General features: G+C 41.9%; 1 protein-coding gene and 1 long non-coding RNA gene across 4 annotated transcripts; one reads left to right on the top strand and one right to left on the bottom strand.

Moving 5' to 3' along the window:
* Nucleotides 1-23,125: 23,125 nt before the first annotated feature.
* On the bottom strand, nt 23,126-91,039 carry prkd1 (protein kinase D1). 3 transcript variants are annotated; one of them, XM_014192675.2, is made up of 19 exons: nt 90,620-91,039; nt 50,458-50,596; nt 42,634-42,765; nt 41,856-42,019; nt 41,427-41,450; nt 40,973-41,177; nt 40,164-40,241; nt 39,544-39,730; nt 35,374-35,497; nt 32,505-32,582; nt 31,748-32,036; nt 31,443-31,495; nt 30,941-31,013; nt 30,538-30,644; nt 30,086-30,247; nt 29,523-29,621; nt 28,397-28,664; nt 24,751-24,836; nt 23,126-24,345 (listed from the first exon to the last, which is right to left on the bottom strand). In XM_014192675.2, the coding sequence occupies exons 1-19, from the start codon at nt 90,824-90,826 to the stop codon at nt 24,097-24,099; spliced, it is 2,724 nt and encodes a 907-aa protein (XP_014048150.1). In that variant the 5' UTR covers nt 90,827-91,039; the 3' UTR covers nt 23,126-24,096. The 3 variants fall into 3 exon arrangements, with proteins under 3 accessions (XP_014048150.1, XP_014048133.1, XP_014048166.1); XM_014192658.2 differs by having other exon boundaries at nt 28,397-28,709; XM_014192691.2 differs by lacking the exons at nt 50,458-50,596; nt 90,620-91,039 and adding an exon at nt 49,444-49,652 and having other exon boundaries at nt 28,397-28,709.
* Nucleotides 91,040-117,833: 26,794 nt separating this feature from the next.
* Nucleotides 117,834-119,886, top strand: LOC106600919 (uncharacterized). The gene is made up of 3 exons (XR_001327917.2): nt 117,834-117,912; nt 118,719-118,780; nt 118,945-119,886. It is a non-coding gene; the product is annotated as an uncharacterized lncRNA (long non-coding RNA).
* Nucleotides 119,887-144,179: the final 24,293 nt, after the last annotated feature.

Here is a 144,179-nt window from a genome sequence, read left to right on the forward strand (position 1 = left end):
CATCTCACTGGGACCAAGAGACTGATAAACAGCTTCTATCTCCAGGTAACCAGACAGTTAAACAGTCATCACTTCCCTGTAGCTCAGTTGGTAGAGCATGGTGTTTGCAACACCAGGGTTGTGGGTTCGATTCCCACGGGGGGCCAGCACAGAAAAAAAAAATGTATGAAGTGTATGCATTCACTACTGTAAGTCGCTCTGGATAAGAGCGTCTGCTAAATGACTAAAATGTAAATGTAAATGTAAATCACTAGCAGGCCTTCACCCATGACCCTGCCCAGAACCTTACTCACTGTTCTAGCCGGCTACCACCCGGTACTCTACCATGCACATTAGAGACTGCTACCCTATGTACATAGTCATTGAACACTGGTCACTTTAATAATGTTTACATACTGTTTTACCAACTTCACATGTATATACTGTATTCTATTCATGGCTCATCCTATATAATTACTGCTGTACACACTGTCCATACTGTCTATACACACAATATATATATATATATATATATATATATATATATATATATATATATATATATATATATATTATTTAAACATTTTATAAATATATACCTGCATACATACAGTACATACATATATATTTAGAATCCAGACTCTGACATTGCGCATTCGGATATTTCTTCCTGATATTATGTGTATATTGTTATTGTATTGTTAGATATTGCTGCATTGTTGGAGCTAGAAACATAAGCATGTCACTGCACCTGTGATAACATCTGAAAAACTGTGTATGCCACCAATACACTTTGATTTGACATTGGAATGAGAGTTGAATACTGAAATGATTAATCTCCCTTTGCTGGCATTTTTTTTATCGTGTTTTTACCAAATGCTCCTCAATTACAAACTATTTCTGCTCTCATCTCAATACAAATAGTTGATTAAAACAGGCACTAGTGTATTTATTATTGACGGCACCCATTGTCTGAATTTACATTCGCTGTGTCTCTGGAAATCAGAGAGGGAATTACTGTGACGTGTGATAATAACATGCAGATGTGTTTTCCCTCCATGCAGTCACTAATCAGAGCATTGAGAACACAGCTCGACAGTGCACACACATACACACACACTGCATCAAAACAAGCAAATAGCTAACTAAAATTAAACAGGTGATACTTTATGTTCTTGGCTGAAAGCGTCAACATAGAAGGAAAGTGATAATGTGTTATATCATGTCACATTGTTTTCTGCTTTTAATAGATTTCCGCAAACCTTGGATGTGACCCAAATGGCACCCTTTTCCTGATTTAGTGCACTACTTTTGGCCAGGTTTCCTATATAGTGCACTAGTTTTGACCAGGGAATAGGCTGCCATTCGGGCACAAGCCTTGTCTTCCGAGGATCACAAAACAAAATTAGCCAACAGGTAAAGCAGCTCTACGTGTTTTAAATGAATTAATCTCACACACTAAATAAAAATCTGCTGAGTGTCATACAAGACACATTATATTTGATCCAATAATATATTCTAGTATTTTTCCATCTGATTTAATTGTTACATTAAATTCTCTATTAATCTACAAAAGGGTGGGATCCGAATTGGGAGAGTGTGGTTTGGTACACCGACTCTCCCACCCATATCAGTCACCTTAAATTGCAGTTCATGAGGGAATATGTGGGGGGAGATCAGGCAAACACTTGCCCCACCATTATTTCACTTTCCCTCCGTTTTTCCACTATGTTATTCCATGTTGCTTGACAGCAAATGGAAGGAGGGGTGGGAGGGGGGGGGGTGGTGGTGATGGGGGGCTTGGAGGGCTGTGACACCTGCAGCTCGTCTGAAAGGCATGCTGTTTCAGTGCACTGTGGAGCCTTCTGCAGTACATTGTGTTGAGGCGGAGAAAGGATCTGACCCCCTTTACCTGACCAGCTGAGGCATTCGGGCCGCACAGGGACCCTGCCAACAGATTGGTAATGAGCGCCCTGGCTGTATCTGGGGTTTGCTAAGGCATCACAGGTCCCCCCCTCACCTCCCTCATCTAAGGGGACTGTGGTCGAGGATAATGAGAGGGCTGGGACTTTCAATATGTCCATGATTCACAGAGACCATCCGTGCGGATTACCTTTCTTACCATGTACACAATGTGGACGTGGATTCCCAGGGTTAGGAACAACAGCCCGATTGGCATGGCTCGGCCCCCGGGGGGAGAAGGTCCTTTCCCAGAGTACAAACACACACCAGTCAGTGGGCCCATGTAGTTTGATGGTAAACCATAAATACCTGTTGGCCCACCAAAATGGGACATGACAGATTCATTGGAACACAAACACAAACAGTACCTGGTAGATTAGTACAGCGGAGGGAACAATGGCATCACCTTACAAGGCGTTCACTCTCAAGTTAATTTAAAAGGATGGTGAGAAACAGTCTAGTGCAGTACGTCAACCAGCTGTTAAGGCGTCATCCTTGTGTCTTGAAGTATTAGAAACATTGTCACTGTAGTGTTCATCACTCTTTTCTCACTAGCCTCTCCCAGCTGATTTTCTCAAAGAAGTGCCAGCAAGAAAAACACAAGGAACTGAAGGTACAAAGGAATGTATAGGATTAAACATAACTCAATATGCCCCTTAGAACAATATGTTTAGCGTTTGTATTTTGTAAATAGAGGCATGTATTATCAAGGAAATTGCTTGTGCCGATTCTGGCCTTTGCACTCTAGCTATTAGAGTCGTTCCTCTAGACATTGGCTGCAAACTGTCATTATGTTCGAGATAAATTGGACTGTCAACCATCCATTGCTCTCAATTATGTCCACTTTCTCTGGGCTTCGATAAATGACTTGATTACCTTTACACAAATGTTTTTTGTGCGTGGAACATTTCACTTTGAAAATCTGGAGTAGGTCGTGTAGATCTGTAGGAAACAAATCTAATGTAATCCCTTTTTTGGATAGAATTTTAAGGCAGCAAAATGTGAAGACCGCAAGGGGGGTGTAGACTTCCACTAGGCAATGTAATGACCCTCCACCTTATATCATTATGCAAGCAGTGGAAAGAGAGAAAGCTATGAATAAATCTATGAATAGAATTACTTTGCATTAATCGTCAAATCTTCAGATAATGACAAATATCCACAGAAAAGCCCCAACCCATCTATTTATATTGAGCATATCATTGAGAGCTATCCATATTTAAAACATGTAAAAAGATTTCCCCCTTCTCACAACAAATATCAAAGTGGTCAGATATTCCAAGTAGTTAGAAGTATGAATGATAATAATGAATAGCATTTTCTCAGATTTAGTATTGGCACATTTGTGTATGCACAATCAGTGACTATCTAATGTAACAACTTCTTTAGCCCTTCTTGAATCTGTTTAGGCAGTATATCTTATGCATAAATACAATATTTCTCACAGCACCTTTTATTACGAAATAAATCAAAAGCCCCATTTCAGTTTTTACATACTTCAGATACAGTGTGATGTGATTGCATGGTGGTTTTGGCACTCGTTGTGACACACATTTGGTGAATGTGTAATAATTTACCAATCTACCTCAAGTAGGAAATGGACTCTTTGATTAGCACTGATTTGCACAGAAAGCACAGACAAAGGGCCAGTGTAATATTATGATGTTCAGACTACATACTCCAATCATTAAATAGCCCCTTACAAGACTGAGATTGGATTACTACCCTCCTCTCACAGTGCAAATTTCGGCCACATACAATACCTGTTTTGATCACAACACTTGGAATAACAATAATTCTACCTTGCAAGACTCTATCTACTACCTCCTTCTAACCAGCTCTCCTCTCGATGCAGTTCTAGCTGGACTACAACAGGTCTAGGTTAACCATTACAGCTGCAAGCTGAACTAGAGTAGGTCTAGGTTAACCATTACAGCTGCTAGCTGAACTAGAGTAGGTCTAGGCTAACTATTTCAGCTGCTAGCTGAACTGGAGTAGGTCTAGGCTAACCATTACAGCTGCTAGCTGAACTAGAGTAGGCCTAGGCTAACCATTACAGCTGCTAGCTGAACTAGAGTAGGTCTAGGTTAACCATTACAGCTGCTAGCTGAACTAGAGTAGGTCTAGGCTAACCATTATAGCTGCTAGCTGAACTGGAGTAGGTCTAGGCTAACCATTACAGCTGCTAGCTGAACTGGAGTGGGTCTAGGCTAACCATTACAGCTGCTAGCTGAACTAGAGTAGGTCTAGGCTAACCATTACAGCTGCTAGCTGAACTGGAGTAGGTCTAGGCTAACCATTACAGCTGCTAGCTGAACTGGAGTAGGTCTAGGCTAACCATTATAGCTGCTAGCTGAACTGGAGTAGGTCTAGGCTAACCATTACAGCTGCTAGCTGAACTGGAGTAGGTCTAGGCTAACCATTACAGCTGCTAGCTGAACTAGAGTAGGTCTAGGCTAACCATTACAGCTGCTAGCTGAACTGGAGTAGGTCTAGGCTAACCATTACAGCTGCTAGCTGAACTGGAGTAGGTCTAGGCTAACCATTACAGCTGCTAGCTGAACTAGAGTAGGTCTAGGCTAACCATTACAGCTGCTAGCTGAACTGGAGTAGGTCTAGGCTAACCATTACAGCTGTTAGCTGAACTGTAGTAGCTCTAGGCTAACCATTACAGCTGCTAGCTGAACTAGAGTAGGTCTAGGCTAACCATTACAGCTGCTAGCTGAACTAGAGTAGGTCTAGGCTAACCATTACAGCTGTTAGCTGAACTATAGTAGCTCTAGGCTAACCATTACAGCTGTTAGCTGAACTATAGTAGCTCTAGGCTAACCATTACAGCTGTTAGCTGAACTAGAGTAGGTCTAGGCTAACCATTACAGCTGTTAGCTGAAGTATAGTAGCTCTAGGCTAACCATTACAGCTTCTAGCTGAACTAGAATAGGTCTAGGCTAGTTTCCTACTGCATGGCGAGGAGGTCTGTTGTCCCAGAATGACTTCTTACGCCCCAAGGTCGAGGTTATCAGAGGTTATGAGGCAGAGGAACAGCCAGCTCCTACACGACTCTTTCTTTCTGTCTCTCTCTCTCTGTCTCCCCCCTCTCCCTCCCATTCTCTCTCCTTCTCGTTCTGTCTCTCCCGCCCTTTCTCTCTCTCTTCTCTCCTCAGGCTGAACTCATCGTGGGCCACCAGAATGTTGTTTATCTTCTCTAGCCAGGGAACCAGTCTCTTCAAATACCTCCGCTGGCTGTTGATTAATACTGTTGGACCACTGGTATAAACAACCATGACCAAGTCAACATGCCTTGGATCAGAATATTTGTAAACAGTCGGGCATATAGATGACATAGCAGGTGAAATCCAGTCCAGTTGTCAGCAGCAGTGTCAGTTCACCTCTAGCTCAGTCAGCTGGGGAGAATATGGCTGCGCATTTCTCTTAGGTGAATAAAATAGCTAAAATATTTGATGTTATGCTCAGGTCAAATATACTTATTATTCAAAGATGCATGAGCAAAACCTGTAATGTCTACAATGATTTGATGTTAGATAATGTCAAATATAGCGTACTTGGTTCATTATTTAAAGATGCAGAGACTAAACTGGCAATCATGTGAGATATTCCTATACCATTATCATTACTGTAGGCAAATCATACCTACAACTATCAAATAAATATTTACAGACTAATAAGAGTCCATCGGAATATAACCCAGGTCACTTCGAATCAAACTGGGAAACTACTACAGGGAGGTTGTCAAAGCAGTAATTTGAAAAGGTGTTTGATGTGTTGAAACAGTCACAAAGCCCTTAAGTCACAAAGCCCAAATAATGTATTTTTCTGAGCCATGTGACGCTGCTTTAAATGAGGAACACAGAGGCTTACTTCATGTGACTGTCTAATTAGATTCCTCTAGGCAGAAGTAATGTCAGCTAGGCAAACTATTTGTGACACTTGGTTGAAAAAGAATGTGTTTCATGTAAATAGTCTGAGGACAATTACTTTGGCCAATTACATTGTCCTTAATTCATTTTCTTTTTTAAACTTTTCTCCTGAACATAAAATACAGAACGGTAATGCAGTACATAACAATAATAGAATGAGTAGTACAAACTGTAGCTCTTTAGCTTTAGCTCCCACCAGAGTAATGTAATGTATGTCAGTAATGTAATGTATGTCAGTAATGTAATGTAAGTCAGTAATGTAATGTAAGTCAGTAATGTAATGTAAGTAATGTAATGTAATGTAAGTAATGTAATGTATGTCAGTAATGTAATGTAATGTAAGTCAGTAATGTAATGTAAGTAATGTAATGTAATGTCAGTAATGTAATGTATGTCAGTAATGTAATGTATGTCAGTAATGTATGTCAGTAATGTCATGTATTTTATTTTTTTATATTTTTTTATTTCACCTTTATTTAACCAGGTAGGCAAGTTGAGAACAAGTTCTCATTTACAATTGCGACCTGGCCAAGATAAAGCAAAGCAGTTTGACACATACAACAACACAGAGTTACACATGGAGTAAAACAAACATACAGTCAATAATATAGTAGAAAAATAAGTATATATACAAAGTGAGCAAATGAGGTGAGATAAGGGAGGTAAAGGCAAAAAAGGCCATGGTGGTGAAGTAAATACAATATAGCAAGTAAAACACTGGAATGATAGATTTGCAGTGGAAGAAAGTGCAAAGTAGAAATAGAAATAATGGGGTGCAAAGGAGCAAAATAAATAAATACAGTAGGGGAAGAGGTAGTTGTTTGGGCTAAATTATGTCAGTAATGTAATGTAATGTATGTCAGTAATGTAATGTAATGTATGTCAGTAATGTAATGTATGTCAGTAATGAAATGTAATGTATGTCAGTAATGTAATGTATGTCAGTAATGTAATGTAATGTATGTCAGTAATGTATGTCAGTAATGAAATGTAATGTATGTCAGTAATGTAATGTAATGTATGTCAGTAATGTAATGTAATGTATGTCAGTAATGAAATGTAATGTATGTCAGTAATGTAATGTAATGTATGCCGGCCAGCCACAGATCATCTGTAGGAACTCAAGACAGGCTAAAGAGACATGGGCTTATGGGGCTGAATAAAATGATAGTGATTTTGTGAGGCAGACACCATCTCTTCTAGGAAAACACAGTATGGCTAAATAAACAAAATTCAACTGAATAGTGGCTAGCAATTTGCAAACAAATGCACTTTACATCCATTTCTACAAAGACAAGGTCATGTTACTAGGTTTTTGTGTACCCACAGGCAACCTACAGGATGTTATATTGCATTTACAACCAGACCTGGTTTCAAATACTATTAAGGGTGTTTCAATTACTGTCAAAAACATTTTTGAAGTAAGATTTTGGATATTTCTTCTTAAAAAATACAAGTAGTTGAATATTGTAATGTATTTGGAAATACACTTGTAAAGTATTCTGCTGTAATGGCCTTGGGTGAAGCTAAATGGATGTTGGAGATTAGTTAGTCCCCTACCTCATGGACAGTAGCCTCTACACCAGGGTTCTTGTCACTGAAAGGTAGATTTTGGGGTAGTAGAGTGTGCAGTGTATAGTGCCCCCTATTGGCCCCCCGCAGAAGTACACATAGATACTCCAGTAACCTTGATCCAGGCGTCTAGCCTCTCCTACAGTATATACAGTAATCCACATGGATGGTAAAGCACACTACAACCAGTAAGGGACAGATCCTGGAGGAGGGTTCCAAAATAGATGAGGGTTGTCAAACTCTTTTCTTCTGCTTTGGGGAGGGTTGTGTGTATTTTTTTATTGGGCACAGGAGAGGGTAATGCATTTTTTCCCCTGGTTTACATTCACTCTTTTGCAGGTTTTACTATATAATTTCTTCCATCCTAGACAAATTCCCCCATCTGCTTCATGCATCTCCCCTATATGAAGGTGTTTTGGTACATCCCTTATGCAATACACTTTTCCATATGCTAACTTTTACTATACCACAGGTCAATATAGTCTACCAGTCTAACTGTCTATCCTGCCCTCTATCCACCAGTCATAGCGACAATAGTGGTGGGTGGATCATTTGTCCAGCTCAAAAAGCTCCCCTATTGGTCTCGTTTAGAGACAAAACAATTATCCTACCTACGCTAGCCTACAACACCACAATGCAATGAATAATTCCATTATTGTTTGCAAAATTGAGTATATAATTCTACTCTAGGCTGCAGTGAACATTTTATTTGAATACTGGTGCAAAAGCCCTGTGATATGAATGTTTCATTCCATTTGGATCAGTTGTGGGTGTACTCTGAACAGTTTGTGAAAGGCACAGTAGCAGGCCAGTCTGGCTGTATTTTTACTTCTGATACTGAGATGCGCTGTCAGTTGCAGATCATCATTCTACTAAGTCATCCTATAATAATGTGGCCACTTGCAGTGAGCTCCAAAAGTATTGGGACAGTGCATTTTTGTTGTTGTTTTTTACTCTGTACTACAGCAACTTTGGATTTGAAATGATACAATGATGATGAGGTTAAAGTGCAGACTGTCAGCTTTAATTTGAGGGTATTTTCATCCATACCAGGTGAACCATTTAGAAATTACAGCACTTTTGTACCAAGTCCCCCCGTTTTAGGGGACCAAATGTATCGGGACAAATTCACTTATATGTGTAGTCAAAAGTTTATTTGGTCCCATATTCCAAGCACACAATGATTGCATCAAGCTTGTGACTATACAAACTTGTTTGATGCATTTTCTGTCTGTTTTGGTTTTGTTTCAGATTATTTTGTGCCCAATACAACACATTACTGAGTACCACTCTCCATATTTTCAAGCATAGTGGTGGCTGCATCGTGTTATGGGTATGCTTGTAAACATTAAGGACTGGGGAGTTTTTCCGGATAAAAAATAAACGGAATGGAGCTCAGCACAGGTAAAATGCTAGGGGACAACCTGGGTCAGTCTCCTTTCCACCAGACACTGGGAGATGAATTCAGCTTTCAGCAGGACAATAACCTAAAACACAAGGCCAAATCTACACTGGAGTTGCTTCCCAAGAAGACAGTGAATGTTCCTGAGTGGCCGAGTTACAGTTGACTTAAAATGGTTGTCTAGCAATGATCCGGAACCAATTTGACAGCACTTGAAGAAATTTGAAAAGAATAAATGGGCAAATGTTGCACAATCCAGGTGTGGAAAACTCTTAAAGACTCTCAGCTGCCAAAGTATTGACTCAGGGGTGATCTTTATCGGCATTTCATTTTCAATACATTTGCAAAAAAAATCTAAAAACATGTTTTCACTTTGGCATTATGCGGTATTGTGTGTAGATGGGTGAGGAAATAAAAACATTTAATCAATTTTGAATTCAGGCTGTAACAGAAAAAAATGTGGAATAAGTCAAGGGGTGTAAATAATTTCTGAAGGCACCGTATATGTATAAAAGAAATCAATCAATCCAAACTGTGCAGCGGCCATTTGATGAATGGAAAGAGACATCTGTTACAAAACACCAAAAAGTTGAATGACATTCGGAGATTGTCTAGCCAAGTCTTCGACACTGGGTAAGTCTACAAGGTACGGAGGTATGTATATTCTATTTGTCAAGATTGACATAGTCTATTTATTGTGGTATTGAAAATGTAAACCATGACAATGAAATGCCCGAAGTCGGTATGCTATGTTTATTGGTTGTCTGGTGCATTGGCACAGAAACCTGTTAGTGGAAAATTTGATGCATAATTTTATATAATTATAAATATGGCATCAAAATATTTCCCCCTAGTTGATCATTGACGACAACTGGCTCTGATTGTATAGTAATGAAACAGCCAGTGCGAGTGAGCTCGTCCATGGTGGTCAGCGAACCCTCAACCTTCTGGCCCATAACCCTGCGTGACATCACCCGTGCCACAAAAGCATGCTGAAGTGGCAAAGTCGATATCCATGTTAATAAACACAGGATTGATACAGTTATTATTACTTGTGGCCGTAAACATTATTTTGAGTTAATTCTAAGGGGGGAGGGGGGTGCAATTTATTTTACAGTACAAGGGGAGGGTCATGTGAAAATATTGTAACATTGGAGGATTTTTTTTTAATGACACCTTGAGTTGGACCAGCCGTCAATATATATATTTTTATTTAATCAGAAAGCGGAATCCCAATGAAATCAGTCTTGGATGACATTAGGGAAAAAAATGTTTTACATATATGTAGAATTACAGGCTGTGAGACTGCAATATGTCTTTCATATCGAACATTTACACATTAGAGGTGATAGAATCTAAGATTAAATCACAAAATCCACTTGCTCTCAACACCTCTAAAATGTCGTGAGAATTTTCTTCTCTCTCAGATTTAGGTCAAAGTAATACTCTCTCAGTCAGCCCTACTGTGAGAAAGTAGAACATTACGGAATCCATCATATACTGAACATTGAGATTATCATTCAGAACTATACAAGTTTGTTGCATGCCTAACAGGTATTTTACCCCGAAACCTCTTTATCCAAAGGACACGTGAGAGAGAAACCAATCAAGGGACTTTATTATTTTTCCTTTAGTTCCTGTTCAAATTGAAGCTATCCTGGGGTCTCTGTAATGGACAGTTATCCAATCTCCCTCACTCTGATTGAGATGATGATGCTCATATGAAAGTAACTCTCATTTCATGCCTTTAGAACATTGGTTTGTCATAGGGGCCCTTATTAAAGCTCTGGACTCTAATTTTCTCTTTCTCACTTAGGGGTCTTTTATGATTATGGTTACCAAGGTGACGTTATACACGGCTTCAGCATACACCACTGGTGTCACCGTTGTGAATAACAGAGAGAGCAAGGTGAGTAAGACCAGGAAAATTGCATGCCATTACTGTTAATATTTACTCATTAAAAAATCCAGCAAACTGGAGGGATGCTTGCACAATTCCTAATTCTTTAAATCAACCACTGAACATACCCTTCATTATGACCCGGCCACTCATTTTCGTATATTCCCTCTCTCTCACTCTCTCCCTATATATCTTTTTAAATGACATTAAAATTAATACAGAATTAATTAAGGGCATTAAATTAGGATGAGAAGAACTTTCTTTAAAAAAATATGTTTTTTCCCCCATTGCTTTTTACATAGAAACAATTACTTTGATGGTGTTTTACTTGCCATCTAAATGATACAGTTTAATGGTTTTGGAAGAAGCTGGTTCAGGAGAAAATGTTACATCCTTTTTAAGAAATGTTATTGTGAGTCTTGTGTTTGGAGTCTATGCATTACTTGACAGCTCACTGTATATATACACTATAGTGTAAAATTAACATTCCACTAGGTACAAACTGCTTAAATCAATGTTGTTTCAATTAAAATGTTCTATGTATTGCGACACGGAATCTATGTGGAAAATACATTGGCTTTGAAAAAAGTAATGCACTTTTGTTTTGAGGGTAAAATTTCAACCACAGGATTATGTCATCATTGTAACCAGGGTTGGGAAGTAACAAAAACCCAGTTACATTACCAGCAAAAATATTGTAATCAGATTACAGATACTTTTGAAAAACTAGATGATTACTTGGAGGATTACTTTTGAATTCAGAAAGGATGTTTGCGAAAGAAAATCTGACACTTCTCTGTTTTCTCAATGACATTCAAATTAGCATTGAAAAAAATATGGAAGTTTATGTTTGTTCAACCGGAGTGAGTTTGACCACAAGTCAGAGACCACTATGATGACACACCAAATGTGTTTGATGGATTGCGGATAGGAGCAGGAATAAGCTTTTGTAGGCTACAGTCATTTTTTGACCAATAAATTATATATACAGTACCAGTCAAAAATGTGGACACACCTACTCATTCAAGGGTTTTTCTTCATTTTTACTATTTTCTACATTGTAGAATAATAGTGAAGACATCAAAACTATGAAATAATACATATGGAATCATGTAGTAACCAAAAAAGTGTTAAATAAATCAAAATATATTTGAGATTCTTCAAAGTAGCCACCCTTTGCATTGATGACAGCTTTGCAAATTCTTGACATTCTCTCAACCAGCTTCAGCTGGAATGCTTTTCCAACAGCCTTGAAGGAGTTCTCACATACGCTGAGTACTTGTTGGATGCTTTTCCTTCACTCTGCGGTCCAACTCATCCCGAACCATCTCAATTGGGTTGAGGTCGGGTGATTGTCGAGGCCAGGTCATCTGATGCAGCACTCCATCACTCTCCTTCTTGGTCAAATAGCCCTTACACAGCTTGGAGGTGTGTTGGGTCATTGTCCTATTGAAAAACAAATGATAGTCACACTAAGCGCAAATCAGATGGGATGGTGTATCGCTGCAGAATGCTGTGGTAGCCATGCTGGTTTAGTGTGCCTTGAATTTTAAATAAATCACAGACAGTGTCACCAGCAAAGCACCCCCACACCATCACACCTCCTCCTCCATGCTTTATGGTGTGAACCACACATGCGGAGATCATCCGTTCACCTACTTTGCATCTCACAAAGACACAGCGGTCGGAATCAAAAATCTCAAATTTGGACTCATCAGACCAAAGGACAGATTTCCACCGGTCTAATGTCCATTGCTCGCTTTTCTTGGCCCAAGCAAGTCTCTTCTTATTATTGGTGTCCTTTAATAGTGGTTTCTTTGCAGTAATTCAACCATGAAGGCCTGATTAATGCAGTGTCCTCTGAACAGTTGATGAAGCATTTATTTGGGTTGCAATTTCTGAGGTTGGCAACTCTAATGAACCTCCTCTGGAGCAAAGGTAACTCTGGGTCTTCCTTTCCTGTGGTGGTCCTCATGAGAGCCAGTTTCATCATAGCGCTTGATGGTTTTTGCGACTGCAGTTGAAGAAACTTTCAAAGTTCTTGACATTTTCTGGATTGACTGACCTTCGTGTCTTAAAGTTATGATGGACTGTCGTTTCTCTTTGCTTATTTGAGCTGTTCTTGCCATAATATGGACTTGGTCTGTTACCAAATAGGGCTCTCTTCTGTATACCACCCCTACCTTGTCACAACACAACTGATTGGCTCAAACGCATTAAGAAGGAAATTCTACAAATTTACTTTTAAGAAAGCACACCTGTTAATTGAAATGCATTCCAGGTGACTACCTCATGAAGCTGGTTGAGAGAATGCCAAGAGTGTGCAAAGCTGTCATCAAGGAAAAGGGTGGCTATATTTTGATTTGTTTAACACTTTTTGGGTTACTACATGATTCAATATGTGTTATTTAATAGTTTTGATGTCTTCACTATTATTCTACAATGTAGAAACTTTTGACTGGTACTGTATGTATGTATGTGTATATATATATATATATATATATATATATATCCATTGATTCTTGAAGAATATAACTTATAAATGCTTCAGGAGCTCAAATCAACTGTCACACTCCATAAGAACCCAAAATATAAGCTTGTTTTACTCCAATGTTTGTAAACATTGTAAATGTAAACAAACATTGTTTAGCCTCATAATATAGTCTCATAAACAATCATATTGATATCATGGATGGTCAGTCCTTGCATCCATAGCTCTGTCTATTAATCTGAGAGTGGTTACATTTCACCAGGCCCATCCCTCAGCTTTTTACCAAAACAGAGGCGGGGTGGCCGTTTTGTTATTGTTTAATCTGTGGATGTGCCCTTTAAAACAGCTGCATATTATCAAGATATTAAAGTGTCACAAAAGAAAAGGTAAAAAAATTGGCCTTTAGCAAATGCAGCATATGGCAGTCCTTTTTCACATGTAAATAGCACTTTTCAGTAGCACTCAAAGCATACCATTCCATGAGCACAGTATTTATTTTCAAACTCGAATCAATGAGCCCAATCAGTCCTCCATGACAACAAAATCATAATCAACAGAGTAGGGCTGGCTAAACGGTCCTTAGTTTGGGGCTATGCTCAGGTAAAACAATTTGGCTAATCTATACTACCATATTTCCAAGTCCTATTCTTGAAGATCAAGGGGTATAACATTTATTGGAATGACTGGAATTCTGATAGACATTGGTTTTTAATGTTAAGATATAATTTAATTGTATTATTATATGTAGTAGAAAGTGATGGGTTAGAAGAAGCCTACATAACCAACCCATTAAGTAACATTTAACATCCATATATGGCCAGCTATGTAAACTTTAACATTGACTTATCATACAATAAATGTTGTTCAATTGGTAACATACATTTGTGTCTTCTTCTAATGCCACATAAGGGGAAAGTAATCTAAAAGTAACTGAATGTAATCAGATTACGTTACTGAGTTCAGGTAATCCAAAAGTTACATTACTGATAAAAAATTTGGACAGGTAACTAGTAACTGTAATGGATTACATTTAGAAAGTAAACTACCCAACCCTGATCGTAACCAATTTTCAACCTAGACAAACCTAGTATAAAATATTTTGAATTTGTACCTTTGAAACAATCTCAGATTTTCAACATAATGCTCACTATAAGAAAAAAATAACAATAGGCTTAGCAGCACCTCCTACTGAAGAGTTGATCTATCTACAACTTATCACTTCGGTGTCCCATCCAGGATTTTAACCAAACCCAGCCCTGCTTAGCTTTGACATGTCACTAACTATTACCAATGTGCTATCATGAGAATAATTGTTGAGAAATCTCCACTTAATAGAGTGTTGCTATCCAAGTCATTACAAAGGACAGGTTCAACAGAGTAAATGAAATGTAACCATCCTTTATCAATCATGTATAATCAATGATGCTATTTAGGCCTATATAGCATTTGGGAAGTCATCAACAGCTATTGTTGCAATTCAGCCCAGGATTCAACTAAAAAATGTACAATACATGTAGGCCTAGGGATTCAAGCTCTGGTTGATTTTAAATGGAATCTACAAGTTAATTAATAAATATGTTGGATTCACTTCTCCATCTCAACCAAAAATAAAAGTTAAACAATATGATTAAATCAAATTAAACTGTATTTAAAGTTAATTTGAAGTTTAATTTGATTCAATCTAGTCTTATTCTTTAATTGAGATTTTGTTTGAAATAGAGATGTGAATCCAACATATGAATTATTAATTTGTAGACAAACTGGAATTAAAGCCAGACTCAGTGGCAGAGATAGAACTATGCAAGAAGAACATACATCTACTTCTAAAGTTGACATTTGGTTGTGTTGTCAACCAAACACAATTCAATATTACTTTTGTAAGACAGTAAATAGCCTAACGTTAAGGTTATCTTACAAACTAATGTAACAGTCTTTAATCAACCTTAAAACGAGTAACACATCCAGGGCCACATTTTGAGGTTACTGTAACAATAAATGTCTTATGTAATCATAGAAAACATGCATGTTCAGGGTCCCCGGTCTGTGGAAATCTTTACAATTGCTATAATAATCTGCACAGAATCTCAAACGACACTCATCACTTGCACCATGTACTTTAATGTAATCTCAACTAACTGCAATCCAGGCCATTTGGTTGCGCTGTTAGATCAAGCATGGTGATAACACATTAAGTTGTTGTAAAAACAAACAAAATATCTCACATTGTGTTCCCATTTCAACTTTGGTGTCCTTTTAAAATGGCTGAAAGTGTAGTGATAACACATTTATGTGACAACTAAACCAAAGATCTGACATTGATTTTCCATTGGAATTTCATTGTGCTTTTAGACGGTTGAAAGCATAGTGATAACACATTGGGAATTGAACAAACTTTTGTCTGTCTTTTTAAGTGGGTGAAAATAGGTTGGAATCTCATTGATCAACGTATCTACCAAATATGATAGAGTTCTCCATTTCAGAATGACGAGGTGCACCCAGTAAGATAACTGTTAATGAAAAACGATTTAAGGAATCAAATAAACGTTCTAATATTAATGTCAAACTTTTTAGGGGAGAAATTCCTAGGCAGTCAAACATATTTGCATTCATCTGAAGTCTGAGATACAAAGGAGTTCCTCCATCTTATTTAGGTAATCACACACAGGTCAGTCAAAAGCCTGTCAAACGCAGTGGGTAGGGAGAAACTACACTAGCACTCAAGAGCAAAAAGAAGGTCCGGAAAATAAAATGGAAATATGTTATTTTGTATTTCCAAAGCATTCTTATTCTACACAGGATAACTTTTGATTCTACAGATTATTCTCATAAACTCTCTTTTACAAAAGAGACACGTTCAAATGTTACATGAAAAAACAGAAACTGTACTACTGTACATGATAAGCTGATGGTATGTTTTGCTTCTTTTTTCCTTCAGACAAATTCACCTAGGTCCAACTCTCATCAACATTCTACTGTCTGTGAAACCAAACCAGTACCTGACCTACATTCCCAGCAACTGGCACACAGACGGATAATTCATCTGAATAAAATAAATCCATGATATAACCATTGACTAACTGAGGAAGGAGATAGAGTGGGTGGACTGACAGACAGAAACGGCACGTCAGTGACACAAAGAAAGCTGCTCCGAGTGCTAAGTACGCATCTTAACATGAGCAGGCCCAGCCCAGTTAGAGTTAAGACCAATATTTACACTCCTCTTAATAGCTAATTAGAAGAATAACATGCTTTGGAGAGGAAGCATGATCAACAGACAGCACTAAGGGAAGACCCGGGCAGACCCGTGTGGCGTAGAAGAACACTAACATTGACCTGCTGTGTCGATGGATAGCCAGGTTTGTTTGTTAAAACCCTAAACCTGACTCCCTCTGCCAAGCCTGTAATCCCACTAATCTCCACCATATTGCCCAAGAACAAGCAGAGACTCAGCAGCTAGGCATCCAATGCCTGTTTCCCTCAATCCCAGCCGAATGCACCCACTCGCTTGGTCAGTCTGGCAAACCACGCTTAACGCAAACACACAGGGACGTCGCAGTGTTAGTGGTGTAACTGCACAGAGTTTGCTGTAGTGGTGGTGGACGGTGTTGGTGGGGGAAATAAGGGAAATGCTTCCCTGCTCGACCACTTCTGCTCCTGGCCCCTTGCGTGCAAGGCAGGTTGTGCCCATTGATGCCAACTATTACATTTCAGACACAGAGGGGCTTCTCGCTCGCCGGGTGGCTCTGCACTGGCAGCCGGAGAGAGAGAGAGAAGTGATGACCCAAAATAGCTTAGTCCAACAACTTCTAGGAGAGTACGATGGAATAATCAGGGTTTTTTATCTATAGGCCTATCTCTCTCTCTCTTCTAGCCAGAGTCAGAAACAGAGACATTTTGCAGCAGAGTGAACGTTGAGCGATCAGCACGGAAATTCTATGTGAGCCTCTTAACTACTCTGTTACCAAACAGCTAGCAGTAACATAACAAACAATCATATGAGCATAAACAGGCAAAGTGTGAAATCCCAGGCAAACAGACCTTGAGGGAGACGGGAGAGAAAAGCCTGTGAACATGCGTATGTGAATCTGTCTCAAGATGAATTGACAGGAAAATTGCTTCATGACTTCAGATTTTCTCTACCCGCACAAAGACAATAGCCTGCAGTGGATACAGACAACAGCACATTTGTGTTTGGCCTAAATAAGTTCCCATGATGCTCTCTGACACAGTGCGGTGCAGCAAGGTTGATACCATCCCAGCCCCTATCCCGGGACCCAGCATTCCGCACCGCTAACTCCCTGACACTTCCATGAACCATGCACTTGAAATGTTGCACAGTAATTGATGTTGATCCTAGCATGTGTTCAGACTCCACTGCAAATTAAGATGGAAAAGGTTATCATAATATTTAGCTATCCTAATTTGTAGAACTTGAACTGCTCCCTATGGGGCATCCAGAGGATACATTTATTGATTTAAGTTTAAGTTTTGACTAAGGGGATGGCAATATTGCAGGAATATTAAAGAGAGTAGACACTCCAACAATCATTTGGCAGCCTAGCTGTCGGGACGGAGGACTGACCAGGATGTGGAACAAAGACTTCAGCCCTCCAACTCCAATATCTGAAGGGCTTCTCAGTGGGTGTGAGGCAAAGTGCAAGGTTCAGCTTTAAAAAAAATGTGCCGTTGTGGATTGTGTGCCCCTCCCCTTACCCAACCCAATTTAGCAAACCTCAGGCTCCCTCTAATGGCATTAGGTATTCCATCTGTGTATGCTATAAAGTTCGACTAATTCTAATAACTAATTGTCGTTATTAGATTAAAAACTATTTGCCACTCTTTTTCCAGACCTAGGGCATAAATTACACAAGCATTGAGAGAGTAAATGTGATTCAGGGCCATTGGAGGAGTCATTTTATTTAGTTGATTCTGTTGAATAATTGGAAGGGATGGAATGTTTAATTGATGTAATATATTTTGATTAAGAACATCCAATGTGGAGTGTGTGATTTGTAGGGTTATTCATTCAATTTGTCTCAATGTCAGGTTCTTTAGTTGAACTATTTCTGGTTTCAATTGGAACCCAATGTCTGTAATACTTTAGATATGTATTTACACACTCCTTGTGCACGACCTAGCAACATCTAGGGCTATAGTTATTGGAAAAGTATGTTTCATTTGTGAAACTTATATTAAAATATATTTCCTCTTCTGCAGACAGATAAATAAATAGGCCTATTCCATGCAAGAATGTGTGTTGTCATATTGTACTTAATATTTCAAATGCAAACAGATTAAAACATATTTTTGTTTCCCAATAAAGTGGCAATGAGTGTATTATTTATAAAGACAGATCCCTATCAAATGTCGTCATTTTCAGGAAGTTATATGCCGATGGGTATAATAAAAGCTTAATTTATTTAACTAGGCAAGTCAGTTAAGAACAATTTCTTATTTACATTGACGGCCTACCCCGGCCAAACCCGGACGACGCTGGGCCAATTGTGCGCCGCCCTATGGGACTCCCAATCACGGCTGGTTGTGATACAGCCTAGAATCGAACCAGTGTCTGTAGTGATGCCTCTTGATGCGGTGCCTTAAACCGCTGAGCCACTTAATGCAGAGAACGGGGTTCACTTTTAATTTGTTCAAATGTAAGCACCGTTCTGATTCAAGTGAAAAGGAAATAATTAGACCAACCAGCTGACAGTTTTAGAGCCTATATCTAAATGACATAGAGTAAATAACTGTATAGCAGACATCAACAGATGCAATCTATGACATAGGCTAATAGCACAGGCCTACAATCTTACAATAGGCATACAGTGAGCTCCAAAATTATTGGGACAGTGACATATTTTTTGTTGTTTTGGTTCTGTTCGTTACCCCACCAAAAGTAACTAACCTCCCGTTATTGTAATGGTGAGCATGTAACTTTCTCATTCATCATATTCACGATTCATTCAGGATTATCCATAATCATGGTAGAATCCACATTAATGTAGAAGTGTTTAGAAACATATTCTATTCTTATTTACAATAAAAGTGACTCGAAAATGACACAATACATTATTTACCATTTATTTCTATTGGGCCAAAGCAAACAGTAAATACATCCAACAAGTTTGTAGTCACAAGCTTTATATAATCATTGCATGCTAGGAATATGGATAAATACTAAACGACGACGACTATGTACAAAACATACTGTAATTTCAAAATGGTTCACCCAATTTGTTTGAAAATCCCTCAAATTAAAGCTGAACATCTGCACTTTAACCTCATAGTCATTGTATCATTTCAAATATAAAGTGCTGGAGTACAGGGCCAAAACAACAAAAAATGTGTCACTAGCTCAATACTTCTGGAGCTCACTTTATGTACGTCCGAGTGCAAGTTGTTGACACGAATTAGGCCTACAAACTGAAAAGAAAGAAGATGAAAAAAACTTTAATTTGGCTAAATAAATATATTTGCTCCCTGTGATAGGCTATTTAAAGAGGAGTGTGGTTTAAAACTCAGTGTTAGCTGTAGGCAATGTTTGTGTGTGTTAAAGGTCTGTTTATAGCGGAGTTAGTTTCGCTTGAAAAGTTGTCTCATGCTGCCGTTGCTCACTGGCCGCTGCAGCCACGGTTGTTGTAAGGAATGTGTTTGGATTTGCAGAGTGACAGAGGGCAGAGTACAACTGCAGGTGTACATTCTTGAGACCGCAACCTGCTATCTACTCAACACCACACTATTCCGCGCGCTAATGGGTTCGCTACGTCCGCATGGGTTCATGAGCCCAGGCGCTATAGTCCCGCGCTCATAGGGAAACAACAGATCTATAAATGTACGTGTGTTGTTGTGTCAAATAAACACCAACGGACGCATTAATGGTCACCAAGCATTCTATATTCAAAGTTGAGAAACTCTTTTCAAATGATCCTTTGGGACCGACATGGAAAGGAAAACAGTCCTGACACAAAATCAATATCAGACGAGGAATCAAAGCCATCACTAAACGGTGCAGGGAGAGAAAGGCAGACCACCTGCTGTAGTTCAGTGTAGCCTAGCCTACATGAAGAAGTGTCGTTTGGTTGGTAGGCTATGTTCTCAAAATGGACATGCCCTCCTCGTCTTGCAAATGGATGGTTTATTATAACAATTCCACATTTGATGATAATGACGTTTTGTGGCTATTAATTTACTTTATGCACGTAGAGTCTTTTATTTTGTTGTTTTCTGTGTGCAAACATGGAATTGGGTGGAGTAGGAGTATTTGTCTGTTTTCTTTATTGTCGTCTAACAGAAGTACTAAATAATTTAGATGTGGTAAACTGTTCTTCCATTTGTTTTCCTCTTGGCAGAATTATTTGTGCCAACAGTGACAGGATGAATAAACGAGTTACTAAGGCAACAATCCCATGTTTTCTCCGGAAACAGAACATATGGTTTATCATCGGTAGAACTTGTGATTACTCATTAGCATATCGACTACATTTCTTCTCCTGCAAATCCATCATACAACCCGCTAGAAAATAAACGTTGTCGACAGCTCTCTTCTATTTTGAATAAAATGTGACAAACCTCTGCAGTGCAAACAGAATATGCAGATTAAGCTAATACATGACTTTTATGTGAATTTGATTGATTTATGTATTTTTGCAGACACGGGGTCATTACAGATGAGGGCTATTCGACGTGACATTTTCAGTTACTAGTAGGGCCTATAAATTGTTTCCATCCTTTGCATCGTTTTTTTTCCCGGTTTGATTTGATTATCATTATTGAGATGTCGGTTTGGTTCTCTTTTATTTGGTTTGCGCGCGCGCTGTGATTAAGACTAGACTATGACACAATATTACAATTATTGTTTATTTGTGGCTTTTTCCCGCCATAGAAATATAATTATCATGTTATAATTGTTAACTAGTAAATCTTATTTAAAAATAATAGTATGAATATTAGGATATTTAAATAACAATAATAGTATTCTAATAGCAGCAACCAAAATAACATTGTTAATAATAATGTAGCCTAATAATAATAAATACAATCAGTTACATTATTATTATTTAGAAATAATAACACTAACGATAATACAGTTGCTAATAAGAACCATAGTAGACTAGTACAATAAAAAATGTCATATTGAACATTTCGGCGCTTAATTAAATCCTCGGGAGACCAGTGCTTGACTTGGGCAGGAGCTCACCGGAGCTGAGTACCGGCACCTCACATTTTCTACTGCTAGAGCTCCTGTTCCTCTTATAGAATATTAGCTAAAAAGTAGTGTGGCGCTCCTGCACCTAAATATAAACAGCAACGGCACCCAAAATGAGTACCGGAACCTATTTCAGTCCAAGTCAAGCACTGCTGAGACTAAATTGTAATTTCCGTTGGGTTATACAAGAGAAATCGTGCGTAGTGCACACCGAAAGTAGGCTATAGCCTACAGCTATAACAAGTGAATATCCTGCCTTTCCAAATATGTATTGCTGTATTTCCATGGGCTCTTATTGGATATAGGCTACAGTATGCTATTTGTGATATGTTTGTAATAATGTTCTTAATAAGTCAAGGATCCTAATTATTAATGCGTTCAAAAGCCAACCTTATCTTATAAAGAGAAGAGGGCTGCTGCCTTTTTCTCTCTCTCGATAGGCCACATAGCTAATGATGATTTTGCAAATCTTTAATCTAATCATGCATCTATAGCTTTCAGATGGCAAGGTGTGAAACCTCTTCCGCTATTTGGACAAATATGCGGGGGAAGTGCACACAGATTGCCTACTGCATTCGTTTATGTTCAACAGAAATATGAAATAAAGCAAATGAATTGCGCTGCATGGTTATCATACTCTCAAATGAATTTGGTCATTTAAGTTTATGGCAGTTTCAGCAGACTAATATTACTGCAAGTAAAAAGGATGCACTTCGCTCTTGTTGAGTTAATAATGCCCTTTCGATAGAAATATAGGCTACATGGCGTAGTGTTTGCAAATTATTTTACTTGAAGTATTCACTGCCGTTCTTATTTTTTTGCAGTTGGCTATTTGAGTATAGCCTACAATAGTATGCTATGCTACGCAAATCAGGGGCTAAATCACAAGGCCGGTACTTGTTTTGTCAAAATAGAATATTGTTTTTGTCATGCATGGAATGCATGTGGCTAATATCAACACATATTTGTTTTCATTTAGTGTATTTCTTAATTTTGTATGTTTTTCTTGTGGCCCTTGTTGTCCAAATAAACACATAATAGGTATACATGGACACTGATCCATTGGCTAAAACGGGAAACATTTTGTATTGAGCGCCATCTCCTGGTAGAATAGAAATGGCTGTACATTCAACAGTGCGTGTTAACTTCTAAATGTGCCTGTATAAACCACCTACGTATTCTTTGCCTTCGTCTCTACAGTATGAAATGGATAACTTAAATAGTTCAAATAATACAAAAATAACATATCTTGCTTTTTAACGTGATTATGAATCAGTCCCCCCAAATGAATCACCCAACCGACCTAGGCCTTTGTCTATACATCAAATCAACCATCCAATTTTGATTGTCCTCCCTCTCAATCAGATAAATGCAATCTCAACATGGATCTCTAAGTGAATAATGGTTTCGCTCATCTTATTTCCTCATCTTTCTCCATGATTCTCCCATTCTCATTCTTCATGCAGTTCCCCTAAACTACGGATGAAGACGCAGCGTGAGTATGGGTGACATGTTTTAAATAACTTGCAATTTGTTAACAATGTTCTTAAAAACTCGTGGCCAGTGTCCTCAAAATGTAGGGCAGAATATAAGGCATTAGGCGATGAATAAGGGTTTATACTAAAGCAAACTCACAAACCATAAAAAATAATCTGAGTTAGTAAACACTTACATATCTGCTTTCAAACATCTTTATTTAAATATGTAGCCAGAGAAAATCATTTCTTCCCTGCAGGCAATAATGCATTAAAGGCTGGTTGCAATTGCGCAAAGAGCACAAGCATACTGTACAGTAGCCACATACGATTCAACATTCAGCATCACATCATGAACAGTTTCAACACTAGACTAGAAAAGCAGCTAGCTGTTGATGCTTACAGGTATTCTACCTTCACTGTTTCTCTGTATCCAGGCCTCAGGATTCTGTCTCCACACACTTCCAGCCTACAATGGGGTATCACCCCTCCCCTCTCGGTCTTTGTTTTTCCACCATCCAGCTTTACTGGTTTTAGGTGAATTTTCATCATACTTTAGTAATAATACTAGTAATAGTAGTAATAATAATAATATCTGTTCTCACTCTGAGTAGCACAGGTTTGTCCTGAGCTCTCTCGTTGGGTTGCACCCAATCACATCATTTAGTTTTGACTAAATCATTTGGCTTTTTGGAGGGATTGGTTGCTGCTGTTGAATTCAAGTGGAAATCCACTCCAAAACTAGTCCCAAAATGTTTCGGATGTCAGCAGTCAAGTTTTCAAGATATTGGACATTCAAGAAGCAAAGTGTCACCGGCCACATCATCATGAAAAATGCTTTTTGAAGTGATTGGTTGCTGCTGTTGAATTAATATGCAGTACACCTGGATGATCACTCATACCCAGAGTATTACAGTATTAGTAATTAGATTCACTTACATTAAGCAGTTAGGCAATACACCTGGTTAACTCCTATACAGACTATTGGAAATTAGATTCTTTGTTCGTTAGGCAGTTAGTTTAAAGGCGGGGTTTGGATATCGAGCTCCTAGTTCCTGGCTGGGAGTGGAGGGGTCAGTCAGTCCGTTGTGCTGTGATGTGTTGTGGAGGGAGTGAGCAGGCTCTAAAGTGGGCGGCAGCAGCAGTGTACAGTACTGCAGCATGCCAACTCTTAATGGGGTAGCAGCCCAGCGTTTACACTATTGACCCTAACGCTGAGGGCCGTCATAGTGTCCACCTCCTCCGACTCAGGCTCCACCCCCTCACTGACGTCGGCGTGCGGGTTGACCAGGTGGGCAGGGTACGTCAGGCCGTGCTGCTCGGCATGGCGTTCCCAGCGGGTGTCATCGCTCTCGTGCGTGATGTAGCGCTGGTGCATCTTCCACTCTAGGCTGCGCAGATCCAACCACATTTGGTAGTCCTGAGAAGGACATCATTAGCAGAGGGGCACAGTAGTTAGCATTAGCCTACGGCATCAATTGTTTTCATGTGATTGTGTCAATTGGGTTATAAATGCGACTTTTTGCAGCTGTTGGAGGACAAACTCCTTTCTCACATCTCTCTTCCTGTAGGGCATACGTGTAACCAGGGATGCCTGAGAGACTTACTGAAGCCAGGACTTGCTGAGAGACTTGTCCAAATGTATTAACTCTTCTTACTCCTTTGTGATATATACATTACCTTTTTTATTTGCTACATTGTCTTTTAAATCTCTCATTTGGAGATGAGCGGTAGCTTACCTGTAGTCACAGATGGCTTAGAGACTTGTTTCCATATCTGTAATAATGTCTGTTAAATGTCTAGTTAAGTTCAGAGTAAGGTTTACCTGTAACCACGGATGGCTGAGAGACTTGTCCACGCTGTAGCGCTTCCTCATCTTGACTTGCAGCAAGTTATTAATGAGGTCAATTGCTGGAACAACAAAGCAGGCTGTCAGAGGATAACTCATGGTGGGAAACCTGGAGGATTTAGCGCAGGCCCCTTTCAGAGCCATGTAAGGGCTAATGAGCAAAGCAAACATCATGTTAAGATTATTTCAGGGGTCATGGCTCTCTGAGCCCCAGTTGGGATTCTTGACCTTGAGGCCCTCCTCTATAGTACCAGGGATCGCTTGGCATTATGCACATGAATAGGCAGCAACAAGAATTTATTCTCTCTCTCTCACACACTCTCTCTCTCTCTCACACACATCTCTCACACACACACACACTCTTTCTCTCTCTCTTTCACACACACACTCTCTCACACACACACACACACACACACACACACACACACACACACACACACACACACACACACACACACACACACACACACACTCTCTCTCTCTCTCACACACACTCTCTCTTTTTTTTCTATGGTGGAGGGGTAACACACTGTTAGTTTACACACTGTTTGTTTTTTCAAAGTTAGGGAGAAAGAGGACAGAGTTTTAGTTTCCTGTGGTTTGGAAGGTGTGGTGTGCGCGATGGCTTCGCAGCCCAGCACAAAGGAGACGCTGTTGTGACAGCATGGATTCAGGTGTGTTCCTGAAAATGGAATTAAGGTGGAAGAGGTTCTGCTCGCCGTCGGTGAACAGGTAAGAGCTGAATTTATACATTCCGTAACTAGAACGAACAAAGCTGTGGTTGTGTTCATGAAAAGAGTGAATTTGGTGGGTAGGCTGATGGCTAGGGGAATATTTGTAAGGAATGTGTTGGTGCCGATTTCTCTCCTGTCGAGTCCTTCCACTAGAGTGGTAATCGCTAATTTGCCTCCGTTTATTACGGTTGATCAAAACCGGAAAGAACTGAGACGGTTTGATAAGTTTGCTAGCGGGTTTCATGTACTGTCTGCAGGTTTTCAGGCAGATGCCGTTAAGCATGTTGTTTCGTTCTGGAGGCAAGTTTTCATGTTTCTGAATAACAATGAGCAACAGCTAAATGTGCATTTTAAAGTGAGGCATGGGGAGGGCCTCAACGCATGGTTTGTCAACACAGATAGTCTACGGTGCTTTGAGTGTGGGGATTTGGGACATAAGAGCCTTGGCTTTTATGCCTCCGCTAAACACAAGTCTCAAAGTCAACAGTGAAGAGGCGAGTTGCAAAGAAAAAGCCATATCTCAGACTGGCCAATAAAAAGAAAAGATTAAGATGGACATAAGAACACAGACACCGGACAGAGGAACTCTGCCTAGAAGTCCAGCATCCCGGAGTCGCCTCTTCACTGTTGACGTTGAGACTGGTGTTTTGCGGGTACTATTTAATAAAGCTGCCAGTTGAGGACTTGTTAGGCATCTGTTTCTCAAACTAGACACTCTAATGTACTTGTCCTCTTGCTCAGTTCTGCACCGGTTCCTCCCACTCCTCTTTCTATTCTGGTTAGAGCCAGTTTGCGCTGTTCTGTGAAGGGAGTAGTACACAGCGTTGTACGAGATCTTCAGTTTCTTTGCAATTGCTCGCATGGAATAGCCTTCATTTCTCAGAACAAGAATAGACTGACGAGTTTCAGAAGAAAGTTCTTTGTTTCTGGACATTTTGACCTTGTAATCAAACCCACAAATGTTGTTGCTTCAGATACTCAACTTGTCTAAAGAAGGCCAGTTGCTTCTTTAATCAGCACAACAGTTTTCAGCTGTGCTAACATAATTGCAAAATGGTTTTCTCATGATCAATTAGCCTTTTAAAATTATAAACTTGGATAGCTAGCACAGCGTGCCATTGGAACACAGGAGTGATGGTTGCTGATAATGGGCCTCTGTACGCCTATGTAGATATTCCATAAAAAAATCAGCTGTTTCCAGCTACAAAAGTAATTTACAACATTAACAATGTCTACACTGTATTTCTGATCAATTTGATGTTATTTTAATGGACAAAAAATTGCTTTCCTTTCAAAAACAAACACATTTCTAAGTGACCCCAAACTTTTGAACTGTAGTGTACCTGTCCGTCCACGAAGGACATGGCCTGGTGGAACTGAAGAGCAGGGTGGCTGCATTCCGGCTAAAGGCAGAGCAGACACAGCTGTACCATACTGATGTCGGCTGGAGGGAACCAGCATGCGCGCTGCTGAGGAGAGCTGGCGGATTAGAGTTGGACTGGGAGCTGTTCCTCATGGAGCTGGAGAGGCTGAGTACAGCAGGTCTCTCAGACTTTTACTCTGCAGTGCTGAGGGCCTGGGAGCTATTAAGGCCCACACGAGAAGGGGGTGTGGAGCCTGGGCTGTGGGTGTGGGAGGAGCCTATCTTCCACAACCCAGCCATCCCTTTGAGATCGGTTCAGTCGGCCACCCTGCAGAGGCAACTGATGGCAGCGGGTTTACTAAGGCTGGGTGACCTGCGACTGCTGGGAGAGGAGGGGTGGAAAACCCCGGAAGTCCTGGCACAACAAACAAGAATAAAGTCTCTTAGGCTGCTGGAGAGATTCCTGGAGGAGGTCCAGGAGGCACTGTCTGAGCCGGTAAGGGGGGTGTTTGAGCGGCCAAAGGGTGAGGGGCCACCAATGTTTGCAGAGACTGGGGACTGGCAAGGGGGTCTGGAGGACTTGTTAGATTTTAACACTCTGAGCCTGGGGGAATTTGAGGGGTGTGGGAGGTAAAGCCCTCTACAACCTCTGCATTAAGGTAAGGAACATTAGCAGCCTAACAGGAGTGAAGGCACATCAGTGGCAGGGGGTATGTGGGGTGGAGAGTATGATGGGTTTTAGATGGAGGGGGCTCTACAAACCCCCAGTACCAAAGAGGTCAGGGGACCTCCAGTGGAGGGTTCTACATGGAGCCCTGGTCATTAACAGCTGGTTGGCACAGGTTGAACCGGGAGTTGGACAGGTGTGTCCTTTCTGTGTTATGAGTGAAACTGTGATTCATGTGTTTTCTGTGTGAGCCAGGTTAATGCCATTAATATCTGTGTGAGAGGTTTAGGGGTGGGTTTTACTGTCGCAATGTTTATAATGAGATACAGGTATTCAAATAAGGAGAAGGCCAAATGTGTGTTGTTGAATTTTCTGTTTGCTCAGGCAAAGTTGGCTATTTGGCTAACAAGGAGGAACAGGGTCAAAGGTGGAGGGATAACAGACCCTTTACTATTATTTAATGGGATGGTCTCTACGTGCCTTAGTGTGGAATTCGAGTTCTATAAAAGAATAAAAAGTGTGGAGATGTTTCAGGAGATATGGTGTGTTGGGGGGGCTGTCTGTACAGCTGGGGAAGATGGTTTGGATATACAGTTGTAGAAGTGGTGAGGTTTTTGGTCATTGTGATGTGTGGTGTTGTTTTGTAAGGCGAGTATGGTATGCAGTACAGGAGATATTTTAGTTTTTTGTTTTTTTGGGGGGGGGGGTGAGGTTTTAATGAAAGGAGAATGTTTCATTAAAGAAAGACAAAAAGTCAAAGAGTCTCTCTCTTTCTCTCTCTCTCATACAACTATATAAAATGTTAGTTTACAGTAATCACAGTAATGCATGAGTCATTGCTGCTCGACAGACACCCACCTTCCGGGGACACCTTCTTCCAGGGGTTGGGTGGGTACATGAAGTCAGCGTTCTGGATCTGGTCGTGAATGTCCTCGTCCTCGTTGAATGGGAAGGTACCGCTGAGGCTGACGTAGATGATGACCCCCACAGACCACATGTCCAGGGAGCGGTTGTAGCCTTTGTTCCTCAGGACCTCAGGGGCCAGGTAGGCCGGAGTGCCCACCACTGACCGACGGAAAGACTTCTCTCCAATGATGCGGGCAAAGCCAAAGTCGCACAACTTCACCTGAGACACAGATAAGGTGCGCCTCAAATGAGGTGCGTCCCCACTCTATTTGGAATAAGGTGCAGTTTGAGACACGGCCATGTTTGACAGTCAACTACCACACAACCTCCTGCTAGTCAATCTTACGCTGCCACAGTATTCACTCAAACACGGTGGTAATCCAGGGTTCCATACTAGAGGAACAGTACTGTAGTTGTCTAGCCAAACTTACACTTGTTAGAGAAAGCTAATTCATAACATCCTGTATTTTATCCACCTTCACAGTTTGTTCCAGACATTATAATGATCAGCTGGCAAGGTTTACGCAAAAGGCAAATTATCACTGTCTGTTTGACATGGACATGATATGGTCTACAGTCGATTTACTGTTGCTACAGAATGTCATCAGAAGGTTAGCAAAACAGTGACTTCGGCAAGACTGCACAAGATGGCAGTTCTTAGCAGTGTGATGATGCCAGTGATGTTGGCAGAGCATATTTTGGGAAATGAACAACAGATATACAAGAACTGACTCCTTCCCTTTCAGAAAATATTTGCTGTAAATAACACAAATGTCATATATGTTTTTACACCCATCAGATGCCTGGAAATTCCTAAAAGGGCAGTGACTCATAGTCCTCTTCCGCCTGGCAGAGAGGATACAGTACAGTACAGTACAGTACAGGACGATGTAGAGAAGGGGACCATCATTGGAAGTGTATCATTAAAATCAAGAGGATAGAACATTGTAGAGGCACTGAGCGTGCAGTAGCCATAATCAGCCACTTTATCTTAGAGGAGAGATTACGTCTGTTTATGTCTGTGAAATTGATGTTTCTGTTTTGGCTTGTTTGGAGGCTGAGCTGGAGGTTTTCTTACCTGTGGAAAAGCGTCAGAGGACGCCAGTAAGACGTTCTCTGGTTTGAGGTCACAGTGGACGATGTTCTTGAAGTGGAGATGATGAAGAGCCTGAAGAATCTAAAAAAAATAGGTGAAATTAAATTATTTCTACACAGTGAATGATTACTTTTATTAGGGATTACAAAAAATAAAATCTGGTAATTTGCAATTATATACCACAAAACGTGAATAAAAATATATACATTACATATCATAATTAAATGTGCAACAACACATGATTAAACACATATTATCATCAGAAAAATACATTAAGCATTCCTGTAAGCCACATACATTATAGTCATTTATCCAGAGCAATTTAGTGGTTAAGTGCCTTGCTCAAGGGCACATCAACAGATTTTTCACATAGTTGGCTCTGGGATTAGAACCAGCGACCTTTCAGTTATTGGCCCAACGCTCTTAACTGCGAGGCTACCTGCCGCACTTCACTGACTGTGTTTGTATACAGTATGTGCGTGTGTCACTGCTACTGCACAACTGTCCATTCTCTGCAAGCAACAACAGTTGTCAGCCAGGCTTACCTGTGAGACAAAGAATTTGGTGATGCGTTCAGGCAGCTTCCCCTTCTCACTGGACAGGATCATCTCCAGCATGTCTCCATGGAGCTTCTCCATGACAACGAAGACGCGCTCCGGCGTCTCAAACATGCACTCCAGGTTCACTACCCCAGGGTGATGCAGGTTCTAGTAATGAAACACAGAAACCTTTTCAAAGGCAGCAGACCGAGAGCTTGACAGGCTCTCCAAACACCCACTGTGATGTCATGATAACTACCTCATTATTTACATTATCTACGTACTGACAAAATATCAAGAGCCTCGCTCTATTTTTGTCTTTAGGTGTTGTTTTGTCATGTGCTCAACATAATTTTGCCAGACACACTGTGTCTGGCAAAATCTGATAAAAATAGTAATGTTTCTAATAAAAATGTTTCATAGAGCACACTGGGCCATGCGTGCTGATGTGTGTTTACCTGAAGGATGGCGACCTCATTGCGTAGCTGGCTCTCCTGCTTGGTGGGGAAGCGTAACTTGTCAATGATCTTAATTGCTACATCCCGGCCAGTTTTTCGGTGCTTTCCTGTGGTATGGAGACATTATATTATGGAGAAATCAAAGCCAAGTTACATGTTTATACAGGTGTGACTTCTTATAATTAATGATTATCTCAAATACTTTTTTTAAAAGATGACATTTGATCTGATTAATAGCAATGCACTATATGTATGACTCAATACAATACACACCTCCTTGGTCATGCAAATATTTTGCTAGGATAAGATCAGGAGAGAACTGATATCAAGGATGTGTTCCTCATTTTATTTTTTTATTTTTTTTACAGGTTATCGGTGTGACAAGGTGGTACAAATGCATCACCTCCATAAACTATCCCAAATTGCCCCGATCCTAGGACTTCATCCGGGAATATCTGATACACTGAGCTGATATCCTGTAGGTGTAAAAATCCAGTCAATGGTTTAAATGAAAGCTTCAAGTGTATACTGTCAGAAATATTTGTCTACAATCACTTTTATCTCTTCTCATCTGGCAACTTAATACCCACTAATCCCATACACGTCTGGAAGACTTTCCCAGAAATACAATTATAACCAGTGGTACTGTGACTAATTATTGACAGTAGCTATGGCAACTGCTTCGCTGAGTGGGTAATCAAAATAATCACCATTTGAGCTACTTAGGGGATGATCTCAACTCAGAACTCTAACTATGCACGAGAAGCAGACATGAACTAGATGTGGAGCCAATGTGACTATAAATGTACCTTCCATTACGGCAATATTATACTCACTAAATCTGAGTGAAAATGAAAATATACCCAAAGGCTCATACAAATAACGTAAGACCAAATCCTACTTACCACGTTCTCTTGAATCTGGCAGTTGGACACTGAAATGCTGACGGAAACATCATCTGTTGGTGTAAGAGATGTTAATCATATCTTTAAGAGTATTCCATATTTTAACCTTGAGAGTATTCCTCCCTAGTGCTGAGTAGGTTTGCCAAATTCTGGGAACTTTCCCAAAATCCAGTTTTTTTTAAAAGTTACCAGAATTTTGCAACCCTGGTGCTGAGTAAGACAAGGTTGCTTCCATTCAAATCCATTCATTTCTATTAGCTTTAATCTATCCCAGAATCTAACCAATTCATTCTGCTTATACGTACTGTGGCCACCGTGGCGTGACCCGTGAGACGGTCCTTTTGAGATGGCGGGCATGAGGGCGTGCTGGATGGCGATCTCCCACATACGGGCCACGTCCGGCCCGACCCCACTGACCATCATACTGCCGTGGGCCGACATGCTCCCCGGGCCCTCCGGCCTCGCCAGGTTCTCCCCTACGTAGTAGACCAGACTGGCTGTAGCGATCTCGAAGCAGTGGGCGTTGGAGCCCTCAGACAGCAGATTGAAGGTCTTGGCTGGGTCCAGAGACAACACCTCTGACAATGGAATTTCCTGGCACACAGCAGAGGTAGTATTGCTCTTCGCTGTTTGAGGTCTAGGTCAAGTTACTGTAAAGAGCTTTGTGACAACAGCGGTTGTAAAAAGGGCTTTTTGAAATAAATGTGACTTGATTGATGTAGACACTTAACAGTAGTGGTTAGAGTACTTATATTTCAATCTGATCAATGTGTTGATGGTCCAGGCTGCCTATTTCTTGCCACTAACAAATGACATTATACTGTAAATCAATTCTCCATCAATGTTTATATGACAAAGTGACTGCAACCTGCTTATCTGTAGGGAGTACAGTGTAAAACTGCATGTGCTTGTGCATGTTAACCTTGTCTTATTCATACCCTAAATGACAGTAAATCTGTTCGCATAAACTTCAGTTCTTGAATTTCATTCACTCCTTCACCCATAATAATCTATACAACATACAATTTCAATTGATCGATTTCAAAACAGTTGATTTCCAACCTTGTAGTATTTGCTTCCTGTGTCATTCTGGAAAAGCGTGATGCATTTGCTGTCCAGTCTCCAGTAGTGTCTTTTCCTCTGTAGTGGAAACAGATCGAGAGCGTTGTTAACTACCGCTGTCACAGACTGGGACAACATTCCATATGTTCATGGTGCGTTCCATCTCTGGGGGTTCCCATCTATTCATAAGCATCTATTATGCCGTAGGTCAGTGCCCATAGCAGATTGGAAGTACTTTTTTTGCAGGTACTGGAGTTACAGGTGAACTCATGAAAAACATGGATGCCTGGTGAAGACCAAATAGTCGAAACTTTGTATCAATAAAATCACCTGGTAGCATGAACAACAGATTTGAGAGGTGCCCATGTTCTTGTATTACAATTGAATTTGATACTTTACCGGTCATTATTTATCAAACAATCACACACACTAATGGAGCATGTATTAAACATGGGCTGTTGGTCGGCACATACTATGCAGTACTCTATAGACCTACAGTAACACAGTGTTGGCTCACAGTTCAAATACTGTCTTGTTAATAACCCTGTAACAAGTACCACAGTGTTGGCTCCCAGTAATAACAGTCTTAATAACCCTGTAACAAGTACCACAGTGTTGGCTCCCAGAAATACTGTCTTAATAACCCTGTAACAAGTACCACAGTGTTGGCTCCCAGTAATAACAGTCTTAATAACCCTGTAACAAGTACCACAGTGTTGGCTCCCAGAAATAACACTGTCTTAATAACCCTGTAACAAGTACCACAGTGTTGGCTCCCAGTAATAACACTGTCTTAATAACCCTGTAACAAGTACCACAGTGTTGGCTCCCAGAAATAACACTGTCTTAATAACCCTGTAACAAGTACCACAGTGTTGGCTCCCAGTAATAACACTGTCTTAATAACCCTGTAACACAGGGGTTCTTAAACTTTTTCAGCCTGGGACCCAAATGAGAAATTCTGTGCTTTCCTGGGACCCAAGCTTAGGAAAATACATAACTATATGTAAATATCGATATATTTCATTGCCTTTATGCCTAAAGAAAATGCAATATAGGCAAAAACAAATAACGAAATACCCATAAATATCTTTTCATGTTTATTTAAACACTCTTACATACCTGTCTAGGTTGAAACTGTTGCTGTTAAAATACAATAAATAATTTCATTCTGAACTGGAATAAACAGATACTCACATCACACAGACGTAGACCAGAAAACACACACACACAGGCTTTTTGATCATGCAACCCTAACATTTAGATGCACTATTGTAAAATGGTTGTTCCACTGGATATCATAAGGTGAATCCACCAATTTGTAAGTCGCTCTGGATAAGAGCGTCTGCTAAATGACTTAAATGTAAATGTAACAGTACAGATAAAAAAATTCTGGCCTACTGTACATCTTACTGTATAAATTATTGTTCATAGAAAGTCTAGGTTGGAACTGTTGCTGTTAAAATACTTTTTTTTTCTGAACTGGAATAAACTGATTGATCATATCACACAGACGTAGACCAGAAAACACACACATACACACAATCCTAATGAGGTGTGTGGCTGGTTGAAGTTTTCAACAAGCATGTCTATTCTGGGCTCAGTTTTTGACATTGACACTGTTTCTGTACTTGAGAACCCTGACTTGCATAGGTGTATGTGGTGCCAAACTGGATCGGAACATTTACTGCTTTCTCAGTCAGGCAGGAGACCGCGTCCTGCTGAGAAATAGTACTCCCTTATTTCTGCATATCGTCACCTGTTATAAAATGACAACAATGCCTTGCTAGTTGACTTACTTTTCCACTTTCGAAGCACTGTTTCCTGAAGCATTCTGCCCTGTTCTGAAAGAACTCCCTGGGTTTACCGTCATGTTGTGCCTGTATGTTTGGTCGTGTTGTTTTATTAATTTGTTCGTTTTGAGACTCATTTCTAAGCACTTCCCCATACAAAACACATTGTGGGCGCTCATCGTTATTTCTCAAAGTTTGTATGAAAGAGACAAAAAGTCATCACTGTATTTGCGTTTCATGACGATTGAGCTCAGTCAGAACTTATGGTTAGCATGAGTCCGTTTCATGATGGCGACTGCGAATAACAAGTCAGTGGCTTGAACCACAGCGCTGCAGCGTGTGGGTCGCGGAGTGATCCTCAACCGAACTGCAGAAAAAAGATCTGGTAAACCGCGAAGCACACGCGCATCTCCCTCAACCTCTCCCACTCGCGCAGCTGCCAAACTGAGCAGAGAGCGCAGTTGCACTTGGCCAAATCAATTCCAGTAATTAATGAAATAATTATACATTTGCGTCGCCCACCATTAACAGGTGGGTCGCGACCAATACTTTAAGAAACGCTGCTGTAACAAGTACCACCGCGTTGGCTCACAGTACTAATACTGTCTTAACCCTGTAACAAGTAACACAGTGTTGGCTCACAGTACTAATACTGTCTTAACCCTGTAACAAGTAACACAGTGTTGGCTCACAGTACTAATACTGTCTTAACCCTGTAACAAGTAAGACAGTGTTGGCTCACAGTACTAATACTGTCTTAACCCTGTAACAAGTAACACAGTGTTGGCTCACAGTACTAATACTGTCTTAACCCTGTAACAAGTAACACAGTGTTGGCTCACAGTACTAATACTGTCTTGCGAATAACCCTGTGAATCGACATTCACAAAATATACATACACAAAACATACAAGACATTAAAGAAAAACAGCAAAGAAAAGATTATCAAGTCTATAACATGTTGTCAGATTATTTTTGCAAAATTCCAGTAATTTCCCCCAAATTCTGGTTTTCCAGAAATCCTGGAATTTTGATTAGTTGATGTGACAAAAATACATTAAGACAATCAGACTTACCAGAGTGTCTTTACTGGTGAAGTGCACTAGCCAACCTTCCTTCATGACATTACTGCTTTTCCTCTTGGTGTGTTTGACTGACTGGACCACTCGCATCAGCGGGATATTGTTGCTAGTAGATGGGCTTTGGAATGAAGGAAGTCAAACATAAAACTCTGGCGGTGTGAATGCTTTTCTTAACATTAGGACTCAGGTAGGGTTATGACCAATGTTCCCTCTAATTTTTTCGGCACTGAGCAAATTTCAGGTCTGATGAGCACAAACTGTGAACACTGAGGCTGTACCCGCTTTAAGTTACAGTTTTATCAGCGGCCAAGTAGGCTACTGTGGCTATTTGATCATAATGTAGGCCTACCAGCGTGGCCTGCCTTAAAAAACAATGGAGAAAATGCATCACATAACATTTGTCACGGATCAACCCGGTACTGCTGCTCATTCTGTTCACCAGTTCCGGAGGTCTATGTCACTGGCTTTCCAGGCTTCACTGAACGGATTCATTATCATCAACCCCGGACTGTCTTGTCTGATTACACACACCTGGATCCCATTTCCCCTGATTAGTATGTTATATATGTGCCCTCTGTCTTTGTCGGTTATTGTTCCCATGTCCGTTGGTTGTGTGAGTACCTATGTGTTGGTGCAGCTGTTATGCTTTATATATTTTGTATTACGGGTATTGTCCCGTGTCGTTTGGGAACAGCCCAGTGTTTTTGTATACGTGTTTGTTTTGAGAGTATTAAAAACTCCTATTGTGTATTCCTGCGCCTTTCTCCAAATCCTTTATACCAGCGTGACAACATTTTAACATGGAAATGGCTGTTCTATCATTCAGCCTACAGTAGCAGCCAATGTGTGGTGTTCAATGTAGGCCTACATTGAAAAGAAACATGCAGCGTTTGACATTAAACTGTTCATCCACTTGTCCTTCAGACAGAGGTGACTGAACATGTTGTGTTTGATGCAAGAAACCGGCTTTACAAAATAAAATGCATTTTTATTCCCATTATTATAGAGAATCAGACAAATTATGCTACCCTCTGACTATTGGCTACTTAACACTCGGGAGCTTGGGGTTAAAGGGGAACTTGGGCTCCCGAGTGGCGCAGCAGTCTAAGGTACTGCATCTCAGTGCTAAAGGCGTCACTACAGACCCTGGTTCGATCCCGGGCTGTATCGCAACCGGCTGTGATCGGGAGTCCTATAGGGCGCCACACAATTGGTCCAGCGTCGTCCGGGTTAGGGGAAGGTTTGGCCGGGGTAGGCTGTCATTGTAAAATAATAATTTGTTCTTAACTGACTTGCCTAGTTAAATAACGGTTAAATTATTCAAGCTTGTCTCAAAATACAACACTGCCTATTTGTTACGGATACAGGTATCCTGTGTGTATCCTGTATGTTTATTTTCTCTCCTTCTCCCCTCACAGGTGACAATCATCATTCTCCAATCAGTCACTAATCAGAAGACACCTGCACCTTTTCATTTACCCTATCACAGCCCCTTTCCATTGGTTTAAAAACCCATTCAGTTGTTTTCTCCCCAGATCAATCTTTGTGTTCATTCTCTCTCAATCTCTCTCTCTCTCTCTCTGGGTCCCCAGCTCTCTCTTTCTGTATTGATCTCTCTTTTGTATTGCAACTACATGTCACTTTGTCCGTCAGCCTGTGAGTATTGTTTTTGGTTAGTGTTGACTGTTTGTTTGGTGGGAAAAGGGGGTACCAAGACAAGTTGCCCATGGGCATACACTACCCTTAGGAATACTTTGTCTAAGTACCCTAGTTAGAACTGGGCGGACCACCCACTGTATTTTTGGTTAGTTAGCTAGCTGTTATTGAAGTAGGCAAGACTAGCTTAGGGGTGTTTTTGGATTATTGTTTCTTTGTTTGGGTCCAGCTTAGCCCCTTTTCTCACACCCCCATTACCGTGTGTTTATAAATAAACCATTAGAGTTTGACGGTAGATTGTAGTTGTCTGTGGTTACTTGTTCTCACTGTTACTTTTTCACTTATAATTTGCATGATTTATGTTACGGGTTTCGTTGCCATCCCCCCTAGACTGCAGGGCCAAAGAGTATTCGTAACGCCATTTAAGACAAAAAAGCTCTTTACCTGACTCGCTTTTCAAATGTCTAGAAATGTACATATTTTGTGCTCTTGTAGGAAGCAATCACTCCTCTACTGCTGCCTACAAATTATCTATAACTGGGCTGATAACTCACTAACTAGCAAAATATATTAACAAAATGTGCACACGTGGATACATGCAGCTCTTGCTTTTATCTCCAAACAAGCGCATCTACTCACGCTGTAAACACAGTCCAGTTCAAAGTAAATGGTGCAGATCCATATATGCAATGGTTTATTTGCATATAGGCCTGCTGCAGCTATGATTTGGTTATGTCACACCGGTCTGCATAGAGTACAAGTCACGTATGTCAATGCAATAAAATCCTACTCTGATGCGTTCTACCTACAACAAAATCTCTTGCGTTTGTTTTATTTCGGTATGTTGCATTGAAAGTGGCTAATGTGTTGATTCGATCACAATTATAACAGTAAAGAGTCAAGATCACTTTCTGAGTCAAAATGCAAGACGAGAGCTACTGCTCAGATTTTTTTACATTACTTAATAAACGTAAGCCTATGCAACATTAACCAATTAAAAACAGTACTGTAGCAATGAGGTTTGTGCAGTATGCTATAGGCCCAATATATTACCAGGGCATATTGGCTTTGCTTGAATTGCCCTGCCAATGCATTGTTTGGGAATTATTTTGAAATATATTTCAAAATTGGAGGTAGGCTATATGATCACACCGGTAATAGATCCGTTGTTGTGTTACTTGTGAGGCACAGCGGAATGAGTGAATTTAAATGATTAGCTTTTTCTTTTTATTTTACTGGGCTGATGGTGCCTGCATCTGATGGCCAGTCTCAGTGGAGGGAGAAAGCAGCAGACTGAGGGTCTGTCTCAACATCCCTCCGCTCTCCCTTTCCCCCACTGACACTGACCAAAAATGTCTGTCTTCCAGCTGATAGTGAAACTTGAGTCGCACCTCATTTCTGCCTCATGTACAAATTCATGTTACTCCTATGAAAAGTGAAATATTCCTCAATATTAAAGTCCCAAGCCACTTATAACAATGCAAACCTATCAATACACTTTCCTACTCATTCATTACTGCTTGTTGTAGCGCTGAGTGGAAATAGGAAGAACACGCATTTTATGGTTTATAAAAGTGTTGAATACAAAGTGTTGACATGGCTGAGTAAGAACTTAAACATGAATGCAGTCATAAAAGCAGCAGCTCTTTGCTGTATTCGTTGACAGTCTCTCTAGTCGTGGTTTTAAACATTTTGAAATCTCACAGTATCAACTTTTCTGTAGCTTTTATGCCTGCTACGTTACTGCAGACACAGTAATCATCCGATTGGCCAGCGGTAGACCTTATAGTGCACTTGATTTGCTCTCCGGGCCCGCCTACCTGGTGCGTAGGGCAGCTGAATTGGGTGCACCTACCACCGGCAGCCCGAGACAAAAAAAAAAGGCTTTATCATTGGCTTTTTTACAGAAATGTTTGGAGATCGACCAGTCGATCGCGAACAACCGGTTGTTACCACTGCTCTAAAAAGTTGAGTGAACTTCAATCTCGTGCTTTTCTCTGTGGACTGACATCTCTTCTGCTCGGAAGTCCCGGGGAGTTGCACAGCAGTCAAGGGGCTACTGCGTGCAGCTTAGAAGGAACATTGTTTATGGCTATGGTTAAGCCGTGGTGTGGACATGAAGCAAAGATAAGGATAGAACCGGGATGTGGACATGAACCAAGGGTTAGGGTTGTGATTGAGGCTAAGGTTAGGGTTGAACTGGGATGTAGACATGAAGCAAGGGTTAGAGTTGTGGTTGAGGCTAGGGTTGAACCGGGATGTGGTTGAAGCTAGGGTTAGAGTTGTGGTTGAGGCTAGGGTTGAACCGGGCGGTGGACATGAAGTTGTGGTTGAGGCTAGATGATTATCCTTCCACTCCTGAGAGTAAGGTACTTTCCAATGCCCATACCAGCATACTAATTCCCAATACATTGCTTCATTCTAAACAGTATGCTAGAGTAGATATTGTAAGAGGAACTATGACCATTGGGGTGTCCCTCTGGCCTAGTCCTAGGCCCAGCCAATCACCTTATAGCCCTGTTGGAGTCGTCCTCTGGGTCGTGGAGATCTCCCATTTCCCCATGGCCAGCCTCCAGCAGGCCACAGTCAGTCACCATGGCCTCCTCCATGTCATCCATGAGACCACTGTTCCTGTCGTGGTCGTCACAACCCTGCCCCATCACCAAATCAGACTCCGCCCCTGGGCTCAGTAGTTCTGGAGGAGGAGGAGGAGGAGCAGCAGCAAGTGGAAACGCACACAAGGAATTAGAAAAAAGTTGAAAATTAAGTACGCCAAAGAATACCTGTTTTTTAAAGAAGAAGAAAGAAGGAACCAAAAGAGGACAATACTAAGAATATCAGAATGGTAGTGTGGAAGAGATTTTAAAATAAAACAGTGAAGTTATTTCACAGTCCTAATTTGGTCAATATTTACAAGGAACATTCTGGTACTTCCAAGAATTCAGCTGGTATTCTATTTGATTGACTTTCTACAGTCTCTGACAACTGAAGTAAATGCTGCAGAAATGAAAGAAAAACATCTCAATTCTGTGACATTTCTGTTAAAAATGTATGAGATGGACTACCACTTAGTTGGAAAGATCTGCCAGACTTAAAGCAAAATAATGACTATCTAAAGTGAGACTTGCCTCCATTTTTAGACACTTCTCCAAGGCAGTTGTTTGGCACTTTGGGTGCACATCGTTTATGACAGTTGAATTTGCAATCTGTAACCGTGAGAGAGAAACAGATAGAGTGTGAGAGAATGTGTGTGAGAGAGAGTGAGAGAGAGAGACATAGAGTGTGCTAGAGGAGAGGGAAAGAGATAAAGGAAAGAGAGAGATAGCTGGCACATCCACATGAAACCTGTATAATAGCACTGTGACTAAAAACATCTGTCAGCTAGAGTACCTAATGAACAGTCTCTCATATGATACTATTACACCCTGTTCTGTCGTATATATACAGTACAGCTCTACACATACACTAACAACGGCTGCAAAAAAATATATATACATTTCCCAGCCATCATTTCAGGGACAAATGTTTTTGGCCGCAAAATAAATAAAAGCAACATGACTGCTTGTCTACACTGTAGTAACCATAGAATTACAGTACAGAGTATCTGTGAATTATGGAATCTCTACGGTAGTAACAACACTGTTGCTGCATTTGTGATTACCATGTAATTATACAGGTTACAGGGCTATCTAAAAATCAGACCATAATCGTTATTCAAGATGTCACAAATAAAGCTTGAGGGAGAAACAACTGCCATCTGTTAGCTTTGCCAACTCTGTGACAATCAAATCTCGACATATCCCAAAATAATACCACCTGAAAATATTGAGCTGGTAAAAGCCCACAAGTTAGTCACACAGTATTACAGCATCACCACCCCCTCCCCACCAGTCAACTGTTCATGATCTCAAGTCTCTCTCTCCAGGCCCTACTGTACCTTTGCATTGCAGGCCTTGACGGAACAGGCCCTTGAGTAGCTTCTTACAGTGCTGGCAGACGGTGGGGCGTGTGTAGGAGTGGACGACGAAGGTATGAGGCACCTTGACTTTGGACAGGAGGATTTTGTCTAACTCTATGGGCCGGCCGGTGTAGGAAGAGGACCTTCTCTCTCTGCCAGGAAAGATGTCTGACTGTGCCTTCTGCTGTGGAGGGTAGCAGGGCAAGGCACATGGTAGGCATGGAGGTAACAGATGACAAGCAACAACTACGTAAACTACAATTATATTATTCAATCCCCTTTCTTTGTCTTCTTTGTCTTATTTGGGCATATGACACTTTAGGGAAAAACAGAGAGAGAGTGCTTCTGGTGAGAATAGGCATATTGACTCTGCAGTAGGTGATGGCAGTGTTTAATACAGGAGTACATGGGGACAGGCTATTGGGGTACCTACCTCCATGCCGGAATTGACAGAAGACTGAGCATGCAGCGAGGAGAGGACAGGGACACACACAGGGAGGAGAGAGTTCAGAGTTAAACCTAACAGATATTCACAAACATGACTGACTGCTGCTTGAGTAAAGAGCTGCTCCTACAGAATTCATCACGAACACAACAAGCAACAGGCCTTGCAGAATCACATCAAGTCCTTTATAGTAGGAACATGACTCTCATTGTAATCCAACAATTTGTCATTGGGAGGTTGGGAATGCATAGGGCATGTAGTAATCTATGGTGTGTGTGTGTGTGTGTGTGTGTGTGTGTGTGTGTGTGTGTGTGTGTGTGTGTGTGTGTGTGTTGTATCTGCTGCCGTGCCCATGTGAGCTTGGGCATGAGTTAGTGGCTCTTCCTGATGACCCACAGTAACCAGGGGTAAACTCACCAGTAAGGCCTCGTCGGAGGTGAAAGGCGAAGGCTCATTGGACCGTGTGTTGGTCAGGGTGGTCAAGCCGGTCAGAGAGACATTGGACAACCTCCGCTTGCGTATACCACTGCAGTTATTTGGGATTTTAAACGCACAGCGCTTGTGATAGTTCAGACCACAACCTTCGGTGAAAAACAGACGGTTTTCAGAGCAAAAGTGAGTTCACGTGTAATGTGGTAATTTTTATACTTGCATCAAACTGGTGAGAGACTGTCTTTATGGAACTAAGTAGGAATCATCTGATGGACCAAGTCATTCATGGATTGTTGAAACTTTGGGAGAGTTTCCTTCATGAGCTGGCCACCATTCCAGTCAGACAGAAGTACTTGCTAACTTTTATACATGCTAGGCTATTGTGTCTGCCTCCATCCACTCTGCACTACCTATCCACTCCTTTTCAACTACCACTTCAGCCTGACAGAAGACACATTGTTCTCAAGCAGGGGCTTTGTTGCTCATCATGAACCCCGAGGAGACCTCTTTAGACTAGAGTACACCTGGTGGCCTGTATCCCATGTACCCTAATTCTCTCTTACAGAGTTCCTTAACAGTGTTGGAGTGGCTGGAACTTAAAGAAATGTGTTCAAATAGGCCCAGGGCTGCATCCCAAATTGTACCCTATTACACTACAAAGTGCACTACTTTTGACCAGAGCTCTGGTCAAAAGTAGTGCGCTATATAAGGAATAGGGTGCCATTCGAGATGCAGTCCAGGGCTCCTACTGTACAGTACCTACCTTCACACTTGAGGCCCTGTCTCACCAGGCCCCACAGCATCTCTCCACAGTGGTCACAGAAGGCAGGGGCCCGGTAGGAGTGGACAAACAAGGCATGGGGACGGATCTGGAAGTCCTCCACTGTTGCAGAGGCTAGAACAGGTCAACAACAATAGTCAATGGTTCAATTTCAACAGTTCCTCACATTCCCCAGATGTAATCCTGAAATTCCGGAACTCCAATTTGAGCAGCAGCAGCTGAAAAATGAGCTCCTACAAATATTGAAATTTACATGGTTTTTAGAGTGAAGTACATCGGAAAAAAGCAAAAGAAAACTGCAAGACTGAATAGGAGAAAAAACAAGCAACAAACAAAGAAGATAGGCTTTTGAAAAATAACTATTTTTCCTAAAATTGTAGTTATCTTATGTTCGCTGCTCTGGCACCCCAATGGTGGAACAAGCTCCCTCACGACGCCAGGACAGCGGAGTCAATCACCACCTTCCGGAGACACCTGAAACCCCACCTCTTTAAGGAATACCTAGGATAGGATAAAGTAATCCTTCTACCCCCCCCCCTTAAAGATTAAGATGCACTATTGTAAAGTGGTTGTTCCACTGGATATCATAAGGTGAATGCACCAATTTGTAAGTCGCTCTGGATAAGAGCGTCTGCTAAATGACTTAAATGTAATGTAAATGTAATCTTAGCTAGCTGAATTGTTTACCAGTTGCTAAGCAGTTGCTAGGGACTCTTTTGGAAGAAGCTAGCTAGCTAACGAAGAACAACAAAGAATATCTAGTTAACAGAATAAAAGAAAGAGAAAATCAGGACAGAAGAAAAAGGATATCAAAGTGAAACAGTTCTCTAAAGACACAAGAGACAATAATACAAGAAACAACACTTCTGTAGCTTGTCAACTATGTGTCTGTCTATCCCTGTTCTCTCCTCTCTGCACAGGCCATACAAACGCTTCACACCGCGTGGCCGCTGCCACTCTAACCTGGTGGTCCCAGCGCGCACGACCCACGTGGAGTTCCAGGTCTCCGGCAGCCTCTGGAACTGCCGGTCTGCAGCCAACAAGGCTGAGTTCATCTCAGCCTATGCTACCCTCCAGTCCCTAGACTTCCTGGCGCTGACGGAAACATGGATTACCACAGATAACACTGCTACTCCTACTGCTCTCTCTTCATCTGCCCACGTGTTCTCGCATACCCCTAGAGCATCGAGCCAGCGGGGTGGTGGCACTGGAATCCTCATCTCTCCCAAGTGGACATTCTCTCTTTCTCCCCTGACCCATCTGTCTATCTCCTCATTTGAATTCCATGCTGTCACAGTTACCAGCCCTTTCAAGCTTAACATCCTTATCATTTATCGCCCTCCAGGTTCCCTTGGAGAGTTCATCAATGAGCTTGACGCCTTGATAAGTTCCTTTCCTGAGGATGGCTCACCTCTCACAGTTCTGGGTGACTTTAACCTCCCCACGTCTACCTTTGACTCATTCCTCTCTGCCTCCTTCTTTCCACTCCTCTCCTCTTTTGACCTCACCCTCTCACCTTCCCCCCCTACTCACAAGGCAGGCAATACGCTTGACCTCATCTTTACTAGATGCTGTTCTTCCACTAATCTCATTGCAACTCCCCTCCAAATCTCCGACCACTACCTTGTATCCTTTTCCCTCTTGCTCTCATCCAACACTTCTCACTCTGCCCCTACTCGGATGGTATTGCGCCGTCCCAACCTTCGCTCTCTCTCTCCCGCTACTCTCTCCTCTTCCATCCTATCATCTCTTCCCTCTGCTCAAACCTTCTCCAACCTATCTCCTGATTCTGCCTCCTCAACCCTCCTCTCCTCCCTTTCTGCATCCTTTGATTTTCTCTGTCCCCTATCCTCCAGGCCGGCTCGGTCCTCCCCTCCAGCTCCGTGGCTTGACGACTCACTACGAGCTCACAGAACAGGGCTCCGGGCAGCCGAGCGGAAATGGAGGAAAACTCGCCTCCCCTGCGGACCTGGCATCCTTTCACTCCCTCCTCTCTACATTCTCCTCTTCTGTCTCTGCTGCTAAAGCCACTTTCTACCACTCTAAATTCCAAGCATCTGCCTCTAACCCTAGGAAGCTCTTTGCTACCTTCTCCTCCCTCCTGAATCCTCCTCCCCCTCCCCCCTCCTCCCTCTCTGCGGATGACTTCGTCAACCATTTTGAAAAGAAGGTTGACGATATCCGATCCTCGTTTGCTAAGTCAAACGACACCGCTGGTCCTGCTCACACTGCCCTACCCTGTGCTTTGACCTCTTTCTCCCCTCTCTCTCCAGATGAAATCTCGCGTCTTGTGACGGCCGGCCGCCCAACAACCTGCCCACTTGACCCTATCCCCTCCTCTCTTCTCCAGACCATTTCCGGAGACCTTCTCCCCTTCCTCACCTCGCTCATCAACTCATCCTTGACCGCTGGCTACGTCCCTTCCATCTTCAAGAGAGCGAGAGTTGCACCCCTTCTGAAAAAACCTACACTCGATCCCTCCGATGTCAACAACTACAGACCAGTATCCCTTCTTTCTTTTCTCTCCAAAACTCTTGAACGTGCCGTCCTTGGCCAGCTCTCCTGCTATCTCTCTCAGAATGACCTTCTTGATCCTAATCAGTCAGGTTTCAAGACTGGGCATTCAACTGAGACTGCTCTTCTCTGTGTCACGGAGGCTCTCCGCACTGCTAAAGCTAACTCTCTCTCCTCTGCTCTCATCCTTCTAGACCTATCTGCTGCCTTTGATACTGTGAACCATGAGATCCTCCTCTCCACCCTCTCCGAGTTGGGCATCTCCGGTGCGGCCCACGCTTGGATTGCGTCCTACCTGACAGGTCGCTCCTACCAGGTGGTGTGGCGAGAATCTGTCTCCGCACCATGCGCTCTCACCACTGGTGTCCCCCAGGGCTCTGTTCTAGGCCCTCTCCTATTCTCGCTATACACCAAGTCACTTGGTTCTGTCATATCCTCACATGGTCTCTCCTATCATTGCTATGCAGACGACACACAATTAATCTTCTCCTTTCCCACTTCTGATAACCAGGCGGCGAATCGCATCTCTCATGTCTGTCAGACTTATCAGTGTCGATGACGGATCACCAGCTCAAGCTGAACCTCGGCAAGACGGAGCTGCTCTTCCTCCCGGGGAAGGACTGCCCGTTCCATGATCTCGCCATCACGGTTGACAACTCCCTTGTGTCCTCCTCCCAGAGTGCTAAGAACCTTGGCGTGATCCTGGACAACACCCTGTCGTTCTCCACTAACATCAAGGCGGTGACCCGATCCTGTAGGTTCATGCTCTACAATATTCGCAGAGTACGACCCTGCCTCACACAGGAAGCGGCGCAGGTCCTAATCCAGGCACTTGTCATCTCCCGTCTGGATTACTGCAACTCGCTGTTGGCTGGGCTCCCTGCCTGTGCCATTAAACCCCTACAACTCATCCAGAACGCCGCAGCCCGTCTGGTGTTCAACCTTCCCAAGTTCTCTCACGTCACCCCGCTCCTCCGCTCTCTCCACTGGGTTCCAGTTGAAGCTCGCATCCGCTACAAGACCATGGTGATTGCCTACGGAGCTGTGAAGGGAACGGCACCTCCATACCTTCAGGCTCTGATCAGGCCCTACACCCAAACAAGGGCACTGCGTTCATCCACCTCTGGCCTGCTGGCCCCCCTACCTCTGAAGAAGCACAGTTCCCGCTCAGCCCAGTCAAAACTGTTCGCTGCTCTGGCACCCCAATGGTGGAACAAGCTCCCTCACGACGCCAGGACAGCGGAGTCAATCACCACTTTCCGGAGACACCTGAAACCCCACCTCTTTAAGGAATACCTAGGATAGGATAAAGTAATCCTTCTAACCCCCCCCCCTTAAAAGATTTAGATGCACTATTGTAAAGTGGTTGTTCCACTGGATATCATAAGGTGAATGCACCAATTTGTAAGTCGCTCTGGATAAGAGCGTCTGCTAAATGACTTAAATGTAAATGTAATGTAAATGTAATCAGTACTCAATAGCTGAGTTGTATTCTGTGAATAGTGATATAGTAGTGAAGTAGTGTAGTGGTACCATGTTTCCAATGGATGTAGAATACAAAAAAAATGATTGGCCGTTGGCTGGTACAGTATTTGTATATTTTGAGGTAAAGGCTTTTTGCTGCAGTTAGAGTTGTGGTTTTTGGCTGACGCTGTTAGGCAGCATTGGGCAAATGGGATAGAGTGGAGAGCTCAGCATGAGACTGCCTCATCAAACTCGCATCTTCCCACCAACATGCTTGTCTCAGCACGCTGAATACATTCTGATTAGCCATTCTGCTTGGTAAATTAGTTACATTTATCCAAATTATTGTTTTGCCTTTTGTTTAAAAGCAAAACTATGGTTGGAAGTTGAACAACCTGTAGCTGTCATGACATATTTCAGAAGATGAGTGTGGATGTGAATGTGGTACCTAGGTAGGCTTAATCTAAATAAATACCTATGTCTAATTAGTGGTTCTATTGACATGTCCGCTTTCTGAGTTCTGCTTGTACCGCTACACAACTTTAAACACTCAAATAAAACAAACACTGATGAATATAAAGACACACTGCGGTGGTAAAGACAGCTCACATGATACACAGTATATCTGCATTCCAGCACGGCACAGTACAAACCGTTTCAGTGTACAAATCATTGGATAGAGTTAAAGTTGCCTTCTTCCTCACTCCCATTTTTCTGTTTACAGATTGGGGTGCACACCCGTTTTGCATCAAGTAGCATCCATCCTGCTCCAGCCTAACAAATTGACGTTGTTCACACCCTCGTGCTGGTAACAGTAAAAGTGTTCTTGGCATCCTATCCACCTTCACACTCATTAAGTTGCTCCAGAAGTCGAAAAAGATCAAACGAGGAAAGACAAATCGTGAGATCTTTGACAGGAAGACTGGCTGGTGAAAACAACTCTCTGGGATAGTGTAACACACCATAATGTTCATTTACCAACCATTACCATTTTTCTTTCTGTGAAGGGAACTGATGATTTTATTGATGAGTTCAGTGGAGAACAAGTGTTCTGGCATTTGGCCCCTGTGGTGAACCTCCTATTGTAGCTGCTCTATGTTAGCATGACACTCTCTCCATTCATACTTCCTGAGCTTATCAAGAGTCAAGAACAGAACAAGATTATAACTTGTTTTGACCTTCTACCTCAAATGTGAGTGCTAGCATAAGCTGAGATGAACTGAACAACGAGAGTAATACAAGACAATACTGCAGACAGACAGACACAGACAGTGTTAGCGGCATCTGTGCAGTAAGACATACCCATGTGAACCTTTACATCATGTGACCTCTTATAATGTAACACAATAGCCACACATTAGAATCCATGCAGTTCTCTGTTATGATTCACTTCGCGCAGCCTCCGATGCTGAAACAGTAACAGAACTAGACAACAATTTACACACCACAATCAACTGAGGACACATTTTGTTCAGAGCAGCCACGCAGTGGGAATGATCACAATTAATAATCACAGACAGTCTAGTCTTCACTGCTTCTTTCTGACAGTTGTAAGGTTCTTCCTGTGTTACTTTTACTCTGTGCTCACTGCTCTCTCAGCTGTCGAGTGTGTCATTAAAAAGTGTCATGAGAATGTGTTCATCTGGGCATGTAAATCACTAAATCACCTGAGCCCTCTCCTTCCCAGCGAGGGGTGCAGCCAGGGGGTAGTGGAGGTGTCAATCTACCCAATGTCTCCCCCCGTCTCTGTACCACAGCCACAACTAAATTACCTGCCATACTGTAACACACAGAGGGGGAAGAGAAAGCCTGCCAAGCGTTTGTAAAAACACTTTAGCAGTGTCAAACGCGATACTCCGATCACTTCCTACTCCTGGGCTAGGATAAGCACACCCCTGATTTTTTGCCAGGTGCGGCAGCCAAACAACTGGAGGGGGTGGAGGGGAGCAGAAGACTGCCAAAACAAAGCAGATCGACATCACTGGTTCAATACACAAAGATGATTAAAGACTTGAGTGACGACTTACTATTTGGTTATTTTTAATAAATGCTTTATTACTTCACAAGAGACGGGCATCTGAGATAGAACTTACAGTAATTGGTTAATTTGCATATTGGCATAGTTCCAAATCTCCAGATCCTGACTTGTGTGTTGGTGTTTCTGATTGGCAGCTAACCCTATGGTGGATTTAAGATATTATCTGAATGAATGATCTTCTGTAGCTGGCTATATCAGCTAGACACCAACATGCCCTCAAGCTCTGTGCTTGTCATGCAGCCAGTTATCCATGTTCTTGTCTGTTGTGATGACTGAGTAAAATTAACCATACAGTAGCTATTAGCTAAGCACAAAGAAAATATACACGCTTATGCCACTTAGATACTATGAAATGTAACATTACGTCCTCACTATTATCATTGTGTCGTCTGATTATTCCATTAAGCTGGGTAACATTGTGTCTCTCTCCTCCTTTTCAAGCTGCTATTATGGAGATGCTTTGTACTCTGTTCACAATCTGTATGAAGCTTGAACACGTTCTGCATTTAGAACAAAAACAAAAGGAACCTTCCACTTCCTGCTATTATTCAAAATCAAGGGTTCATAGGAGAGTTCACTCCTCTTCCATATATCAAATGGTATATTCTAGTGGCTACATAACTAACAGAAAAAACTGCTGAAGAGAAGCAGTGAATGCAATAGGCCTATGTTCTATGGCATTAAAACACTGTGGAAAAAGGTCATATGAATGTATACGACATATGCTAACAGAGATTAGCCTATATGCAAACAGAACACAGGTGAACAGAACTCACCTTCAAACAGGAGCATGCTACATATTCAAATGCGTAGGGCATGGATAGAAACACCTCAATCCAGAGGAAGACATTGTGTCATGTGTGACCTAAGGAGGGCCTGGGTCGTTTTAAATCATGGCAGCCGTAACAAAATGTTTTGAAACATTTTGCAACAGGAAACCACAATCAATGTTTCTTATTGGTCAAGTTTGGGTAGTTCCTCCCCATTTCAGTTTATTTCCTTCCGTTTGATGCCTAACAAACACAGCCCTATTCTAGTGTGTACTATAGTCTTACCCGATAGCACCACCTCCACCAGGTAGTGTGTAGTGTGTAACATGTAGTGAGTACTGGTCTTACCTGATAGCACCACCTCCACCAGGTAGTGTGTAACATGTAGTGGGTACTGGTCTTACCCGATAGCACCACCTCAACCAGGTAGTGTGTAACATGTAGTGAGTACTGGTCTTACCCGATAGCACCACCTCCACCAGGTAGTGTGTAACATGTAGTGAGTACTGGTCTTACCCGATAGCACCACCTCCACCAGGTAGTGTGTAACATGTAGTGAGTACTGGTCTTACCCGATAGCACCACCTCCACCAGGTAGTGTGTAACATGTAGTGAGTACTGGTCTTACCTGATAGCACCACCTCCACCAGGTAGTGTGTAACATGTAGTGAGTACTGGTCTTACCTGATAGCACCACCTCAACCAGGTAGTGTGTAACATGTAGTGAGTACTGGTCTTACCTGATAGCACCACCTCAACCAGGTAGTGTGTAACATGTAGTGAGTACTGGTCTTACCTGATAGCACCACCTCAACCAGGTAGTGTGTAACATGTAGTGAGTACTGGTCTTACCTGATAGCACCAACTCAACCAGGTAGTGTGTAACATGTAGTGAGTACTGGTCTTACCTGATAGCACCACCTCCACCAGGTAGTGTGTAACATGTAGTGAGTACTGGTCTTACCTGATAGCACCACCTCAACCAGGTAGTGTGTAACATGTAGTGCGTACTGGTCTTACCTGATAGCACCACCTCCACCAGGTCTCCCTCTGTGATGTCTGTAGCACATTTCACCAGCTGGAGGATGTTCTCTGAGTCTGGGACGTGGCGGAACAGCAGGATCTTGTCATACATCCCATAGAAGCCACACTCAGGTAACTGTGTAGGAGAGAAAAAAAAGAGTACATTTACATTTTACATTTAAGTCATTTAGCAGACACTCTTATCCAGAGCGACTTACAAATTGGTGCATTCACCTTATGATATCCAGTGGAACAACCACTTTACAATAGTGCATCTAAATCTTTTAGGGGGGGGGGGTTAGAAGGATTACTTTATCCTATCCTAGGTATTCCTTAAAGAGGTGGGGTTTCAGGTGTCTCCGGAAGGTGGTGATTGACTCCGCTGTCCTGGCGTCGTGAGGGAGCTTGTTCCACCATTGGGGTGCCAGAGCAGCGAACAGTTTTGACTGGGCTGAGCGGAAACTGTGCTTCCTCAGAGGTAGGGGGGCCAGCAGGCCAGAGGTGGATGAACGCAGTGCCCTTGTTTGGGTGTAGGGCCTGATCAGAGCCTGAAGGTATGGAGGTGCCGTTCCCTTCACAGCCCCGTAGGCAATCACCATGGTCTTGTAGCGGATGCGAGCTTCAACTGGAAGCCAGTGGAGAGAGCGGAGGAGCGGGGTGACGTGAGAGAACTTGGGAAGGTTGAACACCAGACGGGCTGCGGCGTTCTGGATGAGTTGTAGGGGTTTAATGGCACAGGCAGGGAGCCCAGCCAACAGCGAGTTGCAGTAATCCAGACGGGAGATGACAAGTGCCTGGATTATGACCTGCGCCGCTTCCTGTGTGAGGCAGGGTCATACTCTGCGAATGTTGTAGAGCATGAACCTACAGGATCGGGTCACCGCCTTGATGTTAGTGGAAAACGACAGGGTGTTGTCCAGGATCACGCCAAGGTTCTTAGCACTCTGGGAGGAGGACACAAGGCAGTTGTCAACCGTGATGGCGAGATCATGGAACGGGCAGTCCTTCCCCGGGAGGAAGAGCAGCTCCGTCTTGCCGAGGTTCAGCTTGAGGTGGTGATCCGTCATCCACACTGATATGTCTGACAGACATGCAGAGATGCGATTCGTCGCCTGGTTATCAGAAGGGGGAAAGGAGAAGATAGTAGCTGGCATTGGTTAACATTTGATAGGTTTTCTTGTTTGGTTGACTATAGCTCTGTCCAAAACAGATCCGTTGTTCTATTGCTTGTTGATTAAGTGGAAAGAAATGTACAATCGTTTCCTTTCAGACAATAAAAAAAAATATCTTAATAGTCAAATTAAAGATGTCCTTCTCTGCTTTCTTTTCAGGCAACACAAGAAGAAATCTGTCTCCATAGAGACCCTTCTGGAGGCATCTCACACAGCAGACTAGGGCAGATTAACCTAATAACATTTAGAGGAACAATGATGCTGTCTCTAAATTCAATTTACAGAGCCCAGGGTTCAACCTTTCACAAATGATGATACAGCACTGATACCCAACTGCCCATTGATAATATAGCTCCAAAGGATCTTCAGAGATATTTACAAAGCTGTTCATCACAGCCTCCATTCAGTAACAATGTAAGTTATAGCAAAGAAATATGCCTCTTCAAATGGAATTGCATTGGTGCTATGCTGCTGATTAAGGAGCCCCATAATGATGGACTGTTAATAGCCCTTATGATGCCTTATTTTACAGCTTATATGTTATAGACAGTTGAAGTCGGAAGTTTACATACACTTAGGTTGGAGTCATTAAAACTCGTTTTTCAATCACTCCACAAATTTCTTGTTAACAAACTATAGTTTTGGCAAGTCGGTTAGGACATCTACTCTGTGCATGACACAAGTAATTTTTCCAACAATTGTTTACAGACAGATTATTTCACTTATAATTCACTGTATCGCAATTCCAGTGGGTCAGATGTTTACATACACTAAGTTGACTGTGCCTTTAAACAGCTTGGAAAATTCCAGAAAATGATGTCATGGCTTTAGAAGCTTCTTTTTTTGTCAATTGGAGGTGTACCTGTGGTTGTATTTCAAGGCCTACCTTCAAACTCAGTGCCTCTTTGCTTGACATCATGGGAAAATCAAAAGAAATCAGCCAAGACCTCAAGAAAAACATTGTAGACTTCCACGAGTCTGGTTCATCCTTGGGAGCAATTTCCAAACGCCTGAAGGTAGCACGTTCATCTGTACAAACAATAGTACGCAAGTATAAACACCATGGGACCACGCAGCCGTCATACCGCTCAGGAAGGAGACTAGAGAGACTCTGTCTCCTAGAGATGAACGTACTTTGGTGCAAAAAGTGCAAATCAATCCCAGAACAACAGCAAAAGGACCTTGTGAAGATGCTGGAGGAAGCAGGTACAAAAGTATCTATATCCACAGTAAAATGAGTCCTATATCGACATAAGCTGAAAGGACACTCAGCAAGGAAGAAGCCACTGCTCCAAAACCGCCATAAAAATGCCAGACTACGGTTTGCAACTGCACATGGGGACAAAGATTGTACATTTTGGAGAAATGTCCTCTGGTCTGATGAAACAAAAATAGAACGGTTTGGCCATAATGACCATCGTTATGTTTGGAGGATAAAAGGGGACGCTTGCAAGCTGAAGAACACCATCCCAACCGTGAAGCATGGGGTGGCAGCATCATGTTGTGGGGCTGCTTTGCTGCAGGAGGGACTGGTGCACTTCACAAAATAGATGGCATCATGAGGAAAGGAAATTATGTGGATATATTGAAGCAACATCTCAAGACATCAGTCAGAAAGTTAAAGCTTGGTCGCAAATGGGTCTTCCAAATGGACAATAACACCAAGCATACTTCCAAAGTTGTGGCAAAATGGCTTAAGGACAACAAAGTCAAGGTATTGGAGTGGCCATCACAAAGCCCTGACCTCAATCCTATAGAATTTTTTTGGGCAGAACTGAAAAAGCGTGTGTGAGCAAGGAGGCCTACAAACCTGACTCAGTTACAGCAGCTCTACCAGGAGGAATGGGCCAAAATTCACCCAACTTATTGTGGGAAGCTTGTGGAAGGCTACCCGAAACGTTTGACCCAAGTTAAACAATTTATAGGCAATGTTACCAAATACGAATTGAGTGTATGTAAACTTCTGACCCACTGGGAATGTGATGAAAGAAATAAAAGCTGAAATAAATAAATCATTCTCTCTACTATTATTCTGACATTTCACATTCTTAAAATAAAGTGGTGATCCTAATTGACATAAGACAGGGAATTTTTACTAGGATAAAATGTCAGGTATTGTGAAAAACTGAGTTTAAATGTATTTGGCTAAGGTGTATGTAAACTTCCAACTTCAACTGTACAATCTTTACCAAGAGGCAGAAGCCTATAGCCTACAAACAGACTTGACAATTGTCCTTCTCTGGTAAATGTAAGGTAGGTGTTTAGCCAAACAGGCAACAGTCCATTGCAAAAGTGCCCACATTAACAGATGCAGACTAGGGGCCCATTACTCTCTTTTAATGCAGTTAGAAAATGTATTGTGCTTAATTAAATTAAAGACCCAGGATACTAGAAACCAGCCCAGAGCAAAGATACAAAACAAACCTGTGGTGTATTTAGTGAGGTTAAACATTCAGAATGTTTCAGATAGAAACATATCGGATAGAGCAGCACATTGTCACGTTGCACCAATGCTATTTAGAAACAGTAAAAGGAGAATGGTCTGTTTCACCATGTTCTGTTGTAGAACATCATTGGATTTTTAACTGTCCGTTTCACTAATCTATCTAAAGTCTGAGGTCAAACTATGGTGTGCTTTAGGTCAACAAGCACAATGCCAGAGCTGGGCGGTAAACTGTGTTTCGCTATACCGGTATTGATGCAGGGACCGGTTTGGATTTTTGTTATACCTCACATAACAGTATTTCAATGTTTGCTTTGTTAAATGTAATAATTGAAAGATAAAACTTGAACAAGCAGAGCAGGTGCCAAAAGGACCCTAGAAATCTGCACACTGCCCTTTGTGGTGAAAGTATGAACTGCCAATAACTACATAAAAAATACCTCCCAATTATCAGCCTGAAAACGTCATCCTGGCAGGTTTCTAGGTTAAATGTCATAGTAGCTGACTTTTTCTCAATACATTGCAGTCAATTGGAAAAGATGAGTGTCACAAGGTTGATGTTTTTGTCAATACATTGCAGTCAATGGGAAAAGATAAGCCTCAATCACATTAATCTTATGTCCATAAATTCCAGTCAATGGGAAAAGATAAGCCTCAATCACATTAATCTTATGCCCATAAATTCCAGTCAATGGGAAAAGATAAGCCTCAATCACATTAATCTTATGTCAATAAATTCCAGTCAATGGGAAAAGATGAGTGTCACAGGTTTGATGCCTAAGTGAATACATTGCATCAATGGGGGACGATTAGGATCACAACATGATTTTGAGCCGGGATGTGGAAATGAAACTAGGGTTAGCGTTAGGGTTGACGCTAGGTTTAGGGTTGAGCCAGGAGTTTATATGAAATTTGGGTTAGGGATAGGGTTGAGCCTAGGTTTAGGGCTGAGCCGGGAGTTGATCTGAAACTAGGGTTAGGGATAGGGTTGAGGCTAGGTTTAGGGTTGAGCCGGGAGTTGATATGAAGCTAGGGTTAGGGTTAGGGTTGAGGTTTAGGGTTGAGCCGGGATGTTGACATGAAACTAGGGTTAAGGTTAGGGTTGAGGTTAGGTTTAGAGTTGAGCCAGGAGTTGATATGAAACTAGGGTTAAGGATAGGGTTGAGCCTAGGTTTAGGGTTGAGCCGGGAGTTGATATGAAATTAGGGTTAGGGATAGGGTTGAGGTTTAGGGTTAAGCCGAAATTTGATCTGAAACTAGGGTTAGGGATAGGGTTGAGGCTAGGTTTAGGGTTGAGCCGGGAGTTGATATGAAGCTAGGGTTAGGGTTAGGGATAGAGTTGACGCTAGTTTTAGGGTTGAGCCGGGAGTTGATATGAAGCTCTGGTTAAAGATAGGGTTGACCCTAGGTTTAGGGTTGAGCTGGGAGTTGATATGAAGCTAGGGTTAGGGTTTGGGTAGCCTCGACCTGAACCAGGCTTCCCTAAAATGGGAAGCCTGGTGAAGTTCCATGGCACAAATCAGCTAAAGAGGGGTCGGAACCCATTGTAAATCAGTTATGCCTCGCAACACGTCAAACCAATCAAATGCCTTGCTTGGCCGGAGCTCCAAAGGTGACTACCGGATTAGTGACGTAGGAGCAACGGTGCATGAGGAATAAAAATGTGAACAAAACAAGCACTGGTGACATAACATTTTATAAGGTTTTAAGATGAACTAAAGCGTCAGCAAGAGGGGAGAAATGGTCTACAATGCTGGCCATATCAATATTTTTACGAGCTAGTTCTCTCACAATTATAAAGCCAACTAAATGTTAATAGAAACAGCAAATTACTAAACTAAAAGGTTAGCTGTGTTAGACCAGTCGCTAGCTTATTCAGGGTTAGTGATACATAGAAGCATGTACTGGCTATACAGTGAGGGAAAAAAGTATTTGATCACCTGCTGATTTTGTACGTTTGCCCACTGACAAAGAAATGATCAGTATAATTTTAATGGTAGGTTTATTTGAACAGTGAGAGACAGAATAACAACAAAAAAATCCTGAAAAACGCATGTCAAAAATGTTATAAATTCATTTGCATTTTAATGAGGGAAATAAGTATTTGATCCCCTCTCAATCAGAAAGATTTCTGGCTCCCAGGTGTCTTTTATACAGGTAACGAGCTGAGATTAGGAGCACACTCTTCAAGGGAGTGCTCCTAATCTCAGTTTGTTACCTGTTTAAAAGACACCTGTCCACAGAAGCAATCAATCAATCAGATTCCAAACTCTCCACCATGGCCAAGACCAAAGAGCTCTCCAAGGATGTCAGGGACAAGATTGTAGACCTACACAAGGCTGGAATGGGCTACAAGACCATCGCCAAGCAGCTTGGTGAGAAGGTGACAACAGTTGGTGCGATTATTCGCAAATGGAAGAAACACAAAAGAACTGTCAATCTCCCTCGGCCTGGGGCTCCATGCAAGATCTCACCTCGTGGAGTTGCAATGATCATGAGAATGGTGAGGAATCAGCCCAGAACTACACGGGAGGATCTTGTCAATGATCTCAAGGCAGCTGGGACCATAGTCACAAAGAAAACAATTGGTAACACAATACGCCGTGAAGGACTGAAATCCAGCGCCCGCTAGGTCCCCCTGCACAAGAAAGCACATATACATGCCCGTCTGAAGTTTGCCAATGAACATCTGAATGATTCAGAGGACAACTGGGTGAAAGTGTTGTGGTCAGATGAGACCAAAATGGGGCTCTTTGGCATCAACTCAACTCGGCGTGTTTGGAGGAGGAGGAATGCTGCCTATGACCCCAAGAACACCATCCCCACCGTCAAACATGGAGGTGGAAACATTATGCTTTGGGGGTGTTTTTCTGCTAAGGGGACAGGACAACTTCACCGCATCAAAGGGACGATGGACGGGGCCATGTACCGTCAAATCTTGGGTGAGAACCTCCTTCCCTCAGCCAGGGCATTGAAAATGGGTTGTGGATGGGTATTCCAGCATGACAATGACCCAAAACCCACGGCAAAGGCAACAAAGGAGTGGCTGAAGGAGAAGCACATTAAGGTCCTGGAGTGGCCTAGCCAGTCTCCAGACCTTAATCCCATAGAAAATCTGTGGAGGGAGCTGAAGGTTCGAGTTGCCAAACGTCAGCCTCGAAACCTTAATGACTTGGAGAAGATCTGCAAAGAGGAGTGGGACAAAATCCCTCCTGAGATGTGTGCAAACCTGGTGGCCAACTACAAGAAATGTCTGACCTCTGTGATTGCCAACAAGGGTTTTACCACCAAGTACTAAGTCATGTTTTGCAGAGGGGTCAAATACTTATTTCCCTCATTAAAATGCAAATCTATTTATAACATTTCTGGATTTTTTTGTTGTTATTCTGTCTCTCACTGTTCAAATAAACCTACCATTAAAATTATAGACTGATCATTTCTTTGTCAGTGGGCAAACGTACAAAATCAGCAGGGGATCAAATACTTTTTTCCCTCACTGCATATGGAAACAACTGCAATCATTTAGCAAGCAACATTGCTAAAATGAATGAACTAAAATAAAATTAACCTCAAAGAGTTACCTGTAATGCTCTTGCAGCCTAATTGACATCTCCTTATTTTTATGCTGTACCTAAATTACAAGGGTTGAATTGGCACTGAACCACTTTATGTCTGCAACATCTGGTACAGTTGAAGTCAGTAGTTTACATACACCTTAGCCAAATACATTTAAACTCAGTTTTTCACAATTCATGACATTTTATCCTCGTAAAAATTCCCTCTTAGATCAGTTAGGATCACCACTTTATTTTAAGAATGTGAAATGTCAGAATAATAGTAGAGAGAATGATTTATTTCAGCTTTTATTTCTTTCATCCCATTCCCAGTGGGTCAGAAGTTTACATCCACTCAATTAGTATTTGGTAGCATTGCCTTTAAATTGTTTAACTTGGGTCAAACGTTTCGGATAGCCTTCCACAAGCTTCCCACAATAAGTTGGGTGAATTTTGGCCCATTCCTCCTGATAGAGCTGGTGTAATTGAGTCAGGTTTGTAGGCCTCCTTGCTCGCACACACTTTCTCAGTTCTGCCCAAAAATGTCTATAGGATTAAGGTCAGGGCTTTGTGATGGCCACTCCAATACCTTGACTTTGTTGTCCTTAAGCCATTTTGCCACAACTTTGGAAGTATGCTTGGTGTTATTGTCCATTTGGAAGACAGATTTGCGACCAAGCTTTAACTTCCTGACTGATGTCTTGAGATGTTGCTTCAATATATCCACATCATTTCCTTTCCTCATGATGCCATCTATTTTGTGAAGTGCACCAGTCCCTCCTGCAGCAAAGCAGCCCCACAACATGATGCTGCCACCCCCGTGCTTCATGGTTGGGATGGTGTTCTTCGGCTTGCAAGCCTCCCCCTTTTTCCTCCAAACATAACGATGGTCATTATTGCCAAACAGTTCTATTTTTTGTTTCATCAGACCAGAGGACATTTCTCCAAAAAGTACTATCTTTGTCCCCATGTGCAGTTGCAAACCGTAGTCTGGCATTTTTTATTGCGGTTTTGGAGCAGTGGCTTCTTCCTTGCTGAGCGGACTTTCAGGTTATGTCGATATAGGACTCGTTTTAATGTGGATATAGATATTTTTGTACCTGTTTTCTCTAGCATCTTCACAAGGTCCTTTGCTGTTGTTCTGGGATTGATTTGCACTTTTCACACCAAAGTACGTTCATCTCAGAACACGTCTTCTTCCTGAGCGGTATGAGGTGTTTATACTTGCATAGTATTGTTTGTACAGATGAACGTGGTACCTTCAGGCATTTGGAAATTGCACCCAAGGATGAACCAGACTTGTGGAGGTGTACAATTTTTTTTCTGAGGTCTTGGCTGATTTATTTTGATTTTCCCATTATGTCAAGCAAAGAGGCACTGTGTTTGAAGGTAGGCCTTGAAATAGATCCACAGGTACACCACCAATTGACTCAAATTATGTCAATTAGCCTATCAGAAGCTTCTAAAGCCATGACATCTTTTTCTTGAATTTTCCAAGTTGTTTAAAGGCACAGTCAACTTAGTGTATGTAAACTTCTGACCCACTGGAATTGTGATACAGTGAATTGTAAGTGAAATAATCTGTCTGTAAACAATTGTTGGAAAAATGACTTGTGTCATGCACAAAGTAGATGTCCTAATCGACTTGCCAAAACTATATTTTGTTAACAAGAAATTTGTGGAGTGGTTGAAAAACGAGTTTGAATGACTCCAACCTAAGTGTGTGTAAACTTCCCCTTCCGACTTCAACTGTATATGGTTTGCCTCATATACATTGTCTACTGGTATCATTTTAAATTAAGAACATTCAGCTCAACATGTAAAAAATATGCTTCAGATGACAGATGCCCATAAGTCCAGTAATGCCATCATACTGTAGGCCTATGGCTGTATTGGCGATGCCTGCCATATGATAAGCTGCAAAATGGATTCACATAGCTGATACACAGAGAGATCTTACAAATGTTTATTTGAGAAGACAACACAGACAGAGAGACAGAACCCCTTCCCCTCTTTATTGCAGGACTGTGATATGTGATTGATCAACATCAACACTAGTTCATTTTGAATAATAGTTTAACAATTAAAACAAGTTTAAACGCTTCAATTCAAATAATCAACACTTCATTACTTCATGTAAAGATTAGACTTCTTAGTCTAAACAACAGTAGATAATTGAGTAGCAACAAGTATGCTATTATTACTAAAGCATAATTTCAGGTGAAATGTGGAGCAAGGTTGCCAACCTTGCTTCACTGATCCCTGATTTACTGGGTGAGTAGACTTCTATTCCAGCCCACGAGATTATCAACTCATTAGATAAGTTGAATCATGGTTGGCCTGTTCCAATTGTAATATGTTTATACATTGTGTGGGATGTTTAATTGTATTTTTGTATACAACATTTGCTAACATACACCGCCTTCAGAAAGAATTCATACCCCTTGACTTATCCCACATTGTTGTGTTACAGCTTGAATTCAACATTGATTAAATCTTTTTTTTCCTCACCCATCTACACACAATACCCTATAATGACAAAGTGAAGACATGTTTTTAGAAATGAAGCAAATCTCTTGAAAATGAAATCCAGAAATCTAATTGACATAAGTATTTGCACCCCTAAGTCAATACTTTGTAGAAGCACCTTTGGAGGCGATTACAGCTGTGAGTCTTTCTGGGTAAGTCTCTAAGAGCTTTGCACAGCTGGATTGTACAATATTTGCCCATTATACTTTAAAACATTCTTCAAGCTCTGTCTGTTGATTGTTGATCATTGCTAGACAGCCATTTTCAAGTCTTGCCATAGATTTTTAAGACGATTTAAGTCAAAACTGTAACTAGGCCACTCAGGAACATTCAATGTCGTCTTCCATCATTTGTAGAACAGTCGATTCTTAACGTAAAGGCTTGAAACTCATTAAAGAGTGTCCCTGGGAGGACATACAGTACATTGAATTTCAGCTTGCTGCGATTACAGGAAGTGACTTAATTTGAGGTAATAGGGCTGGTTTTGAAGGTTTAAAAAGGTTTAATCTTCACAGATTTTACATATGAATGACCGGGGAACCCGGCATATATAATTTGAAGTCAACCAACCCAAAGCATTTTTGCCCTCGATTGGACACAATGGTCTTACAGTTCTAGAAACTAAGAGCCTTCTTATGAATTCTTGAATTAATACTGAAGAGGATATTGGTCTTTTTTTGTTGTTGATTGACTTGAAACTGTCTGTGTCGGTCAGCCTGCTTATCAGCCTGTCTGTGTCTGCCTGTCTGTCAACCTGTCTGTGGAAGAGAGGGAGAGATGAGAGGAGGGGGAGGCAGGGAAAGAAGGAGGGACAGAGAATGAGGAGGGAGGAGAGAGAGAAAATGGAGAGAGTATCAAGGGGGAGAACGGGGAAAGAGAGGGGAGAGGGTGAAGGAGGGATGGCTGAGAGAGTAGGGAGGGGAGAGAGTGAAGGAGGAATGGGGAGAGAGTAGAGGGAGAGGGAGAGAGGAGGTGGAGGGAGAGAATGGAGGGGGGAGGAGGGAGAGAGAAGGGGGATAGTGAGGGAGGGGGTGATAGAGACAGAAAGGGTGAGGGAGGGGGGGAGTGTAGAGAGGGTGAAATAACGGGGAGAGAGAAGAGAATGAGGGGATTTATCTCATGACAGACATGAGATAAATTAGAAATACATCAACCCTGTGACACATATTTTCCCATTGACTGTATTAAGAAAAACCTCAGCTACAAGGGACCATTTACCCTTTTTGCAATAACGTGCCAGGATGATGTTTTCCTATGATATCATGTTGAAAATACATGGTCATATAGGAGAAGAATTATTCTGACAAAGAAAAAGTTACTTTTTGACTAAATTAAGGCATACAAAGACAAAAAACAAATGTGGCTCTGTGTGGAAATTATTACAGTGTGCAGGAGATTCCAAAATTGATGAAAATGAAAAAAAATGTCATAAACCAGGTTTGAAATTTAATTGAATAGTATAAAACAAATCACAAAAAAGAAAAGGGCCCCATAGGATCATAAACTACTAATGAAGCATATTTACAGCTTTTATTATTCAAAAACATAACCTACTGTTCAAAAGTTTGGGGTCACTTAGACATTTCCTTGTTTTTGGAAGAAAAGCAATTTTTTTGTCCATTAAAAGGCCTCCCACTCCTCTTTCTATTCTGGTTACTGGTTAGAGCCAGTTTGCGCTGTTCTGTGAAGGGAGTAGTACACAGCGTTGTACGAGATCTTCAGTTTCTTGGCAATTTCTCACATGGAATAGCCTTCATTTATCAGAACAAGAATAGACTGATGAGTTTCAGAAGAAAGCTCTTTGTTTCTGGCCATTTTGAGCCTGTAGTCAAACCCACAAATGCTGATGCTCCAGATACTCAACTAGTCTAAAGAAGGCCAGTTTTATTGCTTCTTTAATCAGCACAACAGTTTTCAGCTGTGCTAACATAATTGCAAAAGGGTTTTCTAATGATCAATTAGCCTTTCAAATTATAAACTTGGATTAGCTAACACAACGTGCCATTGGAACACAGGAGTGATGGTTGCTGATAATGGGCCTCTGTACGCCTATGTAGTTATTCCATTTATTTATTTTTATATCTGCCGTTTCCAGCAACAATAGTCATTTACAACATTAACAATGTCTACACTGTATTTCTGATCAATTTGATGTTATTTTAAATCGACAAAAAAAATGTATTTTCTTTCAAAAACAAGGACATTTCTAAGTGACCCTAAACTTTTGAACGGTAGTGTAAAATTGGCTTCAAATATGTCATACAGTCAAACATTCTAAAAATATTGTGATATGATATTTTGGCCATATCGCCCAGCCCTAACTTGCACTATACGTCTAAACACGATGTACGTGGTTACTAAACAGTTTTAGGAATAGCATCCCCCTTATCAATCCAATGTCAAAGAAAAGAGCAACATATTGACTGACCTGTGTTCTATGGTGAGGGAACCACTGCTGTGCATCACCCGCTATTGATCTACTCTGCTGAGCTTGGTTACAACAACATGTAGCCAATCCCACTATTTCACCATCTAGTTAAGCTCACATCACACACACACATGCCAGAAAATGGTTGGGGGAGGGAGGGGGTGCAGAAGAAGAAAGAAAGAAATTGCCCGCGCTACAGACGTCTATACCGGTCTGCTAATACAGGACTAGTAAAGGACCAGTGTACTACTTAAAAAGATCATATAATTTTTCTATTCTGATTTTTCAGGGGGTGCTGTAATACCCTCAGGACCCCTACACACACCACACACACACACCACACACACACACACACACACACACACACACACACACACACACACACACACACACACACACACACACACACACACACACACACACACACACACACGTTTGACATTGTCGTTTTCATCTGTTAATCAAATTAGAACTCGTTAGTAACACTGAATTGATTTGTATAATATTTTTATTGTAATAACTCTGAGAGATAATTCCTGGTTTTACAAAGGTAGCACCTGAGGATAAGAAAGCAATAGAAACAGCTAGAGGAGGAGAAGACCTAGTACATTTTTTACAAATCTATGAGAATGAGCAATGATAATCCCTACCAAATATTGTCTAAGGCAAAAAGAAAGCAAACTTCAAGAGGCATGGAAATGAACATAGCTCTATCAAAGCTGATGTATTGCTGTGCAGGCCTCATGTAGTTTTGCTAACTTACCTCTGTAATATTCTGTCAGCAATGACTCCATCCACTAATAAATGAGACAGCAATTGATCTGTTAAGTCACATGCTCTAAATCCCCATGAGCCTTTGCTCTGCTCCACTCAGTCAATACAGATCACACATGGCGCTGTGTCTGACAGCAAATGAACATTAACACTCAGTAGGACTAATGGAATAATTATTGCAGGAGGAAAGGTTGTCAGAGTGTTGTAGATCTGTATTTTTATTGACATTGAGAAGGCCCAGCTCTAATTCCTATTTATTGATTGTAGTTTGTAATCAAAACATGGATGACATATTATTAGTTTGAACTGATATAAATCTAATATTATCTTGGTGTATGGAGCATTCCAACTGTATCCTGTGGTGAATGATACACCTTAATAGCAATGCAGTAATATGTTGGTCAAGTTGAAATTCAAACAGCTCCAGGAACAGGTACATCTCAATATTCTCTACCTAGTTAACAGCAGTAGATTTCTGCCCTGTCAGCCTCTAATGAGATCTGTACAAAAATATATACAGACATAGGCCTAAATGTGGTACTGACTCTTAGGTCACCATGACAGCAGCCCCAATGTAACAGTAGGGTTGTCATGGCAGCGGAACCCAAGGCTCTATTCCTGATTGATCGCTATTCATTTACTTGACACAACGGAGGCACATAAATCTGCTGAATGTCATTTCCAGCAAAAGAGAAGCAGAGAGGCGCCGATCCTTGTCATTTACCCCCCTATGGAGAAGATATGATACTTTAAAAGCACAGGAATTTCACAGGCATTAGTTACTAGTTATATTGCCTCATTGGGGAGACTGATGAGGCACTTTCAACTAAGATGGCCTTTCAACACTTATTTTCCTGCTATACATGTATATGTTTTTTATGGATAAGTGCGATGTACAAAGAACATCAATTTGAAGGCCATCTTTTCCCTCAAACAATAGGCACAGTCAGTGTTGTAGCTAGCTGACGTTGTGTCATGGATGGTGTAACAAGCAACTGTTTTTAACACTGCTAGAAGCAGCTGTGGCTTGGTCCGTTGGCTGAGTGGGAAATAGCCTCTGAAAGCGCTTCAGCCTGTGTGAATCCCCGATACAGCTGTAACTGCCGTTCTGTCCTTTCACGCCTACGCTATACACTACAATCTCGTTGTGGTGCCCTTCCTTCCTTCCGTTCTGGAACATCAACCTCTTCTTTGCTTTCACCCTGATGGCAGCAGTATCCACACTGACTGAGTGACCCCATACTATAAATGTCTCAGTCGAGTTCAAAGTTCAAGTATTCTCATGGCCAGGTAAATTTATTTTAAAATGTAATACGTATGTGCCTGATAAAATTACATGAACAGAGAAACATGTAAAAACATTAGTAGCACTAGCAGCTACAGCTGAACAACAAGTGTCTTAGGGTGTTTTCACATATGAAATTCGGTTCCCTGGTTCGGTTTCCTGGAGCGTTTGTGAGAATTCTACCGAATACATTTTGCTTTCACAAGACCTGAAGACCTGAAAATGCTTTATAGCGAGGATCAGGGTACCAAACGCTCCAGTAGTAAAACAACGGCATACTTTCAGAGGTGGACTGAGAGAATAATATTCTGGTCTTTTATTGCTAGTGGGGATGTGAATTTGTTGTTTTCATAAATTCATCAACTACATTTACTGTTAAATGCATGAGGAATTTAAAAAAAAACTATGAAAGATGAATTCCAAGGCTAACCACGCATTCACAGGAAAATTGTATTATGTTTCTTCACATACATTTTTAAACATCTTATCCACACAAAAAGGTCAACCTTGAAATTATGTTTGGCTTCAATTAGTGTGTAGCCAGAACAGCGCTGTACAAAAATATTGTGAGGTGATGGGAAATTCGTTTTTAAATTACACAGCTTGGACCATGCCTAAAGTCACATTGAAATTAAAAAAGTAGCAGAATTCGCAGAGGAAATTCAAGCTTAATTTTGATAAAAAACTAAGTTCAGTAACATTATGTTCTAAGAGTAAACTAATATACTTTGTTAAGAAGAATTTTTGCTTTATTAATCTGGATTATTCAAACCCTAAGTCACCACTTCGCATGAACACTCAAAGCAAACAGAATATTTTACGTAAATAATTAGCAGACAACCTCCATGCAGCCTACTTCTGCTCTAGGCCCATATCCACGCAGCCTACTTCTGCTCTAGGCCCATATCCACGCAGCCTACTTCTGCTCTAGGCCCATATCCATGCAGCCTACTTCTGCTCTAGGCCCATATCCATGCAGCCTACTTCTGCTCTAGGCCCATATCCACGCAGCCTACTTCTGCTCTAGGCCCATATCCATGCAGCCTACTTCTGCTCTAGGCCCATATCCACGCAGTCTACTTCTGCTCTAGGCCCATATCCACACAGTCTACTACTGCTCTAGGCCCATATCCACGCAGTCTACTTCTGCTCTAAGCCCATATCCATGCAGTCTACTTCTGCTCTAAGCCCATATCCACACAGTCTACTTCTGCTCGAGGCCCATATCCACGCAATCTACTTCTGCTCTAGGCCCATATCCATGCAGTCTACTTCTGCTCTAAGCCCATATCCACACAGTCTACTTCTGCTCTAGGCCCATATCCACGCAATCTACTTCTGCTCTAGGCCCATATCCACGCAGTCTACTTCTGCTCTACGCCCATATCCATGCAGCCTACTTCTGCTCTAGGCCCATATCCATGCAGTCTACTTCTGCTCTAGGCCCATATCCATGCAGTCTACTTCTGCTCTAGGCCCATATCCATGCAGTCTACTTCTGCTCTAAGCCCATATCCACACAGTCTACTTCTGCTCTAGGCCCATATCCACGCAGCCTACTTCTGCTCTAGGCCCATATCCATGCAGCCTACTTCTGCTCTAGGCCCATATCCATGCAGCCTGCTTCTGCTCTAGGCCCATATCCATGCAGCCTACTACTGCTCTAGGCCCATATGCATGCAGACTACTTCTGCTCTAGGCCCATATCCATGCAGTCTACTTCTGCTCTAGGCCCATATCCATGCAGCCTACTTCTGCTCTAGGCCCATATCCATGCAGTCTACTTCTGCTCTAGGCCCATATGCATGCAGACTACTTCTGCTCTAGGCCCATATCCATGCAGCCTACTTCTGCTCTAGGCCCATATGCATGCAGACTACTTCTGCTCTAGGCCCATATCCACACAGCCTACTTCTGCTCTAGGCCCATATCCATGCAGTCTACTTCTGCTCTTACTGTAAAACCAAAATTGTGCATTTCTGTCAATGAGCCTCTAGTCTCCAGCCAGGGTATTATCCCTGCGTGGTATGAGCACCGGTTTCTCACATGTCTACCACTCCAAACTGTTTCTCACAGTGCGCTCTGCAGGCTGGCTGTAGCTGGCTGTGGTGTGACAGACAACCACTGGTCAATACTGTTAGACGACCATGCTTTTGTTTCTCTGCCTCACTCTGCGCACACGCATGCACACACGCACACGCATACACACTGACTGGCGGCCATAGAAGAGCTTTTGCTGCAACTATTGCTATTCTTGTAGCCCTCAGAACGGTATACAGTACAGAGAAATGCTCACAAAACACACAATTGCAAGCCGAAGGCTCTAGTCTAGACTAACCCTACCACAGTTCATATTGCTAAATTGCAAAATAATGGATGTGATTTATTGAAAGTGTCAGGGATACTGGTGTATTGAACAGAGTTGCAAAATTCCAGTAACCTTCCCAAAATTCCTAGGTTTTCCAGAAATGCCAGTTGGAAGATTCCTGAAATCAGGAGGGAATAAGCAGGAAATCCAGAATCCTCCAACCAGTATTTCTGGAAAACCTGTGGATTTTGGTAAAGTTAACATAATTTTACAACCCTAGAATTGGACGCATGCATTAAAAGAGAATGTCTCGTATGAAAGCTAGAAATTATTCTTCTATTAATGAGCTGGGAAATAATTGGTACCATGGGGTATAATGGGTGGGCGTCCATGGCCAGTAAATAAAGTAAATAATTGTTTGTGACTACTAATTACTGGAACAAAATCAATTAACGTGTTTCACTGTAACTCAAATTCCTAACTGTTACCATACTGTACTTGCACCTCAGTTTACAGGGAATAACCATGGTATGGAGTGCTCACTCACTTAGCTAAACAAGTACGTATACTGTATGCATACGAAACTGATCTTATGCAGTATACTGTACTCATTAACAAGCATTTGAGATGTTTAACACCTGAATCTGACATTTACTGTACTCTAATGTACTGTATTCTTGACCAGCTCTCACTCTCACACCTATAGTCGACAAAGAGAATAGGCTCTTTTTGAATAATTTGACTTGTGCACTATATTTAATTATAGTTTTATTTTAGGACTGTTACGTTTCTCATCGTTACCTTAATAGCTGTATGTTCACACTTTATTAGAGACTATTTTGCAGCTCTTTGAGTACTGCTGGCATGCCCACACCACCGCAGTGCAGTCTCTCAGTAACTACTCTACACTGGCTCTGGTAGGCTCTAGTCCACAGTGTGCTAATTAAAAATGGCGGCCACAGAGGGAGGGACGTTTAAGTTCTAACTGTGAAGAAGGTTTGTATAAAAATGTTCTGTACTGTAACCTTTGGATGCGTCCCAAATTGCAACCTATTACCTATAGTGTACTATAGTGTACTACTGTTGACCAGGGCTCATAGGGTGTGTTGTGAACAGTTGCGGTACGTGGGTAAAATCACTGGGGAAGCCAGAAAAGATCATTGTGTTGAGATAATTGCATTGTTTGCTCTATAAACTGTTCGTTCATATATCCTGTGACCGTGATATATAGGCCGAGACAATAAGAAGACACAGTGGCAGAATAAATTCAACCGCAACTCTGTTTTATCACAAAACTAGAGATGAACCTCTGTCCAGTAAAGTCCACAAAAAAATATTGCATGTAACAGTTACAGTTGAAGTCGGATGTTTATATACACCTTAGCCAAATATATTTAAACTCAGTTTTCCACAATTTCTGACATTTAATCCCAGTAAAGATTCCCTGTTTTAGGTCAGTTAGGATCACCACCTTATTTTAAGAAAGCTTCCCGGTTGGGATGGTGTTCTTCGGCTTGCAAGCATCCCCCTTTTTCCTCCACACATAACGATGGTCATTATGGCCAAACAGTTCTATTTTTGTTTCATCAGACCAGAGGCATTTCTCCAAAAGGTACGATCTTTGTCCCCATGTGCAGTTGCAAATCGTAGTCTGGCTTTTTATTGGGGTTTTGGAGCAGTGGCTTCTTCCTTGCTCAGCGGACTTTCAGGTTATGTCGATATAGGACTCGTTTTACTGTGGATATAGATACTTTGTACCTGTTTCCTCCAGCATCTTCACAAGGTCCTTTGCGGTTGTTCTGGGATTGATTTGCACTTTTCGCAAGAAAGTATGTTCATCTCTAGGAGACAGAACGCGTCTCCTTCCTGAGCGGCATGACGGCTGCGTGGTCCCATGGTGTTTATACTAGCACACTATTGTTTGTACAGATGAACGTGGTACCTTCAGGCGTTTGGAAATTGCTCCCAAGGATGAACCAGACTTGTGGAGATCTACAATTTATCTTCTGAGGTCTTGGCTGATTTCTTTTGATTTTCCCATGATGTCAGGCAAAGAGGCACTGAGTTTGAAGGTAGGCCTTGAAATACATCCACAGGTACACCTCCAATGAGCCTATCAGAAGCTTCTAAAGCCATGACATCATTTTCTGGAATTTTCCAAGCTGTTTGAAGGCACAGTCAACTTAGTGTAAGTAAACCTCTGAACCACTGGAATTGTGAAATAATCTGTCTGTAAACAATTGTTGGAAAAATTACTTGTGTCATGCACAAAATGGATGTCCTAACCGACTTGCCAAAACTATCGTTTGTTAACAAGAAATTTGTGGAATGGTTGAAAAACAAGTTTTAATGACTCCAAACTAAGTGTATGTAAACTTTGACTTCAACTGTACATGACCTACAGCCATGACCTAAAAGCGTGTTAATGTTTCCGACAATTTAGGAACACTAAAAAACTACTGACTTAGAACCACGAAGAGTTACCGCTAGTCGCAAAGAAAACAGGAGCTGCCTGCACTATTCCAGCACCATTTCAACATCAACATTTCAACATCAAATCACCTATGCTTAGTCTAATACAATGAAAAGATACCAAAAACAATTTAGACCAATCAACGTAAGCTAAATCAGATGTGGCTGTCCATGTTTCTGATTTCTGTCTGTGTCTGTGTCTGTGTCTGTGTCTGTGTGTGTGTGTGTGTGTGTGTGTGTGTGTGTGTGTGTGTGTGTGTGTGTGTGTGTGTGTGTGTGTGTGTGTGTGTGTGTGTGTGTGTGTGTGTGTGTGTGTGTTCGTGCAAGCAGAAAAACATGTTGCCTCACCCTACTTGTAGAGAAATGCCAATGCCATCTTCCTCTCTTTCATTTTGACGAAACGGTCAATCACACTGTCATACAGTACACGCTTTTATGTTTTGTTGTCCTAGGCTACCTGGCTAAAATGCTTGCCACAAGTCCAAATCCCTATCTCCATCCATGGCCAATTTAAGAAAGGTGCAATTTTAGCTAACTAGCTAGCCAATGGAGGACAACAACACAAGATGCAATTCAAGTTGTTTCTGTCAATGATGTACGCTCACGATGCGATTTGATAGGAGTGACGCCAAATCCAAACTGGCTTCCCTTGACACTTTTCTTTGGTGCACCAGAACCATTCACTGTTGAGCTCAGTTCTTTTATGTTTCTTCCATTTGCGAATAATCGCACCAACTGTTGTCACCTTCTCACCAAGCTGCTTGGCGATGGTCTGTAGCCCATTCCAGCCTTGTGTAGGTCTACAATCTTGTCCCTGACATCCTTTGAGAGCTCTTTGGTCTTGGCCATGGTGGAGAGTTTGGAATCTGATTGATTGCTTCTGTGGACAGGTGTCTTTTATACAGGTAACAAACTGAGATTAGGAGCACTCCCTTTAAGAGTGTGCTCCTAATCTCAGCTCGTTACCTGTATAAAAGACACCTGGGAGCCAGAAATATTTCTGATTGAGAGGGGGTCAAATATTTATTTCCCTCATTAAAATGCAAATCAATTTATAACATTTTTGACATGCGTTTTTCTGGATTTTTTGTTGTTGTTATTCTGTCTTTCACTGTTCAAATAAACCTACCATTAAAATTATAGACTGATCATTTCTTTGTCAGTGGGCAAACGTACAAAATCAGCAGGGGATCAAATACTTTTTTCCCTCGCTGTATGTGTATATGTATGCATGCGTGGATGGATATATATATTTATCCCCAAAATATATGGGGGATTGGAAATGATGCAGACAATTACATTGATGGAAGCAATATTCTTCCCGCAATATTAAGCTGGTCCACCCCTAAATATATATATATACTGCTCAAAAAAATACAGGGAACACTTAAACAACATAATGTAACTCCAAGTCAATCACACTTCTGTGAAATCAAACTGTCCACTTAGGAAGCAACACAGATTGACAATAAATTTCACATGCTGTTGTGCAAATGGAACAGACAACAGGTGGAAATTATAGGCAATTAGCAAGACACCCCCAATAAAGGAGTGGTTCGGCAGGTGGTGACCACAGACCACTTCTCAGTTCCTATGCTTCCTGGCTGATGTTTTGGTCACTCTTGAATGCTGGCGGTGCTTTCACTCTAGTGGTAGCATCCACCGTGCGCATTCCCCCTGAATATGCCGATTTGGCTCTCGCCTTCTCAAAAAAGAAGGCAACTCAATTACCACCCCATCGACAGGGCGATTTTGCGATAAATCTCCTGGTAGACGCTGCACTTCCCAGGAGTCACATGTATCCCCTCTCACAGGCAGAGACGGAGGCTATGGAAACATATGTCTCCGAATCCCTACGTCAGGGGTACATTCGGTCCTCCACTTCACCCGCCTCCTCGAGTTTCTTTTTTGTGAAGAAGAAGGAGGGAGGTCTGCGCCCGTGTATTGACTACCGAGGCCTAAATCAGATCACGGTGAGGTACAGTTACCACTACCTCTTATCGCCATGGCGATTGAGTCAATGCACGGGGTGCACTTCTTCACCAAACTAGATCTCAGGAGTGCTTACAACCTGGTGCGTATCCGGGAGGGAGACGAGTGGAAGACGGCGTTCAGTACGACCTCGGGGCATTATGAGTACCTCGTCATGCTGTACGGGTTGGTGAATGCTTTATCAGTCTTCCAAGCCTTTGTAGACGAGATTTTCAGGGACCTGCACGGGCAGGGTGTAGTGGTGTATATCGATGACATTCTGATATACTCCGCTACACGCGCCGAGCACGTGTCCCTGGTGCACAGGGTGCTTGGACAACTGTTGGAGCATGACCTGTACGTCAAGGCTGAGAAATGCCTGTTCTTCCAGCAGTCCATCTCCTTCCTAGGGTACCGCATTTCCACCTTGGGGGTGGAGATGGAGAGTGACCGCATTTCAGCCGTGCGTAATTGGCCGACTCCCACCACGGTAAAGGAAGTGCAGCAGTTCCTAGGGTTTGCCAATTACTACCGGAGGTTAATCTGGGGTTTTGGTCAGGTAGCGGCTCCCATTACCTCACTGCTGAAGGGGGGCCCGGTGCGTTTGCAGTGGTCGGCTGAGGCGGACAGGGCTTTTGGTCACCTGAGGGCTCTGTTTACCTCGGCTCCCGTGCTGGCCCATCCGGATCCCTCTTTGGCGTTCATAGTGGAGGTGGACGCATCCGAGGCTGGGATTGGAGCCATGCTCTCTCAGCACTCGGGAACCTCACCGAAGCTCCGCCCCTGTGCCTTCTTCTCAAAGAAGCTCAGCCCGGCTGAGCGAAACTATGACGTGGGGGACCGGGAGCTGTTGGCTGTCGTCAAGGCTCTGAAGGCGTGGAGACATTAGCTTGAGGGGGCTAAACACCCTTTTCTCATCTGGACTGACCACCGCAATCTGGAGTACATCTGAGCAGCGAGGAGACTGAACCCTCACCAGGGAAGGTGGGCCATGTTTTTCACCTGTTTTGTTTTTTTCCCTTTCCTACAGACCAGGTTGACGTTATTTTTAGGGTTGCAAAGGGTCGTAAACTTTCCTGTAAATTTCCAGAATTTTTCCATGGGAAGTTAAGCCCGGGAATTTAAATTCATCAAAAAAGGTAACTTATTACAGTGAACCTTTTTTGTGGGATACACATAAGGCGATTCCAGGTCTTGTGGCATATTTTGGTTAAACTATCCCCAATTCAGTGGAATTGCAACCCTCTGCATGCACAGTGCAGTGCACTCTTCTATTGCGTGTACAGCTGATTCTCAAGATCTTGCACACTAATGAGATGCTATTGAACCACACTACTACACTGTCTGAGCCAAGGACTACATGCTTTCTGGTAAGTTTTGATTACAATACTGGGTGGGGTGAATATATTTACATGACATGCATGATTTTTTGTTAACTAGTAAATAGCAGCCTACAGCAAAGTGTGTTTAAATAATTTCTAACTTGTTAACAATTTCTGCTAGTTAGTTTTTGCTACCATGTGGGTTTTAGCTTGCTTGAGCCTGCTAATTGAGTAGGGTTAATTCACCTGTTTCCATACGTTTTTTTTATCTTACAAAGGAGTTGTTTAATCTAACTGCTTAACTATTTATCTGTACATGGAATTGTATTGGTTTTTTTTTACTCATTTTTTTCTAATCTTTACAGGAAAATGCCACAGGCACAATCTGATGTGTGGTGACATTTCACTGCAGCTAACGTAGAAGGAAAACCTATGTACATTTGCAAATGCTGTGCCAAATCATTTGTGAAGAATGCAACAAAGATGCAGAATCATCTGGCCAAGTGCATAAAGTTCCCTCAGCGCTCCCAACAAGCAACCTCTGACAAAAGTCAGGTGAAAATTATGAATCAAACACCTTATCGATAGCAACAGTTCATGGTCCTCCTGGAATCAGAAGTTTTTTTGACTCAATGGAGGAACGTAGTCAGAGAAATGCTGATGAATGTCTTGCTCAAGCTGTGTATGCAACTGGCTCATCTCTGATGCTCACAGGCAATGTGTATCGGACGTGATTTCTGAATGATCTTCGCACAGCATACACCCCTCCAACCAGACAAGCTTTATCTACTCATTTGCTGGATGCAGAGTTCAACAGAGTTCAAGTGAAGGTCAAGCAAATCATAGAGAAAGCAGACTATATTGCAATCATCTCTGATGGGTGGTCGAATGTTCGTGGGAAAGGAATAATTAACTACATAATCTCCACCCCTCAACCAGTATTCTACAAGAGCACAGACACACCGGTCTTTACATTGCATTCAGCTCAACTGCAATCATCAATGACCTTGGACCACAGAAGGTATTTGCACTGGTGACAGACAATGCTGCGAACATGAAGGCTGCTTGGTCTAAAGTGGTGGAGTCCTACCCTCACATCACACCCATTGGCTGTGCAGCTCATGCATTGAATCTGCTCATCAAGGACATCATGGCACTGAAAACAATGGATACACTCAACAAGAGAGCCAAGGAAATGGTTAGGTTATAGCAGCAATCTACCTCACCAAGCAAAGTGAGAAGAATAAGAGCACCACATTGAAGCTGCCCAGCAACACCGGTTGGGGTGGTGTTGTCATCATGTTTGACAGTCTCCTGGAGGGGAAGGAGTCTCTCCAAAAAATGGCCATATCACAGTCTGCCGATATGGACAGCCCCATCAAGAGGATCCTCCTGGATGATGTATTTTGGGAGGGAGTGGTAAGCAGCCTGAAACATATAGCAGTAGCCATTGCACGGATTGAGGGAGACAATGCCATCCTGTCTGATGTTCAGACTCCGCTTGCAGATGTAAGAGAAGAAATCCGTACTGCCTTGCCCACTTCACTGTTGCTCCAGGCAGAGGAAACTACAGTTCTGAAATACATCAAAAAGCGTGAAGACTTCTGCCTGAAGCCCATACACGCCGCAGCATACCTGTTGGACCCCAAGTATGCTGGCAAGAGCATCCTGTCTGGTGCAGAAATCAACAAGGCCTATGGTGTCATCACTACCATGTCACCTTGGCAGTCTGTCGAAGTACAAATCCAAGCAAGGGCTTTGGGATGGAGATGCAATATGGCAGTCGTGCCAACATATCTCATCAGCCACCTGGTGGAAGGGACTTTGTGGATCTGAGGCTCTTTCCCCTGTTACCGCCATCATCCTCCAAATCCCACCAACATCTGCCGCCTCCGAGTGCAACTGGTCCTTGTTTGGGAACACACACACCAAAGCACGCAACATGCTGACCAATACAAGGGTTGAAAAATTGGTGGCCATCTGGGCAAATTTCAGGCTTTTTGAGCCTGACAACGAGCCATCCTCAACAAGGTTGGAAAGTGACAGTGAAGATGACGCCTCAGAGTCTGATGTTCAAGAGGTGGACATTGAGGAGGTTGAGGGAGAAGACATGGAAGCCTGAGAGGAAGACAACAAAAGCTTTAGTTTCTAGACTATGATTTTACAGATTTTTGGGGAGATGCGATGGATCATTGGGGATCATTCAATATTCCCTTTCTTTTGTTGTTCAGTGAATTAATCCATGTGAAGAGTCAACTCATTTAATTAAAGTTCAATTCATAACTAAATTGTTTTATTTATATTGGAAGGATTTAATCATTTGTAATTGTTTACTTATGATAAGGTAAAATGTTTATGTTTCTGTCTCCATATGATATGGTAAATATATCCAATGCAAAAAACATCTACATTTAAATGGTATTAATATTAATGTGCATATATTCCCGTTAATTCCCATATATTCCCGTTAATTCCCATGGAAATTTTCCGCTTCTGCATTTTCCCCAAAATGTGCAACCCTAGTTATTATACATAATCTAGTTGTACTAACACCTAACATGTAGTACAAAAGAGGGGTTACCGCCACAACACAAGAAACACATGAATAAAAAAGGTATTACATATTTTTCATTTTTAGCAATTAGCAATGTTTTCTTCCTATTTTTCTAATCTAAAAGAGGTTTCACCTTGATTTGTGTTTGTTTACAGCGTTTGACTTTTACAAACATGAAAACTTCACTTTTGATTTTTTTTTTACAAGAGATGTTGTTTGTGAGAAAACATTCACAGCATCGCACTGTATTTATATTTGGAATGGCAGCAGTGGCAACATCATTGCCACGCAGGAAAAGATAATTGTGTTTTCAGAGCTTTTTCTTTCCACAGACATCATAATGAGCTAACCTTTCAGCTCACCACGTTAACACCGACAGAAACCACAGCAAATTTTTTGTCATTTCAATAATTGAGCTGTGCAGTGTTTACTTAATCACTAAAGTAATTAACAGGCAGAGGCAGATTCTTTTGTTGTCTATCTCTACCTGTTCTCTGTGGTGAGGATCAGTACAATGCTCTGTAATGAGGGCGACTCTTGCATCTCTGATAGCAACTCTTTTAAAGGGGCAATCCGGGATTGGTACATCTATTTTTGGACAAAGTCGACCCTATAGGTTTATACATCCTACTAGTTGATTAGCAGATGAGACCAAAGATGGTTTTTATGGTGCTGACACTAAGGAGAGAGCACTCAGAGTGCTGGGGCAGAAATGGGCCATGATCCTAAAAGGGAATGGTGATCCTCTACAACATGTATCTTATGCTAATGAAGGTGCATGGTGCTCTGAATGCTTTCCAAAACAGCTGCACCACAATGGCCTATGCACATTGTACAGCATTCATCTGCTGTTCTGTTCTGCCCAAGGGTAGGTAGGTGTGTGTGTGTGTGTGTGTGTGTGTGTGTGTGTGTGTGTGTGTGTGTGTGTGTGTGTGTGTGTGTGTGTGTGTGTGTGTGTGTGTGTGTGTGTGTGTATGTGTGTGTATGTGTGTGTGTTAGTACGTGACCCTACCACACATGGCTCTCGTCAGGATAATGGCACTCAAATGGATACTTCACAGGCAATCATAATCAGTTGCCAAGCAACTGGGGCACCATTCTATAACTAGGAGACAAACGTTGGGGAGCTGACCACAGAATTTAATATCCGCTAATTCATTTTTAATACCTTGGGGAGACGTACAGTAAACTATAACTTGATCATGTTTGTCTAATGTTTCTCATTTGTAAAAACGCATGGGATAAACCTTCAGAACTATCCAAACATATACCGTACACAGCCATGGCGAAAAAAGGAAATATAACTGGTTATTATCATGATATATAATTTACCATCTTTATCTTCATATATATATATCATATACATTATGTCTGTTTCTCCAACCGATTTCCAAGCAGTCATCTGTATCCACGACACTATGAATGTATGAAAGCATCCCAGTCTTGAATATGATTCAACTTTATAGTGGGTGACGAAATAAAGAAAGGATTGGTGTGAAGAAGAAGAAATGGTGGTGGAAGGATGCGGTTGGTTAAAGGACTTGTGGGATGGGTGTGTAGCCTATGGCTCAGCCAGGGGAGCTATCACTGAATATCTCACTTGGTTCAAGGAATCAAGCTGGCCATGAGCAAATGGAAAATAAATAGGAAGCGTGATATTCACGGTCCGGGAGGGCACAGCCCTACAGTGGAAAAGCGCCATAAGTGATCCTAACCCTGCTCACGTCACAGCTCTACTTATGGACTGACACTGACTGAACAAGGAGGTTAGCACTCTCTGTGACAAACCAACGTGTTTCCAACTGTTTAATAAGGACACTTGAAAGAAAAGAGTGGTAAAGAGTGGTAATGCAAAAAGGTGGTAAAACTTCAAACAAAGGCGCCATCCTTTTAATTAGTCCTTATATGGCTTGGCTCTAATGGATTCCAATGAGATGGCCTGTTCACAGTCTGTTAGATCTATAAAACAGCATTTTGATGGGAACCAGGACCGTGGTTGAAGAAGTGATAAAGATGTCAAGGGGTTGACAGCACACAGCCGCCCGTCCTCGTGTCATTGTCCAAAATCAGGCAAATGTATTAAAGGACTGTTCAAAATTCACACATACTGTAAATGTCAATAGGTATGGTTAAGCTGGTTCATGGTTTCAAGATCTTATTTGGATCAGGACTTGAATGTCAAGTGGAGGATGACACGACTATCCGTTATACATCATGCGCACATATCGATACAATATGCAGGTATTTGTTTAACTACAGATAACTACTGTAAAGCTTTGTTCAGCATGTAATTGCGTACCTGTAATTATCACTCTACATAATTGAAAAGGCACAGTTTGACAGTATCAGCATCAGACAGAGACATCCATCTATGTTCTATAATAAGACCCTTTCCAGGAATTCCTCATGGGACATGGCTAACAATGTCAACATTACCCTTTGATGATCTAATTCTCTCTTTGCCACAGTAAGATCCTCTATAAATTGGTCAGTGGCGGCTGCTGATTGGCTGAATACCCGGGGCACGAGGTGGTTGGAGTCAACAAAGCAGCATGACAGAAATATGATTCCAAGTTTTCAAACTACAGGCAGTTTCTTTAAGGAGATATGAATTGATCTGTGCAATTGAACAGCATAAATACAACAATTTCACTTTTGTATGTCAAAAACCGAATGACCACATGCTGGCACTGTTTTGAACAGATTAGATTCTACTATTTAGAACATGCAGCCAGCTCACGAACGATCGTAAAAGGGAGAACACAACAAGCATGCAGATGCAATAAGTGAAAACACATTATCTAACTGGGTATAGCTAGCTAACATGTCACAAAGCATGTGGCGCTAGCCAGTTAACATTCCTTTTGAAATAACTTCATATTTTCGAGTTAGTTAGATATTAGTTTTAAAAGACTTGAAATTGGCATGCTAGTTGCTTATCAAAAGGTAGATAACTGGTTAATTTGACCCAAACAAATCAACTAAACTATTTCTCAATGTTTCTCAAAATTACTGTAGCTGGCTAATTCATTTGATCATGCTTTGTGATACACCGGTGTAATGCTGTTTTAGTCAACACAACATGTCGCCCTGTCACCTAGAGTAAAACATGATGAAAAACACGGGGGGAAACAATAAGCCACCGTCATGCTTTTTTGTCCTACCAGATCAGCGATGAAAAGGTTCTAGCTAGTGTATATATATTATATAATTCACTGCAACAAGAGTCGAAGGACAGTTCCTCCTCCTAGTAAATAGCTGGAAAACAATCCCATCAATGTTCGCACGGCCTAATTCACCCGTGGAGGCAGAACTGCTACTGAGGGGCAGATTATTTGTATTTTTTTATTTTATTTCACGTTTATTAAACCAGGTAGGCCAGTTGAGAACGAGATCTCATTTACAACTGCAACCTGGCCAAGATAAAGCAAAGCGACAAAAACAACACAGAGTTACACATAAACAAACGTACAGTCAATAACACAATAGAAAAATCGATGTACAGTGTGTGCAAATGTAGAAAAGTGGGGAGGAAAGGCAATAAATAGGCCATGGAGGCAAAATAATTACAATTTAGCATTAACACTGGAGTGATAGATGCGCAGATGATGATGTGCAAGTAAAGATACTCGGGTGCAAAAGAGCAAGAGGATAAGTAACAATATGGGGATGAGGTAGTTGGGTATGCTATTTACAGATTGGCTGTGTACAGGTACAGTGATCGGTAAGCTGCTCTGACAGCTGATGCTTAAAGTTAGAGAAGGAGATATAAGACTCCAGCTTCAGTGATTTTTGCAATTTGTTCCAGTAATTGGCAGCAGAGAACTGGAAGGAAAGGTGGCCAAAGGAAGTGTTGGCTTTGGGGGTGACCAGTGAAATATACCTGCTGGAGTGCGTGCTACAGGTGGGTGTTGCTATGGTGACCAGTGAGCTGAGATAAGGCGGGGCTTTACCTAGCATAGACTTATAGATGACCTGGAGCCAGTGGGTTTAGCGACAAATATGTAGTGACTAGTAAGTTATTGAACAGCTTGTTTAGAAAATATACACAATTACCAAACTTTTATGAGAATTTAAAACATAATCCACGAATTATATATATATATATATATACACACACATATATATACACACTATGTACAGTACCAGTCAAAATGTTATGCACAATATATATATATATATTGTGCATAACATTTTGACTGGTACTGTACATACTGTGTATATATATGTATATATACACTGCTCAAAAAAATAAAGGGAACACTTAAACAACACAATGTAACTCCAAGTCAATCACACTTCTGTGAAATCAAACTGTCCACTTAGGAAGCAACACTGATTGACAATAAATGTCACATGTTGTTGTGCAAATGGAATAGACAACAGGTGGAAATTGTAGGCAATTAGCAAGACACCCCCAATAAAGGAGTGATTCTGCAGGTTGGGACCACAGACCACTTCTCAGTTCCTATGCTTCCTGGCTGATGTTTTGGTCACTTTTGAATGCTGGCGGTGCTTTCACTCTAGTGGTAGCATGAGACGGAGTCTACAACCCACACAAGTGGCTCAGGTAGTGCAGCTCATCCAGGATGGCACATCAATGCGAGCTGTGGCAAGAAGGTTTGCTGTGTCTGTCAGCATAGTGTCCAGAGCATGGAGGCGCTGCCAGGAGACAGGACAGTACATCAGGAGGCGTGGAGGAGGCCGTAGGAGTGCAACAACCCAGCAGCAGGACCGCTACCTCCGCCTTTGTGCAAGGAGGAGCAGGAGGAACACTGCCAGAGCCCTGCAAAATGACCTCCAGCAGGCCACAAATGTGCATATGTATGCTCAAACGGTTAGAAACAGACTCCATGAGGGTGGTATGAGGGCCCGACGTCCACAGGTGGGGGTTGTGCTTACAGCCCAACACCGTGCAGGACGTTTGGCATTTGCCAGAGAACACCAAGATTGGCAAATTCGCCACTGGCGCCCTGTGCTCTTCACAGATGAAAGCATGTTCACACTGAGCACGTGACAGACGTGACAGAGTCTGGAGACGCCGTGGAGAACGTTCTGCTGCCTGCAACATCCTCCAGCATGACCGGTTTGGCGGTGGGTCAGTCATGGTGTGGGGTGGCATTTCTTTGGGGGGCCGCACAGCCCTCCATGTGCTCGCCAGAGGTAGCCTGACTGCCATTAGGTACCGAGATGAGATCCTCAGACCCCTTGTGAGACCATATGCTGGTGCGGTTGGCCCTGGGTTCCTCCTAATGCAAGACAATGCTAGACCTCATGTGGCTGGAGTGTGTCAGCAGTTCCTGCAAGAGGAAGGCATTGATGCTATGGACTGGCCCGCCCGTTCCCCAGACCTGAATCCAATTGAGCACATCTGGGACATCATGTCTCGCTCCATCCACCAACGCCACGTTGCACCACAGACTGTCCAGGAGTTGGTGGATGCTTTAGTCCAGGTCTGGGAGGAGATCCCTCAGGAGACCATCCGCCACCTCATCAGGAGCATGCCCAGGCGTTGTAGGGAGGTCATACAGGCACGTGGAGGCCACACACACTACTGAGCCTCATTTTGACTTGTTTTAAGGACATTACATCAAAGTTGGATCAGCCTGTAGTGTGGTTTTCCACTTTAATTTTGAGTGTGACTCCAAATCCAGACCTCCATGGGTTGATAAATTGGATTTCCATTGATTATTTGTGTGTGATTTTGTTGTCAGCACATTCAACTATGTAAAGAAAAAAGTATTTAATAAGATAATTTCATTAATTCAGATCTAGGATGTGTTATTTTAGTATTGCCTTTATTTTTTTGAGCAGTGTATATATATATATATATATATATATATATACATACATACATACATACATACATACATACATACATACATATATATATATATATATATATATATATATATACATATATACACACACACACACACTTACTCATTGCAGGGTTTTTCTTTATTTTTACTATTTTCTACATTGTAGAATTTTTGTATTAATTTTAAAATTTTTTATTTAACCTTTATTTAACCTTGCAAGTTAAGAACACATTTTTATTTTTCAATGACGGCCTACCCTGGCCAAACCTGGGCCAATTGTGCACTGCCCTATGGGACTCCCAATCACGGCCGGATGGGATACAGCCTGGATTCGAACCAGGGACTGTAGTGACGCCTCTTGCACTAAGATGCAGTGCCTTAGACCCCTCGGGAGATTGGTAATGAAGACATTAAAACTATAAAATAACACATATGAAATCATGCAGTAACCAAAAAAACTGTTAAACAAATCAAAATATATTTTAGATTTGAGATTCTTCAAAGTAGTCACCCTTTGCCATGACGACAGCTTTGCACACTCTTGGCATTCTCTCAACCATATTCATGAGGTAGTCACCTGGAATGCATTTCAATTAACAGGTTGGCTTGCTAAAAGTTAATTTGTGGAATTTATTTCCATCTTAATGAGTTTGAGCCAATCAGTTGTGTTGTGACAAGGTAGGGGTGGTATTCTTGTTTGAAAATGGCACTGTTGAGAATGGCTGCCATTTTAACGACACTAACCAATTGTGCTATTGTGTGTGTTTTTTGCGTTATTTGCAAATTATTTCGTACATAATGTTTCTGCCCCGTCTCTTATGACTGAAAAGAGCTTCTATAAATCAGCACAGTGATTACTCACCTCATATTGAAAGAAGATTTTTTCTTTAACGAGTTGGATGAGAGGGATTTACTCCAGACACCCGACAAGGCCCTCATCCCGGTCATTCGCAGGAGAAAGAGACGAAGATATTGAGGACGAAGGTCAGGGTGCCTTGTGAGGATCCTGCGGCGAGTGGGTCATTTTCCTTTACCATCGGTCCTATTAGCCAACGTACAATCACTGGATAATAAAATAGATGAACTACAAGCACGCATATCCTACCAACAGGACATTAAAAACTGTAATATCTTATGTTTCACCGAGTCATGGCTGAACGACGACATGAATAATATACAGCTGGCAGGTTATACACTGTATCGGCAGGATAGAACAGTAGCCTCTGGTAAGACAAGGGGTGGAGGTCTGTATATTTGTAAACAACAGCTGGTGCACAATATCTAAGGAAGTATCGAGGTTTTGCTCGCCTGAGGTAGAGAATCTCATGATAAGCTGTAGACCACACTATTTACCAAGAGAGTTTTCATCTATTTTCTTCGTAGCTGTCTATTTACCTCCCTGGAGGGAAGCCAAAGTAAGTCCGTTACCCAAGAGTGGTAAAGTGGCCTTTACTGGATTTAACAGCAGACCTATAAGCTTGCTACCAGATTTTAGCAAACTGTTGGAAAAAAATATGCTTGACCAAATACAATGCGATTTCTCTGTAAACAAATTAACAACAGACTTTCTGCCTGCTTATAGAGAAGGGCACTCAACATGTACTGCACTGACACAAATGACTGATGATTGGTTGAATGAAATTGATAATAAGAAGATTGTGGGAGCTGTACTGTTAGATTTCAGTGCAGCCTTTGATATTATTGACCATAACCTGTTGTTGAAAAAAACTTGTGTTATTGCTTTTCAACCTCTGCCATATCGTAGATTCAGAGCTATCTATCTAATAGTACTCAAAGGGTTTTCTTTAATGGAAGCTTCTCTAATGTCAAACATGTAAATTGTGGTGTACCGCAGGGTAGCTCTCTGGGCCCTCAACTCTTTTCTATTTTTAACCAATGAGCTGCCACTGGCATTAAACACAGCATGTGCGTCCATGTATGCTGATGATTCAACCATATACGCATCAGCAACCACAGCTAATGAAGTCACTGAAACCCTTAAAGAGTGGCAGTCTGTTCTGGAACGGGTGGCCAGTGTGACAATAGTGCTAGTACGAATTTGGACCCAGGCGCAGAGAAACACAGCAGAGAAACACAGTAAGGGTAAATCCAGAATATTTACTTAAGGTCTTCATAGCAAAACAACAAAGCAAGGGCACATGAGAACACTGAACAAAACATGAGACCTGAGCAACTGGCCCAGTCCACAGAGGAACCAAAATAGTCATCAAGCAGGTGATCCCAATAAGCCCAATCAGGGTCACCTGGATACTAGAGGAAACCCAAGGGTGCTCTCCAGTGGCAACCACAGGTAGTACACTCCAGGAAGAAACCCTGACCTGTGACAGCCAGGAATAAACTGGTCCTGAACATCTCTAAAACTGAGAGCTTTGTATTTGGTACAAATCCTTCCTTAAGTTCTAGACCTCAGCTGAATCTGGTAATGAATGTTGTCCCCATGTGCAGTTGCAAACCATAGTCTGGATTTTTTATTGCGGTTCAGGAGCAGTGGCTTCTTCCTTGCCGAGCGGCCTTTCAGGTTATGTCGATATGGGACTCGTTTTATTGTGGATATAGATACTTTTGTACCTATTTCCTCCAGCAACTTCACAAGGTCCTTTGCTGTTGTTCTGGGATTGATTTGCACTTTTCGTACCAAAGTACGTTCATCTCTAGGAGACAGAATGCGTCACCTTCCTGAGCGGTACGATGGATGCGTGGTTCCATGGTGTTTATACTTGCGTACTATTGTTTGTACAGATGAATGTGGTACCTTCAGGCGTTTGGAAATTGCTCCCAAGGATGAACCAGACTTGTGGAGGTCTACAATGTGTTTTCTAACGTCTTGGCTAATTTCTTTTGATTTTCCCATGATGTCAAGCAAAGAGGCACTGGGTTTGAAGGTAGGCCTTGAAACACATCCACAGGTACACCTCCATTTGACTCAAATGATGTCAATTAGCCAGCCTATCAGAAGCTTCTAAAGCCATGACATAATTTTCTGGAATTTTCCAAGCTGTTTAAAGGCACAGTCAACTTAGTGGGAGTCCCGGTGCACAACTGAGCAAGAGGACAAGCACATTAGAGTGTCTAGTTTGAGAAACAGATGCCTCACAAGTCCTCAACTGGCAGCTGACAAACACCACTCTGGCCATTTTGAGCCTGTAATCGAACCCACAAATGCTGATGCTCCAGATACTTCTAAAAAAGGCGAGTTTTATTGCTTCTTTAAGCAGCACAAAAGTTTTCAGCTGTGCTAACATAATTGCAAAAGGGTTTACTAATGATCAATTAGTCTTTTAAAATGATAAACTTGGATTAGCTAACACAATGTGCCATTGGAACACGGGAGTGATGGTTGCTGATAATGGGCCTCTGTACGCCTATGTAGATATTCCATTAAAATCCTCTACCAACTAAGCTACACTGCACTCCAGGACCAGGATTGCCTACCCCTGGGATATGCAACAATAGCTTTGATCATCAAGTTCTTGCCCATTAGAGTGCAGTATTGTCTTCAAACTTTATCTTCCGGATGCTGGAGTGAGTGGTCGTTCTGCACCTCGCTCCGCGGGTAATATTACATTTCATTACATTACATTACATTACATTGGAACGATTTGATTCGTGTATTGTTAGCTAGCTACATAGTTGTATCTGCTGTCTTTGTATCAAGGATAAAGGTGTAGCTCTGAGGAACTAACAAGGTTAGCTAGCCAGCTGTATTCATTCATTCGCGCCGTTTTCGAAACGGCGTCAACACCATAACACCACAGCTAGCTAGCCAACTTTACCAATTAGCAGTACTGTAGAAACTATATACATTACAACGGAACGATTTGATTCGTGTATTGTTAGCTAGCTACATAGTTGTATCTGCTGTCTTTGTATCAAGATAAAGGCGTAGTACAGAGTAACTATCGAGGTTAGCTAGCCAGCTACATTCTCTAACATAGTCAACAACGCGCCCAAAATAAGATTTTTGCAACGTTAGCTTAACTTTCTGAACATTCGAGATGTGTAGTCCACTTGTGTAGCTAGCAGGACTGAATTTTTTTGTTAGCAAGCCAACGTTTAATTACTTCTGCATTATGAACTAGACACGGACACGAATTATCCATTGGTAGCTTGTTGTTACCAAGTATTGGTGCTAACCGTGTTACAGGATGCTAGCATGCTAGTTAGCTAGGGCGTCATAGGACACGGTGCACTAGGTGGGTTTTCACGGAAGATTACTGTACCAAGTTATCTAGCGGAATAAACTAAGTTTGAGCCTATTCCTGGAAACATTGAACCACTGTAGTTTACATCAATTTTAATTTCTAGTGGTAGCTAGAAAAGTTATATTTTAGCGTTTTAGTGTTTCAGTGAATTGTTAGTGAGGGAGGCCCTGCTCTCTCGCTTCCCCAGTTGTTTAGTTAATTTTTCATGCCAATCTCCTTTGCATTAGCGTAGCCTCTCCCGTAGCCTATCAACTATGTGTCGGTCTATCCCTGTTCTCTCCTCTCTGCACAGGCCATACAAACGCTTCACATCGCGTGGCCACTGCCACTCTAACCTGGTGGTCCCAGTGCGCACAACCCACGTGGAGTTCCAGGTCTCCAGCAGCCTCTGGAACTGCCGGTCTGCGGCCAACAAGGCAGAGTTCATCTCAGCCTATGCTACCCTCCAGTCCCTCGACTTCTTGGTGCTGACGGAAACATGGATTACCACAGAAAACACTGCTACTCCTACTGCTCTCTCCTCGTCTGACCACGTGTTCTCGCACACCCCGAGAGCATCTGGTCAGCGGGGTGGTGGCACCGGAATCCTCATCTCTCCCAAGTGGACATTCTCTCTTTCTCCCCTGACCCATCTGTCTATCTCCTCCTTTGAATTCCATGCTGTCTCAATCACTAGCCCATTAAAGCTTAACATCCTTACCATTTATCGCCCTCCAGGTTCCCTTGGAGAGTTCATCAATGAGCTTGACGCCTTGATAAGTTCCTTTCCTGAGGATGGCTCACCCCTCACAGTTCTGGGTGATTTTAACCTCCCTACGTCTACCTTTGACTCATTTCTCTCTGCCTCCTTCTTTCCACTCCTCTCCTCTTTTGACCTCACCCTCTCACCGTCCCCCCCTACTCACAAGGCAGGCAATACGCTTGACCTCATCTTTACTAGATGCTGTTCTACTAATCTCACTGCAACTCCCCTCCAAGTCTCCGATCACTACCTTGTATCCTTTTCCCTCTCGCTCTCCTCCAACACTACTCACTCTGCCCCTACTCAGATGGTATTGCGCCGTCGCAACCTTCGCTCTCTCTCTCCTGCTACTCTCTCCCCTTCCATCCTATCATCTCTTCCCTCTGCTCAATCCTTCTCCAACCAATCTCCTGATTCTGCCTCCTCAACCCTCCTCTCCTCCCTTTCTGCATCCTTTGACTCTCTATATCCCCTATCCTCTCGACCGGCTCGGTCCTTCCCTCCTGCTCCGTGGCTTGACGACTCATTGCGAGCTCACAGAACAGGGCTCCGGGCAGCCGAGCGGAAATGGAGGAAAACTAGCCTCCCTGCGGACCTGGCATCTTTCACTCCCTCCTCTCTACATTTTCCTCCTCTGTTTCTGCTGCTAAAGCCACTTTCTACCACTCTAACTTCCAAGCATCTGCCTCTAACCCTAGGAAGCTCTTTGCCACCTTCTCCTCCCTCCTGAATCCTCCTCCCCCTCCCCCCCCCCTCCTCCCTCTCTGCGGATGACTTCGTCAACCATTTTGAAAAGAAGGTCGACGACATCCGATCCTCGTTTGTTAAGTCAAACGTCCCTTCCGTCTTCAAGAGAGCGAGAGTTGCACCCCTTCTCAAAAAACCTACACTCGATCCCTCCGATGTCAACAACTACAGACCAGTATCCCTTCTTTCTTTTCTCTCCAAAACTCTTGAACGTGCCGTCCTTGGCCAGCTCTCCCGCTATCTCTCTCAGAATGACCTTCTCGATCCAAATCAGTCAGGTTTCAAGGCTGGTCATTCAACTGAGACTGCTCTTCTCTGTGTCACGGAGGCTCTCCGCACTGCTAAAGCTAACTCTCTCTCCTCTGCTCTCATCCTTCTAGACCTATCTGCTGCCTTTGATACCGTGAACCATCAGATCCTCCTCTCCACCCTCTCCGAGTTGGGTATCTCCGGCGCGGCTCACTCTTGGATTGCGTCCTACCTGACAGGTCGCTCCTACCAGGTGGCATGGCGAGAATCCGTCTCCGCACCACGTGCTCTCACCACTGGTGTCCCCCAGGGCTCAGTTCTAGGCCCTCTCCTATTCTCGCTATACACCAAGTCACTTGGCTCTGTCATATCCTCACATGGTCTCTCCTATCATTGCTACGCAGACGACACACAATTCATCTTCTCCTTTCCCCCTTCTGATAACCAGGTGGCGAATCGCATCTCTGCATGTCTGGCAGACATATCAGTGTGGATGACGGATCACCACCTCAAGCTGAACCTCTGCAAGACGGAGCTGCTCTTCCTCCCGGGGAAGGACTGCCCTTTCAATGATGTCGCCATCACGGTGGACAACTCCATTGTGTCCTCCTCCCAGAGTGCTAAGAGCCTCGGCGTGACCCTGGACAACACCCTGTCGTTCTCCGCTAACATCAAGGCGGTGACCCGATCCTGTAGGTTCATGCTATACAACATTCGCAGAGTACGACCCTGCCTTACACAGGAAGCGGCGCAGGTCCTAATCCAGGCACTTGTCATTTCCTGTCTGGATTACTGCAACTCCCTGTTGGCGAGGGTCCCTGCCTGTGCCATTAAACCCCTACAACTCATCCAGAACGCCGCAGCCCGTCTGGTGTTCAACCTTCCCAAGTTCTCTCACGTCACACCCGCTCCTCCGCACACTCCACTGGCTTCCAGTTGAAGCTCGCATCTGCTACAAGACCATGGTGCTTGCCTACGGAGCTGTGAGGGGAACGGCACCTCCGTACCTTCAGGCTCTGATCAGGCCCTACACCCAAACAAGGGCACTGCGTTCATCCACCTCTGGCCTGCTGGCCCCCCTACCGCTGCGGAAGCACAGTTCCCGCTCAGCCCAGTCAAAACTGTTCGCTGCTCTGGCACCCCAATGGTGGAACAAGCTCCCTCACGACGCCAGGACAGCGGAGTCAATCACCACCTTCCGTAGACACCTGAAACCCCACCTCTTTAAGGAATACCTGGGATAGGATATAGTAATCCTTCTAACCCCCCCCCCCAAAAAAAAGATATAGATGTACTATTGTAAAGTGGTTGTTCCACTGGATATCATAAGGTGAATGCACCTATTTGTAAGTCGCTCTGGATAAGAGCGTCTGCTAAATGACGTAAATGTAAATGTAAAAACAAATCTGCCGTTTCCAGCTACAATAGTAATTTACAACATTAACAATGTCTACACTGTATTTCTGATCAATTTTATGTTATTTTAATGGACAAAAAAAATATGTTTTTCTTTAAAAAACAAGGACATTTCTAAGTGATCCCAAACTTTTTAATGGTAGCGATTATATATACAAAGAAAAAAAAATCAGGACCAATCACAAGTGTTTTTTGTTGACCAATCACAAGCGGGGCGCCGTTACTAACGCCTTAATGGGCTGGCCGCCGATGACTTTGATCTAAAACAGGAATTCTAATCAGCACACCATACTCCTCTATGTTGGAAAAGAAGACCCAGAGAACTCTCAGAGTAGTACTCTACACTTTGATTGGACATTGATGCTGTCAAACGTGATGCAACTACTGCATATTCAAAGAGTTAATTTAGCCTAGAAAGTGCAATCATCATGCCAAACTAGCTTTCAGTAAAGTTGCAATTAGATGACTAATCTAATTCTAGCCACTTTATCATAAGGCTTAGGGACAAATCCTAACTTCTATCAAGTCGACTCATTCCATCCAGGATATGCTGCTGTATAAATCAAACTAATTTTCTCGTCATCCTCACAGTCTAGCTTTCTCACTTTACACAGCATATACGCAAACAAACACACCCACACACAAATTAAAGATTTCACTTGGTACTATTTAAAGTGTTAAGTGTTCTGAGCAGCTATACACAAGATATCCTCTCTCTGTGATAAAATTTGTCCTCTCTCTGTGATAAAATGTACAAGGTGTTGAGGTATAGCCTCCTATACCTGTAGTTCATATAGGAGCTGTTCGTTACTTAATTAAGAACAATCACATTTACTCTCACACACCAATAACCCTGGGACAGAAGAAGGCGTTTCTGCTATCTAGTATCATGCCAGTATTCCTACTGTTCAGAGGATGACAGAAGTGCAACCCTGGCACTTTGTATGTATCACCCAAAACGTATAATACCAATTAGAATAACCTGGGGGGGCCTGTGGTAACATGATCATGTTGAAACGGAAATAAACAAATGAAGTGAGACTATCAAGATGTTATCCCCAAATGAAACTATGAAGTTACAACATATGTAAGCCTACATAAAACTGTCTGAGATATAATTTTCCATTTTGGTTTTAATGTACCGTGTTTTTTACCCCTTGCCCCTTTCAGATATGAACAAAAGCCAGTATAAGGAAGATGCAATGGTAAAGAAGACAGGTTTATGTTTAGATATGAAAGGGGTTAATATTACCTAAGACTTACATTTTGCACATACATTTTAGTTATTTAGCAGATTTTTCACCTGTTGGCTTGGGGATTCAAACCAGCGACCTTTCGGTAACTGGCCCAACTATCCTAACTGATACGGTACCTGCCTCTAGGCCACCAGCCGCAGCCTAAGGGTTAGAGCGTTCTGCCAGTAACCAAAAGGTCGCTAGTTCAATACCCGAGCCCACAAGGTGAAAAATCTGTCGATGTGCCCTTGAGCAAGGCACTTACTCCTAATTTGCTCATGAGGCGCTGTACTACTATGGCTGACCTTGTAAAACAACACATTTCACTGCACCTATCCAGTGTGTGCCAATAAACCAGCAGTTTTTAGTTTTTATAGATGGTCATGCATACACAGTATAGGCTACAGGCCTGATGATTATAGGGAAAGGAGGTGGTGTAGTTCCCATGTTGTTGATAAGTGATCAACTACAACTTTATTAAATATGTGGATTCTCTATTTCATTAGCTTATGTTGAACTTTTCCTTTCTCTACATGATACCATATTTGTTAGGCCTACATCTTTCCATAATCAATAAATACAGTAACTTATAGAACTGTTGTCCTGCTTGTTGGCACAAATTATTGAATGTGACATCACGGACTTTTCTGAGTTGCTAATTGCGTGCAACATCAAAATGGAACCGACAGCGACTGAAAATGTTTAGTTCAGACCTAATTTACTGTATGGGTCAGACATAGCCTAATTATCAATCCCATATGGATTGTGTCACGCCATACAGTAAACTGAATACCTAATACCCGAATGCAAACATGTGTGCAAAAGTTTATAAATCACTAAGAACTATATCTGTGCTTAATTTAAACGAATTAAATCATGGCATTACAGAAGTGATAGGATATACTGTAGTTACCTTCTGGTCCACGATGTAACATGCCATCTCCCGGACCTGAGCGAGACTGAAGTCGACAGAGTCCAACAGAACGGGCTCGCGGCTCAGCCCGATCTGGATCTGGAAAGAGATGCCATTGGACACCGAGGACAGGGGACTCGGCGGTCGGATCACCGGCGGAGCACTCATATTAATCTCCCGGGAGTCAAAACAATACCGACTCGACATACTGTAGGTGAGTAAATATACTTGTCTAACCGCAAAACAGCCGCCTGTTTTGAATATCAAACCACAACTTCAAATCTCCGATTGTGTCATGAATGCAAATTATGACGAGAGATTATTAGCCTAATAAAACTAATGATATAAACCAAAGAAATGTTGAAAAATATCATATTTCGAGCGGTGAAATACGATAATGATGAAGCCATATACGTCAGTTACGTTTGAACGTTCGGATGTAATCAGAGCCCGCCTCCTGCCTGGCTGGCTGATGTTATGCCGCGTTCATGTGCTAGTCGGAACTCTGAAATGTCCTATAAACCATCAGTTTTTATTTTTATAGATGGTCATGCATACACAGTATAGGCTACAGGCATGATGATTATAGGGAATGGAGGTGGTGTAGTAGTTGCCATGTTGTTGATAAGTGATCAACTACAACTTTATTAAATATGTGGATTCTCTATTTCATTAGCTTATGTTGAACTTTTCCTTTCTCTACATCTATCAGAAAAGTCCGTGATGTCACATTCAATAATTTGTGCCAACAAGCAGGACTACAGTTCTATAAGTGTTCCACCAGTTAGCAAGTCATACATGTTTTGAGTTTCGTAGTTCCTACTAGGACGTTAACGTGGCAATAGCTCTCATCATTGAGACAGGGTGATGGGAGAAGAATGGACAACTGAGCGGTGATGAGGAGCGAAATTGAGGGTAGGCCTACCCTTCATGCTTTCTTATCGAACGTTTATTAAGCTTGGGTACCATTGAGCTATCCTGCCAATCATCCGAAATATTGACTCAATTAAAATATAATTTCCCACCAACTAGACTTCCATTCTGTTAGAGACAAATATAGAAGTACATTTTATGGATAAGGCATTTGGACAACCTTGTTTAGGAATTCACCAAAAAGCTCAAGATTCAAAGTAACGTTATGGCTAATTGAGTGTGCGTTCGTAAATTCGAACTGGCTATCTACTCCGATTTCAGAGCACTCTCGTCTGAGTGCCAGAGCGCAGAATAGCTGACGAATTTACGAACGCGCAACCACAGTTGAATATGGCCGGTATCAGTAAATGTCTGGGAAAAAGTGTAATTAAATTGTTGCCAGCTGCACAGTTACAGTCACCAATGCTCTAGATAACATGAAAACAGCCTAACCAGCTCTGCTAGGGGAGTAAAATGGACAGAGTGAGGTGTAGTCTCATTTGTGTCTGGAAGTAGCTAGCCAACATTAGCAAGTTAGCTTGGGTGCTTGACTGCTGTTGTGCGGTCAGAACGATCGGATCAACCCTGCTCCTTGGCCAGAGCGTCCAGTGTGCGCTCCGAGAGCGAAACACTCTGATTTTACGAACGGACAATCTGACAACGCTCTGAATAGAGGAACGCCCAGAGCTCACTCCAGATTGAATTTACGAACACACCCTAAACCTAATTGTATACGTTTAAAAAAGTAGGCCTAAGTGTTCAGAAGAGCAATTCAACCAACCTGGTCTCAGGGCATTACGTTTCAATTGGTACGTACATTTAGTAATGAATGTCCCATTCCCATCCCAACTTTGCAGTCTGTTGCATTGCGCCAGATTTCGGCAACAGAGTGGCATCGCTGGTCCGAGGTCCGAGGCTCCATTGCGAAACGGGTGCAGCATACTTAGAATGTTTCCAAACTCTGCATTGTCTTCCATCTGGCCAGTCCATCAATAGAACAGAAAGTTAGGCTACCAAACCACAGAATGTAGCCTACTATAAATGAGTAGGCTACTATTTGTAATAATAATGTTGAATAATACAACATTGGATGTCAAGACAATTATATTATATGACTGTGGCATATGGTTTTAATTCTGAAAAGTTTATTGTGACGGTAATTATTAGGTGTGGCTACAGTAACTTCCCACTGGGCACAGACGTCAATTTAACGTCTAGTCCATGTTGGTGCAACGCCATTTCATTGAAATGACTTGGAAACAACGTTGATTCAACCAGTGTGTGCCCAGTGTGTTCAACCTAGCCTAGCTTTCAGCTAGCTAGCTAACTTTAGCTGCTCTGTGTAAGCTAGCTTGAGTTAGGAAGGAAGTAAGCTCGGAAGTAAGACAAACAAGTAGAGTAAAAAGTAACTAAACAAAACATGCTTTATTATCACCTGAAACAATATGTTTCTCATGTTTTGAATGAAAAGGTTTTATCATGAAATAAATGTGATCTCTGATGAGAGAGAGGCTCCATCTTGCGTTAGACACACTTGTCCAACAAGTAGTGGGTCAACACTGCGTAAAATGGACATAAGGCGAACAGAATTCCATCCATTTTTGTACATGGCATTAGTATTATACATTGCGTTGCATTAGGGTATATCAGGAATGGAATAGCGGTCGTATAATATCATACGAATTAAGATGTATAGTAGTAGACTATCATATGTCTTATCCTATCGGTACAATAGCATACGAATTGGATGACGTAACTTATCATCAAAATCTTCAAGTTCCTCGGCGTGCACATCCCTGATAACCTGAAATGGTCCCTTCACACAGACAGCGTGGTGAAGAATGCGCAACAGGAGGCTGAAGCAACCTGTCTCTAGTAACCATACCAAATGTAAGATATACTTATTGCTGCAAAGATTTACGTAAAATACCAAACCTCTGACCTGTTCAGTCTGCAACAACACCTGTAGCTGGTCCTTGCTGTTCCTATATGAATGATTGGAGAGGGGGAAACTGATCTCAGTTAACAGCATTACGGTAAAAAAATAAAAATTATATATATATATATTATTTTTATTTTTTTACCGTAATGCCGTAATGCAACATATATATATATATATATATTACATTGGATGCTGTAACTATAATTAGCCACGACAGATTAGGCCTATATTGTTCAATCTTTCCTGTGAAATTTCATCTACCGGTCGGTAGGCCTATCATGTTTTACACAATTTATGTGATTTGTTCAATTACAAAATAACAAAGACAGTTGTTAGTTATATCATGTTATACTGTGGGTTTCAACCCTGAAGATGACACCGTGTTGCCGAAACATTGGTTATTAGGTTTACCCATTCAATTGTTGGGAGCATATACTGTATAGGCTCGAGTGTGTGACTTTATTTATTTTTATACTGTGGGTTTGCTAAACAGTGTTCTTAGAAGAGTAATACATTCTGTGGGTTTGCTAAACAGTGTTCCTAGAAGAGTAATACATTCTGTGGGTTTGCTAAACAGTGTTCCTAGAAGAGTAATACAATCTGTGGGTTTGCTAAACAGTGTTCCTAGAAGAGTAATACATTCTGTGGGTTTGCTAAACAGTGTTCCTAGAACAGCATGTGTGCTGGCATGTTGGTAACAGGCTGGGAGTGCTCAAGACTAGTGGTTGCTAGGAGCGAGAGGACAGCTGATGCTTTTCCTCCTACGCTTCAACCTTGTACACATGAATGCTTCAGCTGTAATACATTTACAACAGCAGATATCTGCTTTTACAGCATATCAGCTCATACTGTACCTGATTAAGGCATAAAGAAATCACAACAGATACATTTACTTAATTCCCCATTTTTTTGTATCGCTCTATCGGGTCTCTAAATAATGCACATTTAATCATTCTCCTATATGTTTAAAATGCAATTTGTATGGCTACAGTGGTAAAGTAAAACAAATAAAAGCTTATACTGAATGAAACAAACCTCCTCACCCCGTGTCATGTTTTTTTTTGTATTATTCATGTGGCTGGTGAGATGACAAGTGTGTCAGGAAGATGCATCAATTACTTCAAGAGTGTAGACTGTAGAGCCAATGACAATTGCAAAATGTCATTACACTTTTTGGTGTTTTGTAACAGATGTCCCTTTCTTTTCAGCCCATAAAAGATGTGCACACATAGGAGGTCCTGTGAAAACAATTGAGACCCCCCCGAATGTCAAGGTATAATTCTCACACTTAAATCAAATCCAACTGTATTGGTCACATACACATGGTTAGCTGATGTTAATGCGAGTGTTGCGAAATGCTTGTGCTTCTGGTTCCGACAGAGCGGTAATATCTAACAAGTAATCTAACAATTCCCCAACAACTACCTAATACACACAAATCTAAAAGGGGTGAATGAGAATATGTTACATATAAATATATGAATGAGCAATGGCCGTGCGGCATAGGCAAGGTGTGATAGATGGTATAAAATACAGTATATACAGTCGTGGCAAAAAGTTTTGAGAATGACACAAATATTAATTTTCTCAAAGTCTGCTGCCTCAGTGTTTTCAGATATTTTTGTCAGATGTTACTATGGAATACTGAAGTATAATTACAAGCATTTCATAAGTGTCAAAGGCTTTTATTGACAATTACATAAAGTTGATGCAAAGAGTCAATATTTGCAGTGTTGACCCTTCTTTTTCAACACCTCTGCAATCTGCCCTGGGATGCTGTCAATTAACTTCTGGGACACATCCTGACTGATGGCAGCCCATTCTTGCATAATCAATGCTTGGAGTTTGTCAGAATTTGTGGGTTTTTGTTTGTCCACCCGCCTCTTGAGGATTGACCACAAGTTTTCAATGGGATTAAGGTCTGGGGAGTTTCCTGGCCATGGACCCAAAATATCGATGTTTTGTTCCCCGAGCCACTTTTGCCTTATGGCAAGGTGCTCCATCATGCTGGAAAAGGCATTGTTCGTCACCAAACTGTTCCTGGATGGTTGGGAGAAGTTGCTCTCGGAGGACGTGTTGGTACCATTCTTTTTAGTCATGGCTGTGTTCTTAGGCAAAATTGTGAGTGAGCCCACTCCCTTGGCTGAGAAGCAACCCCACACATGAATGGTCTCAGGATGCTTTACTGATGGTAGCGCTCACCTTGTCTTCTCCGGACAAGCTTTTTTCCGGATGCCCCAGACAATCGGAAAGGGGATTCATCCGAGAAAGGACTTTACCCCAGTCCTCAGCAGTCCAATCCCTGTACCTTTTGCAGAATATCAGTCTGTCCCTGATGTTTTTCCTGGAGAAAAGTGGCTTCTTTGCTGCCCTTTTTGACACCAGGCCATCCTCCAAAAGTCTTCGCCTCACTGTGCGTGCAGATGCACTCACACCTGCCTGCTGCCATTCCTGAGCAAGCTCTGTACTGGTGCTGCCCCGATCTCGCAGCTGAATCAACTTTAGGAGACGGTCCTGGCGCTTGCTGGACTTTCTTGGGCGCCCTGAAGCCTTCTTCACAGCAATTGAACCGCTCTCCTTGAAGTTCTTGATGATCTGATAAATGGTTGATTTAGGTGCAATCTTACTGGCAGCAATATCCTTGCCTGTGAAGCCCTTTTTGTGCAAAGCAATAATGACGGCACGTGTTTCCTTGAAGGTAACCATGGTTGACAGAGGAAGAACAATGATTCCAAGCACCACCCTCCTTTTGAAGCTTCCAGTCTGTTATCCGAACTCAATCAGCATGACAGAGTGATCTCCAGCCTTGTCCTCGTCAACACTCACACCTGTGTTAACGAGAGAATCACTGACATGATGTCAGCTGGTCCTTTTGTGGCAGGGTTGAAATGCAGTGGAAATGTTTTTTGGGGGATTCAGCTCATTTGCATGGCAAAGAGGGACTTTGCAATTAATTGCAATTCATCTGATCACTCTTCATAACATTCTGGAGTATATGCAAATTGCCATCATACAAAATGAGGCAGCAGACTTTGTGAAAATTAATATTTGTGTCATTCTCAACTTTTGGCCACGACTGTACATATGATATGAGTAATGTAAGATATGTAAACATTATTAAAGTAGCATTATTTAAAGTGGGGTTGTTTAAAGTGACTCGGGATCAATTTGTTAAAGTGGCTAGTGATTGGGTCTCCATGTAGGCAGCAGCCTCTCTGAGTTAGTGATTGCTGTTTAGCAGTCTGATGGCCTTGAGATAGAAGCTGTTCTTCAGTCTCTCAGTCCCAGCCTTGATGAACCTGTACTGACCTCGCCTTCTGGATGGTAGCGGTGTGAACAGGCAGTGGCTCGGGTGGTTGTTGTCTTTGATCTTTTTTGCCTTCCTGTGACATCGGGTGCTGTAGGTGTCATGGAGGGCAGGTAGTTTGCCCCCGGTGATGCGTTGTGCAGACTGCACAACCCTCTGGAGAGGGTCTGCACAACGCTGGGCGATATGGCCAAAATATCATATCATATGGTATTTTTAAAATTGTTGACGGTTTGATGGTATTTAATGTTTTTGATTAATCAAAGTTCTAAATTTGCTTCATGAGTAGTGCGTGACCCTAGGGTCTTTCTCCATTCTGATTGTTTTATACTGTTCAATTCAACCTCAACCTAAAATAATTTCCTGCATTTCCATTAATTTCTGCATTTCCTGCACTCATTTGAGATCATTTCCACACTGCCACGAAATGCAAAAAAATACTAGGCCTTATTTTTAACCAAATGTTGCAATTGCGATTTAGATCAAAACACTTGGGTGAACTTTTGGAATCATGGAAATATAATCATTATTCTAATTTCTATAGTTAGAATATAAATAATAGTGGGCACTTTGAATACAGTGTTGTTTTGACATGACAATGAATGAAAATACCACAAACGAGTTATTGTGACAGGGTAGGAACCAAAGTGATGTTCAGTGTTTCCTACGGGACCCTATAATTTTTGGCTACATTACATCTTGTTGCAGTTCTTGTTAGCTGGTCCACGACGATGGCACTATATAATCCTCAAAGCGGACAAAGAAGGTGTTTAGTTTGTCAGGAAGCGTGATGACGGTGTCTGTGAATTGTCTGGTTTTCTTTTTGTAGTCCGTGATTTCCTGTAGACTCTGCCACATACGTCTCGTGTCTGAGCCGTTGTATTGCGATTCCACTTTGTCCCTTTACCGGCATTTCGCTTGTTTGATTGCCTTGCAGAGGGAATAACTACACAGTTTATATTCAGCCATATTCCCAGACCTCTTTCCATGGTTAAATGTGCTGGTTCGTGCTTTCAGTTTTGCGCAAATGCCGCCATCCATCCACGGTTTCTGGTTAGGGTAGGTTTTAATAGTCACAGTGGGTACAACATCTCCAATGCACTTCCTTATAAATTCACTCACCGGGTCAGCATATAGATCGATTTTATTCTCTGAGGCTGACCAGAACATATCCAAGTCCACGTGATCAAAACAATCTTGAAGCGTGGATTCCGATTGGTCAGACCAGCGTTGAATGGTTCTAATCACTGGTACATCCTGTTTGAGTTTCTGCCTACAAGACGGTTGGAGCAAGATGGCGTCGTGGTTGGATTTGCCGAATGGAGGGCTTTGTATGTATCGTGGACGTTAGAGTTGCAGTGGTCGAGTGTATTACCCTAGTGCAATCAGTATTGATTGTGTAGTGCAATCAATATGTTGATAGAATTTAGGTATAGGCGCTGTATCCACTGTCACAGTTTGAACCTCAACCCATTTTCATGGTCAAGCTGTATAGACATTTGTAGCATTACATTATTTAATAGCTTATATAATGGATAATAATATGGAACATAAGGAGATTTGACTAACTAAAGTATACACCGTACAGTATATGACAGAAGACAAAGTCCTGTTACAAAGTCCTGTTTCCACCATCATGTCAAATGTCATATGAAAGCCCTGCTGGACTCTCATTGAGATGGATGGATAGATGAGTGGGTGGATGGGTGGGTGGGTGTATTCCATCCTTCCAGGCCTGCTCCTGACAGTGGCAGCAAATTACTCAGATTATTTTAAGCCTTTGGAAAAAATAGGAGAGAACCATTATGAATCCTTTTAGAGGATGTGTTTCTGTGTGTTTGTATGGAAGGCTAATAGGGTGTGAGACTCTCTTCTTTTTGATGGAAATATATTCTGTCAGTGTATAAATCTGTAAAGTCTGTTGTCTGTAAAGCCTATTGTCTGTTTGAATCCCAGCATCTATTTATATTTTTAACAAAAAAGGCAAAACAGGGAACAGTTAGCTAGAAAACATATTGATCTCATGCATACCTGTGTACATATTTCAATCAACAGGTCGCTAAAGTTGACCCACTGTTCAGATGTAGGATCTTAATTTGATCACTATTTTGTTGCTGAGAATTTTCCTGCACGGCAGGAAATGCAAACAGTGTATTCAAGGTTTAAAAAGGCTTCTAAAGTTTGGAATTTACACATTAAAATGTCAGACTTGATTTGACCTAAAGACAAATGTATCAACCCCTACAAATAATGTCAATTTATTATAATCCACATAATTCACATTTCCTGTTGCTGTAGGATTATTTTCCTGCTGTAGCAAACTGGCTCAAATTAAGACCCAATATCTGTACATGATGCTGACCCTGGTGTCCCTTCTTACATGCAAAGCTCCAAAGAAAATGTCTACCTACACTCTTAAAGGGTTCTTCAGCTGTCCCCATAGGATAACCCTTTGAAGTACCATTTTTAGTTCCATAGGATAACCCTTTTTTGTTTCAGGTAGAACCCTTTTGTCTTCCATGTAGAACCCTCTGTGGAAAGGGTTCTACCTGGAACCTAAAAGGGGACAGCCCAAAAAAACCATTTTGGAACCCTTTTTTGTAAGTGTACCCTGATCTAATGGAAAGATTAGATAATCATTTCTGCAGCTTCATAATCACAAATGCATTTGGATTGTATTTATGGATCCCCTTATTGAAATAGATTACGCCAGAAGATAGTAAAAGAGACCAGAGATCTGCTGTTATGTTCAATGTTTTTCAGCCCTTGCACTTTACACAGAGCAATCGTACGTATTTCAAGAGATGGACGTTTCTAATCTGTTTCTAGTTATATCTGTGTGTTATTTTTGCCCATATTAACCTCTCCCAAACAGAAAAGGATCGTTGTTCTTTGTTTGTCTGGTGAATAAAGTTTTGTTATTTATCTATAATTTTGTGTAGTTCAGTTCTATTTTCCTGTCTTTGCTCATTGGTTTTTATACATTTCGTGGACATTAAACAAGATATAATTTAGTTTTATCCAAGTAAACAACATGTTTCCATTTCAGGTGGGTAACCTTTGAAATGACTGTACATCATTTCATGTTTGACTCCAAAAGTCTCTGTAATTAGCCCAACAAAGGGAACCAAAATGATTCCACTCATAAATCCGTAAAATAACATTTTTTCCAAATATGTCTAAATTACAGTAGATCAGAGTCAAAAGATTATCTTTGCATGTCACACAGGAACCAAATGCGATGTCAATCACCAACATTTGTCAAAGCACCTCTCAGAGGATAATAAGGCCTCTCTAAGTATGAGATATTACAGGTCAAGACCCCCTCTTGCATGTCATGATGACTCCTAATTGCAATTTATATAATAACCAGGAGAGAGTTTTGGAAGCATGTAGAAAAGGAGAAGAAATTATTATGGCTTGTCAGGTATGACAGTTTTCAGTTAAGCGCCTCCTTTTTTTCAGTGTTCTGTAGCAGTAGGACTACACTCCTCTCACTCAGAAATTAACTTGGCTCTCTCATTAATAAGCATGGTCAGACAAGGTAATCTCTACATTGTACATCGGAGGAGAGAAGACATGTACAGATGTAGGATCTTAATTCGATCAGTCTTTTATTGCTGAGAATTTTCCTGCACAGCAGGAAATGCAAACTTGAAGTGTATTTGAAGTTTAAAAAGGCTTCTAAAGTTTGTAATTTCCACTTTAAAATGTCAGCCTTGATTTGCCCTTATGAAAAATGTATCAACCCCTACAAAACAAGTCCATTAATTATGATCCACATTATAATTCACAATTTCTGTTGCTGCAGGTTTATTTTCATGCTGTAGCAAACTGGCTCAAATTAAGATCCTACATCTGTAGCCAGTCTGCTGCTGCGAACATTTATTGGAAAGTTTATACCATCATTGTAGACGATGCCAACATTTCATGGTTGTTAGTAAATGAGTTGAAAGTATACATCAGCCCCCTTACTAATTTTGGAAATCTGCCAATGTATTTAATTAACACATACTGATTAGAACCATGGCATAGGGTAGGTAACCCATGGACAGGAAGATAGCTAAGATCTGGACCCAGAAATATATTACAACTACAATACCCAATACAGCAACTGCCATACACAGGCTCAGATTACTATAAGATGACAACAGTGGAGAAAGTCAGAGGTAATCAGCGTTTGCCTCCTTTGGCCATACCCTGTTATTGCAAGGCTGATGTTGAAATGACTTTAGCCTGTATGGTATGTACTGTACAGTATTGTATCCTCCTTATATGGCTACATTTTGGCTCTACTTAAATCCCTATGGTGAAGACACATTATCTGTTATGACACATTGGTGGTAACAGCGCAAACAGTTCCTGTTTGTAAGTTATCACTGTCTGCCATTGTTATTCCTACCCTGGGTGATTTTCAAATCACAATGCGAAACATGCATGTAGGTGTAAAAATGTCACAGCACTTGATGCCATGTTGTAGGAAAAATGTTTTGGGTGAAGTTTGTTTACTTTTTGTCATCAATTCACACAAGAAGCAAAGGGCAGCACAGTAGTGAGGAACACAATACGCAATATCTGTGTATTCTCCATCTCAGATCATGGTCCCATGAAGATAGCACTACTTTTGTAGCAGACTAATGCTCAACATCAACCACCAAAAAAAATGAGACAGCTTTAGTGTGCTCTAGTGACTTGTGTGGGACTAGAAGCCTGATGCTTCCGTATGGTGCATATCCTTCCAGCCCAGTCACATATGTGCCTGTTTGGAACTGTTGGCTGACTTAATTTGCTGCGCTGGGAATCCTTCTCTGAGATGAATCACAACAATGAATTTCTCCTCCATCCATGGTTGATGCCATATATCTCTCTTAATAAGATCAGTAGTAAAACGGCATACTCAAACACAGACACTGTTTATTATAATGGCGCAAGCCGGTTTGATCCACACAACTAAGGAGGTTAACGTGTTATTGTGGAGTTAAATTGGTGGCGGTAAGAATAGAAGAAGGGATGTTTAAACTTCTTATACTTTGGTTTCATTAACACTGGTACATTGCTCAGCTACAAAGTGGATATGTGGCTAATGTAGCTTTTTCTGAGCACGGAAATGTGAAAAAATATTACATTAAGGGTGACATTTCCGTCATGTAAAAAAACAGATCTGTTCAAATCTGTCATAAAACTCGTTATAACTCATTGCTATTACATGTGCAGACGTTGGTTGAGAGATTGGCTAGTGATACACAAAATTAACAAGATTCAAAAGGTTCCTCTTACTTTGAGATATGTGAATAATATTACCACAATTTAACAAATTAAGGGAGCACTCTCAACCTTAATTAAGGTAAATGTACAGAAGTCCCAGATTCAAAATGAGTGTAGAAACCAACCTGCCGTTTCCTGACAGCTGACAGCGCCGTTAAAAACAGCACACATAGGACCTCCCGAGGGGCGCAGTGGTCTAAGGCACTGCATCGCTGTGCCACTAGAGATTCTGGGTTCGAGTTCAGGCTCTGTCGCAGCTGGCCGTGACCGGGAAACCTACGGGGTGGCGCACAATTGGCCCAGCGTCGTCTGGGTTAGGGGAGGGTTTGGCCGGCAGGGATGTCCTTGTCCCATCGCACACTAGCGACTCCAGTGGCTGGCCGGGTGCAGTGCACACTGACACGGTCGCCAGGTGTACAGTGTTTCCTCCGACACATTGGTGCAGCTGGCTTCCGGGCTAAGTGGGCATTGTGTCAAGAAGCAGCGCGGCTTGGTTGGGTTGTGTTTCGGAGGACGCACGGCTCTCCCGAGTCCGTACGGGAGTTGCAGCGATGAGACAAGACTGTAACTACCAATGCACCACTACCACGAAATTGGGGAGAAAAACGGGGTAATAAAGTAAAACGGCACACATATCATCTTGCTTCCGAACTACACACTCATCACTGTTTACTGAATGACAGTTGTAAAACATAAGAATATTGCTATCGCATCATACGTCTACATAGATATTTATAAACATTATGCCTTGTTTATCCCCCACCATAAACAAGTGTATGATGAAATGTGATTGGTGTAAATGTAAATAATTGCACCTCTCTCACATGAGGAATAACAACAAACTCTCCAGCTTTCATAATGGAAGGCAGTGAACGCGAGAAGCCTATTTTTGATACTTAAGAGGGAAATTGAATAGCAAACGGCACAAAACATATTGCAACAGTGAGTGCAGGGGCAACCCTCATTCAACCCAAATAAAAAACAACAAAGTGCACCTTTAATTATTTTGTGTCTCCCACAAACAACTTAAATTGGGTTGGAGAAGGCAGGGGAGGGACTGCCAACGCACTGGCTTGTGTTCATTAGGGATTTTAAAGGACTGCTACTGTCCCCTAACGGGTCTTTTCTGTGACTGCATAGTCGCAGGCGGCTAATGACCCTGTTGTCACCCCTCTTGTTAGCTGAGGCCAGGCCCCAACAGGCAGGCAGACACACTCTGCCCAGAGCTACTGAGAACATTAATTGGATGCTACGCTGCCTGGGTGTGGCTACAGGAGGGGTGTTGGTGGTGGGTGCGTGGAAGCCGCCATCAGTGCATGGGCCAGCAAACTTCATAATAGAGCCCTATGGGACACGCTATATCAATCTACAGTTTCAAACCTGCTAATTGAACTCCTGTGCACTGGAGGGAGGCGGTCTCTACAGAGCTTTTATAATTTAAGCCATTTATAATGCTAGCAAAAGGTTCCTTTTAGAAAGGTTGCAAGAGGTAATACACCGTCTTTTCTCTGATCTTTCCTAAACCATATAGTTACAAAAATGTTGCACTGTATTGTGTCTGTCATTTTTTTGTCGAAACAATTGATCAACTGATCCAGGCACATTGAACTGAAGCATGTAGTAACGTAAATGCAAGTTGCGGTAGAGAGGATATTTACTGTGATAAACCAGCCAAATGAATGGGTTGGCAGCTGGACCATGAGTCAGGGTCTGCTTGTCCTTTGTTGATTGGATGTTGCCCTTGTGGTTGGTCCTGTTGCCGTGGCAACCTGTAATAGTAACAATCAGGTGCAGTATCCTGACAGAGATTTTCTAATGGTGTTGTTAGGCCACTGGCTGCTACTGTGTCTACTCTAGCAACATAAGATAGAGGTGTGCAGTGGAGAGAGAAAGCTGTCTGATCTGATGGTCTCTCAGGTGTCACTCGCAGCAGTAACACATGCATCGGTCATGACTACCGTCCATGAGCCTCAGTCACTCTATCATATGATATATTGTTTCTCCTCCACTGGGCTGTCCACTTAAAGCCACAATCACTGAGTTTGTGTCTCAGCTAAACGGCAGCCCCGCCAGAGGCAAGAGGCTTGGGAAAATGTAACCGCTCTCAAATTCATAGATGAAGCTATTGATGAAAGTACTTACAGCCCATGTGATCAAAACCGCGCCGGGTCTAAGACAACAGAAACCTAACCCTTAGGTGAGACGCACACGGTTATGTATCATGTAAATTCTCCTGAATGGAACACGTGCCCATCTCACCACCTTCCTCCCTCCCCTCTGTTCTGTAACCCACCGCCCTTCAAACAGCCGGCACACAAACACATATACAGTATGAGATGTATCTGATTAATTACAAATCATCTGTGATGTACACGACTGCTTCACTAATTGCTGCTGGAAGCTGTGCTCATTAGCGGTTCTCATCTGGCTTGGCGCAAAAGCTAAACAACCTGCAAACGATCCAGCAATTACTGCTATTTTACCACTCCAACATCAGGCGAGCAAGTGTAGAATGAAAATAGCTGCAGTAAATAACAAAAGGGCGTTTGGCTTCAAATGTCTAAAACTGCCTCGCTCCACCACCGCCCGCCACAGAGAAAGAAGAGAAGCGAAGGGGTATTTGTGTGGTTTTTAAAGGAGGGTACTCCTGAACTTTTTTTTTTTACCAAGGCTGTCTTAAGTACAACGACACGCCCACAGATCATTTAATGACCAAACTAAGTTCTTGTTTCTCAATAAAGTGTTGCTACATTGAGAGTGTGTGGGTATAGAGTAACGCCACGTGAATCGAAAGGCATCGGTCTCGACACAAACATCTCTAGGCTACACAGCTGGGTGAGAGATGGAACATGTGTTCGCAGATATAGGGCCTTATAGATGAACAAAACAGACATACGGACAGACAGGTTTGATCTCTCCACATCTCAACAGCTTGATCAATCACAGATACTTCCTTTTTGTCTCTAACACCATCCAGGAGGGATAACTTATTATTCCTGGCCTGCGTGTCTTTTACAGCTTTTTTTCCTTTTCTTTGCTTGGCAGTTGTGTCCATTAGAGTTTTGTTAATGAGATGAATTTGACCAATGCAAGTGCATGATGTACTTAACACCTCAGTTTGCACAGAAAGTCAGCGAGCCTACGTTGTAACGCGTAAGACAACACATCAGCGAGGCTTGGTGGTTCATGGTAACAGACACTGCTGGGAGCATAGACTGAATAAGACAAAAGGAGACTACTTCTCATTGATAGGGTCAAGCCATTTCAGACATATGCGATCGGGCTAAATCGTATTCATACCAAGAAATAGCCAAACTAATACTACTATGTTTACAAAATCATGACTCACATTTAATGCAGGGAATTATTTTTGAATGCAACTTCATAATTAAATGTTATAATTCTACACGGCCGTTGTCATTCTATGAACAAAACTAAAACGGTGATCAGACTGGATGTTAGAGAACAATGAAATCAAGCCTCATGAATATTAGAGATGCGGACAACAAAAGCCTGTTTTCTTTGTAAAAGTGAATATCTAGACAGTTATTAACAAGTGTATCATTAATATTTTTGTGTTGGAAGAAGCTCATTGGCAAAATGTCTAAACAGTCAGAGGCTTTGTACTAAAAAAACAAACAGCTCTCAAAACACATCTACCGTACTAAGCGCGAATGTGTACGCGCGCGCGCGGTTAATGCTGCTTCCTTCCTCTCTTTCTGTCCCTTTCTTTCTCCGTATCTCTCTCACTATTTCTCTCACATACACACAAACTCATTTTAATGTGTTTATCTAATGTTAGCCGTTCATTTCAAAACCCTACCTCTGAACCATTATTTCCTATTGTAAAGAGTGATGGGGGAGAAGATATTTTGTGTGGGAGGACAGCAGGCTTTTCTGTGAAATCCTCTTTTAAAAGAGATGAGAAAGAAAAGGTAAGCTGAAATTAATTTCAATAAAGGCACAGACTCTTGAGTATGGGAGTGGTGGAGGCCATTAGTGGGAATATGATTGGCAGATACAAGGATACTCTGTACCAAAGACCAGGGTAATTATCCCAGGTGTCGCTGAGTGTGTGTGTGTGTGTGTGTGTGTGTGTGTGTCTGTGAGCTTGCATACAAGCCAGTATGTGTATGGTAGAGAAAGTGAAATATAGACAGACTGCCCCTCTCCTTTTTACTCTTTGGATAGGTTTGTTATTAGTTATATTCACATGTGACTATCCACATGTCCTCACCTTTAGTAATTAGAGAACATGCAACATCATTGCCCAAAGAGCATGAAGTAAAAGCAGAAGACTGGGGAGTGTGGGTTTGAATCCAATCATGTTGGTTCTGTTCTGGGGTCCACACCTGGGTTCAAATACTATTTGAAATCATTTCAAATAATTTAAATGTGCTGGATAGAGCTGACTTAATGGCTCAATGGAGTAGTCCCAAAAGTGCAAACCCCGCCCATCTTGCACTCCAGGCATGCTATAGCAAATGCTCAAAGTATTTGAAAGATTTCTAATAGTATTTTAACCCAGGGCTATCTGTGGTATTGGTACCATAGGCATTAGCCAGCCAGGGAGGAGCTAAGCTAACTAAGCCCATAATGAAGTGCTCCAGGCACCAGGTTTACATCACCACCACCAACAGCAGTTTTCCCACCTTTCCCCAAAACTCAGGGGAATCAATTTGAACAAATAAAGAACATATTGTAACTGGGCTCGTTGCAACGTTAATGAATGTAGCAGATGCTAAGAACACAGAGTCCCAATTACCAAGGGAACCGGCAAGAGCCCATTTGCCATTTGTTAAATTAAGTATTTGGAATTAGCGCCCGTCCAGGTATAATTAAAAACGGTGCCACTTTCCCCATCGGCACGTGGAAACTTGTTCATTTACAACTTTTTTTCCTTTTCCCCTGGTGATTTCAACAGATGGCATGAGAAAATGTGAAACTAGAGGAAGAAAAAACATTTTTTACAAACATGTCGCTGTTGAAGGTAATGTATTGTAATGAAGCTGGTAAATCAGGTTTTGGCAACAGTAACGTGTTTGACATAACAAGACAGAGTACCGAACGAGGATGAGAGGTCCTTCGACACTTACTGCAGTTTGTGTTGAATCAAACCAGTTTTATCCGGAAACAAGTCAATGAAGTATAGACACTTTGAGAACCTTGTTACTGCACCATCTCCTGATCATTATATTTCATGTATGACTCTGGGTGCTTGTATTTCCTGCTGTGATTACCACCACACTATACATAGGGTTGAGGAGCAGGGTTTTCCATTCTGGACTACTTTGGCTGGAATTCAACGCAACCCACCATAGCACAATTACAGTCTTTGTCTACAACCTACTGGATAGTCTACATGTAATAATCTACGATGTACGCCTGGTTCAATAGAATTGAGCCCTTTTGTATTGTCCAGCAGTTGTATTTCTTGAATGGTCTATACCTGCTCAGTGCAGCCTCAGTGTTTGTACAGATGTACAGTGGGCTCCATAAGTATTGAGACAGTGACACATTTGTTGTTGTTTTGGCTCAGTACTCCAGCACTTTGGATTTGAAATTATATTTATGCCTCTAACTTTCTCACTCATCATTATTCACAATTCATTCAAGATTATCCGTAATCATGGTAGCATCCACATTAATGTAGAAGTGTTCAGAAACATATTCTATTCTTATTTACAATAAAAGTGACTCCAAAAAGACATTATTTACCATTCATTTCTATTGGGCACAAAATAACCTGAAACACAACCAAAACAAACAGCAAATGCATCCAACTACTGTGTAGAGTCACAAGCTTGATGTAGTCAGTGCGTGCTAGGAATATGGGGCCAAATACAAAACTTTTGAATACTTTAATACACATTAGTGAATTTGTCCCAATACTTTTGTACAAAAAGTGCTGTAATTTGTAAACGGTTCAACCGATATGGATTAAAATAACCTCCAAATTAAAGCTGACGGTCTGCACTTTAACCTCATAGTCATTGTATCGTTTCAGAAGTGCTGGAGTACAGAGCCAAAACAACGTGTCACTGTCCCAATACTTTTGGAGCTCACTGTATGTGGTGATTTTAGAGTAAAACAATTCCATTGACTTTCCCCAAATGTACAGGTTTTCTAGAAATTATGTTTGGAGGATTTCCTGATTATTTCTTCCTGATTCTGGGAATCTTCCAACCACAATTGCTGGGAAAACCTTTTTGCAACCTATACTAGGTGGTTGTACGTTTGTAATGACATCAGAGGGACACTGGGACGTGATGGCAGTGCTCAGTGTTCAGTTCTTAGTGCCTTGTTCTAGGGTCATTTGGCACAGTGGGCTCTAACAGACAGACTGCTCCTCTGAAACTGTGCAGCCATCCATGAATCAGACCTGGGTTCAAATAGTTTTGGTTTTCTTTAAAAAAAATGTGAGTCTGCCTGGAGTGCCAGATGAGTTTGGGTTTGCACTTTTGGGATTATCCCACTGGTTCCATTGCGCTAGACAAGCTCAATCAAGCACAGCTAAAGTATTTAAAAGAAAACAAATAGGACCTACTATTTGAACCCAGGTCTGCTCCCTGTAGAACACATTTCACCATCAATCTGTTTATAGAGATTACATTTTTCCTTTCATTTCTACCCCTGTGTACAATAAACAGTCCTCCTGTACACGTGTAACCCACAGATTTGTGTTTCAAGTTAATAAAAACAGACCGTAGAGACATCTTTCATATACTTAAGACCGTTGTTTGAAAACAGCCACACCAGTCCTCTTACATGGTAACTGTGGGGTGAGAATGGTAATGAGAGAAATAGTTAAGTGAAAGCCACATTGGCCAGAACATCACACATCTGTAGTGTAGACTGTAGATGATGTTCCTTAGGTCAGGCAACATGAGATTGTTTCTGACTGCTGGGTGTCAAACGTAAACGACAGGGGTGCTATGTACTGCAAATGTGGCGCTCTTGTCAAATCATCACAAATTCTACTCTGACCCTACAGGCAGGCAGACGGCAGTAGTCTGCCTGTGTCTCTCAAAGGCTGCCTGGCTCTCTCTCTCTCTCTCTCTCTCTCTCTCTCACGGTAGTGTGTGGACTGACTGGAGTGTGTTTTCCCTCCGTTACCGTGACAACGGCTCCCTGTCTTTTAAGGGCTGTGTGTGTGTTCACAATATGTATGTCGTCAGTACCAAGTTTGAATGTTTAGGATCTCTCTCTCACTCTCTGCGCATCAGTATCCACCATGAGCACATTTACATGTTACCTAATTAGCTTGCTTAATTATTGTTTCCTGTCACAAGAGTGTGCATGTGGTATTGAGGCTTTCATGGACTTGTTAGATGAGGTAGTGTGAGATGAATTATAGCATGTCCATACCTGCCTCCTTGATATGCAAACTGACAAAATGAAGATACAGTACTGATATTGGACCAAGTCTGTTAATAGCATCGTCATACTGTAGCTACTAACTGGCAGTGGTGGAAAAAGTATCCAATTGTCATACTTGAGTAAAAGTAAAGATACCTTAATAGAAAGTTACTCAAGTAAAAGTGAAAGTCTGCCAGTAAAATACTTCTGGAATAAAAGTCTAAAAGTATTTGGTTTTAAATATACTTAAGTATCAAAAGTAAATGTCATTGCTAAAATATACCTTAATATCAAAAGTAAAAGAAAGTATAAATAATTTAAAATTCCTTATATTAAGCAAAGCAGACGGCACCATTCTTGTTTTTAAAATGTATGGATAGCCAGGGCACACTGACATTATTAACAAAAGATGCATTTGTGTTTAGTGAGTCCGCCAGGCCAGCGGCAGTAGGGATGACCTGTGTTCTCTCGGGGCGGCAGGTAGCCTAGTGGTTAGAGCGTTGGACTAGTAACCAGAGGTTGCAAGTTTGAATCCCCGAGCTGACATGGTAAAAATCTGTCGTTCTGCCCCTGAACAAGGCAGTTAACCCACTGTTCCTAGGCCATCATTGAAAATAAGAACTTGTTCTTAACTGACTTACCTAGTTAAATAAAGAAAAATAAGTTTGTGAATTTGACTGTTTTCCTGTCCTGCTAAGCATTCAAAATGTAACGAGTACTTTTGGTTGTCAGGTAAAATGTAGGGGGTAAAAAGTACAGATACTACTTACTAAGTAGTACTTTTAAAGTATTTTTACTTCAGTACTTTAACTGGTATAGTTACACTAACTAATAAAGTTGCTTCAAAGTTGATTCCAGTACAAAAAAAAGTATAAAAATGTGTGCACTCACTACTGTAAGTTGCTCTGGATAAGAGCATCTGCTAAATAACTAAAATGTCAAATGTAAAAATGTGCATTTCTTCTGCTCAGTAGCCAGGATACACTACATGACCAAAAGTATGTGGACACATGCTTGTCGAACATCTCATTCCAAAATCATGGGCATTAATATGGAGTTGGTCCCCCCTTTGCTGCTATAACAGCCTCCACTCTTCTGGAAAGGCTTTCCACTAGATGTTGGAACATTGCTGCGGGGACTTGCTGCCATTCAGCCACAAGAGCATTAGTGAGGTCGGGTACTGATGTTGGGAGATTAGACCTGGCTCGCAGTCGGCATTCCAATTCATCCCAAAGGTGTTCAATGGGGTTGAGGTCAGGGCTCTGTGCAGGCCAGTCAAGTTCTTCCACACCGATCTCGAGAAACCATTTCTGTATGGACCTTGCTTTGTGCACAGGGGCACGAAAGGGCCTTCCACAAAGTTGGAAGCACAGAATCGTCTAGAATGTCATTGTATACTATAGCGTTAACATTTCCCTTCACTGGAACTAAGGGGGCTAGCCCGAACCATGAACAACAGCCCCAGACCATTATTCCTCCTCCACCAAACATTACAGTTGGCACAATGCATTGGGGCAGATCACATTCTCCTGGCATCCGCCAAACCCAGATTCATCCGTGGGACTGCCAGATGGTGAAGCGTGATTCATTACTCCAGAAAACGTGTTTCCACTGCTCCAGAGTCCAATGGCAGTGAGTTTTACACCACTCCAGCCGACGCTTGGCATTGCGCTTGGTGATCTTAGGCTGCTCGGTCATTAGGCTTCTCGAAACACCATTCATGAAGCTCCCGACGAACAGTTCTTGTGCTGACGTTGCTTCCAGAGGCAGTTTGGAACTCGGTAGTGAGTGTTGCAACCGAGGACAGACTATTTTTATGCGCTTCAGCACTCGCGGTCCTGTTCTATGAGCTTGTGTGGCCTACCACTTCGTGGCTAAGCCGCTTATGCTCCTAGATGTTTCCACTTCACAATAACAGCATTTAGTCGATCGGGGCAGATCTAGCATGGCAGAAATATGACAAACTGACTTGTTGGAAAGGACACATCCTATGACTGCGCCACGTTGAAAGTCATTGCGCTCTTCAGTAAGGCCATTCTACTGCCAATGTTTGTTTATGGAGATTGCATGGCTGTGTCCTCAATTTTATACACCTTTCAGCAACGGGTGTGGTGGAAATAGCCAAATCCACTCATTTGAAGGGGTGTCCACATACTTTTGTATATAGTGTATCTCAACCCAGTATTTGACTCTACCTAACCTTAATTCATACTGCAAGCTGTGTCCCTTTTTATCCCTCAGTCTTCCCTCCCTCCATCAGTCTACTTTACAATGCATTTCTTGCCCTAAAGCAACTTCCATGGGCTTTTCATTTGGATGACACAATGGGGGGAAATAGAGCAACTTAATTACTGTCCACAATTTATGAGCCGATGTCTGAAAATGTAAGAGTAGCTGTCTAGTAGGGACTGAGTCTGAGTGAGGCAGGGAAAGACTTATGACTGACTGCACACTGCTCATGAAAACCACTGACCCATGGCTTTGTGTATCATTTCCAGTTTCATTCCAGTATTTGCATGTTCAACCATAAATAGCTACGCCTAGGTAAGCCATGCACGATACAGTGGTATTAGGTAGCCTATGTAGCTTTGTTCAAGCCAAGAAGAAAGTTCTGTCCATAGAATTAGAATGACTTCTATTTATATGCTTCTGTGAAAGCTCCATCTACAGAGCAGACAGGATTTGAAGGTTCAGTCATCCAGCCATTAGTGACTCACGCCACACAACTAAAATGGGTATTTTGGGGACATTTTCGAACTGAGTTAATCATCTGAACTTGTTTACCATCTATACTTCCACCACACTGTGATGGACAGATGTTATTTAGAAGATAACTACCTTTAAATGAGTCTCTAGTTCCCATTTTAGATGTTCCAGTTCTTATTCCACTCAGTGATAATAGAAAGTAATTAATTCAATGAATGGGGAAAATCATTTCATTAATTCACGTTTTTTCAGATGTCTTTGTTGCAAATAATTTTGTTTGATTTTGTATCCTTTAAAAAATATATAAGCCACAGTGAATGGCTGTCGCTCAATTTTGTGTTCTGCACTGCCACCTACAGTCTGTTGTAGAGCACATACACTGCTGTGGGTTTTGTTCTATCATTCATATCATAATATATCCCATTTAGCAGACGCTTTTATCCAAAGGGACTTAGTCATGCGTGCATAAGACATTTTACGTGTGGGTGGTCCCGGGATTCAAACCCTCTATCTTGTCGTTGCAAGCTTTATGCTCTACCAACTGAGCTACAGAGGACCACTGGTGATGCCTACATACTAAACTGGTTATACCTAGATACTTAATTCCTACTTTTGCACAAAAACAGATTAATATTATTTGGACGGTATCCTCCTGTAGGCCTAGTGTAAAAACAATAATAATACATTGTTTTATCAATCGAATTTCTAAGAGAAATCAGATAGTAGGCTAAATTGGTTTGTTGACAATTTAGATGTTGAATATGCTTATTTAGCCTGATTACATAATTGTTATATTTTGTGTAGGAGAAGTAGAGACCAAAGGCAATATCCATTATCCAAAAAGCCCAAAGCTCTTCTGACAGTTCTCTCACTGTTACTCTGCTCTGAGGCATCCTCTTCAACAGGGGGCACTGTTTGCCTAGTTCATTTAAAGGCTCTGTTTTTTGGGTTGGAAGCTGCCATTTACTTATTCATTCCATAGCAAACTACAGTGAACAATCAATTGGTGAATGCTCATTTATAGTATGTATGTGCAAGGTTGTAGAGATGTTGTTCTTTAATCAGTTGTTCTTTAATCAGCATGTCCAAAAAAAATAGGCATGGCTTCATGCATGTTTGGCACATTGATAGTCTGGTCAAAACTGTAGAGGAATCTAGAGATGATATAACTTGTGTGGTTTGCATAGCATTTATTATCATATGGCCATACATTGTTATATACACCATATTGTCTCTCAACCTATGTGACTTTTTTTAGGTTTGAGACCACTTGAGAATTTAGCCCGCATCCTACATCCCAAGATACCATCCTTTAGACACAGCTGTCACAGCTCTGCCCTTTATGTAGGAAACAAAAATTAATGTATAGAAATATATATGTGAAAAAAACATGATACATGTGAAAACCCACATGTGAAAAACACAATTCCCTTTTGTCAGGTCCTGTGAAGTCCCTGTGGCAAAATGTGGCAATGTGCAGGTGTCTAGGAACAAGGGCAATTCCATGGTTCCCAGAATTGCGCTGAGATGGAAGTATAGCGCGAAACAAACAAAAAACATTTCAACTGCATAGAATTGTATGGTTTGATTTCAATGACTACTTTTTTGTTTAAATGTACACTGAACATTCTACAAAACACATTTACTGGAAGAACTGTGCAGATGCAAAGTTTGGTAAAATATCTTTTGTGAAATCTCCCTCTGTTTGTTTCCAAAAACTCTGAAGTGTCTACTCCGAATTAAGATTGAAAGATTTCTGCAGAAAGATGTCCACTATAACATGACAGCTTGAATTTGAAAACATTTATTTTGGTTATTGAACTACATTAAATTGACGTGGATTTACACCTGGTAACAGAATTCTGGTAACGGAATTTCCTCATGGGTTCCTGATATGTACTACACAGAAATGCATAATTATTAACGTTATTCTATTCATGGCGTTGTATCCTAAATAGGTACACAATGTACAACACAGTAGAGCTCAGTAGAATACAGTAGAGTTGGAGTACTCAACTCTACACCACTCTACTGTACAGTAGACACTAGTGTACTTATCTATACTCTACTTGTCTTTACTGTACTGTCCTCTAATGTGCTCTACTGAACTGTGCTGCCCAAACTTGTGAAACATAGACGTCTATGATTGGTTCAGATTTGGTCCGGTCCGGGGTTTGTGATGGGGAACTAGAGTGGAGCCCATGAAAACACAGACACTAACAAGACAGAAATGTCTTATTATTAGTCAATTATTAATTTTTAACCATTAATAGTAAATAAACCAGGTAAATATGTAATTTTTCTATCACAGGTTACAATCTATACTATCATACCAACTAGAATGAAGCACAGGACATGCATTCTAATAGCTATGCTAGTGTGGATATTAGAGCCATTGCTTACATGCCTGCCTGTCAACAGGACTCATGCCCTGAGGATTGGCAGCTCAGGTCAGGTGGGTTCCTGTTCAGAATGTGGACAGCAACCATCAGCCACTCAGTCTCTGGGGGGTGTTCTGCAGTGGGACAGCAGCTGACACTCACCCAGGCCCACGCGCACATGCATGAACTGTACAAAGGCACGCATGCACATACACACACTGTACAAAGGCATGCATGCACACACTCACGTACTGTACGAAGGCACGCATACACACATGCACGTACTGAATGAAGGCATGCATGCACACACACAGCGTAACCCACCAGGCAACCGAGAGTCAGCCACAGTTGGGGCCACAGCCACCCATACACTGTAAGATCATATCACTTGACAAGGGTAGACCCAACAACACACAATGTATAAGAAATTGCAGTACTGTACACAGCACGGTATGTTTACTATGGTTAAAGTAGAATATTTGGTTGACCTATATAACCAACTGACTTTGTTATTATGTACATGTGTGCAGTATAAAAAAAAGAAACTATTTGGAATTACAATATACAGTGGATGCCTGATAAAACCACCAGTTGGTTTCAGTCCTTGCTGATTTGTGATCATGGCATAAAGTTGGAGTTTATCCATTATTTCTAAGCAGCACAATTTCACACCCACTAAATGGCTTATGTGCTTAACAGAGCAAAAGTGCTTCCAGCCAGAGTCAGGTGTAGACCTTACAGTGAAACGCTAACTTGCAAGCAATGACAATAGTCTGGGTAGCCATTTGATTAGCTGTTCAGGAGTCTTATGGCTTGGGGGTATAAGCTGTTGAGAAGCCTCTTGGACCTAGACTTGGCACTCCGGTACCGCTTGCTGTGCGGTAGCAGAGAGAACAGTCTATGACTAAGGTGGCTGGAGTCTGACAATTTTTAGGGCCTTCCTCTGATACCTCCTGGTATAGAGGTCCTGGATGGCAGGAAGCTTGGCCCCGGTGATGTACTGGGCCGTACGCACTACCCTCTGTAGTGCCTTGCGGAGGCTGAGCAGTTGCCATACCAATCAGTGATGCAACCAGTCAGGATGCTCTCGATTGTGCAGCTGTATAACCTTTTGAGGATCTGAGGACCCATGCCAAATCTTTTCAGTCTCCTGTGGGGTAATAGGTTTTGTCGTGCCCTCTTCGTGTCTTGGTGTGCTTGGACCATGTTAGTTTGTTGTTGATGTAGACACCAAGGAACTTGAAGCTCTCAACCTGCTCCACTACAGCCCCGTTGATGAGAATGGGGGCATGTTCTGTCCTCCTTTTCCTGTAGTCCACAATCATCTCCTTTGTCTTGATCACGTTGAGGGAGAGGTTGTTGTCCTAGCACCACACGGCCAGGTCTCTGACCTCCTCCCTATACACAGACCCTATTGTCATCTTTCTCTGCTAGTTGATGGTAGATCGACACATCAGGGTTATCTTTCCTGGGGAGCTTCTTAACTGCCAACAGCTCTGAAATGGCACACTATTCCATATAAAATGCACTATATTTGTGAACTTATGTCATAGAGAATAAGGTGCCATTTTGGACACACACTGGTTTGGGATTGGAATCTCTTTATTGTATAAAATAAATCAAGCTTTGAATTGGATTTGACATCTTAAAGATTCTGCCTTTTGATTTGTGATCAGTGTGTACTGCAAGTCCCCCAGTAATGAGAAAAGGAAATGAAACATGTAATGAAACAGCAGATAACAAAAGTCCAGCTGTGAGCCTGTAGAATCAGAACCAGGAAAACGCTGAAGATGGAAAAAGATCTTTAAAAGAGAATGTGTCAGAGTGTCAAGATTTTAGATTTCCATTTGAATCACTACATCTACAATAACACACACACAAAGCCTCTTTTTCTAGTTTGTAAAATGATTATTTTAATGAACTTATTCCCTGGTTATTTATTTATTTATTTATTGATGTTGTATATCTTTTACTGTGAATGACAGACTGAATGAAAACAGGCACAGAAACAGCAGGTGGTGCCTCGGATAGATAGAGCTACAGTACTGAGCACACAGGCACATTCATGTCCCATAATACACTCTGCTTCCTGTTGCTTCCTGGGGGGAAACATCCAACAACAGGAGAGCAGGAAGTTCCTTTTGGGGGGATTTTAACCTCCAATAAAAAAACATTTAAAAACTATGAAAACATGGCTTAGCTAATTTTTTATTTGATATACAGTATGTTGTCTTTGATTTGTATTCTGTTGCGTGCCAAATACATTTTGATATGAGATATTTTAGGGCTCGATTCAATCCGTATCTCGTAAGATCTGCTCTATAGCACAATTGAAATTTAAAGGCAATGTACCCATGTTTGCATAAATTGCATTCACAGCTAACACTGCACATGTCGGCTCAATTGGAAATTACCTTTACATTTGAATCGCGCTATACTTCCACAATACAGATTTAATTGAGCCCTTATAGTATGCTTATTGATTCATTCATTAAAAGTGTATGCCTTTGTCTGCATGCATTCCACAATGGGAATTCAGCTATTGACCTTGTGAAAGTTGGGGAGGAGTATGGTTATTATGGTCACATGATGGATTACAGTCCTAATTCCTCTCCAAAAGGTATGTCTTTGTTTCCATTCATACTGTGTGTGTGTGTGTGTGTGTGTGTGTGTGTGTGTGTGTGTGTGTGTGTGTGTGTGTGTGTGTGTGTGTGTGAAAGAGAGAGCGCTTTAGTTTCGCTGGACAGAGAGACGGTCAAGCTGAGGGAGGGAGGATGTTTGGCCTTTCACCAGGACCTGGCTGGCAGTGACGACTGACCCCAGGCCCAGAGTGATGCATCCTGCAATTTGGACACTCCAATAGGTTATGTGACGTGTGAATTTCTCTCCGCTCCATCACTCACATAAATCCTGTCCAGTAGGCCATATGACCCACCAGGATCTTACCATGGAAAAGCCTTTTTCAAATCAGCAGATGACTAAGATATTAGCCCTTAAAAACAATAATATGTATGTGTATGTGTTACATTGAAGCACAAATATAGCAACAAAATCTCCCAATTTTACCAATTTGACTTCAGGTTCTGCCGTTTATCCACGTTTATCCAAACGTCAAATTTCGAAGTGTTTTTAAGTTACGGTTTGGGATAGGGTTAAAACATTAAAGAGCCTGGCTCTGCCACGGCATATAGTCATGGCTATATTAACAACATTACTTCTGTCATAAACATTAAAATGATCCAAACCACAAGCTAGAACGAGCGCATTTTCATTTCACTGGTAGAATTGAGAAGTTTCGACTTCCTGTGTATTAGGCTGCTCATAGTGAACCACAGGGTCCGGCATTCATAGCGAATGCAGATACCACCGTGCTAGCTAGATGAGGCGTGCCCACAACTTGGATGCTGGCGACCAGCACTCAGTAATCTCCGAACTTTTTTTTTAAACATTTGTTTTCACTAACGTTTGTCATCATGTCCCAGTGGTGTTCAGTGTCTGGCTGTGTTGATTACGAACAAGCGTGAAAATGAGTTATCTTTCACCGTTCTACCTACTAATGGCTTGCGGCTATTAAGAATTATGCTTACAGTGACCAAGTATTATCAGAGGGATTTTCAGGCTGAGTTGATGGGGAATCTATTTCAACGACAGATGAGAAGTGATGCAATACCATTGTTTTTTTTTCCCTTCACGTCAAAATGAAATATTCTCTATTAGACAGAACATAACATTAGCTACCTTAGCTGGACTAGGTAAATTAGCCTGCTAGCTAATGTTACAGTCCTGTATAGAACTGTAAATGCCATCAGCTAAATCATATAGCTAACCAGCTATATTTTGGATACACACTGTCAATCAATTTTGACCTATGCCATGGTAGTCACTGCTAGACTGGTACCTTCAGCAGCTAAGCTAATGTTAGCAAATAAGAGTAGCTCAATCAGAGCCATCTATTCCACCCTTGTCTGGAAAACACTCCGTTACTAAAAATATAATTGTCGATATAGCGTACTCTGTGTGTTGGTAGCAATGATGAGTGTATATATAAATCTATGTTTGGTTAGTTGGTTCTCAGCTGGCTAGCAATCTTGCTGCCAATTTAGTGACGCTAGCTAACAGCAAGCTGACAATATTGAAATGACCATGTTAGGTGTACAAAGCTAGCCAGTCTAATAGAGATCAATACAATTAGTGGGGTTGTTAAATAGTGTGTTGTGTGTTATGTAGGTGGTACAGAATCTGATTCCACTGGCATGTGCTTCCAAACCTTAGCTCTGCACAAGGTGAAGGTAAGTTGGCAAAAATATGTACAAGATGATGGCTAAGATAGCTGAATTTACAGTAAGCATGGCATAAACATGAACTGGGTAGGGTTTGTGTTTAAGGGCCACAAGAGTACCTTCCGGACCATGTAATCAGTTTAATGTACCCCTTTTCTCTTGGTAAAACTCAGGTGATCTGGAGACCTTCCACAGTGCCCTGCTGAAAAATACCCCATAACGGTGGGGTCTTTGTTCGAAACATCGTCATCTATTTGTTCGAAACATCGTCATCTCCTGGCAGCATTTACCCTCCAGCTTCACAAGCTTGAAAACCACATTCAGAAAAACTTTAACAGAATTCATTTTTTTCCCTATTTTTTTTTCGTTTTGGAGTCAGAGTTTCAGTATAGTTTGTTTTTCAAAACAAGTGTGTTAATTATTTTATTTCAGTTTTCAAAATAGTTTTTTCATGATTTGTTTTCTTTTTAGTTTCAATTTCGGTTTACTAATAACCTTGACATACATATTACCCTAACCATAAATGGACCTCTTCAATTTGGTGCCAAAATAAAAACACTATTACGTTATCTCCTTCTTATGTCCAGAGGGCTTGTGAAACTTAGAGACTACTGAATCCCACCTTTCTTCCTCTGGCTAGTGTAGTTTTAGGCTACCCTTGAAAAAGCAACTGATTGTGTCTCCCTTCCCTTTCTCTCATACCCCATTTGTCAGTTGGGCAATTTCTGTGCCTCAGTCAAGCAGCAGGGGACGTATGGATAGAAGCGATGGAACCTTGGGTGTCAAACCCTGTTTACAACAGGGCTTGCTGTGTTTAGTCTCTTCATTCCAGAATGCCTTCCATCATTCTTTGGAATTTACTGTACTTTTTCAAAGTTGTTAAAGTATATTTTATGCTCCCATTTGCAATACTATGTAAAAGTTCTGAGTGAGTCCCTAATATATTCAGTCATTGGTAAGCCTGCAATCCGGTTTCTCTTTATTTGCTTGAAATTGATAGTGATGTTATTGCCGCTACACATACCTAGACATAATGTACTGATCTTCAACATCTCATATTATTTCTGCTTCTTATCTTGTGACATGTTATTAAAAAATGGCTCATGATTGTTTAACCTCAAGACCTTTCCTAACACGTCATAATGCTTATCCTCCAAAAGCCTTATGGTAGATTTTTCAGTTATATACTGACGTGATATCCAAAGATACTGTTTATATATATTATTGACCTGACAATGGCTAGTGGGTGGGTTGTAAATTGTAAATGCAAATTACTCTTATGGAATTTATTTCCGTTGCTTGTGGAGTGCTTGAACCAAGATCAAATGTTGAGAAGACAAAAAAAAAAAAGTTGGACTAATTTGTTTCATGCCTTTTGTGGCTTCACTCAGTGGGGATAGGGCCTTTTGTCTTTGTCCCACAGACCTGAATCTACAACTCCAATCCTGAAGCCTCTGAGAACATGATCATATATCTGAAATGACGTTATATTAATGCATTTAAATTGCATTCCATGACATCAAAGGCACTAATGTATGTGCTTTTACCATTACTACTCTTAAGCAACAGAGTATCTATTGTCCATATGGAGGTTGTCCATGAATATAGAGCAAGCTGAGCACCCACGCAACCCTCTGGAGGAGCCATGACGTGATGTCACTGCCATGTGCCATGAGGCCAGGTGTGGCGGTCACATAGATCGAGACAACCGGAGACTGTGAGAAAAGTGGCCTGGGGTGTCAAGGATTAAATGGAGACAGAAATGCTCCGTCAAATGAAATGACTAATTATAACCTTCCCCTCCCAATTTGATTTCCCACTGTATGGAGAACTGATGGTCCCCCTGTAAATGGGACTCAGACCCAGGGCCATAATGAGGGAGAAGAGTGCCTAAAAAAGGGTAGTCTCTCGTTGAGTGACACCTTTGATGCCGAAAACCAATTAGATTGAGCAGAATGGGTGCTGGAGGACTTGGCTCCCATGCACTTTCTAGTTGATTATATTCTGTCACAGACACAAGACTTGATTTGTCAATTCCATATCAGGTTGTAAAGCGGGGGGGGGGGGGAGAAGGGACACAGGGATTGATGGAGTGGAGGGTGGAGAGCCAGAGAGAACAAATGACTGTCTGATAATGGGCATTCCGCACACGGTGTGACATTTCCTACCCAGCTGTCCATCCGTGGGGCTGTCTGGCATTTAAGAACGAGGGGTCTTTGTTTGGCCCTGGTCTGAAAGGAGGCCCTGAGCAGTTTCCCAGAGAGGAAACTGAGAGGCTAATAGACTAAGTGAGATGTGTTGCCAGGTTCTTTCATTATGTCTGTGTATTCCAGGAAGGCAGTGTTAACGAGCCTCAGCCTCAGGTTGAGTGTAACAAGCTGTCTGTCACACCACAGAGAAAGGGCCTGTCGCTAATGAGGGACAGAAGCACGATTGACATCCCCCTCCATCATTCCATGGTGGGACTCTCGAGGAGGAGGAGTGAGAGGAAGGAGTGGTGATGAATGAGGTTGTGGCCGAACACTGTTTTATCTCACATAGCCTACACACTGTGCCATGTCAAGGTTTCAACCACTTTCTTTCTACAGATGAATTAAATTGACCATTTTGCCACTTGGACATGGTTAGACAGTAAGGGCTTAATCCTATGTTTAATTCAAGACAATTTGGCTACAAATGATGCGCTGGTATCAATGAGATAATTTCACAAAAATATGTTGTTATTTACAATCACAAACCTTTATTTAACTATGCAAGTCAGTTAAGAAAAAAAATATTATTTACAAAGACGGCCTATGCCAGCCAAACCCAGACGACGCTGGGCCAATTGTGCACCGCCCTATGGGACTCCCAATCACGGCCGGTTGTGATACAGCCTGGAATTGAACCAGGGTGTCTGTAGTGACGCCTCGAGCACCGAGATGCAGTGCCTTAGACTGCTGCGCCACTCGGGAGCCCATAACTGCATGCCTATCAATTGCAAATCCAGGACAACTCTGAAAAATACACTGAGTGTAAAAAACATTAGGAACAGCTTCCTAATATGGAGTTGCACACACTTTTTTGCCCTCAGAACAGCCTCAATTGGTCTGGGCATGGACTCTACAAAGGTGTCAAGTGTTCCACAAGGATGCTGGCCCATGTTGACTCCAAAGCTTTCCACAGTTGTGTCAAGTTGGCTGTATATCCTTTGGGTGGTGGACCATTCTTGATCACACTATTGAGCGTGAAAAAACCCATCAGCGTTGCAGTTCTTAACACACCCAAACCGGTGCGCCTAGCACCTACTACCATACCCATCCAAAAGCACTTAAATCTTTTGTCTTGCCCATTCACCCTCTGAGGGGCACACGTACACAATCAATGTCTCAAGGCTTAAAAATCTTTATTTAAACTGTCTCCTCCCCTTCATCTACACTGACTGAAGTGGATTTAACAAGTGACATCAATAAGGGATCATAGCTTTCACCTGGTCAATCTGTCATGGAAAGAGCAGATGTTCCTAATGATTTGTATATTCAGTGTATATTATAAACCACCTAGATGTATTTTTCCCCTGAGTGGAAACGACACGTCTGTGATCTTAAGAGTTTTCCCTTGTAGTGGTGTAATTTTAATTGGGTATGTTGATCTCTTCTCAGGTGAGCCGGTGAATTCACCCAGTCTCCTCTCAGATGGTTTAAAGGGGCTGGTTCAAGCCAAGGGAAGTTTCTAACAGTAATTCAGCCATGTAGTATTAAAGAGACTCATACTTCAGATGCTAATGGTTTTTGTGTATTGCCCGTATGAATTATGGAAAAGGATATCAGAATTCTCTCTGTCCAACACTGGTCTTCTTTCCCCAGATGGAGATCTAGCTAGGCTGCTTTTGGGTTAACAATGTAGAATGCAAATTATAGATTATATAAAAAAATATATATTTATTTTATGCGTTTCTGAACATATAAAACTAGTTATGTCATCTTACATTTTAGCCATGAATTAAACTATTTCACCTTTTCCAATTTACGGGTCTCCCTAACATAATTGTTACCTACAACGAAAACCAAAACGGTCCCATTTCAGCGCAAACTAAGCTGAACTCCGTGCCCCCACCCCCTCCACCCAGTGTGTCACCAACAGGCCACCGTCCAGGCCGTCTTAGCAGTGCCTTCATCCATCATTGTCCTTAACAAAACAGACAAAATGAGCCTGTGAAAAGTAGTAGCTACTGTAGTGTGTGTCTGGATCCCCTTACAGAGCTACACAGTGTTGATGTTGTAAAAGGACCCAGCAGCAGCCAAGCTGGCATTGATTTTCAGGTCAGGTCATTCATCCATTCAGAGGGAGCCGGGCGGCCGCTCTCCCCATGCTCTCTGCTCTCCCTCCTGCCTGGCCTAACCGACTGGGTGGCTGGTGAGGCACTGAGGGAGCACAAAATCCAGGACAGCCCACAATACCACCAAACAAAACTCACAACTATCAAATCCGAATACAGGCTTGAACAGGAAATCATTCTGTGTGAAGATGATATAGCTGTGGCGGATGAACTGGCTGGATGTAGCCGCTGTTTGACTTTGAGGATAGATTATTAATTGTACTGTACATCAATGGAAAATGGATTGTGTGCTGGCTGGCAAATCAACAGTTTTTGGTTAGGCCTGTGTCCATCGTTTCTGTAAGAGTGAAAGTAAAATGGGTAGGGGACTCAGATTAACTTTAATTTTGAAACAATGAGACTTCACAAGCACAATGTCTTAAATATCAACCCATGCTTTTCTCTAAAACAAAAAATCTTTGACCTTGTGCTTCATCTTAATCATTACTATAATAACTGAAAATCTGAACACAACTGATAATTTTATGCATGTAGAGTCGTATGCAAAAACATTTAACCCAAACACGTTTTCTGTGACCCCTCGGAGCAGGTGACAAACACTGACTAAATATTCACAGTGTTGGGGAGTAGTGAACTACATGTAGTTTAACTAGTAATTTAACAACATTTTGCAGTAGCTTGGTGGTAGTTGAACTAAATGCAAATCTAGGTAGTGTTTTCAGTAGTTATTTGCTTTTTTGCCATGTAGTGGTATAGCTAACTACTCGAACTACACACTACTTTTTGTGCAAAAATAAAATGAGTGAAGTAACCAATAATTTCCTCTCATTTTCCTCATCAGACCTCCTTATTTCTCAAATTACACATTCTGTCAACATTTGACTCCAGATTGATCTGTTCTTGCAATTTGTAGTCTGGCATTTTAGATATGGTAATTGATCACTAAGTTGTTTAAACGACCTATCAAAGTAACTGTAGTTAAGTCAAACATAGTTTTCTTAAGGGTAGCTTTAGCGTAGCTTCACTTCTTCCAGTGTGAAGTAATTGGTAGCTTGGTAAACTATATTTTCAGAGTAGCTTCCCCAACACTGTATAATTTGTATTGCTCATCATTTCTCCATATTTTAACTTTTAACCTCCATTACGTTCTCTCTTTGTATGGCAACAGCCTCCAACTCACATTAAGTCACATCAAACATGAACACTTAAACTAACACATCCCCCATGCACTGAGGCAACACTTGTGATGACAATCTGCCACAGTTGGGAACCCACGTAAACTGTAGCTACTGTTGAGGAACACTTTTAACAGAGACAATACAGCATCTAAAATCATTTAGAGTAGATGAAATGAAAATAACAATTTTATTCCAAATGAATTTAAAAATGATCAGCTAAGATAAGTAATACACTCTATTGTTTACATTATACTGAACAAAAATAAACGACATGCAACCATTTCAAAGATTTTACTGAGTTACAGTTCATATGAGGAAATCATTCAACTGAAATAAATGTATTTGGGCGCTAATCTATGGATTTCATATGACTGGGAATACAGATAGGCATCTCTTGGTCACAGACACCTTTAAAAAAAAGTAGTCAGGATCTGGTGTGACCACCATTTGCCTCATGTAGTGCAACATCTCCTTCGCATAGAGTTGATCAGGCTGTTGATTGTGGCCTGTGGAATGTTGTCTCGCTCCTCTTCAATGGAAGTGCAAAGTTTCTGGATATTGGCGGGAACTGGAACACACTGTCGTACACGTCGATCCAGAGCATCCCAAACATGCTCAATGGGTGACATGTCTCGTGACAATGGGCCTCGGGATCTCATCACTGTATCTCTGTGCATTCAAATTGCCAATGATAAAACGCAATTGTGTTCATTGTCCATAGCTTATGCATGCCCATACCATAACCCCACCGCCACCATGGGGCACTCTGTTCACAACATTGACGTCAGCAAACCACTCGCCCTCACAACACCATACACGTGGTCTGCGGTTGTGAGGCCGGTTGGACATACTGCCAAATTCTCCAAAAATTAAGTTGAGGCGGCTTATGGTAGAGACATGAACATTCAATTATCTGGCAACAGTTCTGGCAGACATTCCTGCAGTCAGGATGCCAATTGCATGCTCCCTCAAAACTTGAGACATTTGTGGCATTGAGTTGTGTGACAAAACTGCACATTTTAGAGTGGCCTTTTATTGTCCCCAGCACAAGGTGCACCTGTGTAATGATCATGCTGTTTATTCAGCTTCTTGGTATGCCACACCTGTCAGGTGGATGGATTATCTTGGCAAAGGAGAAAGGCTCACTAACAGGGATGTAAACACAACATTTGAGAGAAATAAGCTTTTTGTGCGTATGGACAATTTTTGGGATCTTTTATTTCAGCTCATGAAACATGGGACCAACACTTTACATGTTGTGTTTATATTTTTGTTCAGTATAGTTTGATGCACTACATTCTAGAGAAAATATTGAAAACTAGAGGAATCTTTGCTACTTATTGGATCCCTCTTTTGAATCCATTTCATCTCCTGTGCACACAAAAATGTCTGTCACTGTATGAGTGAATAGGACTACTCAATGACATTCAAACCTCGATGGCCTAGCGGCTAGGCCAACCCCCGGCCTAGCCCTATCCCAAGTGACTAGTCTGTAGTCTCCATCACCAACTTGACGACGAGTTTCAGGTTGTATAAATAAATCCAGGAACAACCAAACCACATGGGTGTTTACCCCACATGGCCATACCCCTCCTCACCTCCTTCCCTAAACAGCATGATGCCAGATTTAGGGGCTCTAAGAGGGGCTGTAGGTGGGTCACACGCCATGCTCCCTCTCCCCTGACCTTTCAGAATCTCCGTCCTTGTCACAGCACATTTCCTCTGGGCTATGACCTAATAAACTAATCTCTCTACCCTCCCGTCCACTCTCCATCCTCCCCTCCGTTCCCTGTCTCAGGCAGGCTCTCTCTCTGCAGCGACCAGGCCGGGAAGATCAGGCCAGGCAACACAATACCCAACACACACACTTGGCATAGATGGAATTAAGGCTCCTAGTGTATTTGGGGCAAAGTTCATCCTCTCTGTGTATCTCAACATGGAGCATGTATCAAGGAGGGGTCAGGTCAATAAATACCCCAGTTCGGGTTAACAGTCTAAGACCCAGGGCCACCATGTTAGAACAGTCTATCCTTAACTGCAAATGGTATATTTCTTTACTCCCTGTAGAGAGGAATTAGGATTTTTAAAGCATAATCTGGGTATATACAGTACCTATGAGGTCATTACATCCCTACCTGATACTATTTCCTTAATTGTATATATAATTACTCATAGATGGGGACAGTTGTTTTGGGGGTTTTCTTTGGGGGGGTTGCATGTATTTCCAGCATTATTGACTAGGTTTGCTGCAGGTAGAAAATCCTGCAGCAATTAAAATGTTATTTTAATTGACACAAGCTGTCTCCAATCAACTAATCAAAGTCTGGTTGTGCATGAGTGTTGGGTGGGGTTGAAATCGCCTAAGCCAGGGGAGGTGTAGATCTACGAATCTTCATCACACAAAGTTTATTATTTGGCAGGGAATACCATTTGTTGGAGGATGAGCTTGAGCAAAGTGAGGTGTAAAATCACTGTTATACAAATAGTATTCAAATCAAATTTTACTTGTCACATGCGCCGAATACAACAGGTGTAGACCTTACAGTGAAATGCTTACTTCAATCCCTTAACCAACAAAGCAGTTAAGAAAAAATTCCTAAAAAAATAAATAAAATAAAAGTAACAAATAATTAAAGAGCAGCAGTAAATAACAATAGCGAGGCTATATACAGGGGTGCCGGTACAGAGCCAATGTGCGGGCGCACCGGTTAGTGGAGGTAATTGAGGAAATATGTACATGTAGGTAGAGTTATTAAAGTGACTATGCATAGATAATAATAAACAGAGTAGCAGCAGTGTAAAAAGGGGGGGGGGGGGGCAAGACAAATAGTCTGTGTAGCCATTGGATTAGATGTTCAGGAGTCTTATGACTTGGGGGTAGAAGCTGTTTAGAAGCCTCTTGGACCTAGACTTTGTGCTCCGGTACCGCTTGCCGTGTGGTAGCAGAGAGAACAGTCTATGACTACGGTGGCTGGAGTCTTTGACAATTCTTAAGGTGTTCCTCTGACACCGCCTGGTATAGAGGTCCTGGATGGCAGGAAGCTTGGCCCCAGTGATGTACTGGGCCGTACGCACTGCCCTCTGTAGTGCCTTGCAGTCGGAGGCCGAGCAGTTGCCGTACCATTCCCTGCCCAGTAAAAGGTTTAGTGTGATTAAGATTCCTAGAGCTACGCCTCCCTTGGCTTAGGCGATCCTCCCACCCAAACACTCACCAGACAAAGATTGATTTATTGGAGAGAGTTTGTGTAAATGAAATAACATTTCCTAGGAATTTCTACATGCAGCAAACCTAGTGTGTAATGCTGGAAATACAATACAAATAAATAAAAACAACTGTCCTTAGTTATACAACTTAAAACAAGTAAACAAAAACACTGTACTGCACTCAAAAAAGGACGATATCTTTTCCCCTTTAAAAGTGCAGTTTCCCTTTACATTTCCAGACATCCTTAATACATCATCCTCATGGTAGACTTACTGTAGTCTGCTGAAGAATGGTTATTCAACATCCTGGCACCCCAGTCATTCGTACTGTAGAGTTACGTCCCACATGGTTCCCTATTCCCTATAACTTGCATTACTTTTGACCAGACCCCTATGGGCCCTAGTCGAAAGTCGTGCACTACATAGGGAATAGGGTGTAACTTGGGACACAGACTGAAACTGCTCTCATAACCATCATCTGTGCTGCAGTGAGAGTTCAGGAGGTCATAGCACTGTAGGGAATGTGTCACTACAGTAACTTTAGGAAAGTAAACATACATTCATGGTTTATCTACATGTAAATTATACACAAGTAACTCTAGTCATGTGTACAGTAAGAACATGGTCAGAGTGCATGTGTTTAACTCATACAGTATGATCAGTGTGTAGATTTGGCCCAGACAATGTGAACTAGAGTTTCTAAATAGAAATATGCTACACCAGTACCCAAAATACCATAAACATTGGTCTTAAATGGCCCCCAAAAATAGCACTATAGACTGAACATTATCCAAAATGGTTTCACTATAGATCAAACATATTGAAGATTACACGCAATTCTAGTGCTCATAGAACCACATTCACTATTGAAATACATACCAGGCTAACTGCAGCTCCCAGATTGTGCTGTTCCAGTTTATGGGCAATTTTCACTGTTACCAAGTCAATCTATGATGCTTTAACCAAATGTATATGTGCAATATTACCAACATAAACATTCAACAGTAGTCAATGGATGATTTTTTTAAATTTCACCTTTATTTAAACAGGTAGGCCAGTTGAGAACAAGTTCTCATTTACAACTGCGACCTGGCCAAGATAAGCAAAACAGTGCAACAAAAACAACAACACAGAGTTACACATGAGGTAAACAAACATATAGTCACTAACACAATAGAAAAATCTGTATACAGTGTGTGCAAATGAAGTAAGGAGGTAAGGCAATAAATAGGCCAATGGTGGCGAAGTAATTACAATTTAGCAATTTGATATATGTGCAGATGAGGATGTGCAAGTAGAAATACTGGTGTGCAAAAGAGCAGAAAAACAAATATGGGGATGAGGTAGGAAGTTGGTTTGATGGGCTATTTACAGATGGCCAGTGTACAGCTGCATCGACTGGTAAGCTGCTCTGACAGCTGACGCTTAAAGTTAGTGATGGAGATATAAGTCTCTAACTTCAGTGATTTTTGCAATTCGTTCCAGTCATAGGCAGCATAGAAGGAAAGGCAGCCAAAGGAGATGTTGGCTTTGGTGATGACCAGTGAAATATACCTGCTGGAGCGCGTGCTACAGGTGGGTGCTGTTATGGTGACCAGTGAGCTGAGATAAGGTGGAGCTTTACCTAGCAAAGACTTATAGATGACCTGGAGCCAGTGGGTTTGGTGACAAATATGTAGCGAGGACCAGCCAACGAGAGCATACAGGTCGCAGTGGTGGGTAGTATATTGGGCTTTGGTGACAAAACGGATGGCACTGTGATAGACTGCATCCAATTTGCTGAGTAGGGTGTTGGAGGCTGTTTTGTAAATGACATTGCCAGAGTCAAGGATCGGTAGGATAGTCAGTTTTACGAGGGTATGTTTGGCAGCATGAGTGAAGGAGGCTTTGTTGCGAAATAGGAAGCCGATTCTAGATTTAACTTTGGATTGACGATGCTTAATGTGAGTCTAGAAGGAGAGTTTACAGTCTAGCCAGACACCTAGGTATTTATAGATGTCCACATATTCTAAGTCAGAACCGTCCAGAGTAGTGATGCTAGTCGGGCGGGCGGGTGCGGGTAGCGATCGGTTGAAGAGCATGCATTTCGTTTTACTAGCATTTAAGAGCAGTTGGAGGCCACGGAAGGAGTGTTGTATGGCGTTGAAGCTCGTTAGGAGGTCTGTTAACAAATAGATCAAGGTGAATCATATCTAGTGTAGCATATAGAGTAAATATACTACTGAGTGATACAAGTCTGTGTTATTCCTGCGCTGTAGCCAGCTCCTGCAGTCTCTCAGAGCCATCCTCCGCTCCAGCCTCCCTCTCTCTATGAATGACAACGCAGTGATAAAGCGTGCAGCCCGGCTCCTGCAGCTCTGGGTCTTCCCCGTGCTGTGCTTCGCTTTTTTTCTTTCTGTCAGAGTTTGCGTGCCGTTTTTATAATGTTTTCATTGATGTCAAGACCTTGGTATAAAACATGAATAGCACTGCACTAATTCCCCTTGCAGTCCGCTGTGTCCTATCCTACCTTCCTCCATCAGCAACTGACATAGCTGCAGGACTATTTACTCTACACCTTATTTCCCCTTTATCTTAGATGTCCCAGGATGTCAAAGGCTGTGAATTTAATATTGATTTCATAAAGTACTTTTACTGTAACATGTCCGTTTGGATTAGGCTCAGAGGCAGCCAGGCTCACGCAGTGAGCTGGGTTTGCACGCAATGTGGCTGTGCCTGCTCTCATGGAGTGGCTAGCTAGAGCGAGCGCTTAATTTATTGAAGTGACAGTCTGCTGTGAAAGCGGGGACAGCACACAGCTCCCAGCTATCTCCGTGTCTTGTGTACACAACGTTCGTGTTCTGTGTATACATTATGCTATGAGACGAGAGTGGATTGGAGAGATGTATCATTTGCTGATATGTAAACAGACATGAGTTTATAGATTGTATTAAACCCCAGTGGCTCTACGTGGACTGACGATGGAAACAGGGGCCATGCAGGGTGGCTTGCTGTGTGACCTGGGACCCAGTGCCTCCCCCTCGTCACCCCTTTGTGAGCTGTTGGAGTGGGGGGATATTGTGTGCTGCAGACATCACGTCCCCACACCCCTGATATACACTGATGTCTATTGGTGGGGAAGGCTGCTTGTTACAGCACTGACCATACAGTATCAACACACCCTCATATCCAAAACAAACATGATATCCCCTGGGCTCACAGACCAAAAAGGTTATCTGGGATTCAGGAAAACACAACTACACATTCCTATTGCTACAGTACAGTACCCTTCAATGCTGCATGCAGCAGTTATTGGAATCAAGCTAAATGATAATTGAGTGAGCATAGCTACAAATATACATTGATACTCTTAATATAAGGTGTCACAAATTCACTTTTTCAGGATTTGTAAGTCTGTGTAACAGTCGATTTGACAAAAAAAAGAAAAAACGAACACAGCTAGGCTCATATGACTGGCTGTTCGATAATTGCTGGTGGTGTTTGCCCACCCATTAAGTGAACTTTCCTCTGCCAAGTTCAAAGATATTTCTGGGAATCTGGGTTGAGGAAAAGGTGGTAAGAGGCAGCTTACTAGGTCATACTGCCACCAGCCAACACTCTTTAAATCATATTTTAGACATATTTAAGACAAACTGACAATTTCTTCATTAACTAACATAAACCTAGATAGAAAAATAAAAAATAAATGTTCAGTTGTTCTAAAGTCTAAGATGCAGTGTTTTACAAGGGATGAAAAAAAGGGTAGAAGATAGAATAACATGCCAACATGCATAATGGGGTTGAGGATGACAGTGTTGCCAGAAAATCCTCCCTCAGCCACCTCTGGCCCTAAACACAAACACTGAGAATGCATGCTAATGAAATATGCTGAATTTATTGCATTTAAGATGCAGCCCAGTTTATACACAGCAGCTGTCCCCGGGACTCAGATAGCAAACATCCTATACAGAGGCTGCATGGGAGATGGTTGACATCCTGCACTCTAGCTATCAGTGCACAAATACCAAGCCAGAACTCTCAAAAGCTTGTTTCTATTCAATTGGCAGTTGCTCTTAACCAAATTGAGACTTTTTTTAAAAGGAGCCCTCGTCTTGTGTCCCTACCTCTTTAAAGGCTACATGATATTCAAAAACGGATAAAGAATTGTTTGTCAATTTTCTGACAGAGAGAAAATACTGCATAGCTCTGTCTAGTCTAAGACGCAGTGTTGCATATTTGGAGGGAGGAGGACCTATACCCACATTGCGAGCCATACAACTCTCCAAGCTCTTCCTGGAGGAAATATTGATTGACAGACACCATCAAAACTAAACTAATGGTGTTTTCTAAAGCAAGAAATAGATATCTGAACATTTCACCTATTACTACCTGTCAGGGAAATGAGATTGAGACTGTAACTTCATATAAATATCTTGAATATTAATTGAAATTGCATATTCAACAACTTACAAAAAAACGTAAGCTGAAGTTGGGATTGTATTTTAGGAATAAGGCATATTTTTCTTTTGAAGCCAGAAGGAGGCTAGTATCAGCTACATTTATGCTTTTACTTCCGCTCAGTGTTTGAGATCAATTGACACCCTGAGATTTATTTTAAATTGCAAAACCCGTACGCACCACTGCACTTTATATACAAGGGTTGGCTGGCCTCTAGTCACTCGTAGGCTCAGTCACTGGTATACTTTTATTTACAAAGCCATTTTGGGTTTACTACCATTTTATTTGGGCATTTTTATTGTTCAGAAATGGGGTGGGTGCTCTCTTTGTTCGCTGGACTTTATCCTGCTAACTGTTCCAAATGTCCGAACTAAATTTGGTAAAAGGGCTTTTATGTACAAGGGCTTTTATGTACTCTGCGCCATCGGCTTGAAACACCATACAAAATACTTTTAAACTGGAAGAACTTCTCCCGATTTGGTGTTTTTAAATCACTGATGAAGGATTTTGAGCCTGATTCCCTGACCTGTCAATGTTTGTAATTTTCTATTTTATGATTTTGTTATACTCTTGTGAATTCTATGGTTTTGACTAGATTACTTGTAGTTTTTCATGTTGTCTGTCTGTAATTGTGTAATGACTTGGTGCTGCCTATCTTGGCCAGGACGCTCTTGAAAACGAGATTTCAAGTCTCAATGAGCCTTTCCTGGTTAAATAAAGGTTAAATAAAATTGTAATGAATCAAAGAGAGGAAAGAGAAAATAAATATGTCCTCTTGCTCTCTCCCTCTACTGTTTGTTCTCTAAAGTGTGTTGTATCATAAACACATGTCAATTTGTAGTGGGAGGGAGTTCAGAGTAGTTGAGCTCTTATCCATGCTTCATTAAGCTGTAGCCAAAACTGCCCTGTGGTCTGCTCAGCCATGAATGTCCCATTGCAGGCAGGGGAGATAGCAGTTGTAGGAAAGGGGAGACATGCAGGGGAGGAAATGGCAGTCAGGTGGAGGCAGGTGAGACCGGTTGAGGCAGGCAAGAGGAGAGGAGGGGAGGCAGGGAGAGACCAGGGGGAGAGCAGGCCAGGCCAGCCCAGCCTAATAAGGTCTGGAAGTCATGACGTTTTTTAATCCAGAGTGGAATTCCAGCAGAGCATTAGACAGATTGGGCAGAGCGGTTGAGGTTCGTACACTTGCTGGCAGAGCTCTGATCCGTGTTCTTCCCATCATTAGCACCAATCCAGGCCTGCAGAACCTGACCTGGCAGAACAAATTAGTCCACCTGCAGGCCCCCTGCCAGGTTAAGACCTGGGCTCCATCCTGTCAGGGGCCCTCATGGTCGGCTTATTAATGAGCATGTCTTTTCATCCAGGAGAGAGAGAGATTCTCTACATATTCTCCCCCAGAGCCCTTACGGATTCCAACACTTTTCATAACAACAGTAACGGTAAGGCATGTACAACAAATTGTTTAAGTGTCAGATTTGGTTATGCATCAGTATGTTTCATTTCAGTGCAGGAGGAGCAGCTGTGTATGCTGGTTGGTGCAATTGTAGTGTGATTCGGGTTAGACTGTAGAATACCTGGGTCGTATTTATTAGCCACTAAATGGAAAAAAATGGACTGAAAACAGACGGACTACCTGGACATGTCCAATAAGAAGCGTGTTGTGACCCAATTAATACAACCCTTCTTACCCACTATACTGGACCCCCCCCACCCCACCCCAGTGTTTGATCGAGACCCTGAGTGCCCCGGATGCTCAATGGTCCCACCACAACCCTCTATATTTCATTAAAACAATTAAGCGGGCCGGCGCAGACGCTCCCCCGTTGACAGAATCACTCACTGTTGAGAAACGTCTGCACTGTGATGTGTTGCCTGAACCAAACCATTAAAAGAGCCATTCAAAAAAATCAGTTTGCACCAAGTCTGCTCCTCAACCACAGCTCAGAGCTATTGATGTCAAGTTATATTAAAAGCACAGCACTGCGCTCTGGGGCCAGGGTTGGCATGTTTTTGCAGGTGAATTTACTAACATTGCACATGATAAAGCTGTGGTTCACAAATCTCCTAAAAGCTGATTTAATAATACAGAGAAATTCAATTGAACGAGGCAAAGAAGACAAGTCCTACACCGTGCATTATAGGGAACTAATGCACGCTCTAGAATGCCCTTTAAGCCAATCAGAAACGAGTATTCAACAATGCCACGGTATAAGCATAAAAAAGGCTGAGACCCAAGGTTAGGCTTGGAAGAATGGCGCCGGAGGGGATGGCTGCCGTTTTACGGGCTCCTAACCAATTGTGCTATTTTGTGTGTTTTCTCGCATTGTTTAACTTATTTTGTACGTAATGTTGATGCTACCATATCTTATGACCGAAAAGAGCTTCTGGATATCAGAACAGCGATTACTCACCTTGACCTGGATGAAGATTTTTTCTTTAATGAGTCCGAAACAAAGAATATAATGTTGCTCCCAGACAAGGCCCGAATTCCCTTCATTCGCATGAAAAAAATAAGGAAATACAGGGGGCGGAGATCAGGGTGCCTTGTAAGAATTCTTCGGCGAGTGGGTAACCCGCCTCAACCATCAGTTCTATTGGGCAACATGCAATCACTGGAGATTGGTGCGCGATGTCTAATATTAAGGTAGTCTCGAGGTATTGCTCGCCTGAGGTAGAGTACCTCATGATAAGCCGTAAACCACACTATCTACTAAGAGAGTTTATCTATATTTCTTAGGTCGTCTATTTACCACCACAATCTGACGCTGGCACTAAGACCGCACTCAACGAGCTGTTTAAGGCCATAAGCAAACAAGAAAATGCTCATCCTGAAGCGGTGCTCCTAGTGGCCTTTAATGCAGGCACCCTTAAATTCATTTTACCTCATTTCCACCAGCAACCAGAGGAAAAAAATACCAAAAAAACAACCACCTTTTTTGCCACACACAGAGACTCATACAAAGCTCTTTTTCACCCTCTATTTGAAATATCTGACCATAATTCTATGCTCCTGATTCCTGCTTACAAGCAAAAACTAAAGCAGAAAGTACCAGTAACTCGCTCAATACGGAAGTGGTCAGATGATGCAGATGCTACGCTACAGCACTGTTTTGCTAGCACAGACTGGAATATGTTCCGGGATTCATCCAATGGCTTTAAGTGCATCGACAACGTCATCCCTACAATGACCACACGTACATATCCCAACCAGAAGCCATGGATTACAGGCAACATCTGCAGCAAGCTAAAGACCAGAGCTGCCGCGTTCAAGGAGCTGGACACCAATCCAGAAATCCTGCGATGCCCTCAGATGAACCATCAAACAGGCAAAGTGTCGAATAGAGGACTAAGATTGAATCCTACTACACTGGCTCTGACATTGTTGGATGTGGCAGGGCTAACAAACTATTATGGACTACAAAGGGAAACCCAGCCGTGAGCTGCCCAGTGACGTGAGCCTACCAGACGGGCTAAATGCCTTTTATGCTCGCTTCGACGCAAGCAACACTGCAGCATGCATGAGAGCACCAGCTGTTCCGTAGACGATGTGAGCAAGACCATTAAACAGGTCAACATTCACAAGGCCGCGAGGCCAGACAGATTACCAGGACATGTACTCAGAGCATGCGTGGACCAACTGGCATTTTCAAGCTCTCCCTGACCGAGTCTGTACTACCTATGTACATGTTTCAAGCAGACCACCATAGTCCATGTGCCCAAGAAAGCAAAGGTAACCTGCCTAAATGACTACTGGGCCGTAGCACCGTTTTGAAAGGCTGGTCATGGCTCACATGTTCACCCACGACTGCATGGCCAAGTACGACTCCAACACCATAATTTTCTGCCAACACAGTGGTGGTAGGCCTGATCACCAACAACAATTTTTTGTTTAACTAGGCAAGTCAGTTAAGAAAAAAATCTTATTTACAATGACAGCCTACCAGGGAACAGTGGGTTAATTGCCTTGTTCAGGGGCAGAACGACAGATTTTTATTTTGTCAGCTCGGGGCTTTGATCCAGCAACCTTTCAGTTACAGGCCCAACGCTCTAACCACTAGGCTACCTGCCGCCCCAAATAAGACAGCCTATAGGGAGGAGGTCAGAGACCTGGCAGTGTGGTGCCAGGACAACAACCTCTCCCTCAATGGGAGAAAGACCAAGGAGATGATCGTGGAATACAGGTAAAGGAGGGCCGAAAACGCCCCGATTCCCATCGACGAGGCTTTAGTGGAGCGGGTTGAGAGTTTCAAGTTCCTTGACGTCCACATCACCAACAAAGTATCATGGTCCAAACACACCAAGATAGTCGTGAAGAGGGCACGACAACACATTTTCCCCTTCAGGAGACTGAAAAGATTTGGCATGGGTCTCCAGATCCTCAAAAAGTTCTACAGCTGCACCATCGAGAGCACCCTGACCTGTTGCATCACCGCCTGGTATGGCAACTTCTCAGCATCCGACTGTAAGGCGCTAGAGGGTAGTGCGTATGGCCCAGTACATCACTGGGGCCAAGCTTCCTGCCATCCAGGACCTGTACGAAGCAGTGTCAGAGGAAGGCCAAAAAAATGGTCAGACTCCAATCACCCAAGTCATAGACTGTTCTCTCTAATATCGCACGGCAAGCGGTACCGGAGCGCCAGGTCTAGGTCCAAAAGGCTCCTTAACAGCTTCTACCCCCAAGCCATAAGACTGCTGAACAATTAATCAAATGGCCACCTTTCCCATTTGCATTGGCACCCCCACCCCTCTATGCTTTTACACTGCTGCTGCTCGCTATTTATTATCTATGCATAGTCACTTTACCCCTACCTACATATACAAATGACCTCAACTAACCTGTACCCCCGCACACTGACTCGGTACCGGTACCCCCTGTATATAGCCTCGTTATTGTTATTTTGTGTGACTTATTTTTTTTTTTTACTTTAGTTTATTTAGTAAATATTTTCTTAAAATAGCATTGTTCTTAAGGGCTTGTAAGCATTTCACTGTTGTATTCGGCACGTGAAAAATAAAATGTTATTTGATTTGAGAGGAGGAAGGGGAATATTTAATTCCATTACAGTAGTGGTGATCCAGCTGTGATTTAGACCGTCATTTCTCACACGCATGACACTCATGATTTCATTAGCTCCTCTCTGAAGAGTTTTTGACATAACTGGCTACATAGAAAGGTATGGTGTATGTCCAAAAAAAATCTAAAGAAATTTGAAATATGGTATATTGATCCAACACAATTCTCTAGATTTGACCCGATGTTTTTGTAGATACAGTATATGAAAAGGAATGGTATTGGTGTTGGAAACAGAATCTCAAATATGTGTTTCCCATGGCATTCCATTCCATCCCAGTGGATGAGATTACACAAGAATAAAGGTATTACCATTTCACTGTAAAAGTTTATAATCTTCCTGTTGAGCGTGACCCCAATTGCAACAACAAACAATTTACTGAGAACTGTACATTGTAATTGTGTGACATTGTTTTCCACTGGTGGGCATCTAGCCTAAGCTGTGGGTGTTAATAGTTTTCCAATGTTGTCAATAAACACATAATGCCTTATTCTGACAGCCCAGATAATCCAGGGAATTGCTTGCCAACTAACAGGCCCAAGTGGAGTGAATTTAACCTAACCCTGCCACTTCCCTCTAAGCACCCCTTGGTTCACCCAGCTGTGTGGAAGAAGGAACGCTTGGAAGACAGAACCCTGGTTAATTATGCATTGCTATGTTGGTACTGTATTTATAGAGCATTTACACGAATGGAAAGCAGAGAGTGTGAGAGCGATGCAGTGAGCCTTTTGGCTGTAAGTTTATAATGAACAGGCTCTGGTTCGAGAGAGAGACAATTTTTCCTGGCTTGGGCACATTCCACTTTGCCCTATTTAAAACATTTTTTATTAACCTTTATTTAACTAGGCAGGTCAGTTAAAAACAAATTCTTATTTTCAATGACGGCCTAGAAACAGTGGGTTAACTGCCTTGTTCAGGGGCAGAACGACAGACTTTTACCTTGTCAGCTCGGGGATTTGATCTTGCAATCTTTCAGTTACCAGTACAATGCTCTAACCACTAGGCTACCTGCCACCCCGATTGATTAGGTGGCTGAGTGATGGAGGGCTAGGCCAATAGGGGTGCAGCTATATGCGTAGTTAAAGAATTACATTCTGATTGGTGCTCCTCGAAAAATGCTAGTCTCGAACAATGACCTTGGAATTACCTCAATCTAGGAATATACCATAGCTTCTGATAAGCTAATTGACATCATTTGAGTCAATTGGAGGTGTACCTGTGGGTGTATTTCAAGGCCTACCTTCAAACTTAGTGCCTTTTAGCTTGACATCATGGGAAAATCAAAAGAAATCAGCCAAGACCTCAGAAGAAAAATTGTAGACCTCCACAAGTCTGGTTCATCCTTGGGAGCAATTTCCAAACGCCTGAAGGTACCACGTTCATCTGTACAAACAATACTACGCAAGTATAAACCCCATGGGACCACCCAGCCATCATACTGCTCAGGAAGGAGACACATTCTGTCTCCTAGAGATTAACATACTTTGTTGCGAAAAATGCAAATCAATCCCAAAGCAACAGCAAAGGACCTTGTGAAGATGCTGGAGGAAACAGGTACAAAAGTATCTATATCCACAGTAAAATGAGTCCTATATCGACATAACCTGAATGTCCCTTCACAGAAGAGCGCAAACTGGCTCTAACCAGAATAGAAAGAGAAGTGGGAGGCCCCGGTGCACAACTGAGCAAGAGGACAAGTACATTAGTGTCTAGTTAGAGAAACAGACGCCTCAGAAGTGCTCAACTGGCAGCTTCATTAAATAGTACCCACAAAACACCAGTCTCAATGTCAACAGTGAAGAGGCGAATCCGGGATGCTGTCCTTCTAGGCAGAGTTCCTCTGTCCAGTGTCTGTGTTCTTTTGCCCGTCTTAATCTTTTCTTTTTATTGGCCAGTCAGAGATATGGCTTTTTCTTTGAAACTCTGCCTAGAAGGCCAGCATCCCTGAGTCGCCTCTTCACTGTTGACGTTGAGACTGGTGTTTTGCGGGTACTATTTAATGAATCTGCCAGTTGAGGATATGTGAGGCATCTGTTTCTCAAACTAGACACTCTAATATACTTGTCCTCTTGCTCAATTGTGCACCGGGGTCTCCCACCCCTCTTTCTATTCTGATTAGAGCCAGTTTGCGCTGTTCTGTGAAGGGACTAGTACACAGTGTTGTACGAGATCTTCAGTTTCTTGGCAATTTCTCGCATGGAATAGCCTTAATTTCTCAGAATAAGAATAGACTGACGAGTTTCTGAAGAAAGTTCTTTGTTTCTGTCCATTTTGAGCCTGTAATCGAACACACAAATGCTGATACTCCAAATACTCAACTAGTCTATAGAAGGCCAGTTTTATTGCTTCTTTAATCAGCACAACAGTTTTCAGCTGTGCTAACATAACTGCAAAATGGTTTTCTAATGATCAAATAGCCTTTTAAAATGATAAACTTGGATTAGCTAACACAATGTGCCATTGGAACACACGCCTATGTAGATATTAAATTTTAAAAAATCAGCCGTTTCCAGCTACAATGGTCATATACAACATTAACAATGTCTACACTGTATTGATGTTCTTTTAAATGGACAAAAAATTTGCTTTTCTTTACAAAACAAGGACATTTCTAATTGACCCCAAACTTTTGAATGGTAGTGTGTATATATATAAATATTTTAGGGGAGTCAAATGATGCAGACAATTACATTGATGGAAGCTACAATCTATCCTCAATATTAAATCTGATCTACCCCCTAAATTATATATATTTTTTAAAGAATACTGCTAGAGTCAACCAATTAAGCTCAACACACTATCACAGCTTATTGTGAAATAGACAAATTACTTATTAGAAATTTGTGACAGGCACACACACAAAAAAAGTTAATTTTGTGTGTGTTACACGATTTTCTTTCTTCATAATGCATTCGTGTACATTGCACAAATTCAAATTTGTGGCTAACGTTAGCTAGACTAGCTTGGTGGCTAACGTTAGCTGGGCTAGGGATTAAGGTTAGTTAACATGCTAGCTAAGTAGTTAAAGGGTTAGGAGCTTGGTTAAGGTTAGGGGAAGGGTTAGCTAATATGCTAAGTAGTTGCAAAGTAGCGAAAATGCTAAAGTTATTCCTGATGAGATTCGAACCCATAACTTTTGTGTTGCTAGATGTTCGCATTATACGCCCACCCATCCTCCCCGACCAACTATTGTCTTTATCTGTGATTAAAATCCACTGTATAGAAAATTGTGTACTGCAAACATGTACTGGTCACAAATAAATAATTATTTTTTCACAATAATCTGTGATACTGGGTTGTTGATTCTATAGATAAAGTATGACCTTTAAATAAAAGACAAATGTTGCCCATGTTAATAACTTGAATTTCAATAATTTAACCAAACATTCAATGTGGAATAAAGACGTTTTCTTTTCAATTGATTTCCTTTATTCATTTTGTCTCTCCCTCTCTCTCACAACAATATGACTATGCATTCTGTACTAGTGGGATTGAGCATAATAGCTATGTGGCACGAACAATCCATTCAATAAAAATGTACATAAAGTATACAATATTGGTTTTGTTGTGACTTACACAATGCTGTGCCTCACAGCATTGTCAAAAGAGCGCCCCTCATCTGTAAAATAATACACAATAGCTGGGAAATATTTTGCTGTTGCCAATGGTTACCTTCAACAGTTCAAACAGGGGCACATTGGGTTTCTCATTCCTCCATTAGTTTCTAGGCAACATATTGCTTCACTTCCTCTTTCATACGGTCACACTGACACTCTAGTAAGGCAACACAAATAAACATCCTGTTTCTCAAAGAGACTACAGAACAAAAATATAAACGCAACATGTAGTGTTGGTCCCATGCTGAAATAAAAGATCCCAGCAATTTTCCATACACACAAAAAGCTTATTTCTGTCAAATAGTACACAAATTTGTTTACATCCCTGTTAGTGAGCATTTCTCCTTTGCCAAGATAATCAATCCACCTGACAGGTGTGGCATATCAAGAAGCTGATTAAACAGCATGATCATCACACAGGTGCACCTTGTGCTTGGGACAATAAAAGGTCACTAAAATGTGCAGTTCTCACACAACTCAATGCCACAGATGTCTCAAGTTGAGGGAGTGTGCAATTTGCATGCTGAATGCAGGAATGTCCACCAGAGCAGTTGCCAGAGAATTGAATGTTCATTTCTCTACCATAAGCCGCCTCAACGTAATTTTAGAGAATTTGGCAGTACGTCCGACCGGCATCACAACTGCAGACCACGTGTATCCACACCAGCCCAAGACCTCCACATCCGGCTTCTTCACCTGCGGGATAGTCTGACACCAGCTGATGAAACTGAGTATTTCTGTCTGTAATAAAGCCTTTTGTGCGCCCATGCCCAGTCATTTGAAATCCATAGATTAGGGCCTAATGAATTTATTTCAATTGACTGATTTCCTTATAGGAACTGTAACTCAGTAAAATCGTTGAAATTGTTGCATGTGGCCGTTCATATTTTTGTTCAGTATATTATTACAAGAGTTACTATGTGCCTGACATCCTTGGATTGATTATACAGTATGCATACAATTCAGTAAATATTAGTAAGTATTGTCTTGACTTATGGTCACACCGTCAACAACGCCACATGTAGCAGTTCTAAATGTATTAGTGTAACATCTCCATTTGTCAATGTTGTTGAAATTACCATATCAAGACATTACTTATTAATACTGTATGTCATTGTTCAAACAGCTAAAACAAAGTTTGCTAAAAGCTACAGGATTTTACTGTACATCTGTGGGGAAAGGAAAACATCTGCAACGCTGAAAATCTCTCTACAAAAGGCCCTGCAGTGAAAGCAACCGTTATAACAATCATGTCATTATGACACAACATAAGCCTAACAATTCCAATGTGGGGCTTAAAATCAGCTTTATTTATGGCAGACAATTCCTTGTTTTTCCCCACAGTTGGATATGAAACTATGTTCTTAAGAAACTAAGTTCTTGTAGAAAAATTCCACTGTGCTCCAAGATTAACACTAAGGGAGGACTTCTGAAACAAAGGCTGTGCCATGGCTCCATCAAACATTGATGTCTAACTATATTGTATGTCTCGGGTACAGCGTTCTTGTTGCTTGTTGTATAAACATACAAATATTGACCTCAAAACAGAAAATCAACATTGTTTTTGATATTAGAATTTATACTACCAGATTGTCCTGTCCAACTTCATGATTTGCTGTGGGGCAGACAGGCAGGCAGGATTTTAATCACATTAACCAGGTAAAGCTTTATCAATAGGGCTAAGGATCGTCCATGCTGGTTCAAGTGCAGGCCATGTGCTGATCTCCTTGTGGATGTCAATTATGGGGCCAAATGCTCAAGGAGTCATTACCCTGAACCAAAGGGGGCTTAACTAGGAGCACATGGTAGCCGGAGTTTGGGTTAAGCAGGTGGCGTGCAGTACCGTAGGATCACAAGGCCTGGACGGTTGTAGTCCATCTGTGGATGATTGGCAGTTATGAATGAATGATAAACACTCATGCATGGGGATAGTAGATTGCAGTCAGTGGTGTAGAGGAGGGTAGACACACTGAAAATATATTGAAACTATAGGGAGCGTTACTTTATTCATTGCGAACAGCGATCACCCAACTATTTTAACACCACTACATCACTGACACTGCACATAGTCTGGAGATGCGCGTGTCCTGATTTCCAGGTCTACTGTATTACGAAAGACCGTCTGCAAACCTTAAATTAAAATACATCTATAAGACAGGGTCACCCCCCCCCGTTAAGATGATCCATCCTACGGTTGGATGAGGAGTCTGGAGTTGTCACGCCAACCAACCCCCCCAGGGGGAGGATGTACACCGTAGTGAAGTTCAAGACCCCTTTGACTCAGACTAAACTTCTATTCCAAAACCCTTCCCCATATGCCAATCCAGACCCAGCTCCCCGCTGCAGGGTAAGTATGTTACACAGCAACCACACGACTAATCCCCTGAATATCTAAAATATGGACAAATGATTTACTAACACTGTTTTATGGTGCAGGTGTAGTGTGCACGGCCGTGCTCTGCACTCTCCTCTTGTCGCCAGACAGCAGGTTCAGCTAGCACAACAACATGGATGGATATGCTACAGACGGCCCCACAGCTGCTGTCTATCCAGAATGATAGCACTGGGTATGTTATGTATTTTGAGGGACTACACCAATGACGCATGTTATATGCAGTGTACGTTTAACAAGCGTTTTACAATATCCCTATTTTCTGGGGGAAATAGTGTATAGTGCATTATTTAATGACGTAATGCAATGTAGGCATGAAGCTACAGCTATTGTACATTCTAATGTTGAAAAATTCTAAGTTTGTAGGATTGTCTTTTCCCTATATGTTACAATAAATGTATAGCAAGTTATGTATTTTCCCCACTGCAGTTCAGTCTTACTTTTGAGAGCTGATTTGTTTCACGATTCATGCTGTTAAATTAATAATATGTTAACCATTTGACACCTTAAAGACTTTGACAATGATATATTACAGCTTTGAATATTAATTTGGGGTCCTTAGAAAGTGTTTCACTCCTTTGTCTTTTGGGATTGCATAGGTGTTAACATATATGGCTAATTGACAAGCTGAACCAATTAAGACTCGGCAGAAATGAATAGTAGGCTAATACATTATTCAAATGACTGCTATACCTGCAGCGCTGCATATGTGATGTTTAAGTGTGCAGGGAGGCACACCAATTATCTGCATCGAAATACTTTTTTCTTTACCTACTCACAGTCTAAAGATATTATGTATCTTTACTAACTTAAAAGTTCTAGCTGCTATCATTAAGGGAACTGTTATCATAATTCCTTACTGCCAGGAGGACCTAGTCTTAGTGAGTGTTAAAGCTTCAATAAATATTTTTTCAATATGCAAGGATTGCCTATTGTTTTTAACTGCTCTCTTTTTGACATCTTTGTCTTATTCCCTTTTCACACTATGGAGCCAACCAGAATAGTACTGTGCTGGCTCGGGTATTTTCTTTTCTGGTTCCAGCAACTATGCTGGATGAGTAACTAGGCCAGCTCAGTACAGCTCCGCTTGGCCTGCCTCAGCTTGGCTTAGTAATGTGAAAAGGGCATTACAGTCCTGTCTGTCTCCAAGCCTGACCCTGTTTGCCCCCAAACCCACCAATCCCAGCCCA

Source organism: Salmo salar, chromosome ssa01 (assembly GCF_905237065.1).
Source record: "Salmo salar chromosome ssa01, Ssal_v3.1, whole genome shotgun sequence".
NCBI classification, from domain to species: domain Eukaryota; kingdom Metazoa; phylum Chordata; class Actinopteri; order Salmoniformes; family Salmonidae; genus Salmo; species Salmo salar.

Bases quoted from the DNA above. Each gene is read 5' to 3' on its own strand.
- prkd1 (XM_014192658.2), bottom strand. From the start codon at position 90,826: ATGTCGAGTCGGTATTGTTTTGACTCCCGGGAGATTAATATGAGTGCT. The intron at 32,037-32,504 runs GTTGGAAATCAA...GCTGTGTGCCAG, and splicing joins CAGGAAGCAAATACTACAAG to GAAATTCCATTGTCAGAGGT. The intron at 30,248-30,537 runs GTAAACACACAT...TTTCATTACTAG, and splicing joins ATGAGGTCGCCATCCTTCAG to AACCTGCATCACCCTGGGGT.